Source organism: Oncorhynchus mykiss, chromosome 12 (genome assembly GCF_057628025.1).
Source record: "Oncorhynchus mykiss isolate SJ-2025 chromosome 12, ASM5762802v1, whole genome shotgun sequence".
NCBI lineage: Eukaryota > Metazoa > Chordata > Actinopteri > Salmoniformes > Salmonidae > Oncorhynchus > Oncorhynchus mykiss.
In genome coordinates this window covers 21,488,468-21,632,646 of record NC_143033.1, presented here as the reverse complement: position 1 = coordinate 21,632,646, position 144,179 = coordinate 21,488,468, and the positions used below count along the sequence as shown (strand labels likewise).

The 144,179-nt window shown below is 42.7% G+C and overlaps 5 protein-coding genes across 8 annotated transcripts; 3 read left to right on the top strand and 2 right to left on the bottom strand.

The window, feature by feature from the left end:
- Positions 1-13,347: 13,347 nt before the first annotated feature.
- Positions 13,348-34,132, bottom strand: LOC110537163 (small G protein signaling modulator 1). Of its 3 annotated transcripts, none has more exons than XM_021622992.3 (23): positions 33,498-34,132; positions 33,345-33,388; positions 31,153-31,228; positions 28,527-28,689; positions 28,248-28,397; positions 27,034-27,101; positions 24,871-25,013; positions 24,651-24,782; positions 24,421-24,542; positions 24,245-24,312; positions 23,988-24,151; positions 22,219-22,348; positions 21,608-21,799; positions 21,264-21,409; positions 20,911-21,039; positions 20,630-20,806; positions 20,411-20,479; positions 17,079-18,521; positions 16,667-16,874; positions 16,441-16,550; positions 16,220-16,316; positions 15,824-15,991; positions 13,348-15,582 (listed from the first exon to the last, which is right to left on the bottom strand). In XM_021622992.3, the coding sequence occupies exons 1-23, from the start codon at positions 33,502-33,504 to the stop codon at positions 15,494-15,496; spliced, it is 4,095 nt and encodes a 1,364-aa protein (XP_021478667.2). In that variant the 5' UTR covers positions 33,505-34,132; the 3' UTR covers positions 13,348-15,493. The 3 variants fall into 3 exon arrangements, with proteins under 3 accessions (XP_021478667.2, XP_090048105.1, XP_090048106.1); XM_090191979.1 differs by having other exon boundaries at positions 28,248-28,394; positions 33,498-33,806; XM_090191980.1 differs by lacking the exons at positions 22,219-22,348; positions 23,988-24,151; positions 24,245-24,312; ... (7 more) ...; positions 33,345-33,388; positions 33,498-34,132 and adding an exon at positions 21,949-22,087.
- A 2,458-nt stretch (positions 34,133-36,590) lies between these two features.
- On the top strand, positions 36,591-67,401 carry LOC110537162 (ARF GTPase-activating protein GIT2). The gene is given in 22 exon segments (XM_090191978.1): positions 36,591-37,000; positions 37,543-37,676; positions 37,778-37,890; positions 38,095-38,200; positions 38,336-38,422; positions 46,691-46,821; positions 47,121-47,215; positions 47,583-47,628; positions 49,657-49,708; positions 49,803-49,875; positions 50,001-50,098; positions 50,250-50,361; positions 50,511-50,665; positions 50,771-50,923; positions 62,355-62,564; positions 62,753-62,842; positions 63,637-63,716; positions 63,881-64,054; positions 64,381-64,481; positions 64,484-64,547; positions 65,511-65,574; positions 65,832-67,401. Coding segments are annotated over 22 exon segments (2,400 nt in total). The 5' UTR covers positions 36,591-36,948; the 3' UTR covers positions 66,042-67,401.
- A 4,783-nt stretch (positions 67,402-72,184) lies between these two features.
- gltp (glycolipid transfer protein) lies at positions 72,185-75,152 on the top strand. Its single transcript, NM_001165092.2, is given in 5 exon segments — positions 72,185-72,360; positions 73,292-73,350; positions 73,456-73,589; positions 73,855-74,005; positions 74,245-75,152. Coding segments are annotated over 5 exon segments (630 nt in total). The 5' UTR covers positions 72,185-72,257; the 3' UTR covers positions 74,428-75,152.
- Positions 75,153-83,719: 8,567 nt separating this feature from the next.
- On the bottom strand, positions 83,720-125,929 carry LOC110537160 (protein FAM222A). 2 transcript variants are annotated; one of them, XM_021622983.3, is made up of 3 exons: positions 125,542-125,929; positions 99,741-99,900; positions 83,720-86,671 (listed from the first exon to the last, which is right to left on the bottom strand). In XM_021622983.3, exons 2-3 carry the CDS (start codon positions 99,850-99,852, stop codon positions 85,278-85,280), a joined length of 1,506 nt encoding a protein of 501 aa, XP_021478658.2. In that variant the 5' UTR covers positions 99,853-99,900; positions 125,542-125,929; the 3' UTR covers positions 83,720-85,277. The 2 variants fall into 2 exon arrangements, with proteins under 2 accessions (XP_021478658.2, XP_021478659.2); XM_021622984.3 differs by having other exon boundaries at positions 125,538-125,849.
- A 9,607-nt stretch (positions 125,930-135,536) lies between these two features.
- LOC110537159 (ankyrin repeat and LEM domain-containing protein 2) lies at positions 135,537-139,685 on the top strand. The gene is given in 14 exon segments (XM_090191977.1): positions 135,537-135,708; positions 135,976-136,367; positions 136,369-136,511; positions 136,513-136,611; positions 136,655-136,661; positions 136,715-136,903; positions 137,043-137,162; positions 137,289-137,361; positions 137,415-137,601; positions 137,956-138,041; positions 138,157-138,372; positions 138,507-138,990; positions 139,110-139,241; positions 139,358-139,685. Coding segments are annotated over 13 exon segments (2,328 nt in total). The 5' UTR covers positions 135,537-135,708; positions 135,976-135,989; the 3' UTR covers positions 139,572-139,685.
- Positions 139,686-144,179: the final 4,494 nt, after the last annotated feature.

Below are 144,179 nucleotides of genomic sequence, written 5' to 3'. Positions count from 1 at the left end.
GGCGTGCCTTTAACAACGTTTTCCAATTTGTAGAAAATGGCGGAAAATATGCAGCCGAAGTCCAACGAGAGCGGATACAAATTTATTGCTTTAACTAATTATGACAAATGTCAACAAAATGTTGCGCAATGTAATAAATGAATGACTTTTCAAATAAGTGACGTTACACGTTATGTTAGCTGACAATTTGTTAGCTATGCTATCCTTACGAACTGCGTAGCATTCCAGCAGTATGTACCGGTACGTTAACTCGTTACCTTTATTTGATCATAAATGCCTGATTGGGGGAGCGCTGCAGAGATTGGTTTCCCTTCTGGAAGGTTCTCCCATCTCCACAGAGGAACTCTGAAGCTCTGTCAGAGTGACCATTGGGTTCTTGGTCACCTCTGACCAAGGCCCTTCTCCCCCGATTGCTCAGTTAGGCGGCCAGCTCTAGGAAGAGTCTTGGTGGTTTCAAACTTTTTCCAATTAAGAATGATGGAGGCCACTGTTCTTGGGGACCTTCAATGCCGCAGAGATGTTTTGGTATCCTTCCCCAGATCTATGCCTCGACACAATCCTGTCTCAGAGCACTACGAACAATTATTTCAGCCTCATGGCTTGGTTTTTGCTCTGACATGCACTGTCAATTGTGGGACCTTTATATAAACAGGTGTGTGCCTTTCCAAACCATGTCCTATCAATTGAATTTATCACAAGTGGACTCCAATCAATTTCTAGAAACTGATAAATGGAAACAGGTAGCACTTGAATTCAATTCCGAGTCTCATAGCAAAGGTTCTGAATACTTATGTAAATAATGTATTTTTGTTTTTAATTTTTAATACATTTGCAAAAATTTCCAAAAACCTGTTTTCGCTTTGTCATTATGGGGTATTGAGTGTTGATTGATGAGGAACATTTTTTATTTAATCAATTTTAGAATAAGGCTGAAACTTAACAAAATGTGGAAAAAGGGAAGGGGTCTGAATACTTTCCGAATGCGCTGTAGTTGAACAGTTTTGAACAAAACAATTTCTTCCAAAATGAAGAAGTAGCAAGAGATATTTAACTTTCATTTTCACTTACACAGCTAGCAAATGCAGCTAGCTAGTTTTGCCTACTCAAATACCCTGCTCAAACAGAGGGATGATATGTTAGCTAGCTGGGTATGACTATCCAAGATAACAATGGAACTCTTCCAAGTCAAGGTAAGCTTTTGGTTTTACTCATTTATTGCCACCGGGGCCCACCGATGTAACTGCTTACTGGCTGTACACCGTAACTTTACTGCATGATTGTAGTGGGTTTAATAACGCATTCGTTCTATTAGCTAAGTTGACTATGACTTTACTTTAGCTAATATAGTGACAACATGTAGGCTATGTGTAGCAGTTATGATATGGTTTGACTTGGAAAGGTTTTTTCACCTGGTCACATACAGCTGATGTGTTGTTCATTGAAGTCCACAATCGAAGGGACAATGTGAGGGGAGGAGAGTGCATAGATGAGAGAATGAATACAACATGGCTGCAATGAAAGTGAACTGTGTTTACGCTAGATCATGGGTGTATTCGTTGCGCCGATTCTGTTGAAAAACATTTCTAAATTTGTCTAATAGACACTCTCTTTTGCAACTGTTGGACTAATGATTACACCCCGTATCAGCTAGATGCAGGCAAGAGTCTGCAAGGCGGTATTGAATGTGTCAACGTTTGTCCATGTCTCACTGTCTGTCACCTCAATTTTTTTCTCTCAACCTGTGTCCACCTACTTTGTAAACTTTCCTTCGTAGGCTAGGTTGTAGCAACCTCATGATGGGTAAATGGAAAATGTGAGTTCCATGTAGAGAACTAAACCAATAGCTGTTACATTGAACTAACTGGGTGAATGGAATATGAATGATAGTCATCCAATATGCTGTAAAAGGCCATGCTCATGAAGAAAAAAATCGTCCTCCCTCATCTTAAACGGCACTGACCCCGTTTTGCCAATTTAGCGACTATTCAGACCCCTCTAGCGACACATTTTCAAAATATCTACTAGCGACAAATCTAGCAACTTTTTATGGTGTTATTGGAGACTGAGGCCGTGGGCCCCACCCCGTCCCAAGTCCTCGCGCAGCAATCCCTCCCAGCTGCAGTCAGAGCAGGAGATGTTCACCCCTCTGTGTCCAGACTGCAAATTAATCACGCATACGGGAAGCCGCCGCTGGCTGATCCCGTCCTGGTTTACATTCAGGGCGGGATGTAAATGTAAATTGTTCTTTGTCTAAAATAAATCACTGCATTTGACTCACACAGCCTCAGTCACTTACGCACCTTGTCCACTGTGTGTGTGCCTCTCTGTGACACAAGCTAAACATCTAGCTGGCTAGCTCATCGTGTCTCAAGTCTAAACTGTACACTCAAAAATACAGAAAGGAGTGGGAATCAAACCCTGAATTCAAAGGCTGGTTAAAGCCGTTTATTGGAGATGATACACGGGCATCCTGCCTGTATTGTAAGGCGGATTTCTAAGCCAAACTTAGTGATGTAATAAGACACATGACATGCCTTATAACAGTTGCACCCAAAACAAGCTGCCATTTATGGTTAAAACAATTTACTCTGCAAAAAAGGCTGAGGCCACCATGGCATTAGCTATCCTGAACACTGTTCCATGCTGGCATGTGATCACATTGGAGAAGCATGTAGAGCAGCTTTCTCAGACTCCACTGCTACTACCCACTTCAAAATGCACAGGACAAAGCGCACAGAAATGATGAATGGTGTTCTAGCACCATACTTTCTGAAAAAGTTGGTCACAGATGTGGGTGACCAGCATTTCAGTCTCCTCCTCGATGAGTCCACGGGTGTAAGTGTTTCTAAGTACCTGGGGGTTGTGATAAGGTATTTTAGTGACACCAAGCAGACAATTGTATCAACATTTCTGGGGCTTGTTGAATTGGAGGGAGGAGATGCCAAATCTATAGCCCGTGCTGTTGTGGCTTTCCTCGAGAAGTGTTGTCTTAAAAAATAAAAACTCCTGGGGATAGGGACTGACAATGCCTCTGTTATGACGGGGATTAACAATGGGGTCCATAAAGTGCTGATGGAGGAGTATGGCCTCAAATATCTGGTTCTTATTCGCTGTGTGTGACTCTCTGTAGCTTGCTCATTTGTAGTTCTAAACATATTTAGGGTGTTTTTTACTTACTTTTTGTCTCTCCCACGATGTTATTCCTCTCTCCTTCAGCGTCCATCACAATTACATGCACATGGTCAATTATGCAAATTAGGCAATGATGTCATTTAGCAACTTCTAGCAACTTTTAGGACAGCCAATAGTTACTTTCCTTACTGAGGAGTTGGCAACACTGCACTGGCCTACAAGGCCTATGCTTTTCCATTGCAGAGCGAGTCAATGTTGCATTACGCGAGCATCATAAAGTACTATGTTTTTGGTCACTTTACTGCCATGGTATTTTTCTGCCATAGTAGTGCAATGTAAAAACTACCATGGTACTATTATGTTTTTTTGTGACTATCATGGCAGTAAAATACCATGGTTTTTGCACCAGTACCATTATATTTTCCTGCCATGGTAGTGACCAAGAAACATGGTATTTTTTTCATTGTACTCATTGTACTCATTCCCTCAGGCACCTACTCTACTATCACATACCTACCATATAAAATCCATGTGTACGTGTGTATAGTGCATGTCTTATCATGTGTATGTCTGTCTGAGCCTGTGTGTGTGTCTCTTCACAATCCATGCTGTTCCATGAGGTGTTTTTTTTATCTGTTTTTTAAATCTAATTTTACTGCTTGCATCAGTTACTTGATGTGGAATAAAGTTCCATGTAGTCATGGCTCTATTTTAGTACTGTGCGCCTTCCATAGTCTGTTCTGGACTTGGGGACTGTGAAGAGACCTCTTGTGGCATGTCCTGTGGGGTATGCATGGGTGTCCGCGCTGTGTGCCAGTAGTTTAGACAGACAGCTCGGTGCATTCAACATGTCAATACCTCTCATAAATACACGCAGGGATGAAGTCAATCTCTCCTCCACTTTGAGCCAGGAGAGATTGACATGCATATTATTAATATTAGCTCTCTGTGTATATCCAAGGACCAGCTGTGCTGCCCTGTTCTGAACCAATTGCAATTTTCCTTTTTTTGTGGCACCTGACCACACGACTGAACAGTAGTGCAGGTGCGACAAAACTAGGGCCTGTAGGACCTGCCTTGTTGACAGTGCTGTCAAGAAGGTAGAGTAGCGCCTTATCATGGTCATACTTCCCCCCAATATGTTTTGACCATGACAGTTTACAATTCATGGTAACTCCAAGCAGTTTACTCACCTCAACTTGCTCAATTTCCACATAATTTATTACAAGATTTAATTGAGGTCTAGGGTTTAGTGAATGATTTGTCCCAAATACAATGCTTTTGTTTTTGAAATATTTAGGGCTAACTTATTCCTTGCCACCCACTCTGAAACTTACTGCAACTCTTAAGTGTCAATTCAAGTGGCAATTCATTTGTAAAGACTGAAAAAAGTAATAGGCCTAGACAGCTGCCTTGGGGAATTCCTGATTATACCTGGATTATGTTGGAGAGGCTTCCATTAAAGAACTCACTCTGTGTTCTGTTAGACAGATAACTCTTTATCCACAAAATAGCAGGGGGTGTGAAGCCATAACACATACAGTGCCTTTGGAAACTATTCAGACTCCTTGACTTTTTCTACATTTTGTTACATTACAGCCTTATTATAAAATAGATTTGAAAAACAATCTACACATAATACCCCATAATGACAAAGCAAAAACTGGTTTTTAGAAATCTTTGTAAATGAATAAATAAAAAATAAAAAAACAGAAATACCTTATTTACATAGGTATTCAGACCCTTTGCTATGAGACTCAAAATTGAGCTCAGGTGCATCCTGTTTCCATTAATCAAGTTGTAGAAACATCTGAAGGATGATCAGAGTCCACCTGTGGTATATTCAATTGATTGGAAAATATTTGGAAAGGCACACATCTGTCTATATAAGGTCCCACAGTTGACAGTGCATATCAGAGCAAAAACCAAGCCATGAGATCGAAAATATTGTCCGTAGAGCTCCGAGACAGGATTGTGCCGAGACACAGATCTGGGGAAGGGTACCAAAACATTTCTGCGGCATTGAAGGTCCCCAAGAACACAATGGGAGAAGTTTGGAACCACCAAGACTCTTCATAGAGCTGACCGCCAGGCCAAACTGAGCAATCAGGGGAGAAGGGCTTGTTAGATATTACTGCATGGTCGGAACTAGAAGCACAAGCATTTCGCTACACTAGCATTAACATCTGCTAACCATGTGTATGTGACAAATAAAATTTGATTTGATTTGAAGCGTCACGCCTGGAGGAAAGCTGGCACCCTCCCTACAGTTAAGCATGGTGGTGGCAGCATCATGCTGTGAGGATGTTTTTCAGCGACAAGGACTAGATGACTAGTCAGGATTGAGGGAAAGATGAACAGAGGAAAGTACAGAGAGATCTTTGATGAAAATCTGCTCCAGAGCGCTTAGGACCTCAGACTTGGGCGAAGGTTAACCATCCAAAGGGTCTGAATACTTATTTATTTGCTTTGACATAATGGGGTATTGTGTGTAGATTGATGAGGTAGAGAAAAATATTTAATCAATTTTAGTAAATAAGGTTGTAACAACAAAAAAGGAAAAAGTCAAGGGGGCCGGAATACTTCCCGAATGCACTGTATGTTTTTCCATCAGCAGACTATGAACGATAAGGTCAAAAGCCACACTGAAGTCTAACAAAACAGCTCCCACAATCTTTTAAACTATCAATTTCTCTCAGCCAATCGTCAGTCATTTGTATAATTGCTATGCTTGTTGAATGTCCTTCCCTATAGCGTGCTGTAAATCTGTTCATTTGTTTACAGTAAAAAATAGCATTGTATCTGATCAAACACATTTTTCCCAAAAGTTTACTAAGGGTTGATTGGTCGGCTATTTGAGCCAGTAAAGGGGGTTTTAATATTCTTGGGTAGCGGAATTACTTTTGATTCCGTCCAGGCCTGAGGGCACACACTTTCTAGTAGGCTTAGATTGAATATATGGCAAATAGGAGTGTCAATATCATCCGCTATTATCCTCAGTAATTTTTCATCTAAGTTGTCAGACCCCGGTGGCTTGTCATTGTTGATAGACAACAATCATTTTTTCACCTCTTCCACACTCACTTTACAGAATTCAAAATTACAATGCTTGTCTTTCATAATTTGATCAGCCTAAATTTGCTAATCTGGCCAATGAAAAAATAATTTCACAAATTGGCATTATCAGTGGGTTTTGTGATGAATGAGTCATGTGATTCAACGAAGGATGGAGTTGAGTTGCCTTTTTGCCCAAAATGTCATTTAATGTGCTCCAAAGCTTTTTTACTATCATTCTTGATATAATTTATCTTTGTTTCATTGTATAGTATGCCAATCGGTTGTGCAGCCAGACTTATTTGCCATTCCTTTTGCCTCATCCCTCTCAACCATACAATTTTCCAATTTCTCATCAATCCACGGGGATTTAACAGTTTTTAGCAGTCATTTTTTAATGGGTGCGTGCTTATTAGTAACTGGAATAAGCAATTTCATAAATGTGTTAAGTGCAGTGTCTGGTTGCCTCTAATTACACACCACAGACCAACAAATATTATTTACATCAACAACATGACCTCTTATACACTATATTAGACCCAGCCTTTGGAACTTTGGTTTTCCTAGATATGGCTACTATATTGTGATCACTACATCCGATGGATTTGGATACTGCTTTAAAGCAAATTTCTGCAGCGTTAGTAAAGATGTGATCAAGCCTATTCCCCCTCAGGAAATTAAAATATGTGGCATGTGTCCTGAGATCCTCAAAAGGTTCTACAGCTGCGACATCAAAAGCATGGTTGCATCACTGCCTGGTACGGCAATTGCTCGGCCTCTGACCGCAAGGCGCTACAGAGTGTCATGACGTTGGCCTGGGGGTTAAGTTTATGACAGTCATAAATACCTCTTCCCCCCTTTTTCCTCTCTCTACCCTACTGAGGTTACATTTGCAAAACCCTTGGTTAACATAGAGATTCTGGGAACATCAGAAGGTGGGGGGAAATGAACTATATTCTGGCAATCCGATCAATTGAACATATGCGGTGGTACTTAATGAATATGATGTCAGTTCGGTTGTCATCTGAGACATTCTCATCAATGATAAGATGACATAAACGCTACAGTGGAAAGTCTACACATCAGAGTTATCAGATTCACATGGAATTGTTGTTCAATTTAAATGTTTGAATATGAAATTATTCGTGATGGATGAAATGTGATTTTAGCTTCTAAAATGTGAGATTTTGGTTTTCATAAGATAGGGCTGCTCAATCAGTGGCCCGCCCCTGTGAAGGGACATGGGCTATAAAGCTTTTCAAGCACGCCCTCCTCTCCCTTCCTATGTAAGCCCTTGATGACAATATAACTTCCTGTTCCGAGGATGTAGGAGGACGGTCCGATGTTAGAATGGTTCAGATAATAACTACAGAATGAAGCAAACATCAGCGTGAGCTTTGGTTGCGAATGGTATGAACTTTGAACTCTTATTCACTACAGAAATGATACCTCCTAGCCGTTGAGTTAGCAACAGCAGCTTCAAACGCAGGTTAGGAAGGAACTGACAGAGTATCCCGTCTACCACACAATGACGTTACTACAACGTATCCAATTGACAAGCAGAGACAATCTTCAAAGGACAGAGGACTCGGTTTGGCAACACGCCTTCCATCTACCACCAACCTACCGAAGCGCAGCTCAGAGTAAATATTTATTGCATTTTCCTTTTCCAAATGGGCGGTAATTTAGAATGCATAAGATACTGTATTTACGATAGCACAGCTTCGGTACTTTGTTCCTCAGTCTTCCCGCTCCTTCACTCAAACCCAGCCCCTTTTCTTTTGTGTAACAAGCTGTCATATCTGTTCCGCCCGCTAGTGACGTTTTCCTTTATGATGTAATTTGTAATCAAGTTATGATTTAAGTGTGATTAGTTAGGTATTTAGTAAATAAATGATTAAACCCAATTTTGTATTGCTGATTCAAATTGTTAGCCAGGGTTCGTGCAGATAACCAAGAATTTACAACTTTCAGATGAGACTGAATTAAGATGACGATTAATACTGACTGCTATTGATGTAAAATATTACTAGGCCTTTAAAAGTTTATTCGGAAGATAACAGCTCTATAAATATTATTTTGTTGTGCCTGACTCTCTAGTTAATTACATTTACATGATTACCTCAATCAGGTAATATTAATTACGGAGAATTTATTTTATAGAATAGCATGTCATATCATTAATCCGGCATAGCCAAAGACATGACAAGAGGGTAGTGCGTACGGCCCAGTACATCACTGGGGCTAAGCTGCCTGCCATCCAGGACCTCTACACCAGGTAGTGTCAGAGGAAGGCCCTAAAAATTGTCAAACACTCCAGTCAAAGACTGTTCTCTCTACTACCGCATGGCAAGCAGTACCGGAGTGCCAAGTCTAGGACAAAAAGGCTTCTCAACAGTTTTTACCCCCAAGCCCTAAGACTCCTGAACAGGTAATCAAATGGCTACCCGGACTATTTGCATCGTGTGCCCCCCCAACCCCTCTTTTTACGCTGCTTCTACTCTCTGTTTATCATATGTGCATAGTCACTTTAACTATATGTTCATGTACATACTACCTCAATTGGGCCGACCAACTAGTGCTCCCGCACATTGGCTAACCGGGCTATCTGCATTGTATCCCGCCACCCACCACCCTCTCTGTTCTGCTACTCTCTGTTCATCATATACAGTGCCTTGCGAAAGTATTCGGCCCCCTTGAACTTTGCGACCTTTTGCCACATTTCAGGCTTCAAACATAAAGATATAAAACTGTATTTTTTGTGAAGAATCAACAACAAGTGGGACACAATCATGAAGTGGAACGACATTTATTGGATATTTCAAACTTTTTTAACAAATCAAAAACTGAAAAATTGGGCGTGCAAAATTATTCAGCCCCCTTAAGTTAATACTTTGTAGCGCCACCTTTTGCTGCGATTACAGCTGTAAGTCGCTTGGGGTATGTCTCTATCAGTTTTGCACATCGAGAGACTGACATTTTTTCCCATTCCTCCTTGCAAAACAGCTCGAGCTCAGTGAGGTTGGATGGAGAGCATTTGTGAACAGCAGTTTTCAGTTCTTTCCACAGATTCTCGATTGGATTCAGGTCTGGACTTTGACTTGGCCATTCTAACACCTGCATATGTTTATTTTTGAACCATTCCATTGTAGATTTTGCTTTATGTTTTGGATCATTGTCTTGTTGGAAGACAAATCTCCGTCCCAGTCTCAGGTCTTTTGCAGACTCCATGTTTTCTTCCAGAATGGTCCTGTATTTGGCTCCATCCATCTTCCCATCAATCTTTCTGGGATCTTTCTGGGACTCACCCACAAACAGGACCAAGGCTGGCCTGCTGAGGAGTGATGGACTCCATCCTAGCTGGATGGGTGCTCTCATCTTATCTACCAATATAGACAGGGCTCTAACTCCTCTAGCTCCACAATGAAATAGGGTGCAGGCCAGGCAGCAGGCTGTTAGCTATACAGAAACCCAGCCTAAAACCCCAAACAGCAAGCAATGTAGGTGTTGAAGCACGTTGGCTAGGAAAAACACCCTAGAAAGGCCAAAACCTAGGAAGAAACCTAGAGAGGAACCAGGTTAACCAGTCCTCTTCTGGCTGTGCCGGGTGGAGAATATAACAGAACATTTCCAAGATGTTCAAATGTTCATAAATGACACCAACCAAACACAACGTAATCTTTCTCTGTCTTTCTAAGACAGAGCGGGATGCAGTTGAATCATTGTCCAAAAATGAACAGATTGTGGTTAAAAAAGCAGACAAAGGTGGTGCTACAGTAGTGTGGAGTAAAGACAAATATGTGACAGAAGCCTACCGTCAATTAGACAATGATGAATTCTACCGATCTCTAACCTTCAACCCTACATAGGACCTAAAAACTGCATTGAAAGGGATCCTCACAGAAGCTAAGGAGAATGGCAACATTTCAGACAATGAGTTCACATTTCTTTTCAATGGCAGTATGGCTTCTTTTTTACCTTCTTCCAAAAGTCCACAAAAATCTTAAACCCCCAGGCAGACCAGTCATTATCAGTAAGACCAGTCATTAGCAGACAGACCAGTCATTAGTGGTAAGACCAGTCATTAGTGGTAATGAAAGTCTGACAGAACCCATTTCTAAGTACATTGATTACTTTATTGAGCCTTTTCTGACGTCACTCCCAGCCCATCTTCAAGATACCACAGATGTGTTGAACAAAATTAAGGAGTTGAACAAATAGGTACAGCTTCCTTTTTAGTCACCATGGATGTGGAGTCTCTATACACCACCACTGAGCATGAACAAGGTTTGGCAGCGATGCACCATTTCTTGAGTACCCAGCCTGGAACTGAGATGCCTCCTACAGAATTCATTGTCTCACTGACTGAATGGACTCTTAATCATAACATCTTTATCTTTCAGGACCGTATTTTTAACCAAGTCAAAGGGTGTGCCATGGGAGCTACAGCCCTTCCTACGCTGGTTTGTACTTGGGTAAATGGGAAAAGGACTTCATTTTGGATCTTTCTAATAACCATTTCTTTGACCGGATCATATGGTGGGGAGGCTATCTTGATGATGTTTGCCTGTTTTGGTCCGGCTCAGAAGATGAACTTATTTCCTTCCACCAATACCTTAACAACATTAACCTTAACATCAAACTAACTATGGAGTACAGCAAGGATAACATGGACCTCGTTTTTTGGACCTCGACATTAGTAAAAATGACAAAGGTTGTTTGAACACATCAATCTTTAGGAAACCTACAGATGGGAATACCATTCTGAGGGCAGACAGCTTTCACCCCAAAAGGCTAAAAGAAAACATTCCATATGTCCAATTCCAAAGAGTCCTCAGAATTTGCGATCAGGAAACAGACTACAGTGTCAAATCTGCTGAATTGGAGAATTGCTTCTTGAATCAGTGCTACAGTGTTCAGGTCCTGAAAGATGCAGGTATAAGGGCTGGATTACATGACAGAGAACTTGTTGTGAAGGGGAGTGCCTCATGATACATTGGAGATAGTGTATTTTGTTACAAAATACAGCACTGAAACAGAGAACATTAAAATAATAATTAAAAATAATTGGGGAATCATCCAAAGTGATACGCTACTACGCCAAGTCTTTCCTGAGCCACCAGTCATAAGCTTTAAGAGATGTCCGATCCTAAATGACAAATTAGTCCACAGTTATCTTCTGGGTGACTCTCAAAAAACTTGGCTTGGCCACAAACCCAAGGGCTCTTTTAAATGTAACCATTGCAACCATTGCAGTAATATTGCACAGAAGAAGTATTTTGTTGACACAGCTTCCAAAATGGAGTATTACGTCAAGCATTTCATTAACTGTAAAACCACTCATGTCATCTATAGATTGGAATGACCACAGTGCAAGGTGTTCTACATTGGACGGACAAAGAGGCGCCTTCAAGACCGCTTAGTGGAACAAAAATATGCCATACGGTTAGGCAATGAAGACTACCCCATGGCAAGGCACAAGCACTACAAGATTTGGGTATTGATCATATTCCGGCCTCTATTAGAAAAGGGGACCGTCTTAAACAGTTAAACCAAAGGGAACGTTTTGGGATTTACAAACTACAGGCCACTAAATACCCTGGTTTAAATGAAGATATGGATTTCTCACCCTTCCTGTAGGGTCGTGATGGGTCCATTTGCTGTCATCTAGTGGACATTTTGCTCAATTGCCCTCAGCTATGGTTAGACTGTTGTTCATGTTTTGCTGTGTTCTAGTGTACTATGGAATATATTGCTTTCTTATTCTTGACACTTTAAGGTTATTTAAGGTTAGAATTACCTTTTATTGTTCTGATACTTCTAGTTTGGAGTTGTATTTTTATGATAACATAGCTACAGTATTTCACCTTTTAATGTGTATAGTATTGCTTACTAGGTGTGTCCAATCAATTGTGTAACCACTCCCTCTTCCAATTAGGGCTAATTGAAAAGCTGTTCAAAAGAGGACATTGTATTCCTTTTTTTTTGTTCTCCCTGACGAAGGCCATGCAGCCGAAACGCGTCGGTTTTAAAAAACTTTGTTTCTATTGAACATGCCATACCAATAAAGGCATTTTAATCAATTATATGAAGAGTGCTTTGGCCCTCCTTTCTTTTTGATGACCAATTTGCCCCTTTTACCAAAGAGCACCTTCTATCTACCAAAATGTACTATTGTGTACCTTAGTAGCGCTTCCCTTCCTCCTCTTTCCATAAATACATTTGATTTGATTTGATCTGGGTTTGGTGGATGGCAAGGGAACACTACCTGCCTGAATGCATAGTGCCAACTGTAAAGTTTGGTGGATCAGAAATAATGGTTTGGGGCAGTTTTTCATGGTTCAGGCTATGCCCCTTAGCTCCAGTGAAGGTAAATCTTAACACTACAGCATACAATGACATTCTAGACGATTCTGTGCGTCCAACTTTATGGCAACAGTTGGGGGAAGGGCCTTTCCTGTTTCAGCATGACAATGCCCCGGTGCACAAAGCGAGGTCCATACAGAAATGGTTTGTCGAGGTCGTTCTGGAAGAACTAGTCTGGTCTGCACATAGCCCTGATCTCAACCCCATCAAACACCTTTGGGATGAATTGGAACGCCGACTGCGAGACAGGACTAATCACCCAACACCAGTGTCCGACCTCACTAATGCTCTTGTGGCCGAGTAGAAGCAAGTCAAAGCAGCAATGTTCTAACATCTAGTGAAAAGCCTTCCCAGAAGAGTGGAGGCTGTTATGACAGCAAAGGGCAGACCAACTTAATGCCCATGATTTTGGAATGAGATGTTTGACGAGCAGGTGTCCACGTACTTTTGATCCTGTAGTGTATCTTTGTCAACACCAGCACGGTTTCCATTAGATAACACAGTCACAAAGTCATATTCCACAGCCACATTGTCAAAATAGGCGCACAAAATAGATGCTTGTTGGTCTAAATTTAAGGTTTGGGTTAGGCATAAGGTTAGCAGTGTGGTTATAGTTAGGGTTAGGTTTGAAATCAGATTTTAAGAAGAGAAATTATAGAAATGGGCAGGGTTTAGACATAATTATGACTTTATGGCTGTGATAACTAGTGACGACCCTACAGCACACTTTGGCTACAGGCAAACGTGGCTTTACCAAAGACAACACGAAGTAAAGTGCAATGAATTAAACCTAAGTTGACACAATGCTGAATCCAAAATATACGGATTGTTTAATACACAGCAAAGTAATAACAACAATAAACAGTTCAAGAATACATATAAAAAATATTTGTATTTTTCTCCTTTGCTCATATATGTTTGACGGTTTATTTATTTTTATTGTCATGCGACAAATCAAATGTACAGTAGTTGACGTGTGTACATATCTGATCACATATACCGTAGCTGACATGTGTACATATCTGATCACATGTACAGTAGCTGACGTGTGTACATATCTGATCACATGTACAGTAGCTGGCGTGTGTACATATCTGATCACATGTACAGTAGCTGACGTGTGTACATATCTGATCACATGTACAGTAGCTGGCGTGTGTACATATCTGATCACATGTACAGTAGCTGACGTGTGTACATATCTGATCACATAGCTGGCGTGTGTACATATCTGATCACATGTACAGTAGCTGGCGTGTGTACATATCTGATCACATGTACAGTAGCTGACATGTGTACATATCTGATCACATGTACAGTAGCTGACGTGTGTACATATCTGATCACATATACCGTAGCTGACGTGTGTACATATCTGATCACATGTACAGTAGCTGATGTGTGTACATATCTGATCACATGTACAGTAGCTGACGTGTGTACATATCTGATCACATATATCGTAGCTGACGTGTGTACATATCTGATCACATGTACAGTAGCTGACGTGTGTACATATCTGATCACATGTACAGTAGCTGATGTGTGTACATATCTGATCACATGTACAGTAGCTGACGTGTGTACATATCTGATCACATGTACAGTAGCTGATGTGTATACATATCTGATCACATGTACAGTAGCTGACGTGTGTGCATATCTGATCACATGTACAGTAGCTGACATGTGTACATATCTGATCACATGTACAGTAGCTGACGTGTGTACATATCTGATCACATGTACAGTAGCTGATGTGTGTACATATCTGATCACATGTACAGTAGCTGACGTGTGTACATATCTGATCACATGTACAGTAGCTGATGTGTGTACATCTGATCACATGTACAGTAGCTGACGTGTGTACATATCTGATCAGATGTACAGTAGCTGATGTGTGTATATATCTGATCACATGTACAGTAGTTGACGTGTGTACATATCTGATCACATGTACAGTAGCTGACATGTGTACATATCTGATCACATGTACATATCTGATCACATGTACAGTAGCTGACATGTGTACATATCTAATCACATGTACAGTAGCTGACATGTGTACATATCTGATCACATGTACAGTAGCTGACGTGTGTACATATCTGATCACATGTACAGTAGCTGACGTGTGTTCATATATGATCACAGGTACAGTAGCTGATGTGTGTACATATCTGATCACATGTACATATCTGATCACATGTACAGTAACTGACGTGTGTACATATCTGATCACATGTACAGTAGCTGACGTGTGTACATATATGATATGAAACAATTTAGCTCCATTGTTATGCTCACAGATACTTTGAACATTAGCCTTTGTGTTACAAATACTTTTACAGTTAACATTACAGTACCACAGCAATACACACAGACATTTAGCCAGGTGAATATATAATGAAGAGACCGATTTAAGCACTAATACAAAAATACTGGCTACCATGTTGGAGGGCTGCACCTCTACTCTGTGAATGGTTCTAACTGATGGGAAGTGCATGATGGCAATGTACAAACAATATCTAATTTGGTAATCATATTGAGAATATCCCTGCACAAAATAGCTAAATTTAAGGCAAAACAAATACAAAAACATCCTGAAGCAATATGCAAAAGAGTTTTTGTTTTTAAAAGGGTACATTCACTAAGTGAACAATTACATTTATTCAAACGTATTGATTATAATGTTAATTACCTGAACATAGGAAAGTGCTTTTAGAGACACAGAAATATTGTGTTGTGCAATTATTGTAGTGTGAGTATATTTTCAGTATGGGTCACCTGATGATTTCAGGAATATAAATAATTATTTAGAAGCATGATTTTGAAATACAGAATATTTTTTTTTTTTAGCTTTCATACAAATACAATTGAACACATTGTCAAAATGTTGCACACTGAGTGAAAGGGAAAGGAACAGACACATGGTGGATTACTTGTTTTCTATGAGAGTCTGCACTTTGAGGACCAAGTCTCGAGCCATCGTTAGGACCTGCGGGACGTTGTGATGTTCGGCCATTTCTGAAGAGGGAAATCAAATCAAACACACTGTGTTACAAGAACCTAATTGGTTGTGTTGATTTACATATGAGGCAGCCTATGGAGTTGTGCTTTTTGATGTTGTTAGCAAGCACAATAAAAGCAGTTGCTACATTCAAAACATACATTCAGCAAGCAAAAAGAAAGTGGCAATGAAATGAAATAACTGAATTGTCAAATATTACATTCCATAACAACATCTAAAGTCATCGTTTAACCTCACCGTTGAAGAACTTGATGATGTCAGTGAAGTCCATGTTGTTCTCCAGGATGATGTCTCGGTACATCTCCACCAGTGCCAGAGCGATGAAGAGGACAAAATGAGTGGAGGAGGTATACGTGGCCGCCCAGATGGTCTCCCACACGGAGAACACATCATCATACACCATCTCTGAAGGGAAGAATGGCACAGCAGGTTATACACCAAAGAAGACTGTGATATGACCTGCCTGCAGAACAGTCATGTCACAGAAATAAAATGTCAGAAAAAACTAGCTAAAAATCTGTATCGGTTCTTCATATTGTATAACTTGAACAAGATTCATTTAGTTTTAAACATCACCAGCATGGCCCTTTAATAGTGTGTGTATGTAACACATGCCCGTGCAGATGTCAGCACCTCGTTTGAAGTCTAGCAGGAACCAGCGGTAGCAGAAGTAGAAGTGAGTGTAGTCTCCATTCATCTGCATCACTTCAAAGAGCTCTGCATCAAGGATCTAGCAGAAAAGATGACGAGAGTGCCTATCTGGTACTACAAAGTAATATCGCTGTACTTATAATAATGTGCATGTGTGACTGTGTATATACGTGCGTGTGTGTGAGCATACGTGTTTATGGTACCTGGATGAGGGAGCGCATGTTGGCAAAGTGTGAGTCCATGGCCCCTCCATGGGGGAAGTTGTGATTCATCCTTTTCATCAACTCAGAGAAGCAGCTGAACGCTATGACCTCTGAGTAACACACAGACACAAATAAATAGCAAATGATTCATGTTATCTTACTCATGTCTGCAAATGATGCAGTAATATTATGCAGTATAAGAGAGCTATTGTTAATGCAGACTGACCGTCATCCAGAATGACCAGTAAAGGAGCCAGCAGATCACACATGCCCTGGACATAGCCAATCTCCAGATGCTGCCATACATAACTGCACATTATGTTGCGTAGTTTCTCCAGGTTAGCAGGAGTAAAGTACCAGTAGGATCTGTCACAGCGCCTCACGTCCTTATCAATGCGATGCAGGTTGAGCAAGTACAAATCCAGCTGCTCTTGCTGCACAGAGTGACAAAAGGGACTAAGATTAGTTAAATTTGATCAACTTCAAATGGCTGTTGTTTCGTCATTCATACCAGCATTGTGTCAGCTCTGTAGCCAGTTGGGTACTGTATGTTAAACCAGCCCTTAGCCAATTAACCTCAAAAGCTGTGACATTCATTACAGTACACATACGGTAGGTAACTCATTTGGAGTACTTACAGAATAGGTAGTCCCTGCTGGGGACACTGCCACTGGTGAGACATCAGGTTTGAGTTCCTCTGTCTCAACCACAGAGTCAGACTGAGTGTAGAGACTTTCCATCTCAGGCTCCTCCTCAGACAGGGCTAGCTCTGTTCCATCAGAACTGGTGTTGGAGGGTGCATCCAGGACAGGCTCCCCTGAGCCAACTCTCCCCAGGGCCAAGGGGGCAGCTGGGGGAGCCATCAGGCCAGACAAAGGTCTAGCCCAGGCCGTGGGAATATCCTCCATCTCTAAGGCGGAGGGCGAGTCATCAGAATCTAGTGTATCAGGAGATCGCCTAGAGTGGGATGTCACTGTAACACTGGCCCTGGCCTCAGGCAGGGGTGGATTCAGTACTGGCAATGCAGGTACATGTTTCTCTGAATCTATGGCAGCTGTCATTTCTGCAGCTTTGTTATTGTAATTCTCAGGGAAATTGGCCTCCACAGAGTCTAATGGTTTGGTTACAAATACATCTGCAACCTTTTCTTTAGTACTATCCATGTCTTTCTCACAAACACAAGCCTTGCTGGTTGGAGGGGTTTGCGTTTTTTGAAATTCAGATTCTGTGATTTCTTCCATTTCAGAGGTGGTTGTGTCCTCTTTTTCAGCAATACCAGCCTCCCTTATCGTTGTTGAATCTTTATTTCCTTCTGTTACAGATGGCTCTCTGGAACAGAAGGGCTCTGTCGCTGGGGCTTTGTTCTCTTGTGTTTTAGTAAATGTGGCCTTGCCTAGTGGCGGAGCTGGAATATATACATTAGAAACCTCCATTTCTAGTTTCAGAATATCAGTATTCTCAGTTGCAAACACTGCTCTCACAAGGAGCTTTGTGTCTTCTGTGGTGGAAACTTCAGACAACCCATCTGCTATAACGTTGTTTTCTTCCATTTCAACATTTCCTAAGGACTTTGCATATTTTTTGTCAGAACCCTCTTCAACTTTCTCTGAGGTTTTCACGATTTCTACCAATCTAGAGCTTTCAACCACTTCACGCTCTGGGGCCTTGAACTCTCCGGCTGATGCAGCCTTGTCGTCAACTGTTATCGGCAGCTTTAGGTCTTCAGATCCAACTTCAGTTCCCAAGACAGTGAAAGAACTCTCTATTGGGGGTGGCTCAGCCTTGGCCACTAGGCTAGTTGCAGCTCCTTGGACCGCTGATGGCTCTGGTGATGGCTGAGTGGCTGCTGGTCTGACTGGTGAGTCAGATACAGGACTGTTGCTGTTGTTTGTGCTTTGAGGCTGTTCTGGAAGACCTGAGTCAACAGACAAGCTGTAGAAGGATGGGTCCCCAGAGTCTGAGGTACCATTTGGGATGGCTACATCTCTGAGGTCTTTCAGTGGGGTTTTGGACCGCTCTTTGCTTTTCTCTCGCTTAGTCTCAGATTCAATCAGTTCCACTTCCTCGACAAACCAAAATGCCTGCAACAGCAGACCATAGGAGAGTGAATACCAAGTATTATCAAGATTACAGGTCAACCGATTAATCGGAATGGCCGATTAATTAGGGCTGATTTCAAGTTTTCATAACAATCGGAAATCGGTATTTTTGGGCGCCGATTTTGCAGATGTTTTTATTTTTACATTTTTTATACCCTTATTTAACTAGGCAAGTCAGTTAATAACACATTCTTATTTTCAATGACGGCCTAGGAACGGTGGGTTAACTGCCTTGTTCAGGGGCAGAACGACAGATTTTCACCTTGTCAGCTCGGGGGATCCAATCTTGTAACCTTACAGTTAACTAGTCCAACGCTCTAACCACCTGGCCCTCATTGCACTCCATGAGGAGCCTGCCTGTTATGCAAATGCAGTAGAAGCCAAGGTAATTTGCTAGCTATCATTAAACTTATCTTATAAAAAACAATCAATCATAATCACTAGTTATAACTACACATGGTTGATGATATTACTCGTTTATCTAGCGTGTCCTGCGTTGCATATAATCGATGGAACGCTGGGGGATGATTTAACAAAAGCGCATTTGAAAAAAAAAGCACAATCGTTGGACGACTGTACCTAACCATAAACACCAATGCCTTTATACACAGAAGTATATATTTTTAAACCTGCATATTTAGCTAAATGAAATCCAGGTTAGCAGGCAATATTAACCAGGTGAAATTGTGTCATTTCTCTTGCGTTCATTGCACGCAGAGTTAGGGTATATGCAACAGTTTGGGCAGCCTGGCTCATTGCGAACTAATTTGCCAGAATTATGACATAACATTGAAGGTTGTGCAATGTAACACGAATATTTAGACTTAGGGATGCCACCCATTAGATAAAATACCGAACGGTTCCGTATTTCACTGAAATAATAAAGGTTTTGTTTTCGAAATGGTAGTTTCCGGATTTTACCATACAAATGACCAAAGGCTTATATTCCTGTGTGTTATTATGTTATAATTAAGTCTATGATTTGATAGAGCAGTCTGACTGAGCGATGGTAGGCAGCAGCAGGCTCGTAAGCATTCATTCAAACAGCACTTTTGTGCGTTTTGTGAGTAGCTCTTTGCAAGCACAGCTCTGTTTATGACTTCAAGCCTATCAGCCTAATGGCTGGTGTAACCGATGTGAAATGGCTAGCTAGTTAGCTGGGTGTGCGCTAATAGCGTTTCAAACGTCACTCGCTCTGAGACTTGGAGCAGTTATTCCCCTTGCTCTGCAAGGGCTGCGGCTTTTGTGGAGCGATGGGTAACGCTGCTTCGAGTGTGGCTGCTGTTGTCGTTGTGTTCCTGGTTCGAGCCCAGGTAGGAGCGAGGAGAGGGACGGAAGCTATACTGTTACACTGGCAATACTAAAGTGCCTGTAAGAACATCCAATAGTCAAAGGTATATGCAATACAAATGGTATAGAGCGAAATAGTCCTATAGATACTATATTAACTACAACCTAAAACCTCTTACCTTGGAATATTGAAGTCTTATGTTAAAAGGAACCACCAACTTTCATATGTTCTCATGTTCTGAGCAAGGAACTCAAACGTTAGCTTTTTTACATGACACATATTGCACCTTTACTTCTCCAACACTTAGTTTTTGCATTATTTAAACCAAATTGAACATGTTTCATTATTTATTTGAGGCTAAATATATTTTTATTGATGTATTATATTAAGTTAAAATAAGTGTTCATTCAGTATTGTTGTAATTGTCATTATTACAAATAAAAAAAAATATTAATCGGCCGATTAATCGGTATCAGCTTTTTCGGTCCTCCAATAATCGTTATCGGCGTTGAAAAATCATAATTGGTCGAACTCTAATCAAGATATTCTATTAAAATCCTTCAGTATAAACATACTATACCTGTGTGCTACTTCTGGAGTCACTCTGTGAGTGGGCAATCTGTTTGTCTGAACCAATGCTCTGTGAGGACTGGTGTAGGAGGATGAGACAAATGCCAACCAGGAAGAGACCAGAACAGCATGGGGAGAGACATATGTAAGTGTGTTAACCATATGAGTATGAGTCACAAATTCTGTCATGTGTTGCACTCATCAAATGGGACTGGTATGGCCCACTTACATCAGTGCTGATGGTGGAGTCTCTCTGCACTGGTCCTGGTCTGTCCACACTGGCCACAGAGTTGCACTTGGCTATGGCTTCAGCATGCTTCTCCCCCTCTTTCTGCTTTACGATGGCCTCACAGCCCAGCCATTCTTTCATAGTCTGCTCATAGCAGGCCCGCACCTGCTCATCCACCTATACACAGATTATAAACACACAGGGTCACTAGTGTGTACATTTGACCCTCCTTCCTACTTTGATTCCATAATTTTACCACATTACAATATAACAATACCCACCTCCATCCTACATTTCTGGGTCATATCGAAGTGGTAGTGTCCCAGCAGGAATGGCCAGACCTCCTTGCGTATTGTAGGAGCCACACCACCATAGTACACCAGACGCAGAAGCTCATGCTCATCATATGCCTGCAGGAGAAAAGATTGTGAATGTGATTACATACAGACTCAATACAGTACTGTCATCAGCTGCTGTGTGATTCTGTACGCCTCTCAGTGGGATGTTGATGAAGCAGTTACATTCACACTGTGATCAGTTATCTAAGCCTTGAAGAACATACACAATCACTGCATGTTGTGGTTGTGTGTACAGTGTGTTGAGAATGATGAGCAGATGGTACAGTAGATCTTACAGAGCGGTCCTGGAGGAAGCTGCTCCAGACATCCACAGTGAGTCCTTCCTGGGCATCATGAGGCACGTTAGGGTCGACGATGGTGGGGTTGACCAGGGCAGAGAGGTGGATACGAACAGTGGACAGGTGACGGCAGTAGGCAAGCCCTTCAATGAAGAAGTGAAGAAACGTGCATGGTTATCAATCCAACCATAACATGAAGACACTGGCGTGCAAAACATTCCCGCAAGACGCCCCCCCCCCCCCCCCCCCCTCGCCCTTGTGAAGCTGCAGTATGCCACTGCATGAAGATTATAGCATTTGAATCGGTCTTTCCTAAATTAATTTATGATGCATGTACTCACAACCATAGAAAGCACGGGAAATGATCTGGTACTTCATGGTGTCACAGAGGAGTTTCAGGGGAGCCCTGTCCTGGTTGCAGCCGTTGGGTAGTGAGCCAACACGGGATCCGTTGAGAGCGCAGGAGAAACAGGAGGACTTCCTGGGTGTGGGGTGCCACATGTTCAACGCCTGGTCCATCAGCTCTGGAGCCACTGGACAGCAAACAACAGGCTCAATGTTATCATCAGCATGAACATCGTCGTTATTGTTATTGTCATTAGCAACAGCTACAAGATCTTCTAGAACTGATAGAGGATTTGGGTGACTTTCTTTCATAATAACCATGGAAACATTGACAAACCAAGACAGAAGATGTAGGTGTGACAAAGACAACTTGATGCCCATGTATGGTCTCAAATCCAGGGTAACTAATGGAGGGTGTTCGCAGATTCACAGGACTACAGATACAGGCCGAGACACATGGGCTGGACAGAGAGGGGCTGAGGGAAGGCACATGGGACAATGGTCAACAAAACAATGAAAGCGAGCAAAAAAAATGAATGAAAAAGTTTATTCTGAACATATTTGAACAGAAAATCGATACAGAATAAGAAGATCACAAGTGACATACCAAAGTCTGACGGAGTACCAGGAAGCAGGATCCGAAAGACATAGTCAGTGGCCTCGTCCTCTTCTTTATCCGACACAGACTCCACAGAGCCCTGCGGACTCCTCTTCCGCAATTTAGGGAAAACCTTTCCCTGTAGGCAAAGGAATGTACTGCACTCAGTATAAGACAAAGGAATGTACTGCACTAAGCATAAGACAAAGGAATGTACTGCACTCAGTATAAGACAAAGGAATGTACTGCACTCAGTATAAGACAAAGGAATGTACTGCACTCAGTATAAGACAAAGGAATGTACTGCACTCAGTATAATACAAAGGAATGTACTGCACTCAGTATAAGACAAAGGAATGTACTGCACTCAGTATAAGACAAAGGAATGTACTGCACTCAGTATAAGACAAAGGAATGTACTGCACTCAGTATAAGACAAAGGAATGTACTGCACTCAGTATAAGACAAAGGGATGTACTGCACTCAGTATAAGACAAAGGAATGTAAGCACTCAGTATAAGACAAAGGAATGTACTGCACACAGTATAAGACAAAGGAATGTACTGCACTCAGTATAAGACAAAGGAATGTACTGCACTCAGTATAAGACAAACGGGATGTACTGCACTCAGTATAAGACAAAGGGATGTACTGCACTCAGTATAAGACAAAGGGATGTACTGCACTCAGTATAAGACAAATGAATGTACTGCACTCAGTATAAGACAAAGGGATGTACTGCACTCAGTATAAGACAAAGGGATGTACTGCACTCAGTATAAGACAAAGGAATGTACTGCACTCAGTATAAGACAAAGGGATGTACTGCACACAGTATAAGACAAAGGAATGTACTGCACTCAGTATAAGACAAAGGAATGTACTGCACTCAGTATAAGACAAAGGGATGTACTGCACTCAGTATAAGACAAAGGAATGTACTGCACTCAGTATAAGACAAAGGGATGTACTGCACTCAGTATAAGACAAAGGAATGTACTGCACTCAGTATAAGACAAAGGAATGTACTGCACTCAGTATAAGACAAAGGAATGTACTGCACTCAGCATAAGACAAAGGGATGTACTGCACTCAGTATAAGACAAAGGAATGTACTGCACTCAGTATAAGACAAAGGGATGTTATGATGATGATTTGCGAGAGTGATTAAAGTTTTATTTTATCTTACTCTAAAACTCAGATCCCTATCGTTTAATTGTGAAGCATGACTAGGCTAGATACAAATAATGATCCAGCCTGAGAAGGCCAGTCTCAAGTCAATATCCTTGTCCTTGGTCTCGCAAATGTCCTTCATGTTATCCAGAGGATGTATTAAGACCCCACTCACACTTAAATTCCTAGGTTTTATATTCTTTCACTGCCCTGCTGGTAATATACCACAACCCTTACAAAGATATCTTATATTGTAGCCTGTGAGTTATATTCCCAGCTCTGCTATCACTACCACTTTCATCATCACAACCCATATAAAAAACCTTCAGACCGTGTTCCCTTTGCTTTGGCAGGTCAATGTTATTTTCTACTTGGAGGCTAAATTGGTGGATAAGATCAATGTCAGTGTAAAAGTATTCCTCTGGCAGCAGTGTACTTACACAGAGATCAGAGTTATCCTCAGCCAAACAACATACATTATGCTATAGATGACCCTCTTTTAATGTTTTAGAAACAACTAGCTAAATCATACCATCAGGCTTAATTTAGTGGATGTGGACATAATGGCTACAGTAAACATGAATTGAGATCGGAATAATGCAGACCTTTCCCCTCTGGGACCAGAGCGGGGGATCCAGTTGTCCGTGTGGCAGCAAGCCCGTCTCCAGGCAGGTCAGGAACTGGAGCAGGTGTCCTCCCCGGGGGAACCGCAGTGGAGGCCTCTGGATCCCATCCTGACTCACCAGAACCACTGTCCCACCACTGTCCACTGGGAAAAAACATGATCACAAGGTCAATAACACACAAACAAACAAATGTATACAAAGCTATAGGACTACATAATTAAGAGAGGTTCCTGTACCTTGCTGATGGCAGTGCAGATAAACAATCTCCGCCAGGCGAATAGTCATGGCAAAGTCCCAGTAAACACTGTAGGAAAATAAATGTGTGAACAAATCATATATAATTTGGCATGCTCAGTGGACTAATATGAGTGTCTGAATATGTTTCTATTTCTGTGATTTGATATTACATTACCTTTTTTCAGTATCATCTGCCACAGTGCCATTCATGAGCTGGTTGGGCGTCCATTTCAGGGTCATGAGATCTGCAGTCTGGTGGAGAGACAGGTACCCTGGAATAGCCTCCATGTCATCCCTCTGTTGACCAAGACAATATATTTGTTACAAAGCATTCCCTGCTGTTTAAACAGTGATAAAAAGTTATGTCAGATCCTTTAAATCACACACATGCACACACATACACACCGGCTGCACCAGGACGTTGTTCTTGCCAAACAGCAGTGTAGCCCTGTTGTTCTGATGGAGGGACTCAACATAGTCCCTAGCCCACAGGATGGGCCGGTCCTCCATACTGCCACTGGACTGCCTCTTCTGGATCTAATAGAAAATACCATTTGACCATTTTTTATACATCATATACTTCACACACATCATTCATTTACAAACACATCATCCACACACTGACCAGGGCAGGTCGCCTGGAGGGGGAGTCCTGGCGACAGTGGCCACTGTGGATGCGGTGTCTCTGGACTAGCTCATCAGCAGATGGGTCTGTCCAGAAGTGGTCGGCTGTCTTCACCTTAGTGTACTCCAGAGCACAGGGGCCGACTGCAAGAGTAAAAGCAACAAAACACTGAGATCCACAACAGTTTGGGCGTGGAAAAGTGAAATCACTATTTCTAGCCCCTAAAGAACTGTACTAAACCATCATCCTACAGAGTGAAATAACGTGGTACCAGCAATGTCATTGTTACGCTCACAGGAAGAGGTAAATGCACTTGTCTGTTATGAGTGTGAGTATAAAGTCAATTTGGAGTTAGTAACCAGTATATTTATCTTCTAAACCACAGAGCTATGTCCTTATCTGAAATAAGGTAATATCCACTGTTAAGCACTAGTCTCCTACGGTTGAAGTCGGAAGTTTAAATACACTTATGTTGGAGTCATTAAAAGTCGTTTTTCAACCACTCCAAAAATTTCTTGTTAACAAACTATAGTTTTGGTAAGTCGGTTAGGACATCTACTTTGTGCGCGACACAAGTAATTTTTCCAACAATTGCTTACAGACATATTATTTCACTTATAAGTCACTGCATCACAATTCCAGTGGGTCAGAAGTTTACACACACTAAGTTGACTGTGCCTTTAAACAGCTTGGAAAATTCCAGAAAATTATGTCATTGCTTTAGAAGCTTCTGATAGGCTAATTGACATAATTTGAGTCAATTGGAGGTCTACCTGTGGATGTATTTCAAGGCCTACCTTCAAACTCAGTGCCTCTTTGCTTGACATTCAAAAGAAATCAGCCAAGACCTCAGAAAAAATATTGTAGACCTCCACAAGTCTGGTTCATCCTTGGGAGCAATTTCCAAAAGCTTGAAAGAACCACGTTCATCTGTACAAACAATAGTACGGAAGTATAAACACCATGGGACCACGCAGCTGTCATACAGCTCAGGAAGGAGACACGTTCTGTCTCCTAGAGATGAACGTACTTTGGTTCAAAAAGTGCAAATCAATCCCACAACCACAGCAAAGGACCTTGTGAGGATGCTGGAGGGAACAGGTACAAAATCTATATCCACAGTAAAAACGAGTAATATATCGACATAACCTGAAAGGCCGCTCAGCAAGGAAGAAGCCACTGCTCCGAAACCACCATTTAAAAAGCCAGACTACGGTTTGCAACTGCACATGGGGACAAAGATTGTACTTTTTGGAGAAATGTCCTCTGGTCTGATGAAACAAAAATACAACTGTTTGGCCATAATGACCATCGTTATGTTTGGAGGAAAAAGGGGGAAGCTTGCAAGCTGAAGAACACCATCCCAACCGTGAAGCACGGGGGTGGCAGCATCATGTTTTGCTGCAGGAGGGACTGATGAACTTTCCTTTCCTTTCATGAGGAAATGAAAATGATGTGGACATATTGAAGCAACATCTCAAGACATCAGTCAGGAAGTTAAAACTTGGTCGCAAATGGGTCTTCCAAATGGACAATGACCCCAAGCATACTTCCAAAGTTGTGGCAAAATGGCTTAAGGACAACAAAGTCAAGGTATTGGAGTGTCCATCACAAAGCCCTGACCTCAATCCCATAGAAAATGTGTGGGCAGAACTGAACAGGCGTGTGCGAGCAAGGAGGCCTACAAACCTGACTCAGTTACACCAGCTCTGTCAGGAGGAATGGGCCGAAATTCACCCAATTTAAACGTTTGACCCAAGTTAAACAACTTAAAGGCAATGCTACCAAATACTAATTGAGTGTATGTAAACTTCTGACCCACTGGGAATGTTATGATGGAAAAAAATCTTAAATAAATAATTCTATCTACTATAATTCTGACATTTCACATTCTTAAAATAAAGTGGTGATCCTAACTGACCTAAGACAGGGAATTTTTACTACGATTAAATGTCAGGAATTGTGAAACACAGAGTTTAAATGTATTTGGCTAAGGTGTGTGTAAACTTCCGACTTCAACTGTATGTCATGTTGTATTCATAGGTTATCTTAGAGGGAGTCACAGTCACTGTAATGTGCCATTCAATGTGCTATTTCTTATCTTATCAGATCTGTCTGGCCACATTCTGGCAATAGAAGCTATAAGAAGAGGTCCATTAATACCTAACAGAGAGGCAAGGATTGGTCCATCCACAGCATCCATTAGAATGGCCTCCCTGTCATAGAAAGTACTGGAAGACAGAAAATCATGTTTACTAAAAATGGTGCAAGACTCTGAAAAGTGACTGGAATACTGTTTTTGCATAAGATTTAAAGTATTTTGACAAAAAAAATGGCAATGTTTATATGACCCCATTTCTCCCACATTTCTCTACACATGCCTTTTATACCTCCTGTGCGCATTCCGGCAGGTCAGTGACAAGTGGTAATAGTAATGTGCAGATGTGAGTGGGCGTTTATTTTAATAAATCCATTGAATATACACAATCAAAAATACATCTATTATTCATTTGTTAAGGCAAGTCCTACGAAGTATAAGACTAATAAAAGTCATTTTCAAAACAATAGAATGACATATTTTGAGTTTAATTATGTTACGTCCAAATGAGATCTATTTTGTTCATTAAACAGTCAAGACACACCTACCCCGATCACAGTCCACACCCATATATTTTGTAGTAAGAATATGATAGAATAAAAATAGAGTAAAATACAAATAATATTGTTCCCACACAACTTGTGTCACGGGAATGTGTGGAACAGCTGTCATATAAACAAGTGATAGCCTATTATTGCTAAACGTTTCTGATCAGCGATATTGTAGATAACCAAACGAACAGATGAGCTATCCCACCTCCATTTGCCCAGCCTGAAACCAATTGACCAAATAGTCCATTCAGATAGAGATTCAATTAAACAAAATCACATTGATTGAGACAAGTCAGTGAAGACACAGGGTTTTAGTCAGGAGTAGGCCTAGGCTACTAAGCGTCTGCGAGTGAAGAGCAAAATAATATATTACATAACATGCTGGCAAAATGTTCTAAATAATTAGCCAACTAGACAAGATGATCATAAGCAGCATTCACCTTAACTTAGCTAACATTTCCCTAGCCAAATTGTAGAACTGGCAGGAGGATGGTTTACTGCCTCTGCCTAGCAACCATCAAGAGTTTAAGAGAGTAGTGCGTGCCAATGCCTGCCCAGCATTAGGGCTACGTTTCATACTGAGCTGTAGGCAGAACTTTACCGAAATAATTACTTGGTTGTTAGGTTCCGGCAATAGTTGGTGGTATGGTATAGTTAGTAGAAAAATGACTTAGTGTGAAAGGGATATGAGTACACAATATCAGCCAGAAGCTGATCAGTTGATTAACCTGCTGTTCTCCACTAGGTACATGACAATCTTGTCCAGCAGCTTCTCCATGAGAGCAGTGCGGATCCACAGGTTCCTCAAGCCCTGGGGGGGGAGGTTGGTCACCCTGGGTTGTTTCGGAACACTGACATTATTTAGTTGAGCCTGTCTGCTGGAGGAGAGGAGAGGAGAGTGTGATACAAATGTGGTACACTTTTGACATCTGTGTGTGTGTGGAGGAGGGGGGGCGGGGGGGGGGGGGGGGGGTGATGGGAATTACTATCCAAGATCATTGTCTTACTTGGTCTCGATGAGCTGCTCTAGTTCTTGGACCTTTTGACACAGTTCCTCCACCGGGGTGAAGCTCTTCCCCACCTTCATGAAGAGTGCTGCTACCTTATTACTGCACAGGAGGCCCGCTGCTCGCCTCTTCAGCCCATGGAGCACACATGCCTCCACTACAGCTGTTGACACACATAGTACAGAATATACAGACACAAACAGTAAACACAGTTTGGTTTTCTCCAAAGCGATATTCACTAAGCTATGATTGCATACCCTGTAAACAACAAGTAAACCACATACTGTTTATGGATTTCCCTAGCAAAGTTTGATATTTTTCAGGAGCACCCGGTGAAAATTAAGTGAGAAACCCTTGGACATTTTGAGTGCTACTGCAGAGAGGCAGGGATGGGTTGGAGGGCAGGCGCAGGTGGCTCTCAACAGGACCAGAAATAGACTGAAAACCGACAAATGCTGTTTACTGTTGCTACACTCTTATAAAAAAAAGGTGCCAATTAGAACCATACAGGATTCTTTGGTTTGTCCCCATAGAGGAACCCTTTTTGGTGCTGGGTAGAACCATTTGCAGAGGGTTTTTATCTAGAACCCTCTATGTAGGATCCTTCAACTGACCCCCTGTATATGGTTCTGCCTAGAACCCTCTATGAAGGGTTCTACCACGAACCATTTTATAATCTAAAGGTTCTTCCTAGAACCGTCTATGGAGGGTTCTACTAGCCTCATTAGCCTGTAAAATTGTATTATTTATGACAATACATGCACACCAAGCTTTTCTTTGAGGGCCTAGCTATACCCTAAAATAGTGGTGTTAGGAGTTTCCTGGTGTACAGGCCACATCCGGCCTGCAAGTCACATTATGCTGGCTTGCAAAGTTATTTCTAATTCCTATTGGAATCCAGACAGAGTTAGGATATCCAGCAAGTGGAATTGTTAATCACCCGCAACCTGCATCCAAAATGACTGCCAGGGTAGGGAAGAATACTGAGACTATCTCAATCATCTAAACTGGAACAAATATCTCAGTAACAGGAGCAATAAATCCAACAGATTGGATTAGTTTAGATGTATGTTATGTATCTTTGTGTAGCATAAAATGTATCAACCAATCAATGTACATGCAAAAACACAGATATTGGAATCAAACTGGAAAATATTATATATGTTTCTATTTATAAACCCTTCTTGCCTTCCAAAGAGTTATCAAAGAACCCTTTCTTCCCAAAAATGGTTCTTAAGATGTTAACGGTTCTTCTAGGTACAACCTTTTGTCTTACAAAGAACTCTTGTCTTACAAAAATAGTTATTCTGATCAAACGGTTGTTGGTAGAACCTTATCCTTCCCCAAGAACCCTTTTGGAACCCTTTTTTCAAAGAGTGTAGGGTATCCATGGATGTGTGGAGGTGTAGTATCAACACCTTTGAATAGTGTAACGAATCAAGCTGTGTTTGGTTGAGAATGTGACCGTACGCAGATTGGGGTAGTAGGAGGTGGCAGGACTTGACATGGCTTGACATTTCAACTCCACAGGATGATGCCTGATGTCACTTTGCTCTGTAAATGTCAATGTAGTCATGAGTAAATGTCTGACCATACAATCAGTTAAGATTTTGTATGTGAAATTAACAGTATGTCTATGGCAGGAATCATCAACTTGATTCAGCCGCGGGACGTTTTTGTCTTGAGCGGATGGTCAGGGGGCCGGAACATAATTACAAGTAATTTATAGAAGCCCAAACAGATATACATCATCTCTCTATTATGCGTGGGAATACTATGGAACAGATTTACAAAACTAAAATCACTTGAAGCTGACATGTCCAAAAATAAAACATTTTTTAGAAGAAAAAAACATAAATAAAAAAATAAATACAATTTTTGCTTATAAAACTTGGGGGACCAAATAATAATCCCCCTGCTTTTGACTCCAGAATCTTACTACTGAGCTGTTAATGGAACAATAATCCTATGTGTCATATCACAAGTGTGAAATGTGAGGCTGTGACACCAGAGGGATGGGGGTGGAGGTTTACAAAGGACTAGTTCAAACCAACTGTGATTCTTCAGTTTATAGAGAATAGCAGCACTGCATGGGTCTTTGAGAAGAGAAAGAAAGGTGCTCTTTGGAGATAAAGTTACTCATCTCACGAAACATGTGAATTTCTTACTTACTACAAACCTCTTGCTTCTATCCACTCCTCTCTTGCTCTCATTACAATCGTAATGGTGTTTGGTCCAAGATGATAAACCAAGCACTTGTGCATCTGTTACACATCAGCTAAGCAGTCATTGAATCAACACTTAGACCCACCCAAAGCAGCTATGCAGCTAGGCCTGCCCATCAACCACGGCACCCTCCCTCCCATCAGATGACTGCAGCAGTGCCATATGGCACTGAAGTCCTTCAGTGGGCTTGTAGATCAGTTTAATGAATCCATCTCTAATCTATCTGCATAAACTTTAACTGGGGGATAGCAAACCAGCCCAAAAGATATAGGCAAGTCAAAACTCCAATGAGCAATACGAACTGTCAGTACTTCTGTTCACAAACAAATTGGCCTTGACAAACTGTAAAATCTGCAACACTGATTAAATAAGTAATACACTACTTCATGAACACACTCACCACAGAAGGATATTATATGGCTGCTGTCTGCATGCACAAACTTCCGAGTCACTGCCTCTTCCATGATCTGTTTCACCTGGGAAGAAAAGAGCGAGATAAAGGTGAAGTTGGCTTTAATTTAACAGGCAGATGAAGAGACAGGTTCTGACATGAGGAAACAGAAAGAAAATCAAAGTGTAGAAGGTTGGGGAGTGATTATGCAACAATAGATCATCACAGGTAGGCAGAGGGAGGGTGGCGAGGGAATGCAAGTGAGCATGCAGATATGTATCACTTCAGACAAGACAGAGCTTGACTGGTGTAAAAAAAGGCGCACTAGTAAAATATATTGTGACCAATTCCCAGATTCTGGAATTATACAGTACAGAGAAATTGTGAACATTGTGAGAAAGAAATCCAATCAAATCTACTCGAAAAACTGGGAAAACCTGTCAGAGTTTGAGATACAGTATATTTAGTATCACCAACTAAGACCCTCTTCCTTGCTGCACGACCTGGTGCCAGTCATGTCCCCAGTGTGATGAGGCCTCCACAGGCATGGTGAAGCTAAACGTGGAAGTCTCCAACCCACACACTACTGAATAAAACATCCTGTTTACCCCCCAGCGGGCACCAGAGCCAATGATTGCCTTCACAAGACTCACAATAAGAATTGCTGCCATGAATAACTTGTCAGAATAAGGGTCTTTTGTCTTGCATGTGCCTGTGTGAGCGTGTGTGTGCGTGCATGCGTGATGATGCATGTTGTGTGTATGTGTGTGTGTAGTAAGTTATCTATAGATAACATTCTAATATGTATCACCAATGAAAGTCACCCATTTATTTATTCAGCTCTGTCAAAGATCAAGCTCTCATAATTACAAACAATGGAAGTGAACAGCCAATCACTTGGTCTGTTGTCCAGACCGTTATTTTCCTCTTCTGAAAATGTCACAAAGATGAACAGTGGCAGTGATTTAGTGATAAAAAAATGTGTGTAAACTTTGAAAGCTGGTTGTGGGGGGGGAAAGTCAGCTTTCCTATACTTTCCATGCATTTGTCCGCAAAAGCTGGGTACTTTCCATGCATTTTTCTGCTAAATCTGAGTAAACTGTGTTTACTTGCGTTTACCCTACACTACACCACTGGTCAGTGCTATCCACACAAATGAGTACACTATATAGTCTACTGCTAACGATGTACTTTCCCCCCCCCCCCTAAAACAACAAAGTGCAACTCTTAAATGGACAGAGGACACACCAGCATGCAGCTACACAGAAAAGGAGCCAGACAGGGAGGTAGTCTCCTCTCTGCAGCCCAAACTATACCATAAGCCAAGTTTCCTTTGAAGAAGTATGACATGGCTGTAGCTAACAGATGGGGGTCTCTTGCAGAGGTGGTGGGGTCAGATAACAGTGAGGAGTCGCCAAATAATAAACTGGAACATCATGGAACAACAGCAACATCCTAAGAATTTATGAAAATTACCATATATCTAAGTGCTCACATGTCAAAAATGTTTTTAAAAAGTGTCATATTCTTCCTGGGGGTGTATATGAACAGATTTCAATAAGATTTAATGTTGCTAAAATGCTGTCAGTTACACTTTAACTTTCTAAACACTGGATGAAGCAAGACAATCTTATCAATTGATTTGGTGTTGTGTTTTATATAAAAGAGAGGGGCACTAGGCTATCTGAGATATTAGCGCCCAGTGAACTGAATTGCCCTCCATTACAGCACGAGCATTACACATGAAAGACATCTCAGTAAAAGCAGTTATCAATAATCATAGAAATGATGATGCTTATTGGCTCTGCACTGTGACATACACACGTATTCACATGCAGATAACGGATCCATACCTTAACTAACCGTTACACTGATCTTGGCGTTATTGCCTAGGCTACCTACTGAGACCAAATTATGATTATGATTTCTCTGCATAGGCTATAATCCAAGTATTTCAATCCAAGTCGTCACTGAATGCATGAACGCACCGTTTATAATTAAATAACGATAAAAAAACATATTAGGCTACATTCTCACAATTAGGCAACATTTTATTGAAACATATCAATTCGATTAGAGCTCCCTATTTTACAATCTGATTTTGTCAATCCCAATAAAACAGAACTGCTGCCAGCGATCCATGACCAAGGTTAGTTCTAATAATTAGTTGTTATAAACATTGCAAATAGATAGGCACCCACCTCTTTCTTCACATTGCGCAGCAATTTATGGCGCGTCTCGGCCTCTGGAATAAGAAAATAACAGTATCATTCGAAAGCTGCCGAGGCATTCAAGCCTATGTTGATTTGTCCCCCCTATTAAAATAGAAAAACGAAATTATTGAAACATCTTACCTCCCATTGCGCCCCACTGTTGCTGTTGATTCAATTACACAAAGACAGCTATTTGCTTCAAATGAGCTTCTCTTCAGTTTACACTCTGGCCGATTGTGAATATGCGGCCGAACGCCCCCTTTAAAGCAACACACGCCACACGGTGCAATACACAGTCAATCTTGATGATATGGCCTGTATTTACAGTCTATGATTGATAAAGGATGCAAGGAAGCACGCAGGTAAGCTACACACGAAGGCAGGTACAAGCGCGCGCGCCCTCTCTCGCTCACTCAACAGTACATATCCACACACACAAACACACACAATAAGGGGTTAAATATGTGGGTTGAAAGGTATTCCACTGTCTTATTTAGCTAGGCAATCTGTGATTATCTCCAACTCATATAGACTATATATGATTATTGACAGTAATAATAACTAATTTGCAGTAGTCAGCTAACCAATATTGTCTAGATAACAGCTAATAAATAAAATCTCCATAGTAGTCAATGTGAAAAGCAGGCTATCACGTCCCGTATCAAAATAAATTAGTAGTAGACCTAACACAATTTCATGTAAATATGTATAGAATTTTGAGTATGCGTTTTCAATGGCACAACACCAGATGCCTCTCGCTTTCCGTTGCTGATGTCAGACATAACTGGGAGGGAGGGCTCTTTGGGGAGGGTATCGTGATGATAGTGATGTACAGTGGCGATTTTAGCATGTACATGTTGGTGAGGCAAACTCAAAAAATATTTTTGGATGCATGCCAGCAAAGCCACTACACAACACAGCACTAAATAATACATGGATTGCACTTTAACGGTGACAAACGGTTCCCACAAACTGTTAGGGCCTACATAACGCTGCCCTAGCAACAAAGCTTTCTTTCAGCACCATGGAGTGAATCCTTACCACTGCTCCACCTGTCTATCAGCGGAGCCTTGTCTGGCAGCAAAACAGTTCATTCAGCCTCATTTACTGCCTTTAAAAAAAACATAACTGATATGGCTGACTTGCCTAAACAAATGTGGTTTCTACTGACAATTGAGATGTACAAACTATGCCATAAAGGGAAGACGAGCAGATAAGAGGCAATCCGTAATTTCAATGAGCAGATAAGAGGAAATCCATCATTTCGATTAAGACATTAATGTGCAAGATAGGACGAATGTAGTCAAGGTAACTATTTGTCAGCACTTTTAAAATGTACAGTGACATAATTCAGAACATGGGCTGTTTTTATAGTATTCTCCCTGTACACCAAGTCAGAACCGCAGGATAAATAAAGGGGGCATATAAGCAATGAAAGCTCTTAAAATATTCAATGATTACATTTCTCCAAAACAGGCTATAGGCTACATGTGCACCACCAAGTCAGAACAGTATCATGACGTCAGTGTTCTTCAGGTCGGAGCTCTAGAAAGAGGCTCGAGAAGGATGAGCATTCAAAGCGTATTTTTCTCCCAGTTGGAGCTTGTTATTTTCAGAGTGCCCAGTTGTCTTGAACTCACTGAAGTCAGAGATTTTCCAGTTCCAAGTTTCCAGTTGTTTTGAACGTGGCAGATTGACATCATGGCCAATGTATTAAACCTTTTCTGGCCCATGGTGTTGAATGTTTATCCTTTTAAGCTTGGAAAAGAGACCCTTAAACCCAGACTTGGACCACACACCCACTCCACTGAATAGAAGGTTAGTTATTGCTTGCAGTTAGCCACTGATTCCTACCAAACCACCCATTGTTGAATTTTAATTTTCTAACTTGTTGTGTAATGTATATATGTCCAATGGCCGAAGAGCACCATATGACATATGACAAGGTTTGAAAAGGATTTGCTAGTAGATTGTCGACGTGATTCATGATGATGACTGCTTGTCTAGCTTGCTAGCTAGGATGTTGACATGATCAGTTCAATCAAAGCTATGGTAGATATAATGTGATTTGACTTAATTTTATCTGTGGCCAATGACCTTGAGCCTTATTGGATGGGCACTTCTAATGTAACTCTATGGCAACACCTAAGGGGCTAGAATTTTCAAGCTCTCCCCATAGATTTTGTGGTGATGTAGTGTCCAGAAAACTGAGCCAATCACAGCGCAACTAGAGAACATTATCAACCCCTATGGGCCGTATTTTCCAGTGGCTGCCACAGAAAGCACTGAGCTAAGCTGAAACACCCGCATTTTGGAGCTGCCTTACTCAAGAAAGCAAAAAAGAGACCATGTTTGTATGCAGCTTTATTAACTCAGTTGTTATTATTTTTACAATGTTTGCAAACTGATTAATGTCAAAATAACCTGCAAAACAGGCAACAACAACAAAACATATATATATACTCTATATATTATTTATTTTTTAAATATTTTTTTACCTAAACAGGTGGGGCTCAATGCCCTGAATGACGGGTTGCCACGTGCCCTGAATGAGGTATTTAATGTTAGTAACATGCCAGGAGTGGTAGACCCATGTCACTTGAATCAAATGATAAATGGAAAGAAGGAGCTAAGCCTATCGATGTTGCTGTCGTTTGATGAAGTGGTTCTCCCAACTTATATACAACTTTGGTATGTGAGATATGCGGTGAGACCGTATGTACAGAAGCCGTTGCAGTCTTGCAATTGTAAAAAGTTTGGACACGTGGCAAGTGTTTGTCAAAGCAATAAATATTTTGTAGTTGAAGAGTCAGATGAGGCATGATGTTGTAATTGTGATGGGAATCACGTTCCCGAGATCTCGGAGTGCCCTGTACGGATGGAGGTCACAGTAGCTAGGTTCAGGGCAATCCAGCAGGTCTCCTATGTGTAGGCAGTGAAATTAGCTGAAGGAATGGTAGTGGATGTCCCACAGTCTACAGTGAATGCCATGCAGGAGAAGGTTCCCGACACACTAATAGTGAAGAAGGTGGACTTTGTTGCGTTTATAGCGCAAGTGCCAAATTGCACTAGTCAAACTAATAACAAATCAAAGAAGCTAGACATCATTGTGAAGGCGGCAATAAATGTCTGGATCCCCAGGACTTTAGAGACAAAATGTTACAGGGAGTACTGAATGAAGAGGTTCCCCCCTCCCAGGTTCCTGAGCCTGTGTAGAGATCTGAATAGACATTTAAATCGACTGAAGGAGTACAGTTTTTTGTTTTGGTTTGAAATTCAGGGTAGTACAGTAGAATGAATTTGGTTAGTGTTTTTGTTTTTGGTAATTAGTATGAACTTGCTCATCCAAAATATATTTTTTACTATCCCGTAGGTGGCGGCAATACACTTTATGAGTGTAGTCCGTCAATAATCCTCAAAGAAGAAGAAGCTAAATAAACTAACGTTAGACAGTTAGCATTTTCCTCATCACATTTTCTGACCTCGTCGTTGTACAGTAGTGTAAACTGTCTCATGAGTGTCTGTCTGAAACGGAGTGTTTAAAGGACTTTCTGTATACAAACAACTAGTTTGCTACCTAAAGTAAAAAGGGATGTCAAAGCGGCTGCGGAGCAGAGAGGTCTGCGCTGATTGTAGCTCCCAGGGTAAGCTAAACGATTGCTGGCTAGCCTTAGGAATTTAGGTAGCATGATAGCTAGTTTATGTTAGCAGTTGTATGTAATGGTAACGCAAGCGATTTTAATATTTGCTTGCTTGATTTTCACTTTCAAAGGGATTCATATTCTGTTTGATTGCTTGTAGTTCCAGCAACGCATAGCTTTGCTTGCAAGCTAAATTAGCTGCTATTATGACAATGTCCAAGAAGAATGGGGAAGTCCGCTAACCTTAGCTGTCTGTTGCTAGTTAGCAGCTGGTAGCCCTTAACTTTGTTATTGTCGCTAGTTAGTTTATGCCATCTAGACTTTACAATAGTCTTTGTTTTATAACTTTAGCTTGCAAACTAGTTGGGGTATATCTCGTTTGTGGCTGTGTGAAAGTAAAATTATGACATTTGTAGTTAGGGAGCTGCCTGAAATCATGAAAAAGAATGCATGCAGAATGATGTGACTCTCTTTTAGTCGAAATGGTTTGTGTGGACTCGGAGCCTTTGTGGTAATATTGAGTCTAAAGGTTGTGTGTTTCCCAGGCCCGTGCTGGGCCTCAGTGAACAGGGGCGTGCTGATCTGTGATGAGTGCTGCAGCATCCACCGGGGTCTGGGCCGACACAGTTCCCAAGTCCGACACCTGACTCATACACCATGGCCACCCTCCCAGCTACAGGTGAGCACCTCACACAAGCAGCTATACTGATGCTCAAGAACAGTCAACTTCTTCAATTGTTGTTTTCCCTTATTGGGTTGTATTGTTTGCTTCCTTTGTAGATGGTTCAGAAATTGTACAGCAATGGGGCCAACTCCATCTGGGAGCACAGCCTTCTGGACCCCTCGTCTATCACGAGTGGGAAACGCAAGGCCAACCCCCAGGACAGAGTCCAGTGAGTGGGGCACATTTCAAACTTTTAGTTGAAGGTTAAACAATATAATTTTAAACCAATGTGATGACAAATCTGGGTATCTCATCTCACCATGATCTATCACTCTCACATTGTTGGACTCTATGTTGTATTAAAGTGCCATTGGGGTCTGGTTTGCCTGGACAGTCTGAGTTTTGTAAGTGTGATTTTCTGTTCCCTTCACAGTCCCCATAAAACTGAATTCATCAAGGCCAAATATCAGATGCTGGCGTATGTCCATCGAATGCCCTGTCGAGAGGATGACAGTGTCACCACAAAGGACCTCAGTAAGGTGAGAGATTGCAGCCAGACCATGCCCTGGATTGCAGGCTTCATTGCCATTGAGCTCATTAATTCACCAATTTATTGTGTGAACTGTTTTTTATTATCTGTTAGCTAACCAAACCTCCTTTGGCCTACACTCTAGCAACTCCACTCCAGTGTTCGGACTGGGAACCTGGAGACGTGCTTGAGACTGTTGTCTTTGGGAGCCCAGGCCAACTTCTTCCACCCGGTATGTCAAAAAAAAAAAAAATAGTCTGTAAATCAAATACAATTTTATTGGACACATATGTTAGCAGATGTTAATGCGAGAGTAGCGAAATACTTGTGCTTCTAGTTCTGACCGTGCAGTAATATCTAACAAGTAATTTAACAATTTCACAACAACTACCTTATACACACAAGTGTAAAGGAATTAATAAGAATATGTGCATACAAATATATGGCTGAGCGAAGGCCGTACGGCATAGACAAGATAAAGTAGATGGTATAGAGTACAGTATATACCTGTGAGATGAGTAATGTAGGGTATGTAAACATTATATAAAGTGGCATTGTTTAAAGTGAATAGTGATACATTTATTACATACCATTTTTAATTATTAAAGTGGCTCGAGATTTGAGTTAGTATGTTGGCAGCAGCCACTCAATGTTAATGATGGCTTTTTAACAGTCTGATGACCTTGAGATCGAAGCTGTCCCAGCTTTGATGCACCTGTACTGACCTCGCCTTCTGGATGATAGCGGGGGGAACCGGCAGTGGCTCGGGTGGTTGTTGTTCTTGATGATCTTTTTGGCCTTCCTGTGACATCGGGTGGTGTAGGTGTCCTGGAGGGCAGGTAGTTTGCCCCCGGTGATGCGTTGTGCAGACCTCACTACCCTCTGGAGAGCCTTACGGTTGTGGGCGGAGCAGTTGCCATACCAGGCGGTGATACAGCCTGACAGGATGCTCTCGATTGTGCATCTGTAAAAGTTTCTGTCTTTTGGTGACAAGCCACATTTCTTCAGCCTCCTGAGGTTGAAGAGGCGCTGCTGCGCCTTCTTCGCCACGCTGTCTGTGTGGGTGGACCAATTCAGTTTGTCTGTGATTTTTACGCTGAGGAACTTAAAATGTTCCACCTTCTCCACTCCTGTCCCGTTGATGTGGATAGGGGGTGCTCCCTCTGCTGTTTCCTGAAGTCCAAGATCATCTCCTTTGTTTTGTTGACGTTGAGTGTGAGGTTATTTTCCTGACACCACACTCCGAGGGCCCTGTAGGCTGTCTTGTCGTTGTTGGTAATCACTGTAGTGTCGTCTGCAAACTTGATGATTTAGTTGGAGGCGGGCATGGGCATGCAGTCATGGGTGAACACGGAGTACAAGAGAGGGCTGAGAACGCACCCTTGTGGGGCCCCAATGTTGAGGATCAGCGGGGTGGAGATGTTGTTTCCTACCCTCACCACCTGCGGGCGGCCCGTCAAAGTCCAGGACCCAGTTGCATAGGGCGGGGTCGAGACCCAGGGTCTCGAGCTTAATGACAAGTTTGGAGGGTACTATGGTGTTAAATGCTGAGCTGTAATCGCTGAACAGCATTCTTACATAGGTATTCCTCTTGTCCAGATGGGTTAGGGCAGTGTGATTGTGATTGCGTCGTCTGTGGACCTATTGGGGCGATAAGCAAATTGGAGTGGGTATAGGGTGTCAGGTAGGGTGGAGGTGATATGATCCTTGACTAGTCTCTCAAAGCACTTCATTATGACGGAAGTGAGTGCTACGATAGTCGTTTAGCTCCGTTACCTTAGCTTTCTTGGGAACAGGAACAATGGTGGCCCTCTTGAAGCATGTGGGAATAGCAGACTGGGATAGGGATTGATTGAATATGTCCGTAAACACACCAGCCAGGTGGTCTGCGCATGCTCTGAGGACGCGGCTAGGGATGCCATCAGGGCCGGCAGCCTTGCGAGAGTTAACACTTTCAAATATTTTACTCACGTTGGCTGCGGTGAAGGAGAGCCCGCATGTTTGGGTAGCGGGCCGTGTCCGTCAAAGCGAATAAAGAAGTTGTTTAATTTGTCTGGGAGCAAGACGTCGGTGTCCGCGACGGGGCTGGTTTTCTTTTTGTAATCTGTGATTGACTGTTTACCTTGCCACATACGTCTCGTGTCTGAGCCGTTGAATTGCGACTCACATTTGTCTCTATACTGACACTTAGCTTGTTTGATTGCCTTGCGGAGGGAATAGCTACACTGTTTGTATTCGGTCATGTTTCTGGTTGCATTGCCATGTTAAAAAGCAGCATTCACGCTTTGAGTTTTGCGCGAATGCTGCCATCAATCCACGGTTTCTGGTTGGGGAAGGTTTTAATAGTCTTCTACGGCTGAAATCCCGTTAATGGGATCGATTTGACAACAGCCAGTGAAAGTGCAGGGTGCCAAATTCAAACAACAATAATCTCATAATTAAAATTCCTCAAAGATACATATATTATACACCATTTTAAAGAAACGTGTTGTTAATCCCACCACAGTGTCCGATTTCAAAAAGGCTTTACGGTGAAAGTATACCATGCGATTATGTTAGGTCAGCGCCTAGTCACAAAAAAAACACAGACATTTTCCAGACAAAGAGAGGAGTCACAAAAAGCAGAAATAGAGATAAAATTAATCACTAACCTTTGATGATCTTCATCAGATGGCACTCATAGGACTTTATGTTACACAATACATGTATGTTTTGTTCGAGAAAGTTCATATTTATATCCAAAAATCTCAGTTTACATTGGCGCGTTATGTTCAGTAATGTTGTGCCTCAAAAACATCCGACGAATTTGCAGAGAGCCACATCAATTTACAGGAATCTGTGTTATGCACAGAATTAAAGATATACTTCTCCTTAATCAAATCAAATGTATTTATATAGCCCTTCGTACATCAGCTGATATCTCAAAGTGCTGTACAGAAACCCAGCCTAAAACCCCAAAAAGCATGCAATGCAGGTGTAGAAGCACGGTGGCTAGGAAAAACTCCCTAGAATGGCCAAAACCTAGGAAGAAACCTAGAGAGGAACCAGGCTATGTGGGGTGGCCAGTCCTCTTCTGGCTGTGCCGGGTGGAGATTATAACAGAACATGGCCAAGATGTTCAAATGTTCATAAATGACCAGCATGGTCGAATAATAATAAGGCAGAACAGTTGAAACTGGAGCAGCAGCACGGTCAGGTGGACTGGGGACAGCAAGGAGTCATCATGTCAGGTAGTCCTGGGGCATGGTCCTAGGGCTCAGGTCCTCCGAGAGAGAGAAAGAAAGAGAGAAGGAGAGAATTAGAGAACGCACACTTAGATTCACACAGGACACTGAATAGGACAGGAGAAGTACTCCAGATATAACAAACTGACCCTAGCCCCCCCGACACATAAACTTCTGCAGCATAAATACTGGAGGCTGAGACAGGAGGGGTCAGGAGACACTGTGGCCCCATCCGAGGACACCACGGCACAACCGGCACAACCGGGGGGGGGGCAACCCAGACAGGATGACCACATCAGTGCATTAATGCAACCGCTGTGTCAGATTTCAAAAAAGCTTTACGGCAAAAGCACACCATGCGATAATCTGAGTCCAGTGCTCAGCCACCATACAGATTAGAGGTCGACTGATTAATCGGAATGGCCGATTTAATTAGGGCCGATTTCAAGTTTTCACAACAATCGGAATTCGGTATTTTTTGACACCGATTTTGCCGATTCTTTATATAAAAAAATGTACACCTTTTATTTAATCTTTATTTAACTAGGCAAGTCAGTTAAGAACACATTCTTATTTTCAATGACGGCCTAGGAACAGTGGGTTAACTGCCTCGTTCAGGAGCAGAACTACAGATTTTCACCTTGTCAGCTCGGGGGATCCAATCTTGCAAACTTACAGTTAACTAGTCCAACGCTTTAACAACCTGCCTCTCTCTCGTTGCACTCCACAAGGAGACTGCCTGTTACACGAATGCAGTAAGCCAAGGTAAGTTGCTAGCTAGCATTAAACTTATAAAAAACAATCAATCATAATCACTAGTTAACTACACATGGTTGATGAGATTGCTAGATATTATCTAGCGTGTCCTGCGTTGCATATAATTTGACTGAGCATGCAAGTATCTAAGTATCTGACTGAGCGGTGGTATGCAGAAGCAGGCGCGTAAACATTCATTCAAACAGCACTTTCTTTGCGTATTGCCAGCAGCGCTTCGTTGTGCGTCAAGCATTGTGCTGTTTATGACTTAAAGCCTATCAACTCCCGAGATGAGGCTGGTGTAACCGAAGTGAAATGGCTAGCTAGTTAGCGCGCGCTAATAGTGTTTCAAACTCTCTCTGAGCCTGTGGTCGTTTCCCTTGCTCTGCATGGGTAACGCTGCTTCGAGGGTTGCTGTTGTCGTTGTGTTCCTGGTTCGAGCCCAGGGAGGAGCGAGGAGAGGAACGGAAGCTATACTGTTACACTTGCAAAATTAAAGTGCTTTTAAGAACATCCAATAGTCAAAGGTTAATGAAATACAAATGGTATAGAGGGAAATAGTCCTATTCCAATAATAACTACAACTTAAAACTTTCTTACCTGGGAATATTGAAGACTCATGTTAAAAGGAACCGCCAGCTTTCATATGTTCTCATGTTCTGAGCAAGGAACTGAAACGTTAGCTTTCTTACATAGCACATATTGCACTTTTACTTTCTTCTCCAACACTTTGTTTTTGCATTATTTAAACCAAATTGAACGTGTTTCATTATTTGAGGCTAAATATAATTTATTGATGTATTATATTAAGTTAAAATAAGTGTTCGTTCAGTATTGTTGTAATTGTCATTATTACAAAAATAAAAATTGGCCGTTTAATCGGTATCGCCTTTTTAGGTCCTCCAGTAATCAGTATCGTTATCGGCGTTGAAAAATCACAATCGGTCGACCTCTAATACAGATAACCACCATGTTGTGGAGTCAACAAGTCAGAAATAGCATTATAAATATTCACTTACCTTTGAGGATCTTCATCAGAATGCACTCCCAGGAATCCCAGTTCCACAATAAAGGTTTGTTTTGTTTGATAAAGTCCATAATTTATGTCCAAATACCTCCTTTTTGTTCGCGCGTTTAATCCAAAGGCGCAAGCATTTAGTCCAGACGAAAAGTTAAAAAGTAAAAACATGTCGAATGATGTATAGAATCAATCTTTAGGATGTTTTTATCATAAATCTTCAATAATCTTTCAACCGGACAATTCCTTTGTCTTTAGAAATGAAAAGGAACAGAGCTCGTGCTCACGGCCGCAGGAGTCACTAAACTCAAGGCTTTCAGCCAGACCCGTGATTCAAACAGCTCTTATTCGCTCCCCCTTCACAGTAGAAGCCTGAAACAAGGTTCTAAAGACTGTTGAAATCTAGTGGAAGCCTTAGGAAGTGCAATATGACCAAATTTACACTGTATATTGGATAGGCAACTTTTTAAAAACTACAAACCTCAGATTTCCCATGTCCTGGTTGGATTTTTCTCAGGTTATCGCCTGCCATATGAGCTTTGTTATACTCACAGACATCAAATGTTTTCTATCCAAATCTACTAATAATATGCATATCTTAGCTTCTGGGCCTGAGTAGCAGGCAGTTTACTTTGGGCACACTTTTCATCCTGACGTGAAAATAGCGCCCCCAAGCCATTAGAAGTTAATAAACTCGCTCATCGAATCAGCGTATACATCAATGTTGTTGTCTGAGGCTATCCGGAACATATCCCTGTCCACGTGATCGAAGCAATCTTGAAGCGTGGAATCAGATTGGTCGGACCAGCGTTGAAGAGACCTGAGCACGGGTGTTTCCTGTTTTAGTTTGTCTATAGCCTGGGAGCAACGAAATTGAGTCATGGTCAGATTTGCCGAAAGGTGGGCGAGGGAGGGCTTTGTATGCGTCGCAGAAGTTAGTAGCAATGATCCAGAATGCTGCCAGCCCCGGCCGCGCATTCGATATGCTGATAAAATTTAGGGAGCCTTGTTTTCAGATTAGCTTTGTTAAAATCCCCAGCTACTTTAAATGCAGCTTCAGGATATGTGGTTTCCAGTTTATATAGAGTCCAATGGAGTTCTTTCAGGGCCGTCGAGGTGTCTGCTTAGGGGGATAGACACGGCTGTGATTATAATCGAAGAAAATTATCTTGGTAGATAATGCGGTCGGCACTTGGTTGTTAAGGAATTCTAGTTCAGGTGAACAAAAGGACTTGAGTTCCTGTATGTTGTTATGATCACACCACGACTCGTTAATCATAAGGCATACACCCCCGCCCTTCTTCTTACCAGAGAGATGTTTGTTTCTGTCGGCACGATGCCTGATGAAACCAGATGGCTTTACCGACTCCCGTGTTAGCCATGTTTCCGTGAAACAGAGAATGTTATGATCTCTGATGTCTCTGGAAGGCAACCCTTGCTCGAATTTCATCTACCTTGTTGTCAAGAGACTGGACATTGGCGAGTAGCATAGTCAGGAGCGGTGAGCGATGTGCCCGTCTACGGAGTCGGACCAGAAGACCGCTCCGTCTGCCCTTTCTGCGGCGCTGTTGTTTTGGGTGACCTACTGGGATCCGATCCATTGTCCTGGGTGGTGGTCAAAATAGAGGATCCGCTTCGGGAAAGTCGTATTCCTCGTCGTAATGTTGGTAAGTTGACGTTGCTCTTATATCCAATAGTTCTTCCCAGCTGTATGTAATAAGACTTAAGATTTCCTGGGGTAACAGTGTAAGAAATAATACATAAAAAAAATACTGCAGTTTCCTAAGAACGTGAAGCGAGGTGACTATCTCTGTCGGCGCCATCATGGAATCCACTCAGTTGCCTGAAATGTATCAATACATAAAAGCCTGCACGCTATTGCACCAGTGCCCACACAGTGTCCAGTGTCTCATTGTATTGAGGTGGTGTGACCTGTCCAGTGTCTCATTGTATTGAAGTGGCATGGCCTGTCCAGTCTCTCATTGTATTGAGGTGGCTTGGCCTGCCCAGTCTCTCATTGTATTGAGGTGGCTTGGCCTGTCCAGTGTCTCATTGTGTTGGGGTGGTGTGGCCTGTCCAGTGTCTCATTGTATTGGGGGTGGTGTAGCCTGTCCAATGTCTCGTTGTTTTTATTTTTTATTTATTTCACCTTTATTTAACCAGGAAGGCCAGTTGAGAACAAGTTGAGAAATGAGAAGTTCTCATTTACAATTGCGACCTGGTCAAGATAAAGCAAAGCAGTTCGACGCATACCACGACAGAGTTACACATGGAGTAAAACAAACATTGTAAATAATACAGTAGAAACAAGTCTATATACGATGTGAGCAAATGAGGTGAGATAAGGGAGGTAAAGGCAAAAAAAGGCCATGGTGGCAAAGTAAATACAATATAGCAAGTAAAACACTGGAATGGTAGATTTGCAGTGGAAGAATATGCAAAGTAGAAATAAAAATAATGGCGTGCAAAAGAGCAAAATAAATAAATAAAATAAATACAGTAGGGAAAGAGGTAGTTGTTTGGGCTAAATTATAGGTGGGCTATGTACAGGTGCAGTAATCTGTGAGCTGCTCTGACAGCTGGTGCTTAAAGCTAGTGAGGGAGATAAGTGTTTCCAGTTTCAGAGATTTTTGTAGTTCCTTCCAGTCATTGGCAGCAGGGAACTGGAAGGAGAGGCGGCCAAAGGAAGAATTGGTTTGGGGGTGACCAGAGAGATATACCTGTTGGAGCGCGTGCTACAGGTGGGTGATGCTATGGTGACCAGCGAGCTGAGATAAGGGGGGACTTTACCTAGCAGGGTCTTGTAGATGACATGGAGCCAGTGGGTTTGGCGACGAGTATGAAGCGAGGGCCAGCCAACGAGAGCGTACAGGTCGCAATGGTGGGTAGTATATGGGGCTTTGGTGACAAAACGGATGGCACTGTGATAGACTGCATCCAATTTGTTGAGTAGGGTATTGGAGGCTATTTTGTAAATGATATCGCCGAAGTCGAGGATTGATAGGATGGTCAGTTTTACAAGGGTATGTTTGGCAGCATGAGTGAAGGATGCTTTGTTGTGAAATAGGAAGCCAATTCTAGATTTAACTTTGGATTGGAGATGTTTGATGTGGGTCTGGAAGGAGAGTTTACAGTCTAACCAGACACCTAGGTATTTGTAGTTGTCTAAGTCAGAGCCGTCCAGAGTAGTGATGTTGGACAGGCGGGCAGGTGCAGGCAGTTGTATTGGGGGGGGTATGTCCAGTGTCTCATTGTGTTGGGGGTGGTGTGGCCTGTCCAGTGTCTCATTGTGTTGGGGGTGGTGTGGCCTGTCCAGTGTCTCATTGTGTTGGGGGTGGTGTGGTCTGTCCAGTGTCTCATTGTGTTGGGGGAGGTGTGGTCTGTCCAGTGTCTCATTGTGTTGGGGGTGGTGTGGCCTGTCCAGTGTCTCATTGTGTTGGGGGTGGTGTGGCCTGTCCAGTGTCTCATTGTATTGGGCTGGTGTGTCCTGTTTGTCCTTCAGGAAAAAGGAAACAGTCCACTGCATGTAGCAGCTAAGGCATGTCAGGTGTCACAAGCAGAGCTGCTGGCTGTGTATGGGGCGGATCCTGGTGCCCTAGACACAGGGGGTAAGACCCCTGTTGACTACGCAAGGTAAAGCAATCTCCATACTCTTTTGTTCTGCACTTGAGCGATCCATTACCGCTGATGGTGTGACAACTCTTTCCCAGAAACGGTTTATGAGGCTGCCTAGTACTTACATTTATTAGAAGAATAATGTAAATTATTACAGATCCTGAATAAACTGAAACTTTACCACCTTTGGGTTTTACTGTAAAGAGGTCTAAAAATACAGTGCTATGGTTGGCATTTACAGTAAACATACATTGACCTCACCGTCACTTATATTGATGTGGAAAAGACTCATGACCTTTTATTCATGTTCCAATCAGACAAGCAGGCCACCAGGAGCTGGCAGACAGACTGGTAGAGATCCAGTATGAACTCACAGACCGCCTGGCATTTTACCTCTGTGGGAGAAGGCCAGGTAAGAGTGGAGAAGACTCATTGACAGGGACATGGTGAATAATTGAACCCTGATATGGGCTGCAGGTAGCGTAGCGGTTAAGAGTGTTGGGCCAGTAACCAAATGGCCGCTGGTTTGAATTCCTGAGTTAACTAGGTGAAAACAATCTGATCTTTTCCCCTTGAGCAAGGCACTTAACCGTAATTCACTCTGGATAAGAGTAATCAGGGTTTCTCGGTCCTGGGGCACACCCTGGGTGCATGTTTTGATTTTTGCCCTATCACTACACAGCTGATTCAAATAATCAAAGCCTGTTGGGGGGGGGGGGCTCTGTGCTAAATTCTTAATGTAAATATCCGTTGTTTTAATCTGACTGTTTGTCTACTAGATCATAGGAATGGACAGCACTTCATAATCCCACAAATGGCTGACAGGTAAGAACTGAGCCCAACATGATGGCATGCTTATGGAGAATGGGAAAGGAATGCTGTTGAGACATGTTGGTGTTTCAGTGGCATTAGACAAAAACCTCTTCTCAATGTCCTGATAAGCCAGCTGTGTGTATCCATCCTATGGTTTAGTAACTGAAGTTAAAACATAATGCATGTATCAAACCATCCTTGTTTATCTCTTTCCTGCCATATCTTGATGGAAAAGAAATGTGTAAGTATGTCAACTGTTGTCTATAGTTATATCTTGAATGAACTATATAAACTGATATCCAACTGGCCTCACAACCGCAGTATGCGTGTAACCATGCCAGCCCAGGACCACCTTCACCTGCGGGATTGTCTGAGGGGGGAAGGGTGCATCTCTTTCTGTAATAAAAGCCCTTTGGTGGGGAAAAACACATTCTGATTGGCTGGGCCTGACTCCCTAGTGTGTGTGTGTGTGTGTGTGTGTCAAAAGTACCAGTCAAAAGTTTGGACACCTACTCATTCCAGGGTTTTTCTTTTTATTATTTTCTACATTTGTAGAATAATAGTGAAAACATAACTATGAAATAACACGTGTAGTAACCAAAAGGTGTTAAACAAATCCAAATATATTTGAGATTCTCTTTGTCACCCTTTGCCTAAACCGTTTTGCACACTCTTGGCATTATCTCAACCAGCTTCATGAGGTACTACCTGGAATGCATTTCAATGAACATATGTACCTTGTTAATTTGCGGAATGTCTTTCCTCAATGTATTTGAGCCAATCAGTTGTGTTGTGACAAGGTAGGGGTGGTATACAGCAGATAGCCCTATTTGATAAAAAATAAAATAAAAAGTCCATATTATGGCAAGAACATCTCATATAAGCAGAGAAACTACAGTCCATCATTACTTTAAGACATGAAGGTCAAGTCACTCCGGAATATTTCAAGAACTTTGAAAGTACCTTCAAGTGCAGTCACAAAAACCATCGAGCGCTATGATGAAACTGGTTCTCACGAGGACCTCCAAAGGAAAGGAAGACCCAGAGTTACCTCTGCAGCAGAGGATAAGTTCATTAGAGTTACCAGCCTCAGAAATGGGCAATTAACTGCACCTCAGATTGCAGCCCAAATAAAACCACGGAGTTCAAGTAACAGACTCATCTCAACATCAACTGTTCAGAGGAGACTGCATGAATCAGGCCTTCATGGTAAAATTGCTGCAAAGAAACCACTACTAAATGACACCAATAAGAAGAAGAGACTTGCTTGGGCCAAGAAACAGGAGCAATGGACATTAGACCGGGGGAAATCTGTCATTTGGTCTGATGAGTCCAAATTTTAGATTTTTGGTTCCAACCGCTATGTCTTTGTGAGATGCAGAGTAGGGGAACGAATGCTCTCCGCATGTGTGGTTCCCACCGTGAAGCATGGAGGAGGTGGTGTGGGGGTGCATTGCTGATGACCCTGTCTGTGATTTATTTAGAATTCAAGGCACACTTAACCAGCATGGCTACCACAGCATTCTGCAGTGATACGCCATCCCATCAGGTTTGCATTTAGTGGGACTATCATTTGTTTTTCAAGAGGGCAATGACCCAACACACCTCCAGGCCGTGTAAGGGCTATTTAACCAAGAATGAGAGTGATGGAAAAGTGCTCAGCATATGTGGTAACTCCTTCAAGCATTCCAGGTGACTACCTCATGAAGCTGGTTGAGAGAATGCCAAGAGTGTGCAAAGCTGTCATCAAGGCAAAGTGTGGCTACTTTGAAGAATGTAAAATATGAAATATATTTATTTTAGTAAAAAGAAAGAATGTTGAATGAGGTGTGTCCAAACCTTTGACTGGGGTTGTATGTAATTGTGATTTCTTATTTTTTATATATAAATTAGCCATTTCTAAAAACCTGTTTTTGCTTTGTCATTATGGGATATTGTGTGTAGATTGATGAGGGGAAAACACTATTTAATTCTAGAATAAAGCTGTAACCTAACAAAATGTAGTTAGTCACTGTATATATTTTATTTTTATGTCTACAGCAGTCTGGATTTGTCAGAATTTGCAAAAGCTGCAAAAAAAAAACTCCAGTCTGTGAGTGACCGTATATATTTTTTCCAAACATGGTTTTATTATGGTCCTTTTCGACATACCAGTGATGTGATTTTACTGTGGCTTGTGATTTCAGCTCACTAACCATCAGTTTGAAGAGCTTGCCATGGACGTTTATGATGAAGTGGACAGAAGAGAAACTGATGCAGGTTGAACTGACATTTGACATGTTTGTAGTGTTTGATAAAGGTATCATTAGGTGTTTTAGTAGATTATTAGTGTGATTTTAACAAAATAAATAATTTTTATTTCTGTTCTGTCTTTGCTGTATCAGTGTGGCTCGTGACTCAGAACCACAGCACTCTGGTAACAGATACAACTTTGGTGCCTTTCCTCCCTGTCAACCCCGAATACTCATCCACCAGGAACCAGGCAAGTCACCTAAAAATGTCTTTCAACATTATATCAAATTTGGTTGGTCTCTTTCCCAAGCCTTTAGGTAAATGTTATGCATTTGATTGAAGAGCCTACACTTTCAGCACTGCTGCTTCATAATATTGTCTTGTTGTCATTTGTTTTGCAGGGCAGACAGAAGCTAGCAAGGTTCAATGCACATGAATTTGCAACACTCGTCATTGATATTTTAACTGATGCCAAACGTCGGCAACGGGGGAACTCCTGTGAAAGTCCCAGAGGTATAGTACAGTACTCTGAAGCTACATTTATTCAAATGGGCTATTTCTGATTTGATCCAGCACCTGATTAGAACAAAGCTCATTACTGTACCCACTAGAGCATGGTTGTTCCGTGGTCCACTCACCTGACTGTTGCTCTCTCTCCTCAGAGGACATAGAGCTCATCCTGAAGGGAATCGGCAGCCGTCATGGGAGTGATAACCAGGATAATGAAGACCAACCAGATTATGACAGTGTGGCGTCAGATGAAGATCCAGAGCGGGAACCCGCCTCTGGGAAGAATGGGAAAGATGACAGGACCAAGGTATCACCATATTTGTAGTTTTTTAATCTAGTTTTTCATTACCATTCACAATGGATCGGCATAGCCATTCAACTCTCCGTTCCATCCTGCTTCCCCATGCTTCAGAGCTCGGAGTCGTCTGACCTGTCTGATGGACCCATCACAGTACAGGAGTTCATGGAGGTGAAGAGCGCCCTCACAGCCTCCGAGGCCAAGATACAGCAGCTGCTCAAGGTCAACTGTCACCTGAGTGAGGAGATCCGGATGATGCAGAGCAAGGTATGTTTATGACTTGAGCATTATAACAACTAACTGTTCCCACAGTAAGTCTGGAATGAGTTGGTGTCCAAACTTTTGGCTGGTACTTATATATATAATTTGCGATTGCTCGACTAAAAAAATCTTGGTCGACGAACAGCCGATCAACCAACCACTTGACCAATCTACTAAATGGAGTCGGTACTAACTTCCACTGTGTTTTCACTTTTCTGTTAATTGCCCTGATCTGGTCATGAAGGACACCCCCAGACTATTGTTCTCAACTTCTCATGAGAAAACAACAAACCAGCTGCTTCCTTGAATGAGCTAAATGTTCACGTCATGTATGGATTACAATCTGAATTTGTTCCCACCCAAGCACATCCAGTTCCAAAATGCTGTAAAACAGGTTACAACACTGGAGTGATAACTGATCAGATGAACATGTGCAGGTAGAGATACTGGTGTGCAAAAGAGCAGAAAAGTAAATAAAATAAAAACAGTATGGGGATGAGGTAGGTAAAGTGGGTGGGCTATATACCGATGGACTATGTACAGCTGCAGCGATCAGTTAGCTGCTCACATAGCAGATGTTTAAAGTTGAGGGAGATAAGTCTCCAACTTCAGAGATTTTTGCAATTCGTTCCAGTCGCAGGCAGCAGAGAACTGGAAGGAAAGGCGGCCAAATTAGGTTTTGGCTTTAGGGATGATCAGTGAGATACACCTGCTGGAGCGCGTGCTACGGGTGGGTGTTGCCATCGTGACCAGTGAACTGAGATAAGGCGGAGCTTTACCTAGCATAGACTTGTAGATGACCTGGAGCTAGTGGGTCTGGCGACAAACATGTAGCGAGGGCCAGCCGACTAGAGCATACAGGTCGCAGTGGTGGGTGGTATAAGGTGCTTTAGTAACAAAACGGATGATAAACTGCATCCAGTTTGCTGAGTAGAGTATTGGAAGCTATTTTGTAGATGAGATCGGCGAAGTCGAGGATTGGTAGGATAGTCAATTTTACTAGGGTATGTTTGGAAGGAGGCTTTGTTGCGAAATAGAAAGCCGACTCTAGATTTGATTTTGGATTGGAGATGTTTGATATGAGTCTGGAAGGAGAGTTTGCAGTCTAGCCAGACACCTAGGTACTTATAGATGTCCACATATTCTAGGTCAGAACCATCCAGGGTGGTGATGCAAGTCGGGCGTGCGGGTGCAGGCAGCGAACGGTTGAAAAGCATGCATTTGGTTTTACTAGCGTTTAAGAGCAGTTGGAAGCCACGGAAGGAGTGTTGTATGGCATTGAAGCTCGTTTGGAGGTTAGATAGCATAGTGTCCAAGGAAGGGTCAGAAGTATATAGAATGGTGTTGTCTGCGTAGAGGTGGATCAGGGACTCGCCCGCAGCAAGAGCAACATCATTGATATATACAGAGAATAGAGTTGGCCCAAGAATTGAACCCTGTGGTACCCCCATAGAGACTGCCAGAGGACCGGACAACATGCCCTCCGATTTGACACACTGAACTCTGTCTGCAAAGTAGTTGGTGAACCAGGCAAGGCAATCATTAGAAAAACCGTGGCTACTGAGTTTGCCGATGAATATGGTGATTGACAGAGTCGAAAGCCTTGGCCAGGTTGATGAAGACGGCTGCACAGTACTGTCTTTTATCGATGGCGGTTATGATATCGTTTAGTACCTTGAGCGTGGCTGAGGTGCACCCGTGACCGGCTCGGAAACCGGATTGCACAGCGGAGAAGGTACGGTGGGATTCGAGATGGTCAGTGATCTGTTTGTTGACTTGGCTTTCAAAGACCTTAGATAGGCAGGGCAGGATGGATATAGGTCTGTAACAGTTTGGGTCCAGGGTGTCTCCCCCTTTGAAGAGGGGGGTGACCGTGGCAGCTTTCCAATCCTTGGGGATCTCAGATGATACGAAGGAGAGGTTGAACAGGCTGGTATAGGGGTTGCGACAATGGCGGCGGACAGTTTCAGAAATAGAGGGTCCAGATTGTCAAGCCCAGCTGATTTGTATGGGTCCAGGTTTTGCAGCTCTTTCAGAACATCTGCTATCTGGATTTGGGTAAAGGAGAAGCTGGGGAGGCTTGGGCGAGTAGCTGCGGGGGGGGGGGGGGGGGGGGGGGGGAGCTGTTGGCCGAGGTTGGAGTAGCCAGGAGGAAGGCATGGCCAGCCGTTGAGAAATGCTTGTTGAAGTTTTCGATTATCACGGATTTATCGGTTGTGACTGTGTTACCTAGCCTCAGTGCAGTGGGCAGCTGGGAGGAGGTGCTCTTGTTCTCCATGGACTTAACAGTGTCCCAGAACTTTTTGGAGTTGGAGCTAAAGGATGCAAATTTCTGCTTGAAAAAGCTGGCCTTTGCTTTCCTGACTGACTGTGTATTGGTTCCTGACTTCCCTGAACAGTTTCATATCGCGGGGACTATTCGATGCTATTGCAGTCCACCACAGGATGTTTTTGTGCTGGTCGAGGGCAGTCAGGTCTGGAGTGAACCAAGGGCTATATCTGTTCTTAGTTCTGCATTTTTTGAACGGCGCATGCTTGTCTAAGATGGTGAAGAAGTTACTTTTAAAGATTGACCAGGCAACGTCAACTGACGGGATGAGGTCAATATCCTTCCAGGATACCCGGGCCAGGTCGATTAGAAAGGCCTGCTCGCAAAAGTGTTTTATGGAGCGTTTGACAGTGACGAGGAGTGGTCGTTTGACCGCGGACCTGTAGCAGATACAGTGCCTTGCGAAAGTATTCGGCCCCCTTGAACTTAGCGACCTTTTGCCACATTTCAGGCTTCAAACATAAAGATATAAAACTGTATTTTTTTGTGAAGAATCAACAACAAGTGGGACACAATCATGAAGTGGAACGACATTTATTGGATATTTCAAACTTTTTTAACAAATCAAAAACTGAAAAATTGGGCGTGCAAAATTATTCAGCCCCCTTAAGTTAATACTTTGTAGCGCCACCTTTTGCTGCGATTACAGCTGTAAGTCGCTTGGGGAATGTCTCTATCAGTTTTGCACATCGAAAGACTGACATTTTTTCCCATTCCTCCTTGCAAAACAGCTCGAGCTCAGTGAGGTTGGATGGAGAGCATTTGTGAACAGCAGTTTTCAGTTCTTTCCACAGATTCTCGATTGGATTCAGGTCTGGACTTTGACTTGGCCATTCTAACACCTGGATATGTTTATTTTTGAACCATTCCATTGTAGATTTTGCTTTATGTTTTGGATCATTGTCTTGTTGGAAGACAAATCTCCATCCCAGTCTCAGGTCTTTTGCAGACTCCATCAGGTTTTCTTCCAGAATGGTCCTGTATTTGGCTCCATCCATCTTCCCATCAATTTTAACCATCTTCCCTGTCCCTGCTGAAGAAAAGAAGGCCCAAACCATGATGCTGCCACCACCATGTTTGACAGTGGGGATGGTGTGTTCACCTGTGTTGCTTTTACGCCAAACATAACGTTTTGCATTGTTGCCAAAAAGTTCAATTTTGGTTTCATCTGACCAGAGCACCTTCTTCCACATGTTTGGTGTGTCTCCCAGGTGGCTTGTGGCAAACTTTAAACAACACTTTTTATGGATATCTTTAAGAAATGGCTTTCTTCTTGCCACTCTTCCATAAAGGCCAGATTTGTGCAATATACGACTGATTGTTGTCCTATGGACAGAGTCTCCCACCTCAGCTGTAGATCTCTGCAGTTCATCCAGAGTGATCATGGGCCTCTTGGCTGCATCTCTGATCAGTCTTCTCCTTGTATGAGCTGAAAGTTTAGAGGGACGGCCAGGTCTTGGTAGATTTGCAGTGGTCTGATACTCCTTCCATTTCAATATTATCGCTTGCACAGTGCTCCTTGGGATGTTTAAAGCTTGGGAAATCTTGTTGTATCCAAATCCGGCTTTAAACTTCTTCACAACAGTATCTCGGACCTGCCTGGTGTGTTCCTTGTTCTTCATGATGCTCTCTGCGCTTTTAACGGACCTTTGAGACTATCACAGTGCAGGTGCATTTTTACGGAGACTTGATTACACACAGGTGGATTGTATTTATCATCATTAGTCATTTAGGTCAACATTGGATCATTCAGAGATCCTCATTGAACTTCTGGAGAGAGTTTGCGGCACTAAAAGTAAAGGGGCTGAATAATTTTGCACGCCCAATTTTTCAGTTTTTGATTTGTTAAAAAAGTTTTAAATATCCAATAAATGTCGTTCCACTTCATGATTGTGTCCCACTTGTTGTTGATTCTTCACAAAAAAATACAGTTTTATATCTTTATGTTTGAAGCCTGAAATGTGGCAAAAGGTCGCAAAGTTCAAGGGTGCCGAATACTTTCGCAAGGCACTGTACAGGCAATGAGGCAGTGATTGCTGAGATCCTGATTGAAGACAGCAGAGGTGTATTTGGAGGGCAAGTTGGTCAGGATAATGTCTATTAGGATGCCCATGTTTACAGATTTAGGGTTGTACCTGGTGGGTTCCTTGATGAATTGTGTGAGATTGAGGGCATCTAGCTTAGATTGTAGGACTGCCGGGGTGTTAAGCATATCCCAGTTTAGGTCACCTAACAGAACAAACTCTGAAGCTAAATGGGGGGCGATCAATGCACAGATGGTGTTCAGGGCACAGCTGGGAGCTGAGGGGGTTCGGTAGCAGGCGGCAACAGTGTGAGACTTATTTCTGGAGAGATTAATTTTTAAAATTAGGAGTTCGAACTGTTTGGGCATAGACCTGGAAAGTATGACAGTACTTTGCAGGCTATCTCTCCAGTAGATTGCAACTCCTCCCCCTTTGGCAGTTCTATCTTGACGGAAAGTGTTATAGTTGGGTATGGAAATCTCAGAATTTTTGGTGGCCTTCCTAAGCCAGGATTCAGACACGGCAAGGACATCAGGGTTGGCAGAGTGTGCTAAAGCAGTGAGTAAAACAAACTTAGGGAGGAGGCTTCTGATGTTGACATGCATGAAACGAAGGCTTTTTCGATCACAGAAGTCAACAAATGAGGGTGCCTGGGGACATGCAGGGCCTGGGTTTACCTCCACATCACCCGGGGAACAGAGTAGGGTGAGGGCGCGGCTAAAGGCTATCAAAACTGGTCGCCTAGAGCGTTGGGGACAAGGAATAAAAGGAGCAGATTTATGGGCGTGGTAGAATATATTCAGGGCATAATGTGTAGACAGGGGTATGGTGGGGTGCGGGTACAGTGGAGGTAAGCCCAGGCACTGGGTGATGATAAGAGATATCTCTGGACATGCTGGTTATAATGGGTGAGGTCACCGCATGTGTGGGAGGTGGGACAAAGGAGGTATGAGGAGTGGAACTAGGGGCTCCATTGTAAACTAAAACAATGCTAACTAACCTGAACAACCGTATACAAGGCATATTGATATTTGAGAGAGACATACAGCAAGGCATAAAGTAATCGCAGGTTTTGATTGGGAGAGCTAGCTAAAACAACAGGTGAGACAACAACAGCTAGTCAGCTAATACAACAGCAGGTAAAATGGCGATGACTAGGCAGAGAGGGTCGGATTAACTACACACAGAGCCTGAGTTTGCGGCTGGGGCCGACAGACTCTGGGGCCGACAACTCAAATAAACAGAATGGAGTACCGTGATTAATGGACAGTCCAGCAGGCATCAGCTATGTAGCCAAGTGATCATAGTGTCCAGGGGGCAGCAGTAGATGGAACAGGGAAGTCGCCACTACGCTAGCACGCGCCGTTTAAAGTTAGTAGCCCGGGGGTGGTCTGCTCAGACGGAGGCCGGTTGAAGGCACAGCAGATGGAGTATTCGTCGGCAGACCAGACGTGGTGGTGCGGCGGGGCGCCGTGTCGACAGATTCCAAACCAGATGGCGAAAGAGGTGTTGAATTTTGTTTGCTAGCCGGGAGATGTGCCTGGCTCACGGCTAACTGGTGCTAACTTCGTGGCAGTGGCGTTAGCCACTATAGCCAATCGGTAGCAGCGGTGATCCGGTGCCAAGGTCCAGAGTTTACAGCAAGGATCCGGTGGAGTATTGGGCTCTAGTTGTGTATGAGTGGGGTTCGGGTAAAGAGCTGAGTAGGCCGGGAGGTGGGCCTCAGGGATAGCTTCTGTACTGGGTGCCACGGAGGGTGCAAGCTAGCTGTTAGCTAGCAAGCTGTGAGCTAGCTAGCTGCAAGCTAGCTGTGAGGATCAGAAGTAGTGGCTCAGGGATTACGGCAGGAATCCGGCGTTGTTGTGGAGAGACAGTCCGATACTGGTAGATTGGCGAGTAATATCCAGGCTAAGAACAGGGCTGGCGTCTGTGCAGAAGGTAAAAGCCGCTAGCAGTGGCTAAAAATGACTAAATAGCTTGTAGCTAATTAGCTGGTTAGCTTCTGGAGGTTCTTGAATGTGTTCCAAAGTAAAAAATAATAGTTATTCCGTATCACATTGGGTGAGGCAGGTTACCGGACGGTATAATCAAATTAAAAATCGAAAAGAGAGAATTTTTTGGGGGGTGAAATATATACAAAAGTACACGAGAGGACGAACAAAACACGCCTACACTGCTACGCCATCTAGGAAATTTGTATGACGCCTGCCTGGTCCCATGGTGTTTATACTTGTGTACTATTGTTTGTACAGATGAACGTGGTACCTTCAGGCATTTGGAAATTACTCCCAATGATGAACCAGACTTGTGGAGGTCTACCATTTTTCTTTCTGAGGTCTTGGTTTATTTATTTTGATTTTCCCATCAAGCAAAGAGGCACTGAGTTTGAAGGCGGGCCTTGAGAAATACATCCACAGGAACACCTCCAATTCACTCAAATGATGTCAATTAGCCTATCAAAAGCTTCTAAAGCCATAACATAATCTTCTGGAATTTTCCATGCTGTTTAAAGGCACAGTCAACTTAGTGTATGTAAACTTCTAAGTGAAATAATCTGTCTGTAAACAATTGTTGGAAAAATGACTTGTCATGCACAAAGTAGATGTCCTAACCGACTTGCCAAAACTATAGGTTATTAACAAGAAAGTTGTGGAGAGGTTGAAAAACAAGTTTTAATGACTAAGTGTATGTGAACTTCCGATTTCAACTGTATATATACACACACTACCGTTCAAAAGTTTGGGGTCACAAATGTCCTAGTTTTTGAAAGAAAAGCAAATTTTTTGGTCCATTACAATAACATCAAATTGATCAGAAATACAGTGTAGACATTGTTAATGTTGTAAATGACTATTGTAGCTTGGAATGTCAGTTTTTTAAATGGAAAATCTACATAGGCCCATTATCAGCAACCACAATGGCACGTTGTGTTAGCTAATCCAAGTTTATAATTTTAAAAGGCTAATTGATCATTAGAAAACCCTTTTGCAATTATGTTAGCACAGCTGAAAACTGTTGTGCTGATTACAGGAGCAATAAAACTGGCCGCCTTTAGACTAGTTGAGTATCTTGAGCATCAGCATTTGTGGGTTTGATTACAGGCTCAAAATGGCCAGAAGCAAAGAACTTTCTTCTGAAACTCGTCAGTCTATTCTTGTTCTGAGAAATGAAGGCTGTTCCATGCGAGAAATTACCAAGAAACTGAAGATCTCTGCACAACGCTGTGTACTACTTCCTTCACAGAACAGCGCAAACTGGCTCTATCCAGAATAGCCCTTACGCAGCCTGGTGGTGTGTTTTGGGTCATTGTCCTGTTGAAAAGGATAGTGGTGGAGTGCTACATCAGATGACCTGGCCTCCACAATCACCCGACCTCAACCCAATTGAGATGGTTTGGGATGAGTTGGACCACAGTGAAGGAAAAGCAGCCAACAAATGCTCAGCATATGTGGGAACTCCTTCAAGACTGTTGGAAAAGCATTCCAGTTGAAGCTGGTTGAGAGAATGCCAAGCTTGTGTAAAGCTGTCAAGGCAAAGGGTGGCAACTTTGAAGAATGTAAAATATATTTTGATTTGTATAACGCTTTTTTGGTTACTACATGATTCCATGTGTGTTATTTAATAGTTGTGATGTCTTCACTATTATTCTACAATGTAGAAAATAGTAAAAAATTAAAAAAAAACCTTGAATGAGTAGGGTGTGTCAACTTTTAATATTTTTATTGAACCTTTTATTTAACTAGGCAAGTCAGTTAAGAACGTTCTCATTTACAATGACGGCGAAACCTTAACCTGGACGTCGCTGGGCCAATTGTGTGCCGCCCTATGGGCCTCCCAATCACGGCCGGTTGTGATACAGCCTGGAATCGAACCAGGGTCTGTAATGACGCCTCTAGCACTGAGATGCAGTGCCTTAGACGGTGCGCCACTCGAGAGCCCCCTGACTTTTGACTGGCACTGTATATATATTATGGCTCAAGAGACACCTGTCAGATTCACGCCTGTCTCAGTGGACTAATCCATTGTGGAGGCCGCGGGGATGGCTCACCAGTAGTACATTTACCATTTAATTCCCATCATTTCTAATCTACAATGTCTGTTTGATTACAGTATTTTTTTTAATGCATTCAATATTATTATTACAACAGTCTTTTACCGTTCTCATTGTCGGAGTGGACACTTTGTTTGCGGACTGCTCAAGCTAGGCTACACTTGTGTGGAACAAGTTTTGGTTAATTTCATTCCATTTACGTGTTGTCAAGTTATTAATTGTCTTTTGATTGTAGCGCTCTTGTCAATGTTGAGTAAGGGCACGCACCTGATTATGCATAGTTGTACGCATAGGCTACCTAACCTGCGCGCAAATGTAGGCCTATAAATGTGCCCATTTGCAGATCTGATTGTCTTAATAAGGCTAGCAGAACCCCTCGACAACATCCGCTGAAAAGGCTGAAATTCAAAAATATTTTTTGAAATATTTAACTTTCATACATTCACAAGGGTAAACACCAAATTAAAGCTTAACTTCTTGTTAATCTACCCATCGTGTCCCATTTCAAAAATGCTTTACAGCGAAATCTTATGATTGTTAGTTCAGAGCCTAGTCACAAAAGAACATACAGACATTTTTCAGCCAAAGAGAGGAGTCACAAAAAGCAGAAATAGAGATAAAATTAATCAGTAACCTTTGATGATCTTCATCAGATGGCACTCATAGGACTTCATGTTACACAATACATGTATGTTTTGTTCGATAATGTTCATATTTATATCCAAAAATCTCAGTTTACATTGGCGCATTATGTTCAGTAATGTTGTGCCTCGAAAACATCCGGCGAATTTGCAGAGAGCCACATCAATTTACAGGAATCTGTGTTATGCACAGAATTAAAGATATACTTCTCCTTAATGCAACCGCTGTGTCAGATTTCAAAAAAGCTTTATGAAAAAAGCACACCATGCAATAATCTGAGTACAGCGCTCAGACACAAAAACAAGCCATACAGATACCCGCCACGTTGTGGAGTCAACAGAAGTCAGAAATATAAATAAACATTCCCTTACCTTTGATCTTCATCAGAATGCACTCCCAGGAATCCCAGTTCCACAAAAAAAAAGTGTTTTGTTTGATAAAGTCCATTTATGTCCAAATAACTCCTTTTTGTTAGCTCGTTTAGTTCACAAATCCAATCTCACGAGGCGCGGGCAAGTCCAGGCGAAAGTTCAGACAAAGTCCAAAAAGTTATATTACAGTTCGTAGAAACATGTCAAATGATGTGTAGAATCAATCTTTAGCATGTTTTTAACATAAATCTTCAATAATGTTTCAACCGGACAATTCCTTTGTCTTTAGAAATGCAATGGAACGCAGGTCACTCTCACGGCCACACGCGTGACTGAGCTCATGGCCTTCTGCCAGACCTCTTAGTCAATCAGCTCTTATTCTCTCCCCCTTCACAGTAGAAACCTGAAACAAGGTTCTAAAGACTGTTGACATCTAGTGGAAGCCTTCGGAAGTGCAATATGACCCAATTTACACTGTATATTGGATAGGCAACTTTTTAAAAACTACAAACCTCAGATTTCCCACTGGTTGGATTTTTCTCAGGTTTTCACCTGCCATATGAGTTCTGTTATACTCAGACATAATTCAAACAGTTTTAGAAACTTCAGTGTTTTCTATCCAAATCGAATAACAATATGCATATCTTAGCTTCTGGGCCTGAGTAGCAGGCAGTTTACTCTGGGCACGCTTTTCATCCGAATGTGAAAATGCTGCCCCCTATCTTCTCTTAGTCATTTTTTCTTCACCTCAAACAGCAAGTAAATTAAGTCTATTTTTACATCCATTGAGAATGACAATAGTTACTCAACGTAGCCTATTTGAACAACGTTTCCAGGTCTCTTTCGAATAAACACTCGGTGTGAAAGGGGTAAAAAAATGTCATGCTCTGATCCCGTGGAAACGTCATAAAATAGGCCTAACTGATTACTTTATATCCGTTGCGCAAATAGCCTTCAGCTATGTCTGTCCGGCACTCATGGCGTGGGAAACTCTAAGGACCCAGTATATTTTATACAATGTTGCACGTGCTAGCTTCAGGCCAGACCCAAGTTAATAGTTCATACACTGTTTCAAGTTCCTTGCAGACAGGCCATGCTTAGCCAGTGTGCTTTTATAGGATATTTTAATCACGATATTTTCTACCTGCGGGCTGCTATGTTTTTATTTGTTGGCTTCATGGAGGGTATTTTTTACCTAGTTGGCAATACAAGTTCAAAATCAAATCAATTGTATTAGTCACATGCGCTGAATACAACAGGTGTAGTAGACCTTACAGTGAAATGCTTACTTACAAGCCCCTAACCAACAATGCAATTTAAAAAAATAAGGATAAGAAAAATAAATAAAAGTAACAAGTAATTAAAGAGCAGCAGTAAAATAACAATAGCGATCCTATATACAGGGGGGTACTGTGACTTTTTTCGAATTTTGATTAACCACAATGAATTTGAAATATGAAGACTTTATTACTGGCATGCAGATTGGTAGAAATGGGAATATGAATTGGCACTCCAAATGGACAACCTCTGGTGTAGCCTATTATCTCCCTCCAACTTCAGGAGCTTAATGGCAGAATCTGCGAAGGCCAGCAGCAGCTGGAGGATGGCCTGGCTCTCTTGAGTCATTTGTGTCTTAGTTATTTAATCACAGTGTGGTTAAAGCATTAGAAAAGCTCAGTAGCCTACATATAGTTGATTTTTATTAAAACACGTGGTGGGTGTGTCTTTATAAGGGAAAGGTTCAACCAATCGATTGGTCGAAAGAACAGAGGAATCTAGATCGACCAAGATTTTTTTCTAGTGGAAGTGCAGCTGTGCTTTCTGGCTGGCCAGGGTTCCCTTTTTCTACAGGGATGGGTTCCTTTTTTACAGTCTGGATGGAGAGATTTGTCTCCATCTAAACCTGCACTAATAGTATCACATCCTCCATGTTATGGTCACCCTAGGTTTCACCCATAGGCTGTTATTTAAGTTATTACACAGAAATAAAGCTGATGTTCTGAACTGTTGTCCCCTCCAGCTGAACTCCCTGCAGACTGAGAACTCAACCCTGCAATGGCAGGCCCCCAGGGGCTCGCAACACCCTCCGGACCCCTCTGGCCACCCCCCTGTCCACGGAGGCCGCCCCATGTCCATGTACGAGACAGGCTCGGGCATGAGGCAGTACCCCCACAGGGGTGACCCTCCTTGCCGTGCCGACGGCCTCACCATACAGCCCCTCCCTACAAACGTAAGTACAGAGACCACTCACACCACTCCCTCCTGGACTGTTCTAGGACAGTCAAAGTGGACTGGTGCTGTCAGCAGTTTTGGTCTGCGGTAATTCAGTTTTTGTTTGTGAATTTATCTCCTCCCCCATCCTCCTCTAGAATATAGTCAACTCCCTTTATGTGTAAACTTGATTTGACCCCTTTCTAGATTGGGAGGGGTCCTTTGGGGACCGCCTCATCCTCCCTCCCTACCTTCCCCTCCTCCCTGTCCTGGTCGCGGGATGAAAGAGCTCGAAGGGTTAAGTAATTAATCTCCCCTCGAGAGGGTGGGGGCAGCAGCCCCAGGGGAAGGGGTGGACTATCCCCTCTGCTTGTCCACTACTGTTCCTGTCCTCCTTTACCTCCTCCTTCCCTCTGTCCTTTAACTGCTCCTGTACCTCACTGCATCTCCTCTCAGCATCGCCTGGCTGTATACACCACTGTGCTGCTGCTACTGTTCTTCATTGACCCTTGTTCCCCCAGCCAGCACTGTTGTATAGTGTACCTGAAATACATGATTTTTTGTGTATGCCAGTGCTAAACATGGGTGTTTGCCATCAGTGTGTTTTCAAAGGCCCCAAAGCACTACATGTACGGTATGATGTTTCCGAAACATACATCCTGTCAGAAGGCTACAGTGGTGTTGAAACAGACAAGGAATACAAATTGATATATGGTTCATGGTAGTGTGAATAGTATTATTTACCAGCCATACTGGTAGAGAACCATCTGTACTGAAGCCTTTACCCGTACAGCAGAATGTCTTGATCTTAAGCTTGCACTAACAGCACCCACTGCTGTACCTACTGCTTAATGCCACATGGAGCTGGTCCCTAGTTTCAAACTTCCTACATCTTTTTACTTTCTGCTTTGAAACCAATTGAGGTCTGTTTTAATATGAAATGGCTTTTTAGGTTCAGAGAGCATGATTCTGGCACGTATGCTTCATCAAGCACATTCAGAACTCTGTAACATGTCCGTACTGCTGTTCAGATGCTCTCTCCAGATTCAACGGTTGTCTGGAAGCTTACTGTATCATTCCTCCCATTGTAGGGTTGCAGCCTAGAGGGACAGAGCATGCTGGAGAGTGACTATGACAACACACCAAACCACTCCGGACCGGAGGAGTCTGGGTAGGACTTTTGATTAAAATCTCTATAGTAGAAAAATATTGTATATTTGAGAAATATACTGTATGGGAAATGTAGGAACTTAATCATGTGGCAGTGAATCCTATACAAAGCGATCCACAAGTGAGGGAGATCCTTACCCTGTAACCTCTCCTCTCCCAATGCAGTCTGAGCAGGAACAGCAGTTGGCTGGGGGACGGCAGTACATCAGATCAGGGGGAGGATGAGACTGAGGCAGACTCCACCCTACCCTTCACCGAGGACGTCATCTGTAAGACCGAGCAGATCACCAAGAACATCCAGGAGCTGCTGAGGGCTGCACAGGAGAACAAACATGAGAGGTAAGGTCAGGGGTCATAAGAACACAGAAAACACCAATCAGCAGTTAGAGATAAGGTCTGTTGACTTAAAGGTTGTGTGTTCATGTGGAACTTGCCCTTACAGTTCAAAATATAGGAAATGATGCTGTCTATATATTGATCCTTCATCCAACCTTCCAGCACCTGTCTTTCAACCTACTACAGTCATTGTTTTTTAGAGGATGTATCTTGTTTTTCTATCTTTCTGTTCTCCTGAGTTCTGTTTTCACTATCCTGTATTCCCACTCTGTCCTCCCCTCCCTGTGTTTTCCTGTCTGTCTGACTCCCTTCCTCACGGTATGGGCTAGCTCCAGGCCAGGCAGTCTAGGTTGCTTCTCTGGCCTGCTGCCCTGCTGTGAGGGGGGTGGCCGCGGACGTGTCTGTCTCTACAGCCTGATGCCCTGCTCTGACAGGGCTGTCTCTCTACCCTGCTGCCCTGCTCTGAGAGTGCTGAAGAGACCCCCCCTGGCTACTGGTACTCTGGCCTCTGTCCCTGTCTCCCAGGCACTGTCACGGTCTCCTCTGTCTGTGTGCTGAGGGGCAGGGCTTGTGTCAAACGCAGCTGGCAGAAAACAAAGATTCCCTTATGGAATGCCAAATATAGGCCTACAGGGCTTTTACATGTCAACACACAGGCTATCCTTATCTATATTTGTCTGTTTGGTTAATATTTGTTTTCTCAATCTTGGATTTATGTTCTATGTTTAAATTTTATTTGAAAAAAATAGAGACATTTTCACACTGGCATTCATTCAGTGTTTATACAGTCCACTTGATTGTGTTGTCTTTAACACAAACCCTCACTATTGGCCCCCCTTTGACTAAAGCTGTGTGGTATTTGCTTAGCTTTTGTGCTTGTGTACCAAACCTCACTCTAGCTGGTGACCAAAGAACACCTGCCAATTTGTATGCGTCTTCTCAGTCACTTAGTTACTGGGTTATAACGGAGGCATTGTTATTGATTTGAAACGGTGGAAAGTTATGATGTATTTCATGACCTACTTTTTAAGCCATGTGTTTTGTCATTCATTGTTGATATTGTCATGGCTTAACAGCCTCCACTACATTGTTGTCTGTGGAATAATACAGGACGTGTTCAATTTACTCAAATGGAGCACATGGTTGCTATTAATGAACACACTTAGTATTCAGTATATTCTCTATTTTGTCTGCCATTAGCCAGGGCTTCTCATTCTCTCACTTGTCCACAAATAAACCTCCACCAGGATATCACTGGCTGACTTTGCTATTTTGAGAGGTGTTTCATATAGTAAAGGAGGTCAAGGGCTTAGCAAGCTTCTGTAAACATTCCTAAGTATTCTACATATTTGTTTAACAATGGTATTGAAAAAAAACTGGGCCGGAGTTTTCTACCAACATCTATGTTGGCAAAAGGATCACTCCCTTACTTGACGTTCTCTTTCTCCACCCCCCTCAGCTTTGTACCATGCTCAGAAAGGATCCATGTGGCTGTGAGGGAGATGGCCACTCTGTTTCCTAAGGTAAGCTGGGATGACCTCAACAACAGAGACACCTCCTTTGTATGCAAGAGCCAGTGAGTGTTGTTTGTTTGGTAAACATGGATGGGAAATAAATGTCTTGCAGCTGTTGTTCTGTTAGATGTTGCACTCTTTTCTTCAGGGTGGAGATAATTTAACACACACAACGGCAGTAAATCCACCCATTACTCTCGTGTTGAGGGCCGTTTATTGCCTATGTTTTGCCAACAGTATGTGACCCCTCCCTGCCTCCTCCTCAGAGGCCGTACTCTGACACAGTGAGAGGGTCCCTGCGGCTGCTCACCTCCAGTGCCAGCCGGCTCCAGGGGGAGTGCCAGAAGGCCACGCCCCACGACCCTTGCCCCTCCGACATGCAGCTGGTCACGCAGCAGGTCATCCAGTGCGCCTACGACATTGCCAAGGCTGCCAAGCAACTCGTCACTGTGACAACCAAAGAAAACAGCAACTGATCTTTAACCCAAAGACTAACATCCCTCTTGGATATTTGAATATGTCATTATGGCTAATTTCAAGTTATCAATGTTGCGTTATGTTATTATTTGTATGCCTCCATTTTTATTTAAAATGCTTAATTGGTCATAGTAGATTTCTAGTGAAGAACGTTTACAGAAAATGTACCTTCTGAAACATGGGTCAACCCAGGGATTTGTCCATGGGTTTGTCTGTTAAATATACTAATATTGCTAGAGTGTGACGACCTGCCTCTCTGAGCTTACCTCATTGGAGACGTGCTAGTTACATTGAAGTTACTAAACAGTTTTGCAACGTTACGCATTTAAACATTTCTGTGGTTGCTGGGGTGCTTGTCCTTGATGCTCTTCCCTATGCACCAATGACACGTGACTGTCCAAAGGTTTCAAACAGCATTTTAAGCAGTTAGCTTTTAACTTCTTATTCAATGCCAAACACATTGGGATTTTGAACATAACTTAGTGGAATACTGCCTCATGAGTCATGATACGTCCATTACAAGGCTTTCGTCTAGGTATTTTCCATGTATGCCATTTCTATGTTTTATACTAAAGCCATAAAGGTGAGGACAACTGCCAAGCCAGTTTTCCATTGTTTCGTTTTTCTTTTTGTAGTTTGAGCAGAAGGTGAAGCCATACCTCTAATATACATGTACCTCATACACAGGCCCAATATATATTTTTATTTAGTGTTTAAAAAAATATATAATTAAATCTCTCCCAAAGGGATACTCAAAATGGCCAACCCCAATTCTATAATTTGTGTTCTTTTTTTTAATGAAAGAATGAAAATGTACAAACATATATTCTGAATTCATACAACCCTAATCTATATTATATTTATGAATACAATATCTCACACCTATCTAACAAAATATTTATTTTCATAAAATGTATGTTTAACAGTTAAAGTCTCCTCATATATTCCGTGCTGTTTGAAGACATGCAAGAAGTTTTCATCTTGGTGGTATGTGTTTCCATATATATCCACCGGCAATAAGTTGTGCTCGTGATCTCTCTCTCTTTGTGTGTGTGTGTGGGTGTGGTGCTAAACCCAGTCTATGCCTTTGTGTGTCCCATGCCTTGTATTGTCTTGATTATGCTGCTAATGGTCAAACATGTGCAACTAATATGGTGTTAAGATGTGTTAAAAGCATTGGTTCTGTATATGTAATATGGACTATTTTATATTAGTCATGTGTTGTCCAGGGATGTGGGAGTGATGATCAATTATGTGTGCCATTGAGTGTTATTATGAGCCCGACACAAGTCATAGTTATTGCCTTTGTGGTTTAAATACCTGCCTTTTTAAAGTAATAAACTTTACTTTATAACTCAACTGTTACAGTTTGTGTTAAATATATGAATACCTTGACTATTATGCTACACAGTTTGTGTGCTGTGGTGTGGCTGAGGTACCAGTCTGTTTACCTTCACACATTCCACTTGTACTCTGTGTCATATGCCAAAGATAAGATGTTTAGCATGACAAGGAGTGAAATGATAGCTAAACAGACTGGTACCTTGACTAGCTGTGTTCGCCTAGCCGAGGGCCAATTTATTTATTTTATGTATATATTTTTATCTACATAATTTTTGAGCGGATGTTCGGGGGGCAGGAACATAGTTAGAAATAATTTGTACATTGCAAATTGACCACAAGAATCCCAAACGGATATAGTATTTGACCAAAATTATCTTGAAAACTTGATTGCTAACATGCACAACTTTGGGGATTGTATTAACCGTGTAATTAACGAAATACTATAAGGTGTTTTTTTCCATTTAGGAAAGCTATGTCGAGTACATTTTGCGCCCATCGCCTCCACATCCTGGACAGTATTCATAGGGAAATCACCCCCCTTGGGTAGTACTGCTGTCGCTGTTACTACTGTCAGGTTGACTCTTCTTCATCCATGTCTGAGTCCGTCTGCAGATCAGAAATCTCCTCTACCTTTTTAAGTTTGATCCGAGCCTGTTCATAGGTAGCTGTGAAAAGAAAAACATTACGTATTTAGGCTGCTGATCTAGTGCAACATGTTGGTCTTTATGGTCATCTTAGCTGGTACCTAGTTGGGTTAACCTTTTGGGCCAGACATGGACAAACCCATGTGGGCTACAAAATGGGTCCCTGTGGCAGCATTTACACAGGCAGCCAAATTCTGATTATCTTTTCCACTAATTGGTCTTCTGACCAATCAGATCAGCTCTTTTGCCAATAATTGGGTAAAAGATCAGAATTGGTTGCCTGTGTAAATGTAGCCAAATGGAACCGTTACCATTTGAATGGGCTCTAGTTGACATACAGTAACCTTAATCACTTTTTTTTCATTTGAAAATATTTATATTTTTTGACCAGTCAGATTTCAGAATAAATTCAAGATCATGTCATTTAAATGTATCTGGTCAGTCTGTTCTAACAAGCTGAGTTTAGCCAGTTAGTTTAAGTTTTTTTAATTTTACGAAATCTTTATAAAATAAAAAAAATCTATAAATTCCTCCAAAAATACTTGAATCCTTAAATCGGTTCTACTCAAGTTTGTTCGATTCCACTCAAAAAAATCCCCAACATATTACAGCATGTGAATCTCAAATCATTTCCCAAGCAATTCCTGAACAATTCATCAGCTTTCTGCAGCCAAAATGGCAGCCATCATATTAGCCCTTCATGTGGAATACACATCGTCAGTCACAGGCTCCGTTAGGAAATGTGTTGATGATGTACCCACAACAATCTTGACATATCCCAACCAAAAACCCTGGATTAATGGAGATATCTGTACAATGCTGAGAGCCAGTACTGCAGCATTCATGTCAGCAGAACGAACCCTGAGGACTCTGGCACGCATACAAGGCAAGCAGGTAGGAACTCTGCAAAAAATTAAAAAATCATTAGGGACGCAAAAACACAATACAGACTCAAACTTGAATTTATGTTCTCAGACTTGCAGACTTGCTTTGCATTTGGCAAGGACTACAGACTATCACAGAATACAAAGGCAAATCCAACTGTGTGGTGCCCACCTAAGCCTCCCTCCCAGACGAGTTTAACCCATTCTATGCTCGCTTCAATGCAGACAACCGAGCCAAACAGGAGTCTTGCTGCTCTGGACGACCGGGTGCTTTCATTTTCCGAGGCTGACGTTAAGAAAACTCTGAAGAGTGAACACTCACAAAGCCGTCGGCCCAGATAGCATCCCTGGCCACGTCCTCAGAGTGTGTGTTAACCAGCTTGCGGGCGTCTTCTTGCACATCTTCAATCTGTCCCTGTCCCAGGCTGCAGTCCCCACCTGCTTTAAGGAGACAACCATCATCCCAGTGCCCAAGAAAAACAAGGTGACATGCCCAAATGACTATTGCCCCATGGCGCTCACCTCAGTCATCATGAAGGCTTCGGGAGGCTGTTCATGGCCCACATCAAGGCCAGCATACCAGGCACACTGTACCCACTCTTGAGTCAATATGTATTTAACCCCTTTGTTATGGCAAGCCTAAATAAGTTCACGGGTAAAAATGTTCTTAACAAGTAACGAAAGTTGCATGGACTCATTATGTGTGCAATAATAGTGTTTAACATGATTTTTGAATGACTCTGTATCCCACACATACAATTATCTGTACAGTCCCTCAGTCGAGCAGTGAATATCAAACACAGATTCAACCACAAAGACCAGGGAGGTTTTCCAATGCCTCACAAAGAAGCACACCTATTGGTAGATGGGTAAAAAAAAAAAAAGAAGCAGACATTGAATATTCCTTTGAGCATGGTGAAGTTATTAATTACACGTTGGATGGTGTATCAATACACCCAGTCACTACAAAGATACAGGTGTCCTTGCCACGATCCACATAAACAGGACTTCGGTAGAGAGAGTTTTAAGTTCTTAGGCGTCCACATCACCAAGGACTTGTCAGGGACTAACAAAATCACACTCTTGTCAAGAGGGTGCAACATCTTCTCTACTTTCTAAGATGCCTGAAGAAATGTTGCCTGGTACGGGAATTTCTCCATCCATGACCGCAAGGCCCCCCAGCGGTTGGTGAAGATGGCCCAGTACATCATTGGGAAAGTACACCCACCCATCCAGCACATCTACATTAAACGGTGTCTGAGGAAGGCACTCAGCATCATCAAGGACCCCACACAAGCCAGTCAGGCAGATGATATCCGAGCATTAGGTCTGATATCAACAGTTTTCTATTTACAAGCCATCAGACTGTTGAACACTTGAAATGGACTGACCACCTGCTCTGATTCTCTGCCCCTTAACACACATGTACTCGCTCATGCACACACCCACATTACACTACCGTTCAAAAGTTCGGGGTCACTTAGAAATGTCCTTGTTTTTGAAAGAAAATCACATTTTTTGTCCATTAAAATAACATGAAATTAATCAGAAATACGGTATAGACATTGTTAATGTTGTAAATTACTATTGTAGTTGGAAACGGCTACATTTTAATGGAATATCTACATAGGCATACAGAGGCCCTTTATCAACAACCATCCCTCCCGTGTTCTAATGGTAATCCAAGTTTTTCATTTTAAAAGGCTAATTGATCATTAGAAAACCCTTTTACAATTATGGTAGCACAGCTGAAAACTGTTGTTCTGATTAAAGAAGCAATAAAACTGGCCTTCTTTAGACTAGATGAGTATATGGAGCATCAGCATTTGTGGGTTTGATTACAGGCTCAAAATGGCCAGAAGCAAAGACCTTTCTTCTGAATCTCGCCAGTCTATTCTTGTTCTGAGAAATTAAGGCTGTTCCATGCGAGAAATTGCCAAGAAACTGACGATCTCGTACAACGCTGTGTACTACTCCCTTCACAGAACAGCGCAAACTGGCCGGAACCAGAATAGAACGAGGAGTAGGAGGCCTTACAACTGAGCAAGAGGACAAGTACATTAGAGTGTATAGTTTGAGAAACAGACGCCTCACAAGTCCTCAATTGGCAGCTTCATTAAATAGTACCCGCAAAACACCAGTCTCAACGTCAACAGTGAAGAGGTGACTCCGGGATGCTGGCCTTCTAGGCAGAGTTGCAAAGAAAAAGCCATATCTCAGACTGGCCAATAAAAAAAAAAAGATTAAGATGGCCAAAATAACACAGACACAGGACAGAGGAACTCTGCCTTTAAGGCCAGCATCCTGGAGTCGCCTCTTCACTGTTGACGTTGAGACTGGTGTTTTGCGGGTACTATTTAATGAAACTGACAGTTGAGATTGAAAAAATGATTTTAAACCTAACCCTAACCTTAAATTAAGACCAAAAAAGGAAATGTTTTGTTTTCATATATTTTTTTAGATATAGCCAATTTTGACATTGTGGCTGTGGTAACTTGTAGACACCCAGAGACAATCCGTGACCATATTCACACCAGATAGCCCATTTGGTACCCAAGTTGTAGCCCACATGGGTTTGCCTGTTTGTGACCCAAATGGTTTTCCTAATTGAGTCCCAATCCTTATTCCTGAAAAATAACACAAGATTGGCCCACTTACAGCCCATTAAAAAGTATTCAGGACCCATTTGGGACCTACATGTAACCCACGTGGGTTTGTCCATGTCTGACCCAAAAGGTTACCCAGTTGCTAACTTTTGTAAGGAGGTATGAAAGTACCATGCTCAATTCCTAATGACTTCTCAGATTTAATTATTTGCAAACAGGGACAATTCCGTTGCAAACTGGACACGCTGATTTGGCATTGGAGAAATGTGATAAAATTAACACATAGGCCTTTCTCTCTGTCCATTATCCCGTAATATGTCAAATGATGTAGAATAGCACAACATTTTTATAAAATGCTATTTTTCCCGGACCTGCAAATATGATGATAGATTAATGCAATGCTTTTACTATGAATTAGATATTTCCACTACTACTCTTAGTACAACGAATAACCGTTTTTAAAACTGCATATGTAAGGCTTGCTCAGTCCAAGAAGGTAGAACGTTTCAATTCTAGCGTATCTCACACAAACATTTTTTCTTTCACTTTCTAACACCTGTTGATGACGTGAACGATCAGGGCGCGCCCCCTGCCAAGTCAGTGTGCCTTGCCAGAGTATACAGTTGCCTTGCCGTAGGCGTAGAAGACAGTGAACACGGAAGACAGTTCCGGGTTTATTATTCACAGACAGCAGTCGTTATCATCCTGTAGTTAGTCACATATCATTTCAGAAAACGATGTCACTTTTAATGGATAACCAATTTGGAGAACTTCCAGTCGACAAAACAGTGGATACAAAGTTCTTTCTGGAGTCAGTGGCATATCTTCCGCCTTTTTTTGGTGAGTACAGAAGTACACCTGAACGGTCGGTAGACGACCTGTAGCCTATCACATTCATTGGTCTTCATGAAACTGGAGAGGCGCTCAAGTTGTCTCACAGTCACCGATACCTTAGAAAATGTCGTCACTTCATTTTCTTTTTGTTTCACTTTTCATGATTGTCTTCACCAATAACAACATTTAGAAATAGACTGAACTAAATTAAAAACAATCAACTTAAATGTGTATTTAGTCTAAGAAACCAACACAGGTTTGACTAAGTTGTCTAGACAGTGCCATTGACCTTGTTGAATAAACAACATATGACGTTGAGTATGTACAGCGCCGTTATAATCGCTTTGTTAACGACAGAGTTGCATAAAGATGACCATCACCCAACCGAATAGAGTAGGCCTACCATAATAACCTGTTATTACATTTAGAATGATCCGCAAATAAATTATTTGTGGGTGGCTCAATCATAGGCTCATTTTCAAATTTAAATGCGCTAGTAGTGTCAGTGTGGTAACAACCTTGCACGATGTTGTTTTTACATCTTGGAAATGTCAAGGAATAGTCTTAACATAAAGTGTAATAATCTGATTTTAAAACCAAGGAAGTATTGAGGTGGTGAAACCAAAGTGCAAGAGGGGCCATGTGAATTAGTATGCAGCTGCTGTAGCTCTTCTCTCTCTCCTCCCACACTGCCTGCTGCATTGGCCTCCTTGTGACTTTAGACTTGAATGGTCCCTTTTCTCTATTGATTGCCCAACAAGAAACTTTCATATAATTCACATAAGCATTGTGGGAGAATAAGTGTCATTTCTATTCTATTCTTTCCTTCCCCAAGGATGTTTCTCCGGCTATATCCAAGATGCTGTGTCTGCATTTACTCATAACTGCTTGGTTGCATTTCAATCCAATGTTTTCTCCCTCTCTTTCTTCTTTCCAGACTGCCTGGGGTCAAAAGTATTTGTTCCTATCAAATCAGACATCAGTGGCAATATAACAGTAAGTATGTTTTCCACACCCTCTAATTGTGCCTTAAAATAAGAGTAACCCTACAGCAACAAATGCCTATGTCTATACATTTTGTTGGTAATAATTTCCTTCCAGAAAATCAGAAGTGTGTATGACAAGGACCCTGCCAAGTATGCAACACTACAGCAGATAGTGGAGTCAGAGAAGGAGGCATATGGCACAGAGTGGCCCAAAGTGGGAGCCACCTTGGCCCTGATGTGGCTGAAGAGGTGAGCTCAGAATCATCTCACCTGAATGTGTTTAAGGCTGTGTTTACAGTGGTAGCCCAATTCTGATATTTTCTTTTTCTTTTCTTTCTGATATTTTCAGTTCTGAAGAATATCTGATGATCTGATGTGGTTGGTCAAAAGATCAGAATTGGGCTGACTAGAGGCTGTGAAATGGTGTTCTTATTTCTAGATAGAGATCTGCACGTCATGAATAATGTTGTGACTGAAATCAAATGAGTTAAGCTGATTGTCCTCTCTCCCGCAGAGGCCTCCGTTTCATCCAGATCCTGCTTCAGAGCTTGGCAGATGGAGAGAAAGATGAGAACAACCCTAACCTCATCCGTGTCAACATCACCAAAGCCTACGACCAGGCCCTAAAGAAATACCACGGCTGGCTAGTGCAGAAGATATTTAAGGTGAGACCATGTGACTACAGTCATGTGGTAGCATAGTCTTGACCTCCTAGCCTTTTACTTGTGACTTGGTGTTCTACTTAACCCTGGTTCACAAGCACCTCTGAATGTATTGATTTCATATTGAACTTCATTTCTACATGTAATAACTGAAAACGACGGATTGAATTTGAATGTAGATGAACTGCCCAGCCAAGGTGTAGTAACTATGTAACAACTGGATTTCTCTTTGTCCCCTCCAGGCGGCGTTGCTTGCAGCACCCTATAAGTCAGACTTTATAAAGGCCCTGTCAAAAGGTCAAGAGGTCAGAGAGGAGGACTGCATGGCTAGTGTACGCCAGTTCCTCATCAATTACACGGCCACAGTGGATGCAATCTATGAGATGTACACAACACTGAATGCAGAGCTGGACTATAGTGTTTGATGTCCCCCATACTGGACCACAGCAGCATCCTGCGTGTTATTTTCTTTCAGTCTTCTATTTTTCATCCTTTCTCTCAGGTTATGGAACATTCCAGCTTATGAGGATTGAGGACTTTATTTCAATGACACTGTTTTTATTCTTATCACCATTTGTATTATTAATTTCATGTCCCTCCTTTTAAGTCCCTCCCTACTGAATGTTGACGGTTTGGCTACTGGATGTTGCTACTGGATGGAAAGTGGCATATTCCGTGTTGAGTCTGTTATAAATTCAAGAAATGTAAAAATTGCAGGAATGTTACAGGTCTAGCACAACTCTTGTTATGTAAGCCTATTAAGCAGTCTGCTGCAGTTACACATGATCCACCATCAGGTAAGAGACATTTAGAAGTGATACCCAGAGAGCTGGTCAGTGTTATTCTAGTACTGTATCTCTCTCTGTGGGAGGGAAGAGTGTATCTGCTGATGATACAAGACTCATGAAATCGCTACTGTAACTCTACCCTGAAACGTGAGATAGTACCCTCACTGCCCTGTAGCTAGGGGAAGAGTTAACTACCCCGTGCCTTTAGAGATTATAACCAGCATTAGTGGTTTTAATGCTTAGTGCTGTCTGCTGTGTGATGTTTTTTGCGTGGCTTCTGCATGTTTGTTTGAACAACTGAATCTTTAGTTGAGTAGGGTTGCACTTCCTTCATGTCTTTTTGAAATACATATTTTCAATCCATTCAATTTGTTCGACACATTTTGCATTTAACATTTTAGACATTTAGCAGATGCTCTTATCCAGAGGGACTAACAGTTAGTGTATTAATCTTAAGGTAGCTAAGAGCGACAACTGCATCTCACAGTCATAGTAAGCAAAAAATAAAGAGTAGCTATCAGCAAATGCAGTGCTAGACAATGCCAAACAGTATTTGGCACATACATTTACATGTCAGTTTCATTCACTATTGGGGTGTTGCACTTCATGTGATTTTGAAAGCTTGCTGTAATAGCAACATTTTATTTTACTTCAGAAAGTTTATTGTTTCTGAAATAGTACTGTATTTCCTAATTGTTGGAACAACATTTATTGGCTCAAATCAGTTCAAAGAGCATGGTCAATGCAATCTAATTATTTATTTGTGAGATACATGCTTGTGTTTGTCCTGTATGTATACCTGGAATATGATTATGTGCATTGATAACATTGAAGTGATTTTTTAGGTCAATCACGACCAAAACATCCCACCACCTGAACAGCTTCTTCCCCCATGCCGTGGCCCTTACCAACCGGTCACAATGATCTCCTCATTCAAGGACCAGGCACTGTTTACTATTCATCCAAGGACGATGCACCCTGCACTTTCATAGAACTGCACATTACTCCCAGTGTGGTCATCTGCTGCAATAGCCAATCTGTGACAAGGATTGATGAGTTGTGACTTCCGATATGCCATTCTGCACACCACTGCTGTACTGCACCATTATTTGTGTTTGTGGACCGCCTGTTAGTTTGCACAATTCTTGCCATTCTCCTTCGACCTTACTCATCAACGAGCTGTTATCGTGCGCCATTGCGCGCATGTTGATTTTGTCCCCCCACACCATACGTGTTCAGGACACACTCTGAATCAACAATATTAATTTGGGGACAGGTCGAAAAGCATTAAACATTTATGGAAATTTAGCTAGCTAGCATGCTGTTGCTAGCTAATTTGTCCTGGGGTATAAACATTGGGTTTTTATTTGACCTGAAATTCACAAGGTCCTCTACTATGACAAATAATCCACAGATAAAAGGGTAAAAGTTTGTTTTCTAGTAATCTCTCCTCCTTCAGACTTCTTCTTTGGACTTAATACTGTATGGCAGTTGGCAACCAACTTTAAGGTACATTACAACCAACTGGACTGGAGTGTAAACCTCAGTTCACCTGTCAATCACCCACGTGGGTATATGCTCTTAAAAACCAACGAGGAGATGGCATGTGGGTATATGCTCCTAAAAACAAATGAGGAGATGGGAGAGGCAGGACTTGCAGCACATCAAGCGTCACAAATAGAACTAAGTTCTATTTTAACACTTGGCTACACAGACGCTCGTTGACACCCGTGAGCAGTGTGGGTGCAATGATTGAATGACATTTATTTTGCAACGCTTGCGGTCCGATCAGCATGTAAGTCGCTTATGTCACTTGTTTTGCCCATTGTAACGTTCAATCGAACAGTAACTGAATGCCACGATGCCTGTCTGCTAGCTTTATATACTAACAAGCCATGGCCATGTGACTCACTCTGTAGGAGCAATCCATTTTTGTGAACAGGCCGGTGAGTGTATATTTCCCTTATAGCATATCATCCCGTAAATTGATTTATTCATACATCTATACATGTACAATTCATAATGTAGCTTATAGTGTTTATAGTGTAGTCTGTAGTTTTTAGCGTGGTGTTCATTGTCTACATACTGTATGTGGATTGTGTAAATTCTGTGTCTATATAGCTTATAAAATGTGGAATAAGTCAGGGGGTATGAATACTTTGAAGGCACTGTAGCTGATATGAACACTAACAAGCGCATGTTGTGCAATGGTGCTTTCCATATTCTGTTTGTCTGTATATTCTGTTTATTATGGCAGCACCATTGCAGTCAAATTCCTGTACATGCTAATGTATTTGGCTAATAAAGGTGATTCTGATTTCACTGAATAACCTGTAGATTTCTATATACATATTGCATTTTTAAGATTTAAGGGGGATCTGTGTATTGAGTCACGTTAGTGTCTTTCATCACTTTATACTTAAACCAGCTACTGCCTCTATCCGTCATAAGAAGCAATTCACTTGTCAACCTCATGGAGGAGACATTTACTAAATGTTAACTTATTGATTGTGAAATTCTCATGGGATGCAGTTGAAACCTTTATCCAAAAGCGGTCACCGGTTTGTTTACACGCAACAAAACTACTATGTAGTTAGAATAAATAAAATAGTTAGATACTTAGACAAATGTCACACAATGGTACAATAATCGACAATAAAACACATTGCAGACCACTAAAATAGAGTTGAAACAAAACATTCAGTCAATCATGGTACATATCAGTTATAATACATGTAATCTAAACAACAGGCATTTACAATTTTGTTACCTGATAAAATATATTTTCTTTCATTATTTTCATCTAGACCGTTAAAATTATAATTTGGGCTGGACAGTTGACGGAAAAAGATCATCCTAATGTTATTGTATAACCTGTAAAGTACTGTATGTATGCACTGTAGATAAAGGGGCATAAAATACTGGAACACTTTCATACTCCACATTTACTCTGCATCTTTATTTCCAATAGCATTATGCAGTCAAGATACTCAGATGACTGCTCTAATGAGATCTTTCCTTTTTCACCAATCCCATTTTACCAATACTTTCCCCCTATTCCACTGACTCTCATCCCCGTTTCCTTCCCTTTCCCCTTCTTCCTCCATGATATCCCCTCTCTCGCTGTCCCTGAGGGACTCTGGTGGTGCTAGAGGATAGAGTGGCTCCTGTCCCTCTGATCTTGTGCTGTTCAGGGCGAACAGGCCCTGTAATCCTGCAGGTTTATCAGCACAGCTGCCTCAGGTTCAGCCAGGAACCAGGGCAGACGGGGAGGAACAGGACGGGAAGCCCCAAAGCAAGGCAGACAAAACACAAGAGACTAGGGCCTCACTAACAGCTCTACCTTTTCAACAGGCCTACTCAACACCTAAACACTTTGAAGAAACAGCTTAATCAACAGCCCCTATTTCCAGCAGGGGTGTCAAACATGCAGCCCTCAATCTGATTTATTGCGACCCCCATTTGTGCACCTAACATGTATGAATAAAATAAAATAAAAATCCAATGAGATGTTATTTGTCACATGCTTCGTAAACATGCTTCGACTAACAGTAAAATTATTACTTATTTTCCAACAATGCAGAGTTAAAGATAAAAAACAGAAATAGTGACACGAGGAAAAAAATACAGTGAATAACTAGTAAAAATAACATTGCTATAGAGAGGGAGTACTAGTGCAGAGTTTATGTGCAGTAGTACGAGGTAAATTAAGGGACCTACAGTTGAAGTCGGAAGTTTACATTTATTGAGTGTATGTAAACTTCTGACCCACTGGGAATGTGATGAATGAAAAGCTGAAATTATTTTCTCTACTATTATTCTGAAATGTCACATTCTTAAAAATAAAGTGGTGATCCTAACTGACCTAAGACATTGATTTTTTTACAAGGATTAAAAGTCGGGAATTGAGAAAAACTGAGTTTAAATGTACTTGGCTAAGGTGTATGTAAACTTCAGACTTCAACTGTATACACACACACACACACACACACACACCTCTTTAAAGGAAGCACTAGCTCCAAGCTACCCCACACCGTTGGAGCCATCCTGTAATAAAATATACTAAATAGAATAGAATCACCCTTTCAAATAATAACAAAAAAGCATCCAGTTTCAACAGCCAACAGTAAATCCTTAGGCAGCGATGCTATAATCATGTAATAGACATGCCGTTTCAATTATTAAATATATATATATATCACACACAGTGCCAGTCAAGAGTTAGGACACCTATTCATTCAAGGGTTAGTGTTCATTTTTACTATGTTCTACTTTGTAGAATAATAGTGAAGACAACAAAACTATGAAATTACACACATGGAGTCATGTAGTAACCAAAAAAGTGCTAAACAAATCAAAATATATTTAATATTTGAGATTCTTCAAAAGTAGCCACCCTATGCCTTGACAGTTTTGTACACTTTTGGTATTCTCTCAACCAGCTTCATGAGGTAGTCACCTGGAATGCATTTCAATTAGCAGAGGGAGCACCCCCCTATCCAAAACGACGGGACAGTAGTGGAGAGGGTGGAAAGTTAAATTCCTCGGCTTACACATCACGGACAAACTGAATTGGTCCACCCACACAGACAGCATGGTGAAGAAGGCGCAGCAGCGCCTCTTCAACCTCAGGAGGCTGAAGAAATTCAGCTGGTCACCAAAAGCACTCACAAACTTTTACAGATGCACAATCGAGAGCATCCTGTCCGGCTGTATCACCGCCTGGTACGACAACTGCTCCGCCCACAACCGTAACGCTCTCCAGAGGGTAGTGAGGTCTGTACAACACATCACCGGGGGCAAACTACAATGCCTTGCGAAAGTATTCGGCCCCCTTGAACTTTGCGACCTTTTGCCACATTTCAGGCTTCAAACATAAAGATATAAAACTGTTTTTTTTGTGAAGAATCAACAACAAGTGGGACACAATCATGAAGTGGAACGACATTTATTGGATATTTCAAACTTTTTTAACAAATCAAAAACTTAAAAATTGGGCGTGCAAAGTTATTCAGCCCCTTTACTTTCAGTGCAGCAAACTCTCTCCAGAAGTTCAGTGAGTATCTCTGAATGATCCAATGTTGACCTAAGTGACTAATGAGGATAAATACAATCCACCTGTGTGTAATCAAGTCTCCGTATAAATGCACCTGCACTGTGATAGTCTCAGAGGTCCGTTAAAAGCGCAGAGAGCATCATGAAGAACAAGGAACACACCAGGCAGGTCCGAGATACTGTTGTGAAGAAGTTTAAAGCCGGATTTGGATACAAAAAGATTTCCCAAGCTTTAAACATCCCAAGGAGCACTGTGCAAGCGATAATATTGAAATGGAAGGAGTATCAGACCACTGCAAATTTACCAAGACCTGGCCGTCCCTCTAAACTTTCAGCTCATACAAGGAGAAGACTGATCAGAGATGCAGCCGAGAGGCCCATGATCACTCTGGATGAAATGCAGAGATCTACAGCTGAGGTGGGAGACTCTGTCCATAGGACAACAATCGTCGTATATTGCACAAATCTGGCCTTTATGGAAGAGTGGAAAGAAGAAAGCCATTTCTTAAAGATATCCATAAAAAGTGTCGTTTAAAGTTTGCCACAAGCCACCTGGGAGACACACCAAACATGTGGAAGAATGTGCTCTGGTCAGATGAAACCAAAATTGAACTTTTTGGCAACAATGCAAAACGTTATGTTTGGCGTAAAAGCAACACAGCTGAACACACCATCCCCACTGTCAAACATGGTGGTGGCAGCATCATGGTTTGGGCCTTCTTTTCTTCAGCAGGGACAGGGAAGATGGTTAAAATTGATGGGAAGATGGATGGAGCCAAATACAGGACCATTCTGGAAGAAAACCTGATGGAGTCTGCAAAAGACCTGAGACTGGGACAGAGATTTGTCTTCCAACAAGACAATGATCCAAAACATAAAGCAAAATCTACAATGGAATGGTTCAAAAATAAACATATCCAGGTGTTTGAATGGCCAAGTCAAAGTCCAGACCTGAATCCAATCGAGAATCTGTGGAAAGAACTGAAAACTGCTGTTCACAAATGCTCTCCATCCAACCTCACTGAGCTCGAGCTGTTTTGCAAGGAGGAATGGGAAAAATTGTCAGTCTCTCGATGAGCAAAACTGATAGAGACATACCCCAAGCGACTTACAGCTTTAATCGCAGCAAAAGGTGGCGCTACAAAGTATTAACTTAAGGGGGCTGAATAATTTTGCACGCCCAATTTTTCAGTTTTTTATTTGTTAAAAAAGTTTGAAATATCCAATAAATGTCATTCCACTTCATGATTGTGTCCCACTTGTTGTTGATTCTTCAAAAAAAAATACAGTTTTATATCTTTATGTTTGAAGCCTGAAATGTGGCAAAAGGTCGCAAAGTTCAAGGGGGCCGAATACTTTCGCAAGGCACTGTACCTGCCCTCCAGGACACCTACACCACCCGATGTCACAGGAAGGCCATAAAGATCATCAAGGACAACAACAACCCGAGCCACTGCCTGTTCACCCCGCTATCATCCAGAAGGCGAGGTCAGTACAGGTGCATCAAAGCAGGCACCGAGAGACTGAAAAACAGCTTCTATCTCAAGGCCATCAGACTGTTAAACAGCCACCACTAACATTGAGTGGCTGCTGCCAACATACTGACTCAACTCCAGCCACTTTAATAATGGAAAAATGTATCACTAGCCACTTTAAACAATGCCACTTAATATAATGTTTACATACCCTACATGACTCATCTCATATGTATATACTGTACTCGATACCATCCTCTGCATCTTGCCTATGCGGTTCTGTACCATCACTCATTCATATATTTTATGTACATATTCTTAATCCCTTTACACTTGTGTGTATAAGGTAGTTGTTGTGAAATTGTTAGATTACTCGTTGGTTATTACTGCATTGTCGGACCTAGAAGCACAAGCATTTAGCTACACTCGCATTAACATCTGCTAACAATGTGTATGTGACAAATAAAATTTGATTTGAATTAACAGATGTCCCTTGTTAAAAGTTAATTTGTGGAATTTCTTTCCTTCTTAATGTGTTTCAGCCAATCAGTTGTGCTGTAACAAAGTAGGGGTGGTATACAGAAGATAGCCCTATTCGTTAAAAGACCAAGTCCATATTATGGAAAGAACAGCTCAAATAAGAGAAATGACAGTCCATCATTACTTTAAGACATGGTCAGTTAATCTGGAGAATTGAAGACTTTGAAAGTTTCTTCAAGTGTAGTCACAAAAACCATCAAACTCTGATGAAACTGGCTCTCATTAGGACCACCACAGGAAAGGAAGACCCAGAGTTACTTCTGCAGCAGAGGATAAGTTCATTAGTTACCAGCCTCAGAAATGGGCAATTAACTGTACCTCAGACTGCAGCCCAAATAAATGCTTCACAGAGTTCAAGTAACAGACACAGCTCAACATCATCTGTTCAGAGGAGACTGCATGAAATCAGGCCTTCATGGTCAAATTGCTGCAAAGAAACCACTACTAAAGGACACCAATAAGAAGAAGAGACTTGCTTGGTGCAAGAAACAGGAGCAATGGACATTAGACCAGTGGAAATCTGTCCTTTGGTCTGATGAGTCCAAATTTTAGATTTTTGATTCCAACCGCCGTGTCTTTGTGAGACGCAGAGTAGGTGAACTGATGATCTCTGCATGTGTGGTTCCCAACGTGGAGCATGGAGGTGGTGTGATGGTGCTTTGCTGATGACACCATCTGATTTATTTAGAATTCAAGGCACACTTAACCAGCATGGCTACCACAGCATTCTGCAGCGATACGAAATCCATTCTGGTTTGCGCTTAGTGGGACTATCATTTGTTTTTCAACAGGACAATGACCCAACACACTTCCAAGCTGTGTAAGGGCTATTTGACCAAGAAGGAGAGTGATGGAGTGCTGCATCAGATGACATGGCCTCCACAATCACTCGACCTCAACCCAATTGAGATGGTTTGGGATGAGTTGGTTTGCAGAGTGAAGGAAACGCAGCCAACAAGTGCTCAGCATATGTGGGAACTCCTTCAAGACTGTTGGAAAAGCATTCCAGGTGAAGCTGGTTGAGAGAATGCCAAGAGTGTATAACGCTGTTATCAAGGCAAAGGGTGGCTACATTCAAGAATCTCAAACAAAGTATTTTGATTTGTTAAACACTTTTTTGGTTACTACATGATTCCATATGTGTTATTTCATAGTTTATGTCTTCACTATTATTCTACGATGTAGAAAATAGTAAAAATAAAGAAAAACCCTTGAATGAGTAGGTGGGTCAAAACTTTTGACTGGTACAGTAAGGTAGTAAGTAAGGCAGTATAAGTAAGGCAGTAAGTAAGGTAGTAGTCGTAGTATCTGTCAGCGATGGAACCTTACTGGCCAGCTTCTGTCCAACAACCTCTCTATATGCAGTGGACTCCTCCTTTCTCCAAAGCATAGTGCTGCCTAGCAATCTTCTTTCCTACTCTAGTCCATTCTGGAATACAGATGAAAGTGGTAAGGGTGTTGTGTGGAAAAAGACATGTACTAGATCTCAATGTTCTGTACGTGTTCAGAGATGTGAGATGGGTTGATTGGGTTGTTAGCAGATAGGTCACAAAGCTGATTAGCCTCTGACCCTTGGGTCACTGTACTAAGCCGCGAGTATATTTAGAGGACCCAGAGGCTCAGAGAAACAAAACGTTTGTGTTGGGTCTTTCTACAATCTCTCCCCCATGTTCTTTCTCTCGCAATAGATATGAAACGCACCCTAGCATAATTAAATACAAATATTAAACTTAGGACCACTTGGAATTAACATTTTTTGCTTCTTTGTATTTTCTGAATGCAGTTGTGTCTTACTGCTTTTTTTTGCCTGTAGTGTTTCAACTTGTACACCTAAAAACAAAAATAAAGTGCTGGGATTAGAAGGAAAAAAATATTTATTTGACAATCTTAATTAAGAATAGGAGAATGGGTATGGGAGTCTAGGGTTATGCATGTACTCATGTAAATGTAGTCATTTCAACATGTTTGTAGAGTTAAATACCTGTTAAATATTGTAATTGCACTTCATAATCATTGAGTCATTTATGTACATTGTCAACCAACAGAATCCTGACTGACTGGTTGAAAAAAATAAACAGTCATTTGACAGTGCAGACATATAAAGAGATTCTTTATATAGCCATACTTCTCAGGCATCAGTTAGACCACTACAAAGAAACTACATCTTATTTTCAGAAAGAAAACATTGACAGAAAAGCAGTGAATTATACTGTAAGAAATACCTGTTCTCCAGTGATCAGTAGGGGACACCTCTCCAGTAAACTCGACTCATTTGTAAACCAATGATCTACCATGGAATACTTCAATTTGATAGTCATGCCTTCAGTTTGAAAACACATTTCTCCTGTCTCCGGAAAACTATTGGAGGGACTCCTGTTGATTAAAGTAGTATTTTTGTGATTGATGACCTAAATGATGAATGTCAACCAAAGCTAAGAGCAAAATGTGAACAAATCAGAGAATCAAATGACACATCCCGTCCCCAAAGTCCCAGTGCCCAGTCCCAGTTCCCAGTTTTAGGTCAAATATGATAACTCTGTCATTCCATCAAACATTAACGTGATGGCTAGCAGATATCTTGCTTGTGACATGGGGCCTAGCAACAGCGTGGTAACAGACAGTCATAATAGTAGAGAAGACAACAAAAACATAAAGGTCAATCATTATATCAAGACATTATCCTCCATTAGCAGCCAACATAGGCACAACCTAACAAAAATATTCAAGATAAAGTTTATTTTGAAAATAAAAAACGGTTCCCTGACACATTTCCCCATGTCTAAATCGACCCATTTTTGCCGTTCTTACAGCAGTGCATTATAATCAGTGGCCTTTATTGGTCAATTAAGTGTAAGGGTTAAGACAGTCTGGAGGCCTGGAGTTGGGCCTTTGTATGCCCCTGGAGGCCTGGAGTTTGGCCCTTGTATGCCCTAAGTATGTACCATTTTTCAGTTGTATTTTTTTTGCACTTTGTAAAAGGGCATTAGGAGGATTGCCTGCGCATCACCTTTTTCACGTTACTTCAAATTACAACATTCTGAAATGGTTTAAAAATTCAACAGTGGACAGATGGAGAAAAAAACAAGCTTCAAAACACATTATTCTGAGGAACAAATGTGGCAGATGTGAACTGATTCTCTGATTGATCAACAAATCCTCCGTAAATGAAAACATTAAGACATCAAATAAGATGACCCTGCAGGTCAGTCATGATTATCATTACCCTTTTAAGGTTTACAACACTTGGTCAATTCCAAACCACATAGCCCTGTACCAATACAACACACACGCAAAATAAAAAGGTGCCGTACGTTTCTCATTCTGAGGTGGTCTCTTCAAAATTATACACCTGCATCCATGGAGTTCCTGTTTTACAGAATATTTCAGTACGAGTGCCCTGTGTGGACACATCCTGTCTTATCTGAACACAGGCAGCTGGACGTGGGTGTGCTGTAGGTTGTGGTCTAGTAGCCTTGGCATCCCTACCGCCTCGTAGCCCCGCCCCAGCATGCTCTCCTTGATGCAGGGCGGGTGGAGATCACTGATCAGGCACTCCAGAGACTGCAGGCTGCTGCTCAGCACAGAAGCGTGGCACAAGCTGGTGCTGGGCAGCCCACAACAGAGGCCCAAGCTCTGGTCTGTGGCGTAGACCTGGTGGTGAGGATGGTGGTGGGGGTGGAGCTGGTGGTTGGGGTGATGGTTTGGGTGAGGGTGGGGTTGGGAGAGCCCCAAGTCTCTGGCCCGGCCCATAGAGGAACCAGGCACCAGCTCCTGAGGGTTGTAACAGTCGCTGTCCGGAGTGACCAGAACACTGTTCCAGGGAGGGGCGAAGTACTGGCCCACAGAGAACTCCCCATGCATAGCAGCACAGTTCAGAGGGGAGGAGATAACCCGGTCCTGCCCAATCCCTGCCCCGTTAGTGCCTGCACTGAGGGGATGGCGCCTATAGGAGAGCTGTGCTGAGCAGGCCAAAGGGAGACAGGTCTCTGGAGAGCGGCTGACCACGGCCCCTCCCCCGCTGCCCATCCGAGCATTGTTGTACATCCTTAGTGCCCCCTGTTGGTAGTGCTGCTGCTGTTGGTGGTGCTGCCACATGCTATAGTCCACTCTCTCCAAGTAGCCAGCCTGGGCCATGTCTGCGCTCTGGGTGGGCAGCACAGCCCCGGAATACGCTAGGCTGCTCTGGGGCACCACTCCCCAGGTAAAGCCAGAGTCTGAGCAGGCCACAGCAGCCACAGCCTGGCGTGAGGGGCTTGGCTGGGCCTCTCCCCCGTGCTGCAGGGCCTGGCTGTGGGAGTGTCTGTTCATCTGCCTCAGCAGGCTCTGGACGTCCAGGTCCGACTGAGAGGCCAGAGTCTGTCCTACTGGGGTGGGGATGACAGAGGCCGCAACAATGATATTAGAGGGAACAGCCATTTTGGACCCATCAGGAGGCTTGCAGGAGCCCATGTGGTAGCTCTTCTGCTGCCCGTGTCTGTTGTTACTGAGAGGGTTGTATGGTGCCGCTGCAGTTTGGGCGGGGGAATGTTTAGTCCTCTTGCCCTCAGAGTTTTTCAGCACGCCTTTGACTACGGAGACGGTGGCCTTTACAACACCCAGTAGGCCCTGGTAGCCTCCTGAGTAGGGACTGTAGTGCTGGGTGCATGTGGTGTCCAGGCCGTTGACCGTCCTGTTCAGCTGTTTGTGCTGCGGCACTCTGATGTTGGATGGGAAGATCTTGATGGACAGGGGGCTGCTGGCCGTCTTCTGGGCAAAGGCATCCAGCTCTGCAGGGGAAGGATACCGAGGGCCATTCATGGAGGACAGCTCACCTGCAACACAAACAAACAAAGAAACAGTTAGCCTATACTTCCTTAAGATCTAGCTTACACAAAGTGCCTGGTTATAAAGTACAAGAGTAGGCTTGATGATACTTGCCAGCTGGGACTAAAATAAAGAAAATCAGTATGTCAATTGACCTATCCATATAGGCCAAAACACTCCTTGTGATAAATATTCCAACAGATAAAGTGTGTCAGAACAGAGAACATAATGTCCAAGGACCAGAGACGAGAGGAATAGCCCAATAAAAACACTTATTGTAACGTCTCCTCCATTTCCCTTTCACACTCTCCAGTTTCACCTCCCTCCCTTTAGGAAGATGAACCGTTGACATCTGCATCTCTTTTAAACTCATTATTGGGAGGGAGACACCTCCGGCACGGTTTGAAAAGTGCTTTATGAAATAAATTCCAACCCAGAATTGGATTACCCTGGGAAATCAGGGAGAAGAGCAGGAGGCAGCCGGGTACAGAAGAAAATACCATTTTGTCGCAGCGGTTCAAGTGGGATTCATTTGGTGACATTTGGCCATGAAACTAGCGTCAGATGTGCCGAGTTAAAACCTGGAGTGGATGGGGCTGGATGTTAAGAAATGACAGCTGTACTGTGTGTTCCCCGTTTCTACTGTACGCCAATCTAAACCCAATCCTAATGTTGTGGTTTCTCAAAGCCTGAAAGACAATATAAAATCTGATGAGAAAAATATATATTTTTATTCCTTTTCATCTCACGATTACATCTTTAAAAATGTAATTGGTGAACAAGTTTTACCATGTAGCTCACATCCAACCATGTCTAATGAGACTTGAATATAAAGATAGTCGTCATGGCCAAAAATAATGGCACCCATGCACTTTTTTTTAAGTAACTCACAATTTTCCCTAACAAGTTGAAATTGACCAAAGTATTTGGTCTCCAGAATTCTTTACTTCACTGTTAATATTGATTCAGAACTTAATGTATCAATTTAAAATCAGAAAATAAAACAGAAAAGGCAGACAATTGACACCCTAGACTTAATATTTGGTAGCACAGCCTTCAGTCAAAATAACTGCAATCAAGCACTTCCTATAGCCATCGATGAGCTTCCTGCACCTCTGTACTGGCAGTTTAGCCCTCTCCTCTTGTGCAAACTGCTCCAGTTCTCCCAGATTTGAAGGGTGCCTTCTCCCAACTGCTGTTTTCCGATCTCTCCACAAGTTAATGGAATTCAGATATGGACTCATTGCTGACCACTTCAGAACAGTCCCACATTTAGTATTGAACCATTCCTGGGTGCTTTTTGAAGTGTGTTTGGTGTCATTGTCCTGCTGATAAAACCTTTGACAGAGACCCAGTGCCAGAGGAAGCAAAGTAATCCCAAAACATCACTGAACCTCCATGTTTGACTGTAAGGAAGGTATTCTTTTCATTGAAGGCTTCATTTTGTTGTTTTCTGTAAACAGAGATCGCGCACTTTACAAAAAAAACAAAAAACTCTAATTTGGTCTCATGTCTACAGGACATTCATCCAGAAGGATTTTGCCATGTTCATGTGTGATGTGGCAAATTTCAGTAAGGCTTTCTTATTTCTCTCTCTCAGCAGTGGGGTCCTCTTGGGTCTCCTACCCTGTCATTGAGCTGGCGACGGATGGTGCGGGTTGAAACAGTCGCACTGTGTGTCTGAAAGTCAGCTTGAATCTTTGTGGCAGTTGATCGAGGTGCTTTCTCCACCATTCCAACAATCCTTCGCTGCAATTTTCCATCAAGTTCTCTCTTGTGGCCACATCCAGGAAGTTGGCTACACTGGCATGGGCCTTAGACTTCTTGATAACATTATGTATGGTGGAAAAAGGAACATCAAGGTCTCTGGAGATGGACTTGTAGCCTTGAGATTGTAGGCAAACATGGACAATCTTGTGTCTGACCTCATTTTCTCCATGCTCATTGCGGTACACACAGCGACACAAAAACAGGAGAATGAGTCCTTTTCTCGATTCAAACTGGTTGAATGCGATTTTTACATGCATTCAATTCAAATCAAACTTTGTCACATGCACCGAATACAACAAGTGTAGACTTTACTATGAAATGTTACTTACAAGCCCTTAACCAACAACGTACCTCAAAAATATTGACCAAATAAACTAAAGTAAAACATAATAAAAAGTAACAATGTAATGTAATGACCTAGTTCACGATCTCTATGGCTTCCACAACATGTGGCCAGTCTTTAGGCATTGTTTCAGGCTTTTACTCTAAATACATTTAGGAGAAACAGCACTTTCAATGAGAGGCCAGTGGAAATTTCCAGAAATGAGTCCAGCGCGTGACCGGGAGCACGCCTTTGTTTCTCCTTTTCAATTGACGAAGCTATTGTCCGGTTGAAATACGATCGATTATTTATGACAAAAACAACAAGGATTGATTATAAACATCGTTTGACTGGTTTCTACAAACTTTTATGGTACTTTTTTGATTTTCCGTCTGTCTGTTGTGACCGCGCTTTGTTCCAATGGATTACTGAACAAAACGCACCAACAAAACTGAGGTTTTTGGATATAAAGAGGGACTTGATCGAACAAAACAAACATTTATTAGGTAACTGGGAGTTTTATAAGTGTAACCATATGAAGATCAAAAGGTAAGTGATTAATTTCATCGCTATTTCTGACTTTTGTTACTTGTCTACTTGGCTGGTTACTGTTTGTAATGATTTGTCTGCTGGGCGCTGTTCTCAGATAATCGCATGGTTTGCTTTCACCGTAAAGTCTTTGAAATCTGACACTGTGGCAGTATTAACAAGAAGTTCATCTTTAAACCGATGTATAACACTTGTATGTTTCATGAATTTTTACAATGAGTATTTATGTTTTTGAATTTGGCGCTCTGCAATTTCACTGGCTGTTCGCCAGGTGGGACGTTAGCATCCCACACCCCCTAGAGAGGATAAGGAGCCTTTTGGTCCTAGACTTGGCACTCTGGTACCGCTTGCCGTGCGGTAGAAGAGAAAACAGGTCTATGACTTGGGTGACTGGTGTCTGACAATTTTATGGTCTTTCCTCTGCCTGGATTGCAGGAAGTTTGGACATTTGTTGGCGATGTGGACACCAAGGAACTTGAAACTCTTGACCCGCTGCACTACAGCCCCGTCGATGTTAATGGGGGCCTGTTCGGCCTGCTTTTTCCTGTATTCCACGATCAGCTCCTTTGTCTTGCACATATTGAGGGATAGGTTGTTGTCCTGGCACCACACTGCCAGTTCTCTGACCACCTCCCTATAGGCTGTCTCATCGTTGTGGGTGATCAGGTTGTGTCGTTAGCAAACTTAATGATGGTGTTGGAGTCGTGTTTGGCCACGCAGTCATGGGTGAACAGGGAGTACATGAGTGGACTAAGTACACACCCCTGAGGGGCCCCAGTTTAAAAGGTCTTGCTCTAATTGGCTACCGAGAGCGTTATCACACAGTCATCCAGAAAAGCTGGTTTTCTCGTGCATGCGTCAGTGTTGCTTGCATCGAAGCGAGCATAAAAGGCATTTAGCTCGTCTGGTAGGCTCGCGTCAATGGGCAGCACGCATCTGGGTTCCCCTTTGTAGTCTGTAATAGTTTTCAAGCCCTGCCACATTCGACGAGCATCAGAGCCGGTGTAGTAGGATTCAATCTTAATTCTGTATTGACTCTCTGCTTGTTTGATGGTTCGTCTGAGGGCATAGCGGGATTTCATATAGGCATCCGGATTAGTGTCCCACTCCTTGAAAGTGGCAGCTCTAGCTTTTAGCTCGATACGGATGTTGCCTGGAATCCATGGCTTCTGGTTGGGACATGTATGTACGGTCACTGTGGGGACGACATCGTCGTCAATGCACTTATTGATGAAGCCAATGACTGAGGCGGTATACTCCTCAATGCCATTGGATGAATCCCGGAACATATTCCAGTCTGTGCCAGCAAAACAATCCTGTAGCGTAGCATCCGCGTCATCTGACCACTTCCACATTGAGCGAGTCACTGGTACTTCCTGCCTTAGTTTTTGCTTGTAAGCAGGAATCAGGAGGATATAATTATGGTCAGAAAGATTTTTTGAAATCTGACACAGCGGTTGCATTAAGGAGAAGTATATCTTTAAATTCCCCGGCCTCTAGGAGCACCGCTTCTGGGTGAGCATTTTCCTGTTTGCTTATGGCCTTATAGAGTTGGTTGAGTGCGGTCTTAGTGCCAGCATCAGTCTGTGGTGGTAAATAGAAGGCTACGGATATTGTAGATGAGATCTCTTGGTAGAGCAATACCTCAAGACTTCTTTAAAATTAGACAAAATTTGGTCAACTGCAAACCAGACATGCATATGTGGACACCAAAATACTTTAATTTCAACAGTTTTCAGGAAGAAATTGTGCATTATTTGAAAAAAGTAGAAGAGGTGCCAATATTTTTGGCCACGAGTGTAGCTTTCAAATCATCCAAGGCGACCTACCTGTAAAGTAAAAAATTCAGCTGGTCTAAATCCTCTAACGGACCTGTGTTGACGAATATAAAAGCCTGGAGCTTAAACTGTGAGGAGAAGTCAGGGCACACTCCACAGGGTGCGCTATTGAATGGTGTACGGGAAAGCTGAGGGGACAAACCAAGATTGGATTTAAACACGATTATTCAGGCAATTTCATGGCTGCTTAGCTCACAGCAACAAAGGAGAGGCGGAAAAGGCGCTCCATTTAAAAGCAATAAATCACCTGGCAGAAATTACCACCACCCCTCAGAACGACACTTTTATGGAACTCCTGACATGAAAAGCAAAAGTGCTGAAATTAACCTGGATTACTCTGTAGTCAGTGAAAATCCCTGCCACAACACACATAAGGAAGCGAGTGGCGACAAAGGGAGCAGGAAAAAAAATACATTCAAAACCCATTTGAAGAGACATTTCAGCCGTACAAGCAACACACCATCACAGTTTATATTGTGAAATATGGGGAGCGCTCAATTGTTGTTCCCGTTCGAAATTGATTTGGTAGTTCATTTATTTTCAGGCCCACAATGAGCCTCCAACTGTCGAAATGATTCAATCTACAAAATCTCATAAAGAAAATAAATTGTGTGTTTAAAATGGAGGGAGGAGGAGAGGTGGAGTGTTTTATCCATCCAAGCATCTCCCAGTGGAGCAAAGGGAACAGAACGGCACCGCAGCAGTGCCAGCAGCAGCCAGAGTGAATTCCACAGAGAACTACAATACAGCAAAACACTAGTTATTTATGTATCGCTATACACCAGTGGTATAGAAAACAAGGACATCTGGGAGTGTTAAACCGATGTCTACGCAACCTCTCGACAACCCTGTGATCCTGCATGACTATCAAGTATCTCAGTAAGGAGAAAACATTTTGAAATGGGAAGTTACTGCCTGAACTTGTCCAATAATAAATACAGATTATTTTGCAGATCAGGACCCTGCGTGGAATGAGTCAAGATTGAGCTGCCTTTAACTACCTTATGCTCAAAACAAGGCAAAAGAATGACCATTCGACAGTTATAAACTCTGTTTCAACTGAAAACACTCAACTGCTCTATATTAAAGATATATTCAAGGTTTTGTATCATTTCAGCCTGTAGTTTAGAAAGTAGCGCTCATGAGCCAAAACTGGTCCCCAACTGGTCCCTGCAACAAAACAAATCCTGCAATTCGTATGATACGTTATGAATTCCAATACGTACCGCGTTATGAATTTCTAAGTGCTTAAGATCTCGTTTTATTTCTAATTATAAACTGGGTGGGTTGAACCCTGAATGCTGATTGGTTGACAGCTGTGGTATATCAGTATACCACAGGTATGACAAAACATTTATTCTTACTGCTCTAATTACATTGGTAACCAGTTTGTAATAGCAAAAAGGCACCTCGTGGGTTTGTGGTATATGGCCAATATACCATGGCTAAGGGCTGTGTCCAGGCACTCTGCTTTGCGTTGTGCCTAATAGCAGCCCTTAGCCGTGGAATACATTGGCCATATACCACACCCCTTGGGCCTTCGTGCTTAATTATAGAAATCTCTTCAAGGCATCATCAGCATCTTTCATCAACGCACCAGCATCAAATCAGAAGTACAGTACCACACAGTAATTTATTCTGCCCCGAATCATCTCTCGCCCAATTACCAGAGATAAATATTGTAAAACCAATCACGGGGTGCCATTGGTCCACATCTCTTGTTTGGTACAGTGTCAATGTTTTGCCCTGAGCCCTCAAGATTGGCTAGGTGTTCCATAAACACTACAAACACTGAATGCTAACTCATCTTCAAAGAACGTCTCACTCCTTAAGTCCACAGATTACAGCCCTGTCAGCAGCACAAAGACATGCCACCCACAGTGACGGGCTCATGTGTCAACACACAGGCCTCTGCTGATTTCAAACCCACCACGCTCCAATATTCCCTCATCTATAATTTTGATACCATTGGCACGAATGGCATAGTTATGGTGGTTGAAATGAACCAATGAGCAGAGGGCTGCTAGGTCAAACTTGGACTGAAGTGGTTAGCTATGCAGCAGAACTGCCTCAGTATCCACTCAGTGTTTAGAGGACAGCCCTATGTCAGTCTATCCCTCACCATCCACTAACCTGCAACTATAACCAAGGCAACAGTAAAGTTAAAAAAATGTAATTTAAAGCACAAGGACAATTTAGACAAAACAAATGTATATGTCTCTAAAAATGACTCACTCTTTGAGAGGGCCTGGTTTACAAAGTGAGTGCACAGCAGTCTGACCTTTCCTTACAGCATTAACATTTATGGAAATCTGGGGGAATGAAAGCTGTGAATAACAAAATATTGGGCCTCTTAAGTCTGCAAAGAAAATGCCAGCTCACACCGCCCAGAATAGAAAATCGACCCACACCTTTGTGCTGTTCGGTATGGAGTGACAGAATGAGGTATTTAGCAGCCTGACCTTAAGCACTTAATCACCCAGAACACGCAAACTGCACACAGTCTCCCAGCCCACTCTTTCTCAGTCGAGAGAGAGAGAGAGAGAGAATGAGAGAGGACCAGAGGCAGAAGTTAAAGCCCTCTCCACACGCAAAGACCACACTAAATAGAACATCACTTCCTTAGCAGGTGGCTCCATTAAGCTAATTTTCCCCCTCTCACCTTTACCGGGGTGATTGAGGTGAGGCACTTGAGATTCAAATGTCCGTGTGGCTCCACCATGGTTAGCCTTGAATGCACTAGCTGTGTGGTGGGTGTTGGGGCTAAGGGCTAGGAACAGAAACACTGCCTGTCGAAATGCTTCCCAGTCGAAACAGTTAGCGGGGCGGGATTCGTGTTTTCTGTCATTCAGAGAGAGACGAGAGGGCCAGCAGCAGCAAGACCCTACTGTCTGCAGTGCACTACTAGTTTCATGGACATTTTGTTCACTTGAGAAGTACTGCAACAAACATCTTAGCTAAAAAAGTACATTTATTTCAGATTTATTGATTGATCTATTTTGAGGAAGTGTTCAATAGGGACAAACAGTAACATTGCCGTTTTTTTCAAGCGACGGCCTTTAGGGAGTATGAAAGAACAGACGTCCTCGTCGCCTAGCCGAGTTCTGCTTGGAGCCAACCGGACCCATGTATGTGGACGCCTTAACTGTCACGGCAACATGCTGGGCAGTACTGGCACGCTTTCACAGGAAGTGCCTAATCCTGACTTCCTTTCTTCCACATGGGGCGGGGGCCGTCCTTGGTGAGATGGGTGGGTGGAGGGTGAGGGGCAATCCTAAATCTCAATTAACAATGTGGCAAATTAACCACGGGCACATTCTTTAAATCTAATGAACTATTTTCAGCTGCCTGATAACATTTATCTGACACACACGGGGAGAAAGAGCAAGTGTGTGTGTAGGCCTAACATTTCCAAGTTTAAAATATGTCTCAACCATAAAAACTGCCAATTGAGAAACAGATAGGTGAGGTGATGTAGAGCGTTGAGTATTCTTCACCATGCCACAGTCTTTCGTGAACCCTGCATCGAATCCACCCCCATACAATCCCACAAGATGCTTTCAGTCGCGGTAAACTAGCTAATCCCCCCCATGGTCACGCTTAAAGCAATTCCCCGCAGATCATTGTTTCAGAACTGTTTGAGTTAATCACTGATTAACTGGCAAAACAAGCCCCTGAGCCAGAGCTAAAAACAGAGTCCCTCTGCTGCTCTTCTGGTTCTCACACAAAACACCCAACAGAAGGAACCAAACAGAATTTCCATTACCCCTCCTGCTATTACAATAACCACTAATATAGGCCTGTGCTTGGTGGTGGTTAATCCTTGTGCAACGATCACAAAAATATCCTTAAATTAAACATCGACAAAATGAGAAAAACAGGGCAAGAAGCCCAAAGTCTAGGTTGTAAGAAAAGTCTTTGGTGTGAAATACTTTTCTGATTAAAATGTTTGGTGTGATAAACATGCTGACTAACAGCTACTCCTCACTGGGGACACACCACACCAAGGCATTCGGTCAGACATTCATTAGTGCTGTTCTCAGGATCACAAGCAAACACAAACATGCACTGTTAAACATCACATTACACACCCATGTTTCACTATGGTGATCCAAACATTTATATCAACGCCACTATACAGTAACTGTATCAACCTGCCCCCTACACAACCAGACTGTCCTTGACAACTAGACTAATTAACAACGTTAAAAACCTAGGCCCGGCATCGCCATGACAACCTCTTGTATGAGCACAGTTGGCCCTAATAGACCCACTTGTTTGAACCAATGTAATTAATTGACCACACCTCCATTCAGCTGCTAGTGGCAAGTCTCTGTAATTGACTGCCCCTGTTGCTCAGGCAGAGCAAGACACCTCGCCTTGTATCGAGAATCTGGACCTGCCTCACGTCCACCACAACACAGCTCCACATGGAGCCTTGACTTCCCCTTCTATGTGACCAAGGCATACAGTAACTGCTGTGAATGAAAGTCAGAAACCTCTTGCGTGTATTCAACATCCATGAGTGGAGATCTCGGTCTCAGTTTGAATATTGTGGTAAAGCATTTGCATGGTGTCTCTAGCTGTGCACAGGTCGGTGCCCTTATAAAGCAGAGCCATTGAGATGCAGAGCCTGCAGCTCTCTTCATCTCTGTATCCATATGAACACGCATTAATATTAATGGAGTCTGAGGAGGTCAGCTGGGTCTCTGGACTGAGGCATCCTCACACAGATCTGGAGTGAAGAGAGCAAGCGAGCTACACACAAGGGGGAGGGAGAAGCTAGAGTGGACAGAGCCGGTCTTCCAGCCCCGTGTGTTCCAGCCCCGTGTGTTCCAGCCCCGTGTGTTCCAGCCCCGTGTGTTCCAGCCCCGTGTGTTCCAGCCCCGTGTTCAACTCCACTGAGGATACTATTCCCGAGCTCAGAATGAAAGAAATACACAGAATGAGATAGATAAAGACCAAGCTGAAGCACTGATGTGCGCGCACACACACCTCTACATCACACATAAACAGAAACGCATTGTACCCATTTACGTCCTCCCTTGCTTCCCCTCTCTCTAATCTCTTCATGAGGGGTGTTCGTTTGTGGAAGAGAAGAACCTCGGGGGTGAATACTTAGTTATTTGTGCTTGAAGAGACTCAGGCGGATACCTCTTTATGAGAGCGTGTCACTCCCCATTTGTCTCTGCTCGGCAGCACCGGAGAAAGCAGCGCAGTGCTCTAAAAGAACCCTCCGGAAGCACAGGCCGGCAGCGTGGGATAAAGCATTCCCGGCTCCGGTCTGCTGTTGAGGCCAACTGCAGAGTACTCATTAGCTCTCATCACATAATCCCTCGCACTTAGTTCCACACACACACACTTTCTCATATTTAAAAGATGGATTGGCATAGTCAGGGATTCCTCTGTGAAGCCGAACCACAGACATCCATTGGAACAGTCTATCTGTAAACTCTGAATCCTCTGAAAGCTATTCAACAAAACTCTGCATGGAGAACCGAAATCTTTCAACTGAGAATCCCAATGGGAAAAAACACAAAAACATTCTAGAGAAATCTTCTGGGTCTTGTCTAACCAGCATGCGCCAATCAGTAGAGCAGCTTGTTTCATATGGTTGTGTTTGAAATGTCAGGCTAGTGCTGGAGGGAATGGGGGGGATGGATGCTGCGCCACACACACATACAAAGCTCTGGGAGGGTGTAATGGGTCCTGCAGGTAAACAGGATGAGGAAGGCGCTCGTGGTTCTGCTTGAGGCAAACTAGACCCTTCTGTTCCAGCATTTAGCAGACTAGTGCTCCACTGATTAGCAATTAATAATGTAGAGACAAAGGGGTGTTTCACCCCAGGAGAGAGATGGTGAGATGAGGGACATGGGGGTAAGGAACAGAGGATCCTAGTCTCCCAGAGAGCAATAGTGAAAGGTTTCAATGTGAAGGAAAGCTGGGGATACACAGGATTTGTTTTCATGGCCGGTGAAGCTAGAGAAATACATTACAAATCCATCAGCTTGCATTTAGTCAGAAAGTCTCCACACAATTACTCATCGGCCTTGGGGTTAATCACTCAGGCAATTTCTGCATTTTCTGTACCTGACTTACTGTATATAACAACAACAAAATGCTAATATCATGTTATTATGCTATCTACGTGGGGATAGGCTTGGCTGATATGCAGTTTCCCATAAATTCATGTCATAAACATCCACAGAAATCTGACAGAGCAATAAACATAAAACAGAGATGAAACATTCTCTGGATTTAATCATGGAAACCTGATAACTAAACTCCGAATGCCCCACGCTGGTTTCATCAGCCGACAAGTGCCACAACACAACCTCTCATTAAATGTGATAATAAATGTGCACTGGCAATGAGGATAATAAACAGGTATATTTAAATCTCTGTTTATGACATGGATAACATGGCTTGTATCACTTGTCTCAACAGGGAGGTCCTCTCTAGCGTATGAAGTTACATCGAGTTCTCCGACAGTGGCCATGACAACACGGCTTTATTTGACCATGTACGCATCGCCCCACCCATATCAAAAAGCCGAACTAGAGAACCTGAATAATAAAATTGCAAGTACTGTGTGTTTCGGGTATTTATGTGGGCAAATGGCTGAGCGAGCAACACTGTGTGTTTCAGGTATTTATGTGGGCAAATGGCTGAGCGAGCAACACTGTGTGTTTCAGGTATTTATGTGGGCAAATGGCTGAGCGAGCAACACTGTGTGTTTCGGGTATTTATGTGGGCAAATGGCTGAGCGAGCAACAATGTGTGTTTCGGGTATTTATGTGGGCAAATGGCTGAGCGAGCAACACTGTGTGTTTCGGGTATTTATGTGGGCAAATGGCTGAGCGAGCAACAATGTGTGAAAGGAAGCGGCATATAATAAAAAGGTACAGATTGTAAAATAGTTCTACAGAGAAAAGTTCTGGGCTCACTAGGAGAAGTTGTGTGTGTGTGTGGTAGTATGCCCTTTGCAGGACAATCATCATCATTATCAGCACAGACTGGCCCAGCCCAGCCCACGTAACAGCATTCCATCCTTGATCAATGCCCTCATGAATTAAATTAGAGTGCATGACTACCTGTGATAAGACCCACAGGATCCACACAGATCTGAGGGGGAGATATCAACCCTGTATGGTTCTCTTCAGCAGGCCAATCAGTCAGCCAGTCATCCAGCCAGCCAGAGGTAGATAAATAGGCCAAGGTGAACTCACCCTCCCTCACCACAGCTCTCATCTCTCCTGAGACAGCACAGAGATGAGGGGTATAATTAAAGATAATCAACCTCATCAGATGGAGGCTCGGTGGAACTAACGGTTGCTACAGGAGAGGCTGGTTTAACATTGTACTTCTAGGTACTTTGTAACAAGGTCATTCTATACCCTAACTACAGTTGTGTGTGTGTGTGTGTGTCTGTGTGTATAAGTGAAAAGTGCTTTCCCCCTAAAAATTGAATATATTTCCTTCTCTTTTGAATTCCACCAGTCACTCACCACACCGAGATACAAACACAGCACCACAAGTGAAACAAAGTTGGGGCTCTGTAGTGAAATGTAGAGTTAGTGGCTGTTGTTGGGGCTCTGTAATGAAATGTAGAGTTAGTGGCTGTTGTTGGGGCTCTGTAATGAAATGTAGAGTTAGTGGCTGTTGTTGGGGCTCTGTAGTGAAATGTAGAGTTAGTGGCTGTTGTTGGGGCTCTGTAGTGAAATGTAGAGTTAGTGGCTGTTGTTGGGGCTCTGTAGTGAAATGTAGAGTTAGTGGCTGATGTTGGGGCTCTGTAGTGAAATGTAGAGTTAGTGGCTGATGTTGGGGCTCTGTAGTGAAATGTAGAGTTAGTGGCTGTTGTTGGGGCTCTGTAGTGAAATGTAGAGTTAGTGGCTGTTGTTGGGGCTCTGTAGTGAAATGTAGAGTTAGTGGCTGTTGTTGGGGCTCTGTAGTGAAATGTAGAGTTAGTGGCTGTTGTTGGGGCTCTGTAGTGAAATGTAGAGTTAGTGGCTGTTGTTGGGGCTCTGTAGTGAAATGTAGAGTTAGTGGCTGTTGTTGGGGCTCTGTAGTGAAATGTAGAGTTAGTGGCTGTTGTTGGGGCTCTGTAGTGAAATGTAGAGTGAGTGGCTGTTGTTGAGGCTCTGTAGTGAAATGTAGAGTTAGTGGCTGTTGTTGGGGCTCTGTAGTGAAATGTAGCGTTAGTGGCTGTTGTTGGGGCTCTGTAGTGAAATGTAGAGTTAGTGGCTGTTGTTGGGGCTCTGTAGTGAAATGTAGAGTTAGTGGCTGTTGTTGGGGCTCTGTAGTGAAATGTAGAGTGAGTGGCTGTTGTTGAGGCTCTGTAGTGAAATGTAGAGTTAGTGGCTGTTGTTGGGGCTCTGTAGTGAAATGTAGCGTTAGTGGCTGTTGTTGGGGCTCTGTAGTGAAATGTAGAGTTAGTGGCTGTTGTTGAGGCTCTGTAGTGAAATGTAGAGTTAGTGGCTGTTGCTGGGGCTCTGTAGTGAAATGTAGAGTTAGTGGCTGTTGTTGGGGCTCTGTAGTGAAATGTAGAGTTAGTGGCTGTTGTCCTGTGCTGCTGAGAGCAGAGACATGTGGACTCACTTTGTCGTGTGCTGGGCTGCGGCTGCTGTGGGGGAGCATCCAGGATCTTGGGGGTGCAGACCAGGTGCTGAGATGAGAGGTTCTGCTGCCGTCTCTGTAGGCAGGCTAACATGGCTGCAGCTTTCTGGGGGTTCTACAGCCGCTTGGACCTCGGGGGAACCTGAGAGGGACAGGGAGAGAAAAACACATCCGTTAGCTTTTGATCATGTATTAAATTACAAGCTGCTGGCTGTTGAACTGAATGCAAAACCCAAAACTGAAGTCAAAGCCCTGTAAGCAAACTCTTACCACACTGATGGAGTTCTCCCCCTCAGGGGTTTCCCTGTGCTCTCCCTCCAATACATGCATGCTCTCTACTTTCCTTTTTAAAGCCGAAATCTTTTCATTTATTTTTTATTTATTTTTTAAACCGTTTCCACCTCAGGCCCGTATTACCATAGTCAAACTCAGCAACCCCTTTGAACTGCGGACACTACATATCTAAGAATGTAAAATCACTTAACATCAAACCAACTTCCCCACTCCCTTTAGACGCTAGGATGGCTCTTCACTGTTCTCCATATTGCCCTGTCTGTTGCAATAACACAGTCCATTTACACGGTCTGCTGTTGCTGCCAGCTGCATCCTGTACCCAGTCAATAGCCCGGTCCTCAGAGACTCTAGAATTGCTCTATGAATTGATGGTGGTATTGATCATGAGCGAAAATCCAAAAGTAGCTTGTTCTCCCAAATGGCTTTGGCACACACACACACACACACACACAAAAAGGTGTGTTTGTGTATGAAGTGTTTTCCCCAGTATCTTTGATCTTAGTTATCATTCTGAACACCAGGCCTAAGTGGGGTACTATATTCTATCCCCTATAAATACTATAGGTGCATAGGCCTACCTGCAACATCCGATAGTACGGAACGATCATTTTTGTGTCAGCAAATCAAAATACTATTTTATATTCCCGGCCAAAATAAACTGCACCGCTGAAATTTCAATTGAAGTGAATGCCTTGCACACAGCTGTCTCAGAGAGGCTTCATTTCTTTATCCTCCCTCTCTTCCGCTTTTCTTCTACAGTTCTTTGGCTGATTGTTTTCATTTCTGCCTCTAGGGCCACAGGCCAGCTTAAGTGAGTCAGATGCAGGAGACAGAGCGCAGTGACTGGCTGCAGAAACAGAATTACCTCCACCTCAAAAGGGAGGAACAACGTGGCTTTCATTCTAGTCAGGTGCTTGAAGAGATCCACCCCACCTCTCACCCCGGTCTGCCTCTCCTCTCATACTTTGACAGCCCCACTTCAAAACCACCCAGCACAGCCTCCCTCATGTGATCACACACAGCTGAAAAGCTAAAAGCCTCTCTCGATGGTCGGACTTCATTTTGAAAAGAATACCAAATTCACAACAAACCTTCATTACTCCGCATTTGTCAAAGGAGGGCAGAGGAGAAAAGGCACAGAGCGAACGAAAAGGAACCTCGGGGGGAAATGCAGTCCCTGCTTTACCGGCGGAAACTAAGAGACGAGTATCAGAATACCTTCCATTAGGCTACTCCCAAAATGTTCTCCTGGATAAAAATGCATCAAAAAAGGCCTTATCATTCAGAGGCCACTGCTTTATTTAAGCAGAAAAATAACATTCTTAGAGGGGGAAAAAACGAAGCGAGAAAAGGAAATGGTCATGCATAACTGACAACGTTTCTTTCATCCCATCAACATCTAAAAGTTAAATAAAGTGGTTGTGAGCCCTTCGAGTAAAAGTGCTTTTGCGTTCTCCATTAGACTGCCTCTAAAAGGACAGAGTACACAGATTAAAGTGAGTTCAGGGAGCACCAGTCCTGTTGACAGCATCTGAGCTAAAGGGCTCATTCTATTGCCTGTCAGACATTTTCTGTCGCTTACTCACTCAGTGATAAAGGTTCTCCTAACTTTAGCTGACAAAGTTAATGCATGACAAAGTAAATGTTTCATTGCAAACACATGCAGCACATTTTACAATTCGAGGCATTGTTTAAACCCAAGATATCTTGTGTTCATCATCCAGTCAACCACCTGTCAGCAAGATAACAACACATCTCTACTCCAGCCTTATTACAGCTGTGACCCAATAGGGATTTGAAGCAGAAACATCATGGTCATGTATCCAATTCCCCACCTACTAAGCCATAGTGCTTACTGATTATAAACAGTGGTTTGAGCCCTGAATGCTGATTGTCTGACAGCCATGAGATATTATACCGTATTAGAGGTCGACAGATTAAATCGGAATGGCTGATGAATTAGGGCCGATTTCAAGTTTTCATAACTATCGGAAATCTGTATTTTTGGACACCGATTTAATCATTATTTAACGAGGCAAGTCAGTTAAACAACACATTCTTATTTTCAATGAAGGCCTAGGAACGAGGCAGAAAGACAGATTTTTACCGTGTCAGCTCGGGGGATCTTACAGTTAACTAGTCCAACGCTCTCACGAGGAGCCTGCCTGTTACACGAATGCAGTAAGCCAAGGTAAGTTGCACTAGCATTAAACTAGCATTAAACTTATCTTATAAAAAACAATCAGTCAACGACTGCCGTTGCTCCAATGTGTACTTAATCATAAACACCAATGCCTTTCTTAAAATCAATACACAAGTATATATTTTTTAACCTGCATATTTAGCTAAAATAAATCCAGGTTAGCAGGCAATATTAACCAGGTGAAATTGTGTCATTTCTCTTGCGTTCATTGCACGCAGAGTTAAGGTATATGCAACAGTTTGGGCCGCCTGGCTCTTTGTGAACTAATTTTCTAGAATTTTACGTAATTATGACATAACATTGAAGGTTGTGCAATGCATCAGGAATATTTAGACTCATGGATGCCACCCGTTAGATAAAATACGGAACGGAATAAACGTTTGGTTTTTGAGGTGATAGTTTCCGGATTTGACCTAAGGCTCGTATTTCTGTGTGTTTATTATAGTTAAGTCTATGATTTGATATTTGATAGAGCAGTCTGACTGAGGGGTGGTAGGCAGCAGCAGGCTCGTAATAGTCAAAAGGTATATGGTTTACAGAAATAGTCGACGTGTTATAATTCCTGTAACAACTTGCGGCTGAACTTGAAAGGGGATCCTTTGTTATTTTACCGTTCATGTCTTCCATAGAGAATGTCTTGATCTACTTCAAATAAGGTCTGTGATTTGTGCTTAAACCACCTCTGTTCATGTCTTCCATAGAGAATGTCTTGATCTACTTCAAATCAGGTCTGTGTTTCGTTCAGGCTTAAACCTCCTCTGTTCATGTCTTCCATAGAGAATGTCTTGATCTACTTCAAATAAGGTCTGTGTTTCGTGCTTAAATCACCTCGGCGTTTTGATACCCATGTAAATCTCACTAGGATAAGGTAGCGTTTGTCAAAATAGTTTCATAAATCCACTCTACAATTTTTTTTATCTTCGCTTATATTTAGCCAATATTGATCAGAGTTACCTTGTCCTATGGATATCCACACAGTTATAAAATTGGCACGGTGGTGTAAGCCTACACGAAACACCGACCTTATTTTAAGTGAATCTAAAAATATCCTATGGAATAAATGAATGAAGGAACAGCTTTTCAGATTTTGCTAGAAGGTGTCATGGGAATTATGACTCGCCCATTATTAAAATAGGTTTTCCTGCATATAGAAATTACAGTTTTTGTTTTCAACATTCATCACAGGCAACTTAAACTCTATTTTTATTCAAACAGTTGAGAGTTTTTGTCTCCTAAGCGGACTCTCCAGTATCATTGTCACTTCAGAGCTGTGTGTGTGTTTTACAGATGGCAGAGAAAAGCAGAGCACCAGTGTGGGACTATTACATGGCACCAGGGAAAGCAAGGTGTCTTATTTGTGATAAAGATAAGCATGGGGTCAGCAACGGCTAAATAAAAAAATACCACCAACCTGTGGAATCACCTTAAGAACACCCATCCAAAAGCCCGTAATATGTATTATATTAAAGTTAAAATAAGTGTTCATTAAGTATTGTCGCAATTGTCATTATTACAAAAGTGTGTGTGTGTGTGTGTATATATATATATATATATAAAAAATAAATGATATATATATACACACACACACACACTTTTTAAAATTGTATTTATTTAAATCGGCATCGGCTTTTGTTGTCTTCCAATAATCGGTATCGGGGTTGAAAAATCATAAAAATCAGTCAACCTCTAGACCGTATACCACGGGTATGACAAAACATTTATTTTTACTGCTCTAATTACGTTGGTAACCAGTTTATAATAGCAATAAGGCACTTCGGGGGTTTGTGGCATATGGCCAATATACCACAGCTAAAAAGGTCTGTATCCAGGCACTGCGTTGTGCATAAAAACAGCCCTTAGCCGTAGTATATTGGCCATATACCACACCTCCTCAGGCCCTAATGCTTAATTCAAAAGGCCTCCAACAAACTACTGCTGAACAGTTTTCCCTCAAATTAACACCAGCTAATATGTACCCCAGCTCCTGACTCGACTTAAACCTCACTTAGATCTACTCAGTTCCTCCTCTTCTTCCAACCAATTGCCTGGGAGCTTTGTGCTCTAGTCTACAAGGTCTCCACGGCGATGGATAATGAGAAAAGGAGAGTGGCAAGGACGGTAAATCCTTGCCACTTTGGGGTGACATCAGTGGCTCCGATAAGAGGCGTTATCAGGCGTGATGCGGTCCTCTGAGGGTCTGCCACAGAGATAAGGACCTCTGGCTCTGCACTCCATCTTTTGTCTCCCAAGGTTTCCCTGATAAGGATGTTTTGGCAGACAAAATGTTCGCTCCAACAATGATGGACTGAGGACAACATTTGTAGGGGGCCTGAGGGAATGGCATTGGAAAATAAAATGTCTAATTGTACAAACTATTGTCTTTTGCCTGGGCTCTTGAGAAACGGGATTGTGTGTGGGAAGATAACGAGGTCATTTGGAAGGGAGAATGGCAGTGATGGGGAGCTAGATGATGATGGCTGTTATAGTTTAAAATGGACAGAGGTATGACATGATCCTCTTAAATTCTTACTGGATCCAGATGGCATCCCCCAGGGACATGCAGTCTATCCTTCAAAAAGAGTAGGATACCCTTGAGAGAGCAATTGATATGGCACATCAACCTGATATCTCATCTAGAAAGTGTGCCTTCCATTTACTGAATCATTTTGTTAGGCTGAAAGTGAGAAAGGCCATCCTTCTGGCAGATAGTAGCTTTACAGCACATAGATGAGGATGTGCTCTGCCTGACCTTCCAGTCTCTCCGCTCCTCTCTGAGCAGCCTCCAGGGCCTTGACTGGAGCAGAGTAACATTGCCCTGAGACACTTCCTTTCAATAAACACACAGACAAAAAAAAAAGACACTCGCTTCACATAAACCCCCCCCCCCCCCAACCCCAATCCTCTCAGCTTGTCTTTGCAGTTCTCAGAATCCTCAGTTAATAATTAGATGATAATGAAAAAAGGTTTAGGCTGAGCGGTGCGAGCGCCCTTTTCACTCTCTAGTTGGATTAGTATGCTAATGTCCTCCCTACCCACTGTCAAATCCCTGGCAGGCCAAAAAGCAAAACACTGACACAGGAGGAACAGAACAAACTTCATACAGTAAGGTTGATTTACAGAAAAACAATTAGGTACTTGAACTTTGCTCGACATTTTTTAAAGTCTATAGACTGTGTGTGGCCTCCTTACAGAGTCATCACTCTGAATAACAGCGGTATAACCTTTTCAAAGAGCGGCCAGCCACCCCCAGGCTCTTCACAGCCTGAAATGCACCCTGTGTCTACAGTTTTACAGAACAGTAACATTGGATAAGACTCAACATTAGTGATGCGGTCACAAAGACCTGCAAAACCACAGGTTCTGTATGGGGAGGAGAGTAAAATGGGTATGAAATTACTATTTTGGTCTCGCTTTTAAAGCAATTTCCATCAATGGCCTTCAATGCCTGACTGGCAGCTTGCAGTCAAACCTAGACTATCCACTGCTCAAACAGTAGGAAGACTTGAATGTAGGCATTCACCATAGAACAGGGCTATGGGTATTGGGGTATGGCTGACCGGTCGCCATCTCTCATCATGCCGTAACACACACACACACAAAGGTCTCCTCTAAATGAATGCTGGGTCCTGTCTGAGTGATGGAGCCAAGGAGACAGGGCACGCGGAGTCTAGTCAGTCTGAAACAGATGGACAGCTACTGAAGCTGACGGTTCATCTATGCATCTCATACATTTATGGGATGTATTACTCCCGGACCAGCCAATAAGAACCATCCTGTTTCAAGTTAGCATAATTGTAATCAGAGCACGATATGAGAGACCCAGATTGCCTTTTTTCTTCTTTTTCATTTACCACAACAACAAAAAAGACTAGTTTGAACTGCAGTACATTCAAACAACCCAGGCTCACTGTGTAGGGCAGAGCAGGACATTCAAACAACCCAGGCTCACTGTGTAGAGCAGAGCAGGACATTCAAACAACCCAGGCTCACTGTGTAGAGCAGAGCAGGACATTCAAACAACCCAGGCTCACTGTGTAGAGCAGAGCAGGACATTCAAACAACCCAGGCTCACTGTGTAGAGCAGAGCAGGACATTCAAACAACCCAGGCTCACTGTGTAGAGCAGAGCAGGACATTCAAACAACCCAGGCTCACTGTGTAGAGCAGAGCATTCAAACAACCCAGGCTCACTGTGTAGAGCAGAGCAGGACATTCAAACAACCCAGGCTCACTGTGTAGAGCAGAGCATGACATTCAAACAACCCAGGCTCACTGTGTAGAGCAGAGCATGACATTCAAACAACCCAGGCTCACTGTGTAGGGCAGAGCAGGACATTCAAACAACCCAGGCTCACTGTGTAGGGCAGAGCAGGACATTCAAACAACCCAGGCTCACTGTGTAGAGCAGAGCAGGACATTCAAACAACCCAGGCTCACTGTGTAGAGCAGAGCAGGACATTCAAACAACCCAGGCTCACTGTGTAGAGCAGAGCAGGACATTCAAACAACCCAGGCTCACTGTGTAGAGCAGAGCATGACATTCAAACAACCCAGGCTCACTGTGTAGAGCAGAGCATTCAAACAACCCAGGCTCACTGTGTAGAGCAGAGCAGGACATTCAAACAACCCAGGCTCACTGTGTAGAGCAGAGCATGACATTCAAACAACCCAGGCTCACTGTGTAGAGCAGAGCATGACATTCAAACAACCCAGGCTCACTGTGTAGAGCAGAGCATGACATTCAAACAACCCAGGCTCACTGTGTAGAGCAGAGCAGGACATTCAAACAACCCAGGGCAGTTCTGCTCTACACAGTCAGCGTGCACAAGGCCTGAGGCAGACAACAATGAGCCTCCTTTCCATTGAGATTAGCTCCTGTACAAAAGGTATTACAACAGTGTTAAGCAGGGTTTGGCAGATTGTTATTTCTATACAATGGATGCACTTGCTCAGAAATGTATGGAAAATAAATACAAATGGGTGGATATAGGAACATCCCTGGAGAGACTGCTGGCTGATGCTTTTTGAGAGAACCATGAACCACATTTGTGAGCAGGAGAGAATGAGCAGTTTGGACTCAGTGAACTATTCATATTATTTTAAACATTTCTTTACACCTAGGCCTATGCAAAACAAAAAATACAATCTCCAACCAAAAATAACATTCTCTACTAGAATGGGGGGGGGGTGAAAATTAGACTTACAGACACATTGACAGCTTGGGGGAAGTAGGTAACCTGAACACACAGTCCATGAACACATCCAGTGCTGGCAGGGCATCATTAATAGTTATCTGGTACAGGGCCTTGGGCTCACTCAACCCTGTCCTTGCACAGCTCACAGGTGCTAAGGTAAACATCACCGCTTCTGCTTTGGGCATGGAGCCTGGCAATAGCAGAGAGAGCATAACCAGTAAACAGCACCTTCTCCATCCTCATCCCACACTGGCTGTGGATAACCCATGGGCATGCTGGATTACCTTTGGAAAACCTTGAGACTTGTAGTATATAGGCCTAATGCAAATCAAATGAAATGTATGTCACATACACATGGTTAGCAGATGTTAATGAGAGTGTAGAGAAATGCTTGTGCTTCTAGTTCTGACCATGCAGTAATATCTAACAAGTAATCTAACCTAAAACGTTCACAACAACTACCTTATACACACACACACACGTGTAAAGGAATGAATACGAATATGTACATAAAAATATATGAATGAGTGATGCCCAAACAGCATAGGCAAGATGCAGTAGATGGTATAGCATACAGTATATACATATGAGATGAGTAATGCAGGGTATGTAAGCATTATATAAAGTGGCTAGTGATAAATTGATTACATCAATTTTTCCATTATAAAAGTGGCTAGAGTTGAGTCAGTATGTTGGCAGCAGCCACTCAATGTTAGTGATTGCTGTTTAACAGTCTGATGGCCTTGAGATAGAAGCTGTTTTACAGTCTCTCGGTCCCTGCTTTGATGCACCTGAACTGACCTCACCTTCTAGATGATAGCGGGGTGAACAGGCAGTGGCTCGGGTGGTTGTTGTCCTTGATGATCTTTATGGCCTTCCTGTGACATCGGGTGGTGTAGGTGTCCTGGAGGGCAGGTAGTTTGCCCCGGGTGATGCGTTGTGCAGACACAACCCTCTGGACTACCCTCTGGAGAGCCTTACGGTTGTGGGCGGAGCAGTTGACGTACCAGGCGGTGATACAGCCCGACAGGATGCTCTCGATTGTGCATCTGTAAAAGTTTGTGAGTGCTTTTGGTGACAAGCCAAATTTCTTCAGCCTCCTGAGGTTGAAGAAGCGCTGCTGCGCCTTCTTCACCACGTTGTCTGTGTGGGTGGACCATTTCAGTTTGTCCGTAATGTGTACGCAGAGGAACTTAAAACTTTCCACCTTCTCCACTCCTGTCCCGTCAATGTAGATAGGGGGCTGCTCCCTCTGCTGTTTCCTGAAGTCCACGATCATCTCCTTCATTTTGTTGACATTGAGTGTGAGGTTATTTTCCTGACACCACACTCCGAGGGCCCTCACCTCCTCCCTGTAGGCTGTCTCGTTGTTGTTGGTAATCAAGCCTACTACTGTAGTGTCGTCTGCAAACTTGATGATTGAGTTGGAGGCATGCATGGCCACGCAGTCGTGGGTGAACAGGGAGTACAGGAGAGGGCTGAGAACGCACCCTTGTGGGGACCCAGTGTTGAGGATCAGTGGGGTGGAGAGGTTGTTACCTACCCTCACCACCTGGGGTCGGCCCTTCAGGAAGTCCAGGACCCAGTTGCACAGGGGTCGAGTTTGGAGTTTGGAGGGTACTATGGTGTCAAATGCTGAGCTGTAATCGATGAACAGCATTCTTATATAGATATTCCTCTTGTCCGGATGGGTTAGGGCAGTCTGCAGTGTGATGGCGATTGTGGACCAATTGGGGTGGTAAGCAAATTGGAGTGGGTCTAGGGTGTCAGGTAGGGTGGAGGTGATATGGTCCTTGACTAGTCTCTCAAAGCACTTCATGATGACGGAAGTGAGTGCTACAGGGCGGTAGTCATTTAACTCAGTTACCTTAGCTTTCTTGGGAACAGGAACAGTGATGGCCCTCTTGAAGCACGTGGGAACAGCAGACTGGGATAAGGATTAATTGAATATGTCTGCAAACACACCAGGCAGTTTATCTGTGCATGCTCTGAGGATGCAGCCGGGGATGCCGTCTGGGCCTGCACCGTTGCGAGGGTTAACACGTTTGAATGTTTTACTCACGTTGACTACAGTGAAGAAGAGCCCGCAGGTTTTGGTAGCGGGCTGTGTCAGTGACACTGTATTGTCCTCAAAGTGAAATGTTATTTTACCCCCTTTTCGTGTTATCCAATTGTTAGTAGTTACTATCTTGTCTCATCGCTACAACTCCCGTACGGGCTCGGGAGAGACGCAGGTCGAAAGCCACGCGTCCTCCAAAACACAACCCAACCAAAACACACTGCTTCTTAACACAGCGCGCATCCAACTCGGAAGCCAGCCGCACCAATGTGTCGGAGGAAACACTGTGCACCTGGCGACCTGGTTAGCGTGCACTGCGCCCGGCCCGCCACAGGAGTCGCTAGTGCGCGATGAGACAAGGATATCCCTACCGGCCAAACCCTCGCTAACCCGGACGACGCTAGCCCAATTGTGCGTCGCCCCACGGAGCAAGACATCATGGTCCGCGACGGAGCTGGTTTTTCTTTTATAGACCGTGATTGACTGTAGACCCTGCCACATACCTCTCGTGTCTGAGCCGTTGAATTGCGACTCTACTTTGTCTCTATACTGACGCTTAGCTTGTTTGATTGCCTTGCGGAGGGAATAGCTACACTTTGTATTCGGTCATGTTTCCGGTCACCTTGCCCAGTTTTGCGCGAATTCTTCCCTCAATCCACGGTTTCTGGTTGGGGAATGTTTTAATAGACGCTGTAGGTACAACATCACCGATGCACTTGTAAATAAACTCGCTCACCGAATCAGCGTATTCGTCAATGCTGTTGTTCGCCGCAATGCGGAACATATCCCAGTCCACGTGATCGAAGCAATCTTGAAGCGTGGAATCCGGTCGGACCAGCATTGAACAGACCTGAGCGCGGGTGCTTCCTGTTTTAGTTTTTGTCTATAGGCTGGGAGCAACAAAATGGAGTCGTGGTCAGCTTTTCCAAAGGGAGGGCGGGGGAGGGCCTTATATGTGTCGCGGAAGTTAGAATAACAATGGTCAAGGGCTTTGCCAGCCCTTGTAAAACAATCGATATGCTGATAGAATTTGGGGAGCCTTGTTTTCAGATTAGCCTTGTTAAAATCCCTAGCTGCAATAAATGCAGCCTCAGGATATGTGGTTTCCAGTTTACATAGAGTCGAATTAAGTTCTTTCAGGGCCGTCGATGTGTCTGCTTGGGGGGGGGGGGGGGGGGGAATATACACGACTGTGATTATGATCGAAGAGAATTATCTTGAAGATAATGCGGTCGGCATTTGATTGTGAGGAATTCTAAATCAGGTGAAGAAAAGGACTTGAGTTCCTGTATGTTGTTATGATCACACCACGTCTCGTTAATCATAAGGCATACACCCCGCCCGTCTTCTTACCAGAGATAGGCTGGTTTCTGTCGGCGCAATACGTGAAGAAACCAGGTGGCTGTACCGACTCAGATAGCGTGTCTCGAGTGAACCATGTTTCTGTAAAAACAAAGAACGTTACAGTCTCTGATGTCTCTCTGGAATGCTACCCTTGCTCGGATTTCGTCTACCTTGTTGTCAAGAGACTGCACATTGGCGAGTAGAATGCTCGGGAGCGGTGTGCGATGTGCCCGTCTACGGAGCCTGACCAGAAGACCGCTCTGTCTGCCCCTTCTACGGCGCCGTTGTTTTGGGTCGCCGGTTGGGATCCGATCCATTGTCCTGGGTGGTAGGCCAAACAGAGGATCCGCTTCGGGAAAGTCGTATTCCTGGTCGTAATGTTGGTGAGTTGACGTTGCTCTTATATCCAATAGTTCCTCCCGACTGTATGTAATAAAACCTAAGATTTCTGGGGTAACATCCTAAGAAATAACACACACACACACAAAAAAAATGCTGCATAGTTTCCTAGGAACGCGAAGCGAGGCGGCCATCTCTGTCGGCGCCGGAAGTTTCACAGTTAGTGAGGTACCTTGCACAGACAAATCTCTGCGTTGTCATACAGACGTTCCCCATTAAAATTTCCCATCCTGGGCTTTCCATCCCACATCACTGAAGCTTTGTATTGGCTGCCTCAGAGAAGATAATTTAGTCAACAATACCCGCTGTGTGCCCGCTGTGTGCTCTGCTCTTATGTCGTCATAATATTTTTAAAAATTATTATTATTATTATTATTATTATTATTCATTGTGGACTACCGCCTATGCTGGGTTTGAACTGGATGGGCTACCGCCTATGCTGAATTTGAATTGGATTGTTTTAAGTTTCTGGGTTTCTCTTTCCTCCACCCATATCCTTCGTGTTGACATTGTTGGGAAACAAAACGGATTTCCATTTACATCTACTTATTTTATATTTTCCTCTTACCATTCATCTCTTAGATATGTTGCTGTTAATTTACCTCTAGGGACAAAATACAGTCCCTCTGTATTAAAGCTGAGGATTTGTGCTTCCCATAAAGCCTGCTCTTTCACCCTGGACAATTTCTGATGGGTGGTTTTAAATGGGTATGGATGGGCTGAAGAATGGGAAGACAGAGAGAGGACTGCAAACTTAGATGCCTGGATCTAATAAAAAAATGTTTTAAAACCTTAGGCTATCAGACCATAGCCCAACAACTAGAGCCACAACAGATGGGTTTACAATATGAATCAACTTGAGAAATGGTCCATGCCTTACAAATACACTGCTCAAAAAATAAAGGGAACACTAAAATAACACATCCTAGATCTGAATGAATTAAATATTCTTATTAAATATTTTTTTCTTTACATAGTTGAATGTGCTGACAACAAAATCATACAAAAATGATCAATGGAAATCAAATGTATCAACCCATGGAGGTCTGGATTTGGAGTCACACTCAAAATTAAAGTGGAAAACCACACTACACTAAAACAAGTCAAAATGAGGCTCAGTAGTGTGTGTGGCCTCCACGTGCCTATAGGACCTCCCTACAACGCCTGGGCATGCTCTTGGACAGTCTGTTGGTGGATGGAGCGAGACATGTCGTCCCAGATGTGCTCAATTGGATTCAGGTTTGGGGAACGGGCGGGCCAGTCCATAGCATCAATGCCTTCCTCTTGAAGGAACTGCTGACACACTCCAGCCACATGAGGTCTAGCATTGTCTTGCATTAGGAGGAACCCAGGGCCAACCGCACCAGCATATGGTCTCACAAGGGGTCTGAGGATCTCATCTCGGTACCTAATGGCAGTCAGGCTACCTCTGGCGAGCACATGGAGGGCTGTGCAGCCCCCCAAAGAAATGCAGCCCCACACCATGACTGACCCACCGCCAAACCGGTCATGCTGGAGGATGTTGCAGGCAGAAAACGTTTTCCACGGCGTCTCCAGACTCTGTCACATGTGCTCAGTGTGAACCTGCTTTCATCTGTGAAGAGCACAGGGTGCCAGTGACGAATTTGACAATCTTGGTGTTCTCTGGCAAATGCCAAACGTCCTGCACGGTGTTGGGCTGTAAGCACAATCCCCACCTGTGGACGTCGTGCCCTCATACCACCCTCTTGGAGTCAGAAACAGACCGTTTGAGAAGACACATGCACATTTGTGGCCTGCTGGAGGTCATTTTGCAGGGCTCTGGCAGTGCTCCTCCTGCTCCTCCTTGCACAAAGGCGGAGGTAGCGGTCCTGCTGCTGGGTTGTTGCCCTCCTACGGCCTCCTCCACGTCTCCTGATGTACTGGCCTGTCTCCTGGTAGCGCCTCCATGCTCTGGACACTACGCTGACAGACACAGCAAACCGTCTTGCCACAGCTTGCATTAATGTGCCATCCTGGATGAGCTGCACTACCTGAGCCACTTGTGTGGGTTGTAGACTCCGTCTCATGCTACCACTAGAGTGAAAGCACCGCCAGCATTCAAAAGTGACCAAAACATCAGCCAGGAAGCATAGGAACTGAGAAGTGGTCTTTGGTCACCACCTGCAGAACCACTCCTTTACTGGGGGTGTCTTGCTAATGGCCTATAATTTCCACCTGTTGTCTATTCCATTTGCACAACAGCATGTGGAATTTATTGTCAATCAGTGTTGCTTCCTAAGTGGACATTTTGATTTCACAGAAGTGTGACTTGGAGTTACATTGTGTTGTTTAAGTGTTCCCTTTATTTTTTTGAGCAGTGTACATGCATATTATGCTGCAGGTGCTCAAGCTTTCTGGCAGAAGAGGCTTTGACAAACAAAGTAAATCGGGGAGTCACTGTAGCCCCCCCAAGAAAATCTAGCTAGGGTGAACACACACACACACACACACACTAAGAGCAATAACTATCTGATTTGATCTACAGATGCTTTGCGTCTATGATCCGCCCACTGACTGCCAGTCTCACCTGCTGGGAGTGGAAACCCAGACAGATCAACGCAGGCAATAATCAAAAGGCCCATCTGCTTCTTGTCAAAACACAGTGACAGATGTTCTTCTGTCTCACTTTATAGATTAGCATGGCGGGTGAAGAATCTACAGAACCAGACTGTACGACAGAAAGGGCAGACTTGTCAAAAGTAAAGAGTTAGACCCATCTCAACCAATCATTTGTTACGGTGCTCTACAAGTACGTTGGAATTTATGCTCTCAATTTGGTCAAAAACAAATCCTTTAAACAAGCATTTGTATCTCCTTAGGGTTTAATAATCCCTTTTCAATCATAATTGTAACTGTTTGTTTTGCTTGCTTACCCTCCAGAGACAAAGTGGCTGTTATACCTGCCTGGTAATATTTTGTCCACAAATGAAAAATGTTCCTACAGTATAGTTTTGGCTACAGTGTCTTTCACTGCCAAACTCCTCCATACCCACCCACCAAGCCCTCCTCTCCTTTCCCATCAGATTAGGCAAGGCTGTTCATTATGTGGTTAAGGGTCACAGATTCCTTCAAAGTCATTAAAAATATGTTAATAAAAACAGAGAAGTCATGAGAAAAGACTGGCAAAAATGCTCCCCGCAGGGTACTCATACAGGAGAGAACTCCTTTTCCATGCTTAATGATAAGCTCCAGTCCTCACAGAGCGGCTTGGAAAAACCAAACTGTTCTTGGAGAAACAGGACTATGGTCCCTGGACTAATCCAAAATTACCTCTGCCTGCTGCCTTCCCGGTAAAGGGCAGATAACATTACTCCGAGTGCAATCAGGCAGCATGTGTATTCTGCACCATATTGTACACAAAATAACAGGCTGTTTGAAATTGCAAACAGAGCAATGACCCCCATAATTCCCCCTCCCCAATGGCTAGATCCTCTAGGTTAGGGCCAGGACAATACCAGTATCACGATACTCGTTAGTATCGTTGGCAAAGAAACAAAAATGGAAGCGGATTTAACTTCTTTAACAAAACAGCACTAATGTTGGGAACAAAAACGTGTCATCCCGATTCACATTTATTTTCCAAGCAATAGCACACAATATTTTACATACAGAAGGTTATTAAAAGGACCAAAGAGTTAGATCTGATATGTGTTATTTTTGCCATTGATAAAACATTGCGATACTGCTATCGTTCCGGCCCTAATCTAAACACCCAGTCTCTCTGCCCCTTTACCATATTTTTATTAATTTTTTTATTTATTTTACCTTTATTTAACCAGGTAGGCAAGTTGAGAACAAGTTCTCATTTACAATTGCGACCTGGCCAAGATAAAGCAAAGCAGTTCGACAGATACAACGACACAGAGTTACACATGGAGTAAAACAAACATACAGTCAATAATACAGTATAAACAAGTCTATATACAATGTGAGCAAATGAGGTGAGAAGGGAGGTAAAGGCAAAAAAGGCCATGGTGGCAAAGTAAATACAATATAGCAAGTAAAACACTGGAATGGTAGTTTTGCAATGGAAGAATGTGCAAAGTAGAAATAAAAATAATGGGGTGCAAAGGAGCAAAATACATAAATTAATTAAATACAGTTGGGAAAGAGGTAGTTGTTTGGGCTAAATTATAGGTGGGCTATGTACAGGTGCAGTAATCTGTGAGCTGCTCTGACAGTTGGTGCTTAAAGCTAGTGAGGGAGATAAGTGTTTCCAGTTTCAGAGATTTTTGTAGCTCGTTCCAGTCATTGGCAGCAGAGAACTGGAAAGAGAGGCGGCCAAAGAAAGAATTGGTTTTGGGGGTGACTAGAGAGATATACCTGCTGGAGCGTGTGCTACAGGTGGGAGATGCTATGGTGACCAGCGAGCTGAGATAAGGGGGGACTTTACCTAGCAGGGTCTTGTAGATGACATGGAGCCAGTGGGTTTGGCGACGAGTATGAAGCGAGGGCCAGCCAACGAGAGCGTACAGGTCACAATGGTGGGTAGTATATGGGGCTTTGGTGACAAAACGGATTGCACTGTGATAGACTGCATCCAATTAGTTGAGTAGGGTATTGGAGGCTATTTTGTAAATGACATCGCCAAAGTCGAGGATTGGTAGGATGGTCAGTTTTACAAGGGTATGTTTGGCAGCATGAGTGAAGGATGCTTTGTTGAAAATAGGAAGCCAATTCTAGATTTAACTTTGGATTGGAGATGTTTGATATGGGTCTGGAAGGAGAGTTTACAGTCTAACCAGACACCTAAGTATTTGTAGTTGTCCACGTATTCTAAGTCAGAGCCGTCCAGAGTAGTGATGTTGGACAAAATATAAAAATAAAAAGACCAATTAAGCAGATTTAAAAAGATGGCAGCTAGCCCATATTTAAACACTACATCCTTAGGCGATAAAAGGTGATTAATATGGATGCACGGGAGAAATTGCTTAGTAACCAAGCCATTTACAATTTCCCTGTAAGCGCAGCAGGGTGATTGGCCATCCAGGCACTCTCCGAGGTCACCTCCATTGACTCTGTCTCACAAAAAGAGGAAACAGGGTTGAAATCCAGTACAGATTGTTTAGTAAAAATACAATTCCCAGTTTGTTTTCGCTTACTCTTTAGCACCATGACTAGGCCTAATAGCCTAGCTGTGTATTGAATAGGAAGCAAAAACGACTGCAGAGGTCGACCGATTAATCGGAATGGCCGATGATTTCAAGTTTTCATAACAATCGGAAATCAATATTTTTTTGTTTTTACACCTTTATTTAACTAGGCGAGTTAGTTAGGAACACATTCTTATTTTCACTGACGGCTTAGGAACGGTGGGTTAACTGCCTCATTCAGGGGCAGAAAGACAGATTTTCACCTTGTCAGCTCGGGGGATACAATCTTGCAACCTTACAGCTAGTCCAACGCAATGACGACCTGCCTCTCTCTCGTTGCACTCCACAAGGAGCCTGCCTGTTACGCAAATGCAGTAAGCCAAGGTAAGTTGCTAGCTAGCATTAAACTTATCTTATAAAAAACAATCAATCATAATCACTAGTTAACTACACATGGTTGGTGATATTACTAGATATCTAGCGTGTCCTGTGTTGCATATAATCTGACTGAGCATACAAGTATCTGACTGAGCGGAGGTAGGCAGAAGCAGGCGAGTAAACATTCATTCAAACAGCACTTTCGTGCGTTTTGCCAGCAGCTCTTCGTTGTGCGTCAAGCATTGCGCTGTTTATGACTTCAAACCTATCAACTCCCGAGATGAGGCTGGTGTGACCGAAGTGAAATGGCTGGCTAGTTAGTGCACGCTAATAGTGTTTCAAACTTCACTCGCTCTGAGCCCTGAGGTGGTAGTTTCCCTTGCTCTGCATGGGTAACGCTGCTTTGATGTGGTGTCTGTTGTCATTGTGTTGCTGGTTCGAGCCCAGGGAGGAGCGAGGAGAGGGCGGAAGCTATACTGTTACACTGGCAATACTAAAGTGTCTATAAGAACATCCAATAGTCAAAGGTTAATGAAATACAAATGGTATGGAGGGAAATAGTCCTATAATAACTACAACCTAAAACTTCTTACCTGGGAATATTGAAGACTCATGTTAAAAGGAACCACCAGCTTTCATATGTTCTCATGTTCTGAGCAAGGAACTGAAACGTTAGCTTTCTTACATCCAACACTTCGTTTTTGCAATATTTAAACCAAATTGAACATGTTTCATTATCTACTTGAGGCTAAATTGATTTTGTTGATGTATTATATTAAGTTAAAATAAGTGTTAATTCAGTATTGTTGTAATTGTCATTATTCCAAGTACATTTTTTAAATGTATTTTGTTATTTTTTGCATTTTTTGTAAAAAAAAAAATGTTAAACTTTTTAGAATTAATCAGTATTGGCATTTTTGGTCCTCCAATAAATCGGTATCGGCGTTAAAAAATCATAATCAGTCGACCTCTAATTTAGACCCCTTGACTTTTTCCACATTTTGTTAAGTTACAGCCTTATTCTAAAATTTATTAAATCCCCCCCCCCCCCCCCCCCCACCATAATGACAAGGCAAAAAGGTTTTTTGAAATCACATTTCAATATCACATTTACAAAAGTATTCAGATCCTTTACTCAGTACTTTGTTGAAGCACCTTTGGTAGTGATTACAGCCTCAAGCCTTCTTGGCACACCTGTGTTTGGGGAGTTTCTTCCATTCTTCTCAGCAGATCCTCTCAAACTCTGTTAGGTTGGATGGGGAGCGTTGCAGCACAACAATTTTCAGGTCTCTCCAGAGATGTTTGATCAGGTTCAAGTCCGGGCTCTGGCTGGGCCACTCAACGACATTCAAAGATGTGTCCCGAAGCCACTCCTGCGTTGCATTGGCTGTGTGCTTAGGATCATTGTCCTGTTGGAAGGTGAACCTTCACCCCAGAAGGAGGTCCTGAGTGCTCTGGAGCAGGTTTTCATCAAGGATCTACCTGTACTTTGCTGCATTCATCTTTCCCTCGATCCTGACTAGTCTCCCAGTCCCTGCCGCTGAAAAAACACCCCCACAGCATGATGCTGCCACCACCATAGGGATGGTGCCAAGTTTCCTCCCAGACATGATGCTTGGCATTCAGACCAAAGAGTTGAATCTTGGTTCATCAGACCAGAGAATCTTGTTTCGCATGGTCTTTGGGTCTTTGGGTCTTTTGAGTCTTTGGGTGTCTTTTGGCAAACTCCAGGCGGGCTGTCATATGCCTTTTACGGAAGATTACTTCCGTCTGGCCACTCTACCATAAAGACCTGATTGGTGGAGTGCTGCAGAGATGGGAGAATCTTCCAGAAGGACAACCATCTCCACAGAGGAACTCTGTAGCTCTGTCAGAGTGACCATCGGGTTCTTGGTCACCTCCCTGACCAAGGCCCTTCTCACCTGATTGCTCAGTTTGTCCGGGTGGCCAGCTCTAGGAAGAGTCTTGGCTGTTCCAAACTTCAACAGCGATGGAAACATTTCGGGTGTGAATATCACCTTCACAATCCAAAATAATTTCCAAATCTCCAGGTGAAATAAAGGTAGCTAGATAAGTCATATAACTCAAGGCTAAATCTACAAACACTTCATTGGCTTGAAACCTAGTAGAGCTCAACAGAAACCAAACATTAGGAAACCCCCTATAAAAAGGCCACTAAAATGTGCAGTTGTGTCACAACACAATGCCACAGAGGTCTCAAGTTGAGGGAGCGTGCAATTGGCATGCTGACTGCAGTCATGTCCACCGGAGCTGTTGCCAAATAATTTCATGTTAATTTCGCTACCATAAGCCACCTCCAATGTCGTTTTAGAAAATATTCCATTATGTCCAACTGGCCTCACAACCGCAGGCCACATGTATGGTGTCTTGCGGGTGAGTGGTTTGCTGACGTTAACATTTTGAACAGAGTGCCCCAAGGTGGCGGTGATGTTATGGTATTTGCAGGCATAAGCTACGGACAATGAATACAATTGCATTATATTGATGACGAGCTACTGGTGGCCCATTGTCGTTCCATTCATCCAACGCCATCATCTCATGTTTCAGCATGATAATGCACAGACCCATGTCACAAGGATCTGTACAAAATTCCTGGAAGCTGAAAATGTCCCATTTTTATTTTTTTTTTTCATGGCTTGCATACCCATTGAGCATGTTTGGGATGCTCTGGACAGACAGCGTGTTCCAGTTCCCGCCAATATCCAGTAACTTTGCACAGGCAATGAAGAGGAGTGGGACAACATTCCACAGGCCACAATCAACAGCCTGATCAACTCTATGTGGAGGAGATGTGTTGTGCTGCATGAGGGAAATGGTGGTCACACCAGATACTGACTGGTTTTCTGATCTTTTTAAGGTATCTGTGACCAACCGATGCATATCTGTATTCCCAGTCATATGAAATCCAGAAATTACATCCTAATGAATTTATTTAAATTGAATGATTTCCTTATATGAACTGTAACTCAGTCAAATCTTTGAAATTGTTACATTTATTTTGTTGTTCAGTATATATTTTTTATAAAAATGTTCTAAACAACAAAATATTAATCACATTTAGGCCAAGGGACCATGGAATAAGTTGAGTATAATTTAATTAATTAATTAGTTCTGGGAGGCTCACACTGGATATTGATATCCACAGTACTGCACCAATTCTTTGTTTTTAACATAAATGCACTATAAATTTAAGCTTAAAAACTGCAGTTCTCTTTCTGCCTCATGGATTAAAAAAGATATATACACTGCTCAAAAAAATAAAGGGAACACTATAATAACACATACTAGATCTGAATGAATTAAATATTCTTATTAAATACTTTTTTCTTTACATAGTTGAATGTGCTGACAACAAAATCACACAAAAAGTATCAATGGAAATCAAATTTATCAACCCATGGAGGTCTGGATTTGGAGTCACACTCAAAATTAAAGTGGAAAACCACACTACAGGCTGATCCAATTTTGATGTAATGTCCTTAAAACAAGTCAAAATGCTCACAAAATGCTCACTAAAGCATTCGCCAACTCCTGGACATTCTGTGGTGCAACATGGCGTTGGTGGATGGAGCGAGACATGATGTCCCAGATGTGCTCAATTGGATTCAGGTCTGGGGAACGGGCGGGTCAGTCCATAGCATCAATGCCTTCCTCTTGCAGGAACTGCTGACACACTCCAGCCACATGAGGTCTAGCATTGTCTTGCATTAGGAGGAACCCAGGGCCAACCGCACCAGCATATGGTCTCACAAGTGGTCTGAGGATCTCATCTCGGTACCTAATGGCAGTCAGGCTACCTCTGGCGAGCACATGGAGGGCTGTGCGGCCCCTCAAAGAAATGCCACCCCACGACTGACCCACCGCCAAACCGGTCATGCTGGAGGATGTTGCAGGCAGCAGAACGTTTTCCACGGCGTCTCCAGACTGTCACGTCTGTCACATGTGCTCAGTGTGACCCTGCTTTCATCTGTGAAGAGCACAGGGTGACAGTGGCGAATTTGACAATCTTGGTGTTCTCTGGCAAATGCCAAACGTCCTGCACGGTGTTGGGCTGTAAGCACAACCCCCACCTGTGGACGTCGGGCCCTCTGTCTCCTGGTAGCGCCTCCATGCTCTGGACACTACGCTGACAGACACAGCAAACAGCCTTGCCACAGCTCGCATTGATGTGCCATCCTGGATGAGCTGCACTACCTGAGCCACTTGTGTGGGGTGTAGACTCCATCTCATGCTACCACTAGAGTGAAAGCACCGCCAGCATTCAAAAGTGACCAAAACATCAGCCAGGAAGCATAGGAACTGAGAAGTGGTCTGTGGTTACCACCTGCATAACCACTCCTTTATTGGGGGTGTCTTGCTAATTGCCTGAAATTCCCACCTGTTGTCTATTCCATTTGCACAACAGCATGTGAAATGTATCAATCAGTGTTGCTTCCTAAGTGGACAGTTTGATTTCACAGAAGTGTGATTGACTTGGAGTTCCCAGGGCATGGGATCTGGTTCATCCAGCTATGCACTGCCAAAGTCATAGTAAAACTCCTTGTATGCTACTTTTCTCTCAATGTAGTTGTGTTCTGATTATGAGGGGTTCCCTGATGGAGACCTGCATGGAGAGTAGAGGGGAACAGGCCAGAAGATGACAAATCCCATCTCATCATGGATCAAGAGTCTGGAGATAATGTGCTGATGGGGTGTGAGAAGATCTGTGTAAAACCCCAGGGAGATGACTGTTTGTAATTCGACCCGATCTGTTAGCCTCTGATACACTAACTACAGACTGGCCAAGCCATAAAAGCTTAGTGAACCGTTTCTCGGGTGAAGACAAAGCACAAGCCAAGCCAATATCTAGAATGTCAATTAGAGCAGAGTATGTCGATATATCAGTTTGGCTACAAGGCTACTCAGTCAATGTCTGGCATTCCCACTAGGCCTGGGTTATATCATTCCAGTATAATAAACACATCTAAGCATATTTTCCATCCTCCAACCCAAATGTTCCCCAAAATGAATGTTGTCTGTCAAAACCAACACAGACATTACAGGCAAAGCCAAAACAATTTAGGTGTATTTAGATTGGCTTTAAGCTCCATCATATATTAAACATAGAGCATTACACACTGAGTGACAGCTGAAATGAAGAAACACAATATATACACAAAAGTATGTGGACAACCCTTCAAATTTTGGGATTTGGCTATTTCAGCCACACCCGTTGCTGACAGGTGTATAACACTGAGCACACAGCCATGCAAACTCCATAGACAAACATTGGTTTAGAATGGTTTTACTGAAGAGCTCAGTGACTTCCAACGTGGAACTGTCAAAGGATGCCACCTCTCCAACAAGTCAGTTCATCAAATTCCTGCCCTACTAGAGCTGTCCCGGTCAACTATAAGTGCTGATATTTGGAAGTGGAAACTTATAGGAGCAACAAAGGCTCAGCCGCAAAGTGGTAGGCCACACACGCTCACAGAACAATGCAACTGTAAAGTTTGGTAGAGGAGGAATAATGGCTTGGGGCAGTTTTTCATGGTTCGGGCTATGCCCCTTAGCTCCAGTGAAGGTAAATCTTAACACTACAGCATACAATGACATTATACACCAGTGTTTCCCAACCCTGGTCCTCAAGTACCCCCAACAGTACGCAGTTTCAGCACTTGACAAACACCTCAATCAACTAATTTGATGATTATTTTATTTAACCAGGCAAGTTAGTTAAGAACAAATTCTTATTTTACAATGACGGCCAAACAACCCCGGCCAAACCCTCCCTAACCTGGACGACACTGGGCCAATTGTGCGCCGGTTGTGATACAGTCCGGGATCAAACCCGGGTCTGCAGTGACGCCTGAGATTCAGTGCCTTAGACCACTGCGCCACTCAGGAGCCCAAGTTGACACAGGTGTGGTTGACCATGGTTACAATAAAAATCTGTACTGTTGGGGGTACTCGAGGGCCAGGGTTGGGAAACTCAGTTTGGGGAAGGCCTTTTCCTCTTTCAGCATGACAATGCCTCTGTGCACAAAGTGAAGTCCATACAGCTCCTGAGTGGCACAGCGGTCTAAGACACTGCATCTTAGCGCAAGAGGTGTCACTAGAGGTGTCACCCTGGTTCAAATCCAGGCTGTATCACATCTGGGCATGTTTGGGAGTCCCATAGGGCAGCGCACAATTGGCCCAGTGTCGTCCGGGTTTGGCCGTCATTGTAAATCAAAATTTGTTCTTAACCGACTTGCCTAGTTAAATAAAGGTTACTTTAAAAAAAAAAATGTTTGTCAAGATCGGCCTGCACAGAGCTCTGACCCCAACTACATCTTACACCTTTGGGATGAATTGGAACACCAACTGCGAACCAGGCTTAATCACTAATGCTTGTGGCTGAATGGAAGCAAGTCCCAGCAGCAATGTTCCAACATCTAGTGGAAAGCCTTCCCAGAAGAGTGGAGGCTGTTATAGCAGCAAAGGGAGGGACCAACTCCATATTAATGCACATGATTTTGGAATGAGATGTTCAACGAGCAGGTGTTCACATACTTTTGGTCATGTACTGTAATTAGCCACTGCTATTCAAAATGCAGATTTGACAGAATTATTAATGTAGAGCCCAGTCAAACAGATTGAATGTCAACTGAAGATGTATGAATAAAGCAATTTTTGTAGTGGGCATGTGGGGGAGGGTTAGTCAGAGCATTTTTCATTTAGTTTAATTACATTCTCTCAAAGGCCATAATGTTTATTTCAGGATTTTAATATATTCCGAGGCAATCCCATTATGATGCCAAATTATGTGAGTGGGCAGGAGTGAGAGCAGGTCCTCCCTGATGTTGTGTCAGATGCTTCATGTTATAATATTCATCCAGACAGAGGCCTTTCACTTACTGAGGCATGGAGTTGAATGGAATGAGTCTCAGGACTATCATCATGTATATGGCCTGATGGGCTTCAAAAGACTACCAATCAAAATTGTATTTACAAAGCCTGTTTACATCAGCAGATGTCACAAATTGCTTATACAGAAACCTAACACAAAACCACAAAGAGCAAGCAGAAGACTACACTGAGAACACAGCGACTTCAATAAAATGTTCATTAAGTTTTGTCATGGATATAAAAGTTAGATAGTAAGTTGTTATTGCCATGATGTATCTCTTTTATAGGCCATGCTTAAACCACAGATGGGAAGAAGCTGTGACTTCCCGTCTCTCTAGCCAATAAATGATCTGACACAGCCAGGAAAGCATGTAGGATCGAATTTCAGTCCATGCTATCCGGTATCCTTGGGATGTTCCTACTCCTGCACTGAAGTTGACAGTAAAAATTGTTGGGGGTTAGGGACGTCCCAAGGATCCTAGGATAGATAGCAAGGTGCATAATATACAGTGCCTTGCGAAAGTATTCGGCCCCCTTGAACTGAGACTGGGACGGAGATTTGTCTTCCAACAAGACAATGATCCAAAACATAAAGCAAAATCTACAATGGAATGGTTCAAAAATAAACATATCCAGGTGTTACAATGGCCAAGTCAAAGTCCAGACCTGAATCCAATCGAGAATCTGTGGAAAGAACTGAAAACTGCTGTTCACAAATGCTCTCCATCCAACCTCACTGAGCTCGAGCTGTTTTGCAAGGAGGAATGGGAAAAAATGTCAGTCTCTCGATGTGCAAAACTGATAGACATACCCCAAGCGACTTACAGCTGTAATCGCAGCAAAAGGTGGCGCTACAAAGTATTAACTTAAGGGGGCTGAATAATTTTGCACGCCCAATTTTTCAGTTTTTGATTTGTTAAAAAAGTTTGAAATATCCAATAAATGTCGTTCCACTTCATGATTGTGTCCCACTTGTTGTTGATTCTTCACAAAAAAAATACAGTTTTATATCTTTATGTTTGAAGCCTGAAATGTGGCAAAAGGTCGCAAAGTTCAAGGGGGCCGAATACTTTCGCAAGGCACTGTACATGGGCAAACTCTGCCTCTAGGTGTAACCTCCAAACTCTGCCTCTAAGTGCAATGATCCCTCCTCCGGCTTTGACAATAGACGTGGAAACTAAGCCTTTGGAGTCAGCTTTGAAGGGCCAATAACATACTTCAAAGCATTTCCTGTAACCACTGGGATTCTGACACATAAGTCCTCCTTTATTGCAGGCTGTACATCCGCCACAAAACCGTTCTGCTCGCCTCAGACAGACAGAGGGGTACTTCTGAACGGAACTTCATGCCATAACATACCCTTTTGGTGCTTCCACGCAGTGTTTTGAATAGTTCCAAGTGCGCACAAAGAGGGAATTGAAAACAGTTAGCCTAATACTCAACATATATATTTTTTAAAATACCTGAATATGCTTTAAAAAAAATTCGGTCCTATTGAAACAGGGCAGTAACGTCCTGTGTCCCAATCCAATAGATTATATATTCTAGTATTATAGCTCACATCTGTCACACAGTTTCTCGAACTAGGTCCAAACCTATATTAGTGTGGTCTACTGGTCTCATTGCGCACAAGGCATTGATGAAAGTATTACATTAATCCACGCTTATTTGATTCAACTGGAACAATCTAGGCTATATGAATGCACCACGTTTCATAAAAGGAATCTACAAATCTCTATCATAGCCTAGGCTACTAAAATGAATGCACCTGCTGATGACCGCAAACAATGCATTTGGCCTACTAAACGGATTGTATAGCATGGCGAGATAGCTTATTAATGATGGCAAATGAGGCAAAGCAATGTATTGACGACCAGAATAGTACATAAAAACCATTTCTTACATACAGCGTTCAGTGTTATCATAAGGCTTGTTTATATTTGGCTCGCCACGGCTCGATGCTTGCTCCCCTGCTCAGAAGGCGTATTTCCTTTGCCAAAGAGACGTCGTTGAAGTCCGATGAGACTGAGAATTATCGGTTTGAAAATATCCATGAGAACCACTTTTAAAAAGTATTACTCGAAATGGCAAATGTCTTGATATTGAAAATGAAATCGTTTGTAGGTGTATTCATTCCAATGTTCCTCTCATGTATTCTTCTCCCCACAGCCGACCGAACTGAAATATGTCCAAATGCATGAGATAAATTCTCACGACTGAACAAAACGGGCATCCGACCAATCAATTAAGAGTATATTTGAATATTCCCACGGCTCGGCCAATCGTTTGAAACAGAAGGCGGTAACCACGGTGACGCCGCAAGCGTCTAGGTGAGCACGTTATTATTTCGCGGAAAAACTTAAAGGGGTAGTGCATGGCTCCTGTCGGTCTACAACAAAGGAGATGAAAAAAATGTAATTCACTCATGGTTGTTCGATAAGTACTTGATCAAACACAAATTCAGCCTACATACAAGGTTCCTGAAATAAACCGTGTTGAGTGTGTCACCAATGTGTTAGGCTACCACAAAAAAATGAAACAACCTCTAAATAATTGCTGCTGGCCCTGCTCAGTACACTTCAAAATGGCTTTAAAATAAATCTGAGATTAACTACAAATTGGATATCACGAAATTGGGGAGAAAAAGGGGGTAAAAGTATTTTTTTTTAAAACATACACCTGAGATAAAAAATATGTAATTTAATGTAGGCACATAGTATTGTAATATTTGTTGAATGGGATTCCTCAATGCACAGTAAGAGCTTCATCTAAACAGTCAGCTTCAAGTTTACACACCTGAATGGGAGTTGAAGTCAGGTGCAATCTGACAACCTTTCCATCACAAATTATAATTTCATCAGCAATATGCCATTACAGCAGAGACCACTTTAATTCAAAACACAGTCTCCATGGTAACTCTTGATAGCTGCTTGTTATGGCTTGTTGTTAGAAAATGATTACTTTCTGATGGTGCCAGGGACATGACCCCCCCCCCCCCCCCCCCTTGTGTGTGTGTGTGTGTGTGTGTGTGAATGCTTGCAGGCGTGCATGTGTGTGTGCATGTGTTTGAACTTGACTGAAGTGAGCATCAGCTGAAAATGCACCATATAATAGGCCAATCATACACAGATTGGATTGGATTGTTCACAAGGTCATTGTGTTCAGCCCGAAGTGCCTCAATCTTTTATACATTTCTTTTATCATACTCGCCAAAAGTTTGAGCTCTGTATTCTTCGTCTGGTAGCCTATGTTGTGTATGTGGGTAGGGGTGGAAGGCTGCAAGGTTGTGTGATAACTATTATAATTGACTGGAACTGTCATGGCGATTCCCTTTCAAATGCCACTGGCACTAACCAAATTGCTTCTACAGTAACTGTAGTGGGAACATTTGAGATTCTTCACGCTATATAGCGCTATAGAGTATATATTGCAAACTGTACTGTTTTTCCAGAAATGCATTTGCAGGCTTTGCCTGGATGCCCTTGGCTTTCTTTATCGTTTTTTATTTTTTTTATCGCTTTGGTACTATTTTCACAAGTATGTGGTTAAATTTCACAACTCTTAGTACAAAGCTCAAAACAGATCATCAAATAGGCTGCTTTTTCAAAACTTTAATCACATTTTCAATTGACCAAGTACAACACATAACATCACAAAGTAACTTTTTCACCAAACCTAGTCAGTGTTTCATCTAGAAATACCTTTCATATAAAGTAATTGCCTTTCACAATGACATGCTGATTCTCTTCTCATTTGTTTAAATACATTTGACCATCACTTAATCGAACTTAATGGTTAATCACATAACCGTTTGGTAAACGTATAGATTTTAAACTGGTTTGTCTACTATAAATGGATTTTGAGAACTTCAGAAATAGAATGTGTGTTTGTAAAGTATAAACATCTAAATGACATGTATGATACATGATAACCATACATAGTGACTACTCGTTATTGCTAATTGATTTCACATAGTGGTCACCATATAAAAGGGTGTGTGTGAACACTTACAATTTCTTTCAATCTCCCCAGCAGGATAAGAGAGGAAGAAATCAAAGAGTTCGTGGACAAGGGGCCCGTCAGAGAGGTGGGCATGGGCCACATCAAAGAGGTCAGAGGTGGGCATGGGCCCCATCAAAGAGGTGGACATCAGAGAGGGAGGCAGATGAACACCGTGGGGGAAACATCTCCATGTGCGCAGCTATTTCTGAAGATGGTGTGGTAGGACGTATGACATTACTTGGATCCTACAACTCTGCACATCTCATTGTGTTGAGCAGGCATGTCAAGGTGAAGTGGTTACCTATGTCATTGTGTGGGACAATGTCAGGTTCCAACATGCAGAGGTGGTTCAGGCATGGTTTCGGGCCCATCCCTGATTTGTGACCTTATACCTGCCCCCATACACTCCTTTCCTCAACCATATTGAGGATTTTTTGGGGCATGGAGGTGGAAGGTTGAGACTGTGCAAAACTCTCATCAAGGCCATAGGTGGCTACTTTGAAGAATCTAAAATATATTTTGATTTGTTTAACACTTTCTTTGGTTACTACATGATTCCAAGTGTTACTTCATAGTTTTGATGTCTTCACTATTCTACAATGTAAAAAATAGTCCAACAAATTAAGAAAAACCCTCGAATGAGTAGGTGTGTCCAAACTTTTGACTGGTACTGTATGGGAATGTGTGTGTGTGTGTGTGTGTCCAGGCTAATGCTCCTGCAGGTGCAGCTGATAGTGTGCTCTGCTCTGAGGGGATGGCCACCTCCACTGGCTTCCAGGGTAAAACAGCACCACCCATCTCTGTCCTTAAGCTTTCTACCCCCTACAGCGGTAGAAGGCACTGCATCTCAATGCTAGAGGCGTCACTACAGACCCTGGTTCGATTCCAGGCTGTATCACAACCGGCCTTGATTGGGAGTCCCATAGGGCGGCGCACAATTGGCCCAGTGTTGTTAGGCCGTCGTTGTAAATAAGAATTTGTTTTTAACTGACTTGCCTAGTTAAATAACTTAAATAAGCAAATATCCTGCATATGTGACCTCATTTCCTATTTACTCAGACATGCAGAAACACCCTGTGACCACAGCATCGTTTCATTTGCAGTTGTTCAATTAGCCTTAAAACAGCCCTGTCATTTTATCCATGTATTCAACATCACAGTTCACTCTGTAGCACACAGAGCCCTACTGTTCACCTCAGTGGATATTTTAAACAGTGTGAGCCAATAAATGTATTAGCCTTTGAATAAAAAAATACAAACTTAAAATCTGAACTTTATTTGTGCCCTAAAGTTAATTAGACATCTGTATTCTTTAAGACAAAAATCGAAACCATTCGAACGTACAGCGGCTTTTATGAAGAATATTGAATCATGTCTTGACAATACCCATGAGAGCCATTCTTCAATATGAATAAGGGCTTTGAATGGTAAATGAGGTTACCATGCCAACCCCTTGTCTTATATGATATAAAATACATGGAGAAATGTCCTCCCAGTAACGGTTGTTGCTGCCAGACTTAAACAATGCAAAACACACTAATTAATTCATAAATTAGCTAATCGATCAAAGGGAAATGACTTTCATCCCCTTGAGCTTGTGACAGAAGAATCATTTGGAAAGGGCCCCTCTGCATTTAGTCTATCAGGACTCCTTATGCATATGAATGTTTTACAGTAATACAGAACATTTTCTTCAGCTAAAAGATAATGTACTCATTCTTTTAGGCTTACTTAATTTGTGTTAAACCATCTTTTGCAGTTCTTACTGATAGTACTGCAAGTTTCATTCGTCAATCATAGACAGGGAATAATACACCCTCATTGCAATATATTCTCAAAGTCTGAAATGGTTCTATAGATAGACACAGAAAAAGAGCCCCACATCAGCATGATGATAATGACCAGCCTAATTAGAAATAGAAAATGTACTCTTAAGTTTTAAAATCACTTTGTAGAATCAATCCACAATGTGGTTATATTCCTCTAATTTCAGTTTCCTTTTTTAAAATGATCTCCTCTATTTGATGTTTCATTAGAAAATAATGACTTTCCAAGGCAGAATCTCTTTGATGAAGCAATTAACCACAACCAGGAAGAGAGAGCATTAAGTGAATTTCAACGGCAAAACTCAAAGGACAGTCACTCATCTGAACGTGTTTAGCTATGTTTAAATTTAGATTAGATTACCATTCTCAAACAGTCATTTTGCAGGATGTTAATTCTCCCCTTTCACTCAAAAATATTCTGCAGCAGTACTGTATGTCAGCATGTTTACAATATAGTATGTAAAATATATCCATATTATATTGGCAAACTAGTCATTCTTCCTAATGTACAGTAAATCATAAGATTTTCTAGTCTCCCACTAAAAATGAAATTCTACAATGAAGTGAAATTCTGTATAAAGAGATTGAGAAAATCAAATAGAGCTATAATTCTGTCAGACAAAAGGGGTTAAATGTTCCTCTAGCTAGCAAGATTTAACACACACACACACACACACACACACACACACACACACACAGCTTAAATGCTTTATATAAACAGAACATTTTGTTTTCAATTAATTCTTGATGAAGCAGTGAAAAATCATCATCTTGATTATGTTGTTTAATCCCCCTAAAAGAGAAACAACAAGGAGAGAGATGGAGATTATTTTTAATCCAGGGAGCCGCTTAGTAAAAACAATAGCAGGACCAAGGGGACACACAGAGGGATGCAAATATGGATACATTTTGTCTGCCAAATATAACAAAGAGAAACAACATGCGGAAGCTGTCTGTGCAATCTGTGAAAGGCTTTTAGGGAATGGAGGAAAAATGAAATATAGATTGAAAACCATCTACGTGATTACATTTACCCTGAAAGGCTGAGACAGATGTCTTCGAGCTTATATGAATCAATACCAAACTATAAAGCATGATGATAATCTAATCACTGCATTACCATGTTAGCTCTCCACATTGGAAAACTGGTGTTACAAAAGCCAATATGAATAAAGGCCAAACCAGGATACAAATATGGCATTTTTTAAATTTTGGTTAATGTTCATGCTAAAATTATATTTGTTAGGCATTGTTTTCATATTTATCTAATACAGCAAACAACATCTGCTTAGTTTGAATGATCAACACACACATTATATATATATATATATATATATATATATAAAAAACTTTATTTAACTAGGCAAGTCAGTTAAGAACACATTTTTATTTACAATGATGGCTTACCTCGGGCCAAAACCGGACGACGCTGAGCCAATTGCGTGCCGCCCTATGGGACTCCCAAACATGACCGGATGTGATGCAACCTGGATATAACGCTATAACATATGTTCACAGACTGTTTAGACTCAGGTCTATTCACTAAAAGATACTCTCAACTTCTTAACCAAGACCCCCTGTGCTTTCCCAACTCCCATCCTATCTCAGTCATGCCATTTTGCTGCTGGTTGACTGTCTCTCACTGCTGAGGATGTCAGGCCTTCCCCCTCCCTCTACAGAGTGTCCTCATCAGAGCGGAATGAACCTGGCGCTGACACTAATAAAGAATACCATCTGTGCCTGGCAGGCGGAAGGAAAGAGGCGAGTGAACCAATGAACTTCTCTGTAGCATCGTTTCTCTCACCCCATGCCACGGGCTCCCCTGAGCTCTGTCATGATGAAAGGGGAAGAGTGGTGCAGGGGTAATTAAATTCCAGCAGGGGTCAGAGGCGACCCGATAGCACTGTCTGTAACAGGGTCAGCAGAGACCATATGACTGAGGTTTAGAAATGCCAAAGAGACTAATTGTGGAAAAAGCATTATCTTCAAATCGCTCCATCTCTCAGACGATCACATACAGTTCAACAATATGAGTACTGTACTCAACAGTACCTATGGGGATGAAAATAGTAGTGTAGTGGAGAGGTGAAGTTGTATTATCATACACTTTATCTCTGAGAGAAGACTTATAGTCATTTTTTAAATTAAATGTTTATATAATTTATATCTCTACATCTGTGTTCATTGCGTCTTTTTTATTTTCTGTATTGTTGAGAATCCACTTTCAGCTTCAAATTGTACCTCCTGAGTGGCACAATGGTATAAGGCACTGTGTGTCAGTGCTAGAGGCAGACACCCTGGTTCCAATCCAGACTGTATCACAACCAGCTGTGATTGGGAGTCTCATAGGCCGACACTCAGTTGGCCCAGTGTCGACCGGTGTAAGCCGTCAGTTGTAAATAAGAATTTGTTCTTAACTGACTTGCCTTGTTAAATAAAGGTCAAACAAATGTGGAATTATGACGCGATAATGTATTGACAAATATATTTATAACAAACCCTCTTCTGGCATTGCCACCTGCTGGTTTACATTGCCTCTCACAACCATTCTTCACTCCACAATTAGTTTTACGAGATTTACGCATCTCGAATACACCAAGGATGGTTGACTGGAATGTGGACCGCCAAGGCTGGGAAAAAAAGATCAGGACTACGAGCACGAGTCTGTGAAGTAAGATATCAATTTAACTGATTACAAAATGTATTCAAGAAAGTTTACAAGACCATTTATTTAAGTTAAAGAAATGTTTGGCTCGTAATGTAATTTGGCTTTACAGCCACTGTAAGAGACTGTCATGACATTTGCTAGGGTGGCTAGCTAGGTAAAAGTTAGCTGTGGTAGCCTAACGTTAGCTACAATCGCAATGGAAATGTATACCTAGCAACACTAACGTTAAGTTTATCAAAACCAATCGATTATGGGGCACAGGGGCAGCTATTGTGAGAACTGGGTCGGCCTAAGTACGTGTCGTAGCCTAAATAATTAATATTATACTGTTTATTGGTTATGTGAATGAAAATGCCATCGAGCTGTAAAGCACATTTGAATGACGCCACACACACAGGGCGCATTCGATTATCCTGAGCCGCGAGGCACGGGTCTATCTATGCCCGGTACATGAAAGGAAAAAAGATGAGGGGACTGACCTTTTCAATTCGAACAAAACTCTGCGCGGCTTGGTCATGTTCTCAACAAGTCAGCATGGTGCATAGTCCAGAAACAAACATCTATTTTCTATAAAATGTTTGAATTTTCAAACTCTTCATTTATTAAAAGCAATCACTTGTACATGTGACCCTTAATTTATTTTTAATTTCACCTTTATTTAACAAGGTTGGCCAGTTGAGAACAAGTTCTCATTTACAACTGCGACCTGGCCAAGATAAAGCAAAGCAGTTTGACACATACAACAAAACAGTTCAAATCAAAATCAAAGTTTATTTGTCACGTGCGCCGAATACAACAGGTGTTGTTGACCTTACAGTGAAATGCTTACTTACAGGCTCTAACCAATAGTGCCGAGAGAAAAAAAAGTGTGTGTAGGTAAGTAAAGAAATAAAACAGTGAAAAGGCATTTGAAAATAAGAGTAGCAAGGCTACAGTATATCACAAAAGTAAGTACACCCCTCACATTTTTATAAATATGAGTATATATTTTCATGTGACAACACTGAAGAAATGACACTTTGCTACAATGTAAAGTAGTGAGTGTACCGCTTGTATAACAGTGTAAATTTGCTGTCCCCTCAAAATAACTCAACACACAGCCATTAATGTCTAAACCGCTGGCAACAAAAGTGAGTACACCCCTAGGTGAAAATGTCCAAATTAGGCCCAATTAGCCATTTCCCTCCCCGGTGTCATGTGACTCGTTAGTGTTACAAGGTCTCAGGTGTGAATGTGGAGCAAGTGGGAAATAACCACTCCAAGGCTCAGAGCGAGTGACATTTGAAATGCGATTAGCACGCGCTAACTAGCTAGCCATTTCACTTCGGTTACACCAGCCTCATCTCGGGAGTTGATAGGCTTGAAGTCATAAACAGCGCAATGCTTGACGTACAACGAAGAGTTGCTGACAAAACGCAAAGAAAGTGCTGTTTGATTGTTTCCGGCTGCTTCTGCCTACCACCGCTCAGTTAGATACTTAGATACTTGTATGCTCAGTCAGATTATACGCAACGCAGGACACGCTAGATAATATCAAGTAATATCATCAACCATGTGTAGTTAACTAGTGATTATGATTGTTTTTATAAGATATGTTTAATGCTAGCTCGCAACTTACCTTGGCTCTACTGCATTCGTGTAACAGGCAGTCAGTCTCCTTGTGGAGTGCAACGAGAGAGAGGCAGATCGTTATAGTGTTGGACTAGTTAACTGTAAGGTTGGTTGCAAGATTGGATCCCCGGAGCTGACAAGGTGAAAATCTGTAGTTCTGCCCCTGAACGAGGCAGTTAACCCACTGTTCCTAGGCCGTCATTGAAAATAAGAATGTGTTCTTAACTGACTTGCCTAGTTAAATAAAGATTAAATAAAGGTGTAAAAAAAAAAAAACACCCCAAAATACCGATTTCCGATTGTTATGAAAACTTGAAATAGGCCCTAATTAATCGGCCATTCCGATTAATCGGTCAACCTCTAGTACAGGTACAGTGATTGGTAAGCTGCTCAGACGGCTGATACTTAAAGTTAGAGAGGGAGATATGACTCCAGCTTCAGAGATTTTTGCAATTCGTTCCAGTCATTGGCAGTAGAGAACTGGATGGAAAGGCGGCCAAAGTGTTGGCTTTAGGGATGACCAGTGAGCTGAGATAAGGCGGGGCTTTACCTAGCAAAGACTTATAAATGACCTGGAACCAGTGGGTTTGGCGACTGATATGTAGTGAGGGCCAGCCAACGAGAGCATACAGGTCGCAGTAGTGGGTAGTATATGGGGCTTTGGTGACAAAACAGATGGCACTGTGATAGACTACATCCAGTTTGCTGAGTAGTGTTGGGGGCTATTTTGTAAATGACATTGCCAAAGTCAAGGATCGGTAGGAAAATCAGATTTACGAGGGTATGTTTGGTGGCATGAGTAAAGGAGGCTTTGTTGCGAAATAGGAAGCCGATTCTAGATTTGATTTTGGATTGGAGATGCTTAATATGAGTCTGGAAGGAGAGTTTACAGTCTAACCAGACACCTAGGTATTTGTAGTTGTCCACATATTCTAGGTCAGAACCGCCCAGAGTAGTGATGCTAGTCAGGAGGCGGGTGCGGGCAGCAATCGGTTGAAGAGCATGCACTTAGTTTTACTAGCATTTAAAAGCAGTTGGAGGCCACGGAAGGAGTGTTGTATGGCATTGAAGCTCGTTTGGAGGCTTATTAACACAGTGTCCAAAGAAGGGCCAGAAGTATACAGAATGGTGTCGTATGCGTAGAGGTGGATCAGAGAATCACCAGCAGCAAGCTCGACATCATTGATATATACAGAGAAAAGAGTCGGCCTGAGGATTGAACCCTGTGACACCCCCATAGAGACTGTCAGAGGTCCGGACAACAGGCCCTCCGATTCGAAACACTGAACTCAATCTGAGAAGTAGTATGTGAACCAGATGAGACAGTCATTTGAGAAACCAAGGCTATTGAGTCTGCCGATAAGAATGCAGTGATGGCAAGGAGAACTAATCAACATTTAAAAATTACAATTTCGGTAGACAGCTTTTCTTTATTTTGTCCTTCCGACATAATTAGAAGAGGAAGTGTCAACTCAAACAGCCTATTAGCTAAGACAGAAATAAGGTATTCTCCTCTCTTCTACTGTAGTTATGCAATTCAACATGTCTATTGTGTTGTTGCTAGTGTAGCACATGGGGATGTGTGAAACTTACTCCTCAGCCTGAAGTGTCGCATGGCACTTCAAGAGAGTGGTCACATGTTCTAGCAAGGCAGAGGTCCGAGTTCGCTCCAGGTATTGGCTGAATCGTGAGGAAGTGGTACTCACTAAGCAAGCAGCGTGATGTCCTTTACACTACCAATATTCGTAAAAACATGAAGTATATATATATTTTTTCCTTTTTTATATTTTCGAGGACCCCCTGCAGTACCTGCATACATTGGCAAAAGGATTGTCTACAACGGAATGTACAGCACCAGTCAAGTTGTCTACGTACCCCTTGGGAGCCACGGACCCCTGATTGAATACCCTGTTCCATATAAAAGATACATGCGTACAACGATGCGTACAATGATGTATAGTAGCTAAGTATGTTCTGTTAAAGACTATCGTTTTTCCAATTCATGCATGTTGTGATTGAATCACATCTTATTTGTAGACTATGACACGATGCGTACCATTTTGTTTGATGTGGTTATCTACTGTTATATGCCCAGGAACGACAACTTAAAAGTGTAATTTCTGATATAAATTAGTAGTATTTTTTCCCCCGAAGATGTATGTATGTCATTTGACTATATTCTTATGTAGTATGTAACATGACTTCTCTGGGTATGCCACATTTATTTATCCTAGGTATTGACAGAAACATGGAGGAAGTCATGAGCAGGCTGCAGACATTGAGTGCAGATCAACTACGGCAGGAGATTATCGGGGCAGGGCTGAAGTGTGGCCCCCTTACCCCCACTACAAGAGCCATCTTTGAGAGGAAGCTGGCCAGAGCCCTCCTGGAGAAGCAAGGGGGGGATGGAGGGGTGACTGATAGAGGTAGCTCCTCCAATACAGAGTCTAATGGACCCACAACAAACAGAGTAGAAACTGACCACAATCTGGAACTCAAGTCATCAGCAGAGGAGGGTAAAGAGAAAAAGGAATTGGATGAACCAGAATATCCCCTTGTTTACTATGGTGTATGTCCTCATTGGGAGGAGTCAGTGGTAGCCGATGGTAAGACCTCTTTTTGTACTAGACAAAGTTAATGTATATGTGGACTGGAAGAAAGCTCTGAGAGCAATGATGACCATGAAAGGGTCCAGGTTTAAGCCCTTTTCAACACGAGAGGAAGCTGAGAAATTCTCAAAATGCATCAACAACAATAGCCCTTCAGCCAGCGCTGAGGAACGCTGTGGAGAAGGGGGACAAGGAAGCCTTCAGCAGGCTGGTCTGGGCCAACCCACGCTACCTCATCGGATCTGGAGACAAGCCCACCATGTATGGTTCATATGACTCAGGCATCTAGCATCTCCCATGAGAGCAGAAAGGTACTTCACATCATCTTACGTGGTCAAATAACTCACCCTCTTCATGTTTGTAGGAAGGGTGCCAATACAGTGTCCTGCATGTGGCGGCCAAAGAGAACCAGTCGGAGATGGTCCAGCTCCTCCTGGACACTCTGGAGAGTCCAGACTTCATGAGACCTATGTATCCTGATGACCAGGAGGCCATGTTACACCAACGCATCCGCTACCTCGTTGACCTGTACCTCAACACACCTGACAAAGCAGTGAGAACCTCTATGAACCGTATTTGTGTTATACACAGGTAGTCGGCACAATACACACATACATTGTAGTCTGGTAATTTGAGTTAAAGTGTGTAAATGTATTAATACGATGTGCTGAATGTGTATGATGTTCCTGCAGAGCAATGAAACTCCTCTTCACTTTGCCTGTAAGTTTGGATGTCCAGATGTGGTCAATGTGCTGTGTTGTCCTGCTACTGACAAACAGTGGCAGAACAAGTACAACCAGAAGCCCTCTCGTGTAAGCTATGAAATACAGAATCACTTTTTTTGCACTTAAACACTTGCTCAGTAAGGTGTATTGTCCCATGAATTTCATGCCAGAAACTGCACACTTTAGAAGACTAAATAGTTACTGCTTTTACAGGTGATATGCGAGAGGAAAAACAAAACCCCTGTCATAGAAAATAAAAAGTTTAGATGGTTGCCAATGCTGGCTAGTGCAAATTCCAACTTGTGAACACATTGCTAACCTTTAACCTTGCTGACACAGAGCGGTGCTATGTTCCCTTGCTGAGGGATACCAACAACAGCTTCCAGCCTGTGATTGGCTTGCCATGGTCTCCAAGCCCATTGGAGGTTGATTTTAATTCGCTGGGATCTGCAGTGGTCGGGAGTCCCATAGAGCCAATCATGACTGTGAAAGCTTTTGTGGGACCACTCAGTCCTTCTACACCATCATTTGAAATCATATTCATTCTCAATAACTTGGAGTATTGGTATTACAATTTACCCCTAATGGTGAAGGTACATAAGGCTGTCAGAATTAGATATGATTTCATTGTTTTAGCACTATCCACAGAGTTTTTAAACTATGGCGCGTGACAATGCCACAATAAATCAGCACAATTAACTTTTTGGTTTGCTGGCGTCTTTCAGCTGATTTTGGGATCATGTATACAGTGCCAATTTTGATACAAAAAAACTTGGCTAACAAGGCTTATTTGGTAAGTGCATGGAAGCCGCCATCTTTATGCACCTCCACTATTCTATGTCTCTAAATGTTACAAGCCAGTAACTGTTTGTCTTCCAGGTGAGTTCCACAGACTATGGAGAGCTCCACCCAGGGATCGAGCAGTGTATTTCCACTGTATTCTCAAATCTGACCCTGTGTGGGGAGGTGAGTGAACAGAATAATAATAACGAAAGTGGGCAAATTACCATGATTAGGATTAAACAAAACAGCATTTGGGTCCCAAAGGGAACAGACATAGTACAGTGGTATATGATCTGAGTGATCCCTATTGTCAGGGAGATTGCACATGACATGGCGCATCCTTGGGCAGAGTACTGAGACTTCCTGGATAGCTTCATTGACCTGTCTACAGAGGAGGGACTGAGGAGGTTGGAGGAGTATCTGGATAGGAAGGACCAGACTGAGCGTCCCCTAGAAGAATATGGGAAGACATAGCAGACTGGTGCTGGATTAAAAACATCAACCTCCTCCAAAGGTAAGAACTTCCATAGCAAACCTTAGAAACATGGATTGTATGTGATAACATCATATTATTAAAGGCTTAAAATTATAGTGGGAAATTCCCCCCCAAATAATCTACAATTCATCATGTGGTTGATGTCATTCCAGAGGAGCAGAGCCATGTCCTGATCAACAACACCCTGAATGACAGAACGTCTCCATCAAAGGAGAAACGTTCCCAGTCTCCTGTGTGTAAACTCCTGCCAGAGTTTGAGAAATCCAGCCTAAAGGATGGCTCTGTCCAAGTGGAGGACCAGGAGGAGGTAAAGAGTGTTGAGGGCCGTCTGGCTCCCTCTGTACCCAGGAAAGAGGGCCTGGACCTGGGGGATGACAGTTTCTGGAGGACCTGGGAGGGGAGTCAGGTGAAGAGGCAGGTGGAGTAGCTCTCCAACCCCAGCTCAGAGGATTATCTGACAGCAGACGAGGGCTCAGACTCTGAGTGCCCAGATAGTCCCCGAGACAGGAGAAGAGAAAGTAGAGGCTCAGGATCCTCTAGCGCATCTTACAAATCCATGAAGGGAGACGCTTCGAAAGAAACAATTCTGACAACCGACACCCCTACAAAACGAAGACAGGAACTGTTCATGGACGGGTAAGTCTATATTTACTGTAACAGTAAATTATATCAGTCAACCTGTCAAAACGATCTGCTGCATTTGTTTTGGTAACCCAAGGACGTGTTAACCAATGTTCTTAGAATTTTTCTTGCAGGGAATCTCCCACCAAGTTAGACAGTGAGGTCCTGTCTGCAATGAATAACATGGAGATTGACCCTGAGAGAAACCCCTGCATTACTAAGTGGAGGAACACCATTATGGCCTATCCCTCTTCACAGTGGCTAAGGTGAGTTAGATACCTACTCCGTTTCTTTATGCTGTGTCAACAGACTTATACCTGTATTGTCTTCGATGCTCTAGGTGGTTCATTCTGCTGATGTTGACACCAAACTGTTCTCCCAGCAGGCTCAGCTTCTGCAGCCCAGGCCCGCACACTCCTGCTCAGAGCTGTTGCACCCAGACCATCCTCTGCAGGACCCTCTTCCACTCCCCAAACTGGCACAGGGAAACCACAAGAAAACAGGATGTCACGTCCCAGGATCTGAAGGTGGTGTTGCACATACAAAAGGGAAAGTTGGCCAACATCCTGCACCACCACAGCAGGTCCATAGTCTAACAACTGACTTTATAACCCAGGCAGTCCTTATTTTACCCGTGTGCTGATTTCCATTTGTACAACTCTTTCGGCTGTTCTATGCAAGGCACTGCTCCACTTAACACTATTACCTTATCAGGTAGCTATTCAACAGCACTAATGCTGCCTGCCTACATGCATGTCCTCAATGCAAGCATTCTCTTCTGGCGGATAGCATAGCTACAGATTACACATTCAACTTGAAGTTACCTAATGGTGTACACTTTTCCCAGTGCCTATGTAATGTGTGTGTATACAAGATGCTTTATACATTAAATGTTCAAATAATGCTTTTGTATTGTTAATCACTGTTACCTTATTCCAGAGATACATTTGGAGAGTTTTAAATTGTTTTAATTTACACCTATACACAAGAAGAATGATTATGGCTGTATTCAGATAACCGTTTATTCATAAAATGTAATAAGCATGATCAAATAAATCAATTTATAATGAAAATATACTGTAAAGTACATTATTTCAAATGTTTTTCCATACAAAACTCTAGTCAAAAGAAAGTTTTGCCCACGTTGGGAATCAATCTTGTAAAGGAGAAATGTTTGCTTCAAATGATGTGGCAGCAGAAGGCCAGGTTACATGGGGTCAGCCAATAGTGGTGGAGTGTCAGGTACGGGTGAGTTTTTCAGGAGGCATAAAGCCCGAGTCACCCATCCTCAGTCCCACCCTGCCACTCGGTTCTCATTGTGATCCAGGTGATGCTGCCGTTATTCAGGCCCAGCCGCAGCCAACCTTCTGGGGGAAACTGCAGAGCCTTGGATCAACCAAGAGAAACCGTTCCATATTGTAAGACCATTTGCCCTCACAATCAATGCCTAAAGAAATGTCCCTATTAAAAACATTACCATAGGAAACCAGGACCTTGGACTAGATTATTAGAGACTGCTGAGCATCAACTAGTAGATTATACAGAGCATATCTTCTTTGTTTTTCACACCTTTACAGTAATCAATGAATTTCTTGAATGTTCACCTCACTGAGGACAATCACTCACTATGCATTAGCTGAGCTATGCTCTGCTTGTGAAAGGAAATGCAACTCCATTCCTAGGGTGTTGTTGATTGACGTGAGGCACTGACCTGCACACAAAGTAGTGAATAACATTTGTGTGGCAGACAAGGATCTTACATCTGTCCTCTGCTTGCTGTCTGCACGGCTACCTCGATCCGAGCTCCATCTTCATGATACTGCAAAAACCAAAGAACCAGTACAGGGTGTAAGGGAAAGTTATGACAGATATCCAATTTTGCACAGTGCTTAAAACAGATTGCTTTGAATCTCAAGAGCTAAATAGATTGTATCTCACAAGAAAAAGGTGAAGTGGGTAATTGCATCTATCTCCGGGATTAAGCACAGCCATCACTCAACACAGTCAGGTTTCCAGGTGGCACAGGCTCAATAGGAGCATTCTCTCTAAGCAGGTCACAGCTCACTTTATCCAACTTTAATGCAGAGAGAGAAACAGACAATTTCAATGGTTAGGACACTTCAGACTGTAGGCTTAGAATTGCTTTTGAGTTTGAGGTTAGAATGAGTGGTGTCCTGTTGTCTCTGACCAGGGAGATAGTTGCTGATGTTGCTGGTCTCTGTGGCACAGGTCACGGTGGAGTGGACCATGACATCATACTTCAACGCCAATCGCTGACCAGTGTGCTCAAATAATGTGTACAAGAATAATGTTTGAATTAAAATAGAGTTTAATGTTGAGATTCAGTAAAAAAAGTTTGTGTTGTTAGCATCAGCTAGCCAGCCAACCCACCTGCCTTGTTGCTGCTGGTAGGCTAAAGTAGCATACGTGCTAGTTAGGTAGAAAATAACAAAACCGCAGTGATTTATCATCACTGTTTGTTTGACGTGTGATATCTGACCTGTGATATCTTGTCTGTATTTTGTTTAGTTAGCTAGTCCCTACCATTACGAAGTATCAACTCAACCTGAGATGATTGAAGTTGGTTCATGATGATGAGTAGCTAACTTGCGTCGTCATCGAGCATCAAACGGAATAAACCATGGCCACGGTTCTGTTGGCTGGGATTGGAGAGCACACTTAACTGTCAATCATTCACAGAGAGTTATTGGAGTGCAATAGAGATTGCATCATCTGTGGATCTGTTGGTGCGGTATGGAAATTGGAGTGGTTCTAGGGTTTTTGGGATAATGGTGTTGATGTGAGCCATGGCCAGCCTTTTAAAGCATTTCATGGCTACAGACGTGAATGCTACGGGTCAGTAGTCGTTTAGGCAGGATACCTTAGTGTTCTTGGCCACAGGGACTATGGTGGTCTGCTTGAAACATGTTGATCTCACTGATGCGCTTGTCATCCAGCAGGAAAACAGACTCCTTCTCCTTGACAAATCAACAGTTTGACACATTCTCAAACTGCACATATACTACTAGTCTGTTTTCACTAGTATATTTCATGTTCAAAAGGACTTTGTTTTCCTGCTGGATGACAAGCGTATCAGTGAGATCAACATGGTGTCAGGATGCACCAAGAAGAAGACCCCAAGCTTTTAGTGACCCTTTCAGTTCAACACCATTTGATTCCATACTAACACGGCAGTAATTCTCATTCCCATGATTTCTTTCTGTTTGTAGGTGTCTGGCTTGCAGGATTGCTGGTCTCTGGAGAGATGTATCTATGGAGCAGGGACAAAGACTCCTTGAAGACCGTGGCAGCAATCCCAGAGTTGGAGCTAAGTGTCACTTTCTTGAAGATCCAATGGCAGGATGGCCAGTGTCAGGTGAGAATACTGGGAAAGACTTCTCAGGGTCAAAGGGTCAATACTTCCTCTCAAGCATTTATACTCCTATATACGTTTATTTTCATAATACAATCAAAGAACTGTGTTCTCACATTTTTCATCTGGAACATATTTGATTGTGATGTCTGTTTTTCCTGCAGTCCTGTGGGCTACAATGTACGCTGGGTCACCAAGACACCCCATGTCCTGCCTCACCCCACCCTGTCGCCCAGTGAAGTCCAGGGGGGTACTGGTCCCAGCCTTCTCCCACGAGGGCCTGCTGTTAGCCAAAGTCCTGAACTGCCTCCCTTACACCTCCCCATGGTAAGAACATCTCAACACACACACACATACTTACCTTACTATACTTGTGATTACTTTTTGGGGACCAGAAATTGATTCCCATTCAAAGTCCTATTTTCCCTAACCCCTAAACCTATCCCTTACCCTAACATTAACCCCTAATTCTAACCCTAACCCCTGAGCCTAAAATAGCCTTTTTACAAGTGAGGACCAGTAAAATGTCCTCACTTCACTGAATCTTAGTTGGTTTGCTATTCTTCTGATGACTTGGTACTCACAAGTTTTTTAAAAGGTGTACACACACACAATACAGGCCAGTGTGTTTATTGCTGTCTGTGTGTCCACTCCCTCCAGCCCCAGGTGTTGGGTGCCTGGTGCCCCTGTGCCAGGAGGGTGTCGCCAGGCAGCAGCTGTCAGAAGTGTGGACGGTGGTCTATGCCCAGGACATGCTGCTGCAGGGGGGCTGATGCCTGAGGCCACTTGGCTGGCTTATCGACTGGGTGACTGGAAACTGCAGCCTCCCTGGGCCTGGCCTACACTACCTACTCCACAGATCACTGCGACTTCATCGCGTGTGCGTTTGTTCATACATGTAAGAGCTGCTAGCTCATCAGTTCACCACTGAGACATGTATATGGATTGTGGATTGTGATGAATAGGTTAATGAGATTTTGTTAGTTTCTGATGGCTGTTTGTTGCCACTAAAGTCTCAGGTGGAGGGAACTACATCTCCCAGCAGCCCTTTGAGCATCTTTCATGGTCAGCTGCAGTCTATACTGGGCAGGAAGGCCGGGTCAGAGGAGACCCATGGAGATGAGGATAACTACGAAAGCTTCACAGGTGTCTTGTGCCTGACGGTGGGTCTCATCTCCTCCATTCTACACTTTTCTTTTTGTCATCAGATCCTGAATGCGTCAGTCATGGCTGGGGTAGATATGTTATCTCAGCCCCTGGGTGCTCTGCTGAACTCAGCCAAAGACCTGTCCTCCTGCCTTCCTGCTCTCGTGCCTATGGGCCTGTACCTGCCTGCCCCTCCTCTCTGCTGCCCCCAACCTGCACACAACACACAGGTACTAAAGAGTATATCCACACCCAACTGGGGCGGGACTGAATCAATTGTCCACCACCATTCCCAACCTGAAATATAGAAATATCTAAAAACTGGAATTAAACCTGTAGGTGTCAATGCATACACTGGAAGGTCTTGTACAGTTGAAGTCGGAAGTTTCCATGCACTTAGGTTGGAGTCATTAAAACTTGTTTTTTCAACCACTCCACAAATTTCTTGCTAGCTAGCAACTTACCTTGGCTTCTTGCTGCCCTCGTGTAACAGGTAGTCAGCCTGCCATGCAGGCTCCTCGTGGAGTGCAATGTAAGGCAGGTGGTTAGAGCGTTGAACTAGTAACCGGAAGGTTGCAAAAAGGAATCCCTGAGCTGACAAGGTAAAAATCTGTCGTTCTGCCCCTGAACAAGGCAGTTAACAAACTATAGTTTTGGCAAGTCGGTTAGGACATCTACTTTTTGC

Coding starts and splice junctions, on each gene's coding strand:
- LOC110537160 (XM_021622983.3), bottom strand. CDS start 99,852: ATGTTAGCCTGCCTACAGAGACGGCAGCAGAACCTCTCATCTCAGCAC. Junction 86,672..99,740: donor GCAGCCCAGCACACGACAAA/GTGAGTCCACAT, acceptor TTTGTGTTGCAG/GTGAGCTGTCCTCCATGAAT.
- LOC110537163 (XM_021622992.3), bottom strand. Junction 28,398..28,526: donor GAGCAGCTCATCGAGACCAA/GTAAGACAATGA, acceptor CCTCTCCTCCAG/CAGACAGGCTCAACTAAATA. Junction 15,992..16,219: donor CCTGCTAGACTTCAAACGAG/GTGCTGACATCT, acceptor TCTTCCCTTCAG/AGATGGTGTATGATGATGTG.